This window comes from Drosophila miranda, chromosome XL, assembly GCF_003369915.1.
Source record: "Drosophila miranda strain MSH22 chromosome XL, D.miranda_PacBio2.1, whole genome shotgun sequence".
NCBI lineage: Eukaryota > Metazoa > Arthropoda > Insecta > Diptera > Drosophilidae > Drosophila > Drosophila miranda.
Genome location: NC_046673.1, coordinates 5,280,916 through 5,421,328, shown reverse-complemented (window position 1 = coordinate 5,421,328; position 140,413 = coordinate 5,280,916). Strand labels below are relative to the sequence as shown.

At 47.1% G+C, this 140,413-nt stretch overlaps 13 protein-coding genes across 25 annotated transcripts; 8 read left to right on the top strand and 5 right to left on the bottom strand.

Annotated features, from left to right (window-relative positions):
- Positions 1-23,486: 23,486 nt before the first annotated feature.
- On the top strand, positions 23,487-27,198 carry LOC117186024. 4 transcript variants are annotated; one of them, XM_033386054.1, is made up of 5 exons: positions 23,487-23,782; positions 25,393-25,762; positions 25,825-26,241; positions 26,311-26,529; positions 26,597-27,198. In XM_033386054.1, exons 1-5 carry the CDS (start codon positions 23,688-23,690, stop codon positions 27,062-27,064), a joined length of 1,569 nt encoding a protein of 522 aa, XP_033241945.1. In that variant the 5' UTR covers positions 23,487-23,687; the 3' UTR covers positions 27,065-27,198. The 4 variants fall into 4 exon arrangements, 2 of the variants coding, with proteins under 2 accessions (XP_033241945.1, XP_033241946.1); XM_033386055.1 differs by lacking the exon at positions 23,487-23,782 and adding an exon at positions 25,096-25,226; XR_004471190.1 differs by lacking the exons at positions 25,393-25,762; positions 25,825-26,241 and having other exon boundaries at positions 23,490-23,782; positions 26,597-26,938.
- A 14,534-nt stretch (positions 27,199-41,732) lies between these two features.
- LOC117186882 (FK506-binding protein 4-like) lies at positions 41,733-42,266 on the top strand. Its single transcript, XM_033388166.1, has one exon. It carries the CDS (start codon positions 41,733-41,735, stop codon positions 42,264-42,266), a length of 534 nt encoding a protein of 177 aa, XP_033244057.1.
- A 38,735-nt stretch (positions 42,267-81,001) lies between these two features.
- Positions 81,002-82,203, bottom strand: LOC108164399 (DNA repair protein complementing XP-A cells homolog). The gene is made up of 2 exons (XM_017300042.2): positions 81,969-82,203; positions 81,002-81,902 (listed from the first exon to the last, which is right to left on the bottom strand). The coding sequence occupies exons 1-2, from the start codon at positions 82,109-82,111 to the stop codon at positions 81,173-81,175; spliced, it is 873 nt and encodes a 290-aa protein (XP_017155531.1). The 5' UTR covers positions 82,112-82,203; the 3' UTR covers positions 81,002-81,172.
- Positions 82,204-83,373: 1,170 nt separating this feature from the next.
- On the top strand, positions 83,374-84,894 carry LOC108164862 (beta-1,3-galactosyltransferase brn). Its single transcript, XM_017300797.2, has one exon. The coding sequence runs from the start codon at positions 83,629-83,631 to the stop codon at positions 84,583-84,585; it is 957 nt and encodes a 318-aa protein (XP_017156286.1). The 5' UTR covers positions 83,374-83,628; the 3' UTR covers positions 84,586-84,894.
- Positions 84,895-88,281: 3,387 nt separating this feature from the next.
- On the top strand, positions 88,282-92,944 carry LOC108152857 (thymosin beta). Its single transcript, XM_017282482.2, has 4 exons — positions 88,282-88,505; positions 91,893-92,028; positions 92,094-92,207; positions 92,400-92,944. The coding sequence occupies exons 2-4, from the start codon at positions 91,893-91,895 to the stop codon at positions 92,537-92,539; spliced, it is 390 nt and encodes a 129-aa protein (XP_017137971.1). The 5' UTR covers positions 88,282-88,505; the 3' UTR covers positions 92,540-92,944.
- A 57-nt stretch (positions 92,945-93,001) lies between these two features.
- Positions 93,002-96,551, bottom strand: LOC108152835 (tRNA (cytosine(34)-C(5))-methyltransferase). The gene is made up of 3 exons (XM_017282443.2): positions 96,379-96,551; positions 94,483-96,301; positions 93,002-94,417 (listed from the first exon to the last, which is right to left on the bottom strand). Exons 1-3 carry the CDS (start codon positions 96,436-96,438, stop codon positions 94,104-94,106), a joined length of 2,193 nt encoding a protein of 730 aa, XP_017137932.1. The 5' UTR covers positions 96,439-96,551; the 3' UTR covers positions 93,002-94,103.
- A 236-nt stretch (positions 96,552-96,787) lies between these two features.
- Positions 96,788-97,477, top strand: LOC108152849 (augmin complex subunit dgt4). Its single transcript, XM_017282469.2, has one exon. It carries the CDS (start codon positions 96,853-96,855, stop codon positions 97,399-97,401), a length of 549 nt encoding a protein of 182 aa, XP_017137958.1. The 5' UTR covers positions 96,788-96,852; the 3' UTR covers positions 97,402-97,477.
- LOC108152844 (histone acetyltransferase Tip60) lies at positions 97,388-99,699 on the bottom strand. Its single transcript, XM_017282456.2, has 5 exons — positions 99,482-99,699; positions 99,294-99,420; positions 97,940-99,236; positions 97,670-97,882; positions 97,388-97,597 (listed from the first exon to the last, which is right to left on the bottom strand). Coding segments are annotated over exons 1-5 (1,698 nt in total). The 5' UTR covers positions 99,542-99,699; the 3' UTR covers positions 97,388-97,596.
- Positions 99,700-99,929: 230 nt separating this feature from the next.
- Positions 99,930-115,425, top strand: LOC108152801 (serine-rich adhesin for platelets). Of its 6 annotated transcripts, none has more exons than XM_017282398.2 (8): positions 99,930-100,136; positions 100,836-101,367; positions 101,490-102,290; positions 105,090-105,218; positions 105,288-105,983; positions 106,776-107,249; positions 107,308-111,082; positions 111,291-115,425. In XM_017282398.2, exons 3-8 carry the CDS (start codon positions 101,559-101,561, stop codon positions 111,353-111,355), a joined length of 5,871 nt encoding a protein of 1,956 aa, XP_017137887.1. In that variant the 5' UTR covers positions 99,930-100,136; positions 100,836-101,367; positions 101,490-101,558; the 3' UTR covers positions 111,356-115,425. The 6 variants fall into 6 exon arrangements, with proteins under 6 accessions (XP_017137887.1, XP_017137879.1, XP_017137902.1 ...); XM_017282390.2 differs by having other exon boundaries at positions 99,930-100,208; XM_017282413.2 differs by lacking the exons at positions 99,930-100,136; positions 100,836-101,367; positions 101,490-102,290 and adding an exon at positions 104,573-104,985.
- A 1,128-nt stretch (positions 115,426-116,553) lies between these two features.
- Positions 116,554-117,887, bottom strand: LOC108164987 (ribokinase). Its single transcript, XM_017301013.2, has 3 exons — positions 117,611-117,887; positions 116,984-117,532; positions 116,554-116,930 (listed from the first exon to the last, which is right to left on the bottom strand). Exons 1-3 carry the CDS (start codon positions 117,664-117,666, stop codon positions 116,624-116,626), a joined length of 912 nt encoding a protein of 303 aa, XP_017156502.1. The 5' UTR covers positions 117,667-117,887; the 3' UTR covers positions 116,554-116,623.
- Positions 117,888-118,292: 405 nt separating this feature from the next.
- Positions 118,293-119,862, bottom strand: LOC108164737 (vacuolar protein sorting-associated protein 37C). Its single transcript, XM_017300630.2, has 4 exons — positions 119,660-119,862; positions 119,234-119,606; positions 119,016-119,167; positions 118,293-118,956 (listed from the first exon to the last, which is right to left on the bottom strand). Exons 2-4 carry the CDS (start codon positions 119,490-119,492, stop codon positions 118,762-118,764), a joined length of 606 nt encoding a protein of 201 aa, XP_017156119.1. The 5' UTR covers positions 119,493-119,606; positions 119,660-119,862; the 3' UTR covers positions 118,293-118,761.
- Positions 119,863-120,030: 168 nt separating this feature from the next.
- On the top strand, positions 120,031-120,514 carry LOC108164738. The gene has a single exon (XM_017300631.2). It carries the CDS (start codon positions 120,137-120,139, stop codon positions 120,479-120,481), a length of 345 nt encoding a protein of 114 aa, XP_017156120.1. The 5' UTR covers positions 120,031-120,136; the 3' UTR covers positions 120,482-120,514.
- Positions 120,515-122,943: 2,429 nt separating this feature from the next.
- LOC108160382 (cytospin-A) lies at positions 122,944-135,218 on the top strand. Of its 5 annotated transcripts, none has more exons than XM_033387519.1 (10): positions 124,028-124,065; positions 129,737-130,703; positions 130,771-130,911; positions 131,589-131,765; positions 131,829-133,107; positions 133,169-133,302; positions 133,376-133,495; positions 133,561-133,813; positions 133,877-134,151; positions 134,225-135,218. In XM_033387519.1, the coding sequence occupies exons 2-10, from the start codon at positions 130,302-130,304 to the stop codon at positions 134,312-134,314; spliced, it is 2,871 nt and encodes a 956-aa protein (XP_033243410.1). In that variant the 5' UTR covers positions 124,028-124,065; positions 129,737-130,301; the 3' UTR covers positions 134,315-135,218. The 5 variants fall into 5 exon arrangements, with proteins under 5 accessions (XP_033243414.1, XP_033243411.1, XP_033243410.1 ...); XM_033387518.1 differs by lacking the exon at positions 124,028-124,065 and adding an exon at positions 127,004-127,191 and having other exon boundaries at positions 129,157-130,703; XM_033387523.1 differs by lacking the exons at positions 129,737-130,703; positions 130,771-130,911 and adding an exon at positions 122,944-123,229.
- The last annotated feature ends 5,195 nt before the right edge of the window (positions 135,219-140,413 follow it).

Here is a 140,413-nt window from a genome sequence, read left to right as displayed (position 1 = left end):
AACGGCAGGCGTTCCCCAAGGATCAGTGATGGGTCCCCTATTATGGAACATTGCCTACGATGGAGTCATGAGATTAGCTCTTCCAGGCGGATGTCAGCTAACCTGCTACGCAGATGATGTCGCCCTGACGGTGGTGGCCAAGCACCTGGACGTCGTCGAAGCAAATTGTGGCACTGCAATCCAGCTGATTGCAGACTGGCTCCGCTCTGCGGGACTAGAGCTAGCCGCTCATAAAACCGAGGCAGTATTGGTGAGCACCCGTTCGACTGTGGAGACCGCTCACATCAGGGTTGGCGACCAGAGACTATCGTCGAAACGAGCCATTCGGTATCTGGGCGTGATGATCGACACCAGGCTCAGTTTCCGTGAACACCTAAGCTACGTCGAGGAGAAAGCGGCAAACACGAGTCGGGCGCTGTTCCGAATACTGCTGAACAGTGTAGTCCGCTCAGCCATGACCTACGCAGCAGACGTATGGGCGGATGGAATTAAAGTTGCCAGCTACGCTAGGGGCGTAAAAGCCACTCATCGCCTCTGCGCGCTCCGGATCTGCTGCGGCTTTCGGACCATATCCGACGACGCTGCCCTAGTCCTGGCGGGTGTCCTTCCAATTGACCTTCTGGTGCTTGAGGAGAGGGCCGTGGCCGAAGCCATCCGGGCCGGCGCGGCAAGGAGAGACGCGCGCAAGCAGGCCCGTGAAGGAAGCCTCAGAGCATGGCAAAGCCGCTGGGACGGCTCTGATAAAGGACGGTGGACACACCGCCTGATTCCGGATGTCCGATATTGGATCGGCAGGCGACACGGTGTGGTCAATTTCCATTCCACACAGCTTCTGAGCGGACACGGCTGCTTCAGCCATTACCTTTGGAGGTTCGGCCACGAGGACTCGCCGAACTGCTCGTGGTGCGGCAACGCCACTGAAGACGCTGAGCACATCATTTTTCAATGTGGGCGCTTCTCACTTATTAGGGAGGAGTTGTGGCGAGCCGCCGGCGGGCAGCTCACGCCGAACAACCTGATCGAGGCGATTGTGGAAGACCCCATGGTATGGTCGGCCTGGAGCAACTTTGCAGCCGGCGCCATGAAGGAGCTGCGTAGGTGCGAGCGCCGAAGGAACGAGAGTGGCTAGGAGGAACCATGGTCCCTGCGAAGCAATGCTTTGCGGCCGTCCCGCAGAGACCCGGAACTTCCTGCCGGTCTCTCCAACTCAATACAGCTCCCTGTCTAGCTTTAGTTAAGTCCCAGGCTTATAAAATTTAATAAAATTAAGAGTTAATACAGAAAAAAAAAAAAAAAAAAAAAAAACACACACACACACACACAAGAAGACAAGTGTGAAGTGAGAAAGTGCGGTCGCGTTTTCCTGGTGCTCCCGCGCGGAAGGCTATTTAGCCAAGTGTCTGCAGGAAAAAAAGCGAAACCGGTGAATAGACAGACCCACACGTGTGGCCGGTACATACCGAGGAGATTTGCAAGGCAGGCGAGGCCGCATCTCCAATTCCAGACGGCAGGAAGGCGAAATGCGTCCCCCCTTGGTCCACCTGGCCAAGGGGGGGGTGGTGAGTTTGCCCTCCTTTCTTGTTCTCCCTGCTCTTTCAGCACTCGATATTCTTTATTGTTTTAATTGTAACTTTTCACTCTTTGGCCCGGCCGTCTTGCTCTTGTTCTTCACTGCAAGTGTTACTCGTCAGGCCAGCTGATCGATATATCAGCTGCCGACCAGTGCACTGCAGCGGAACCAATGAGCCACCGGCAGAGGGCGTGCTCATGCTGATCTAGGATTATCTACTCCTACATCTGCTACACCTACATGTAGCATAGATTATGTTCCCCCACCAGAGGCCGCCACTGTATTAAGGTGGCTACACAGTGCCAAAATTAAGTTTTTGGACACTGTACTATTGGTGATATGGGACGTACTAGGAGGCAGTCGTACTAAAGGTAGTGGAACCTAACAATAGTAACCACCACGGCGAGCCGCTACCTGTCGCAGGAGGTGACAAAACACGGCATCAAGGCCGAGACCAGTACAGCCTTGATTATAAAACTGGAAACACCGGCACGGAAAGACGTTTTTGGGCTGACGGCGTCAGTATTCTAGAACTTCAGTAAGCGGAGTGAAATCCTGCTGAAATAGCTTCTAGGCCGCCCCCGTCCCGTTAAAAACTGGCAGTTCTCCTAGGTACGCTTTCTGATTCGTCGCCATTAAGTTGGTGGTGCAGGCTCGGTTGAGCAACGCTCCCGACTAGCGCGGATCCGGCTCTGAACTCTTGACCCCGTGAAGGCAAGAGTCAACCCTAGCATGGCCTCACTGCTTGCATAGACAACCATGGGGTTAATAACGCGACTGCGCAAGCGAACAGGATCAACGACCCGGGAGTTGGGACCCATTAGAATGGAAACACCACAATCACAACCAAAAATTACAGAGGACGAAAACGCATTCACGAGGAGTGCAAGGATGGCAAGATCACCGGTGGAGGTGAGACCTGCGGGAGAAGCAGCAGTAGCAGTCCAGGAGCGGACTCGAAAAGATCGGAACAAAAAGGAGCTACAACAGAAGGAGCAGACCCAGATGGAGCAGACCCAGATAGGGCAGACCCAAACGGAGCAGACCCAGAAGGGGCAGAGCAGCACGGCGCTACGCGATCTCGGGCAGGTAAGTGCAAAGCTGGTGGAGATGCTGGAAGACGGGAAGAGGCGCTCCATCCACCAGCCGATGAGGGACTCCATTGAAAGCAGCCGAGCGCTCTACGAGCTGGTGGCCATCCAGCTTCATGACGATAGGGCAAAGGCGGTAATCCGTACCCACCAGCCCTTCCAAACTTCGCCGTTGTTTAGGACAGCGGTGGAGGCAAAAAGGAAGCAGGAAAATGGGAAAGCACCGAAAAACAAGAGGAGCAAAGGGGTGGACACCCAGACGAAAACCTGCGCGGTTGGAGTGGATGCGAAAACTCCAACTCCAGGAGATAACGACACAGGGGAGACACCGACGGCGCCTCTGAACAGGGATTGGAGGAAAGTTGAAAGAAGGCCGAGAGTAAGGAAGCCGAAGCCTTCTAGGGTGATGACGGAGAAGGCACGCCCGGATGCCATCATCATAGCGGCGAAAGACCCGAGCAGCTACGCAGAGATTCTGCGAAAGGTAAAAGGAGACGAGAAGCTACAAGGGCTAGGAGAGGCGGTGGCAAGGGGCAGGGGGAACTCCTGCTCCAGCTCAGCAAATCAGGAGAGGAAACCTCGTCCTTCCAGAGTCTGGTCGGCGAGTCGCTAGGGGACGCAGCAGAGGTCCGCGCCCTCCAACAGCGAGTCATCGTTGAATGCAGCGACTTGGACGAGGGGACCACCAAGGAGGAGATAAGGGACGCCCTCATGTCCCAGGTCCAATTGGCAAACGTGGCACTGGACGACATATCAATAAGGAGAGGGTACGGACAGACGCAGATTGCAACTGTCCGACTTCCGCCAGAGGACGCCCGCAGGGCACTCAAAATAGGAGGACTGAAGGTCGGCTGGGTAAGAGGCAGACTTAGGCAAAGGGTCAGCGTCACCAAATGCTTCCGCTGCATGGAGTTCGGCCACATGGCCAGACAGTGTAGGAGCGATGTAGATCGTTCTAAGCTGTGCCGGAGATGCAGGAAGGAGGACCACCTTGCAAAAGACTGCGACAAGGACCCCCAGTGCATGTTCTGCAAGGGAAAGAAGGAAGATTGGAGGCATATCGCAGAAAGCGGCAGGTGCCCCCTCTTTAGACAGGCACTTGCAAAGAGGATAGGATGAGGTGCATGCAGCTGAACCTTAACCACTGCGAGGCGGCACAGGCACTACTGAGCCAAGACGCCAGGGAGAGGAAACCGGACGTGGTCATCGTATGCGGACCATACAAACCGGTGCCAGGCAGCGGTTGGGCACAAAGTAAGTGCAGGAAGGCCGCGATCTGGGGCGTCGAGACCCCACCGCTCGATGTGGATTCGTCAAAGGAGGGCTTTGTAAGAGCTAGACTCAAGGGTGTAACTTTCTACAGTTGTTACGCACCGCCGAGTTGGGACCTGTCGCGTTTCCAAACTATGTTGGAACACATTGCGGAAGACACTCGTGGGAGGACACCCTTCGTCATCGCAGGGGACTTTAATGCGTGGGCCGTCGAATGGGGCAGCAAAGAGACCAACGCAAGAGGGTACTGCCTACTGGAGCAGTTCTCGTCTCTCGACGTCGGACTGGCAAACGACGGGAAAAAGATGACCTTCTGCAGGGCGGGAAGATCCTCAATAATAGATCTGACCTTTCTGAGCAGTTCGCTATGTAGACATTCGACCTGGAGAGTGGGTGACGAATTCACATTTAGCGACCACCAGGCGATACACTTTGAGCTCGGACAGCGCAACAGAGTCCCCAGGAAGCCAAAAACAACGGGGCCAAAGTGGAAGGATAGTCTACTGGACGTCGCAGCCTTCTCGGACTCCTTCAGGCAACACGAGTGGAACCTAGCTGGTATCTCAGCGGAGGAAGCGGCACGGGAACTGACGTAGAGGATAGCCGACGCATGCGACCAGTCCATGCCAAGGAGGAAGCCGTCTCTACGAGGAAGACCTTGCTTCTGGTGGACGCAGGAAATAGGCGAGCTTAGAAGGGCTTGTCTCCGAGCGCGACGGCGTGCCCAAAGAGCGAGAGGCCGCTACGCCTTCGAAACCAGGCAAGAGGAATTTCGCACGGCAAAACACGGGCTGAAGGTGGAAATCAAGAAGAGTAAGAGCGACTGCTTCCGCCACATATGCGACGAAGCGGAGGTAGACCCCTGGGGTACTGCTTATAAAGTAGTCACCAAAAGGATCAGAGGAATAAGCACTCCTACCCCGACGTGCCCGCAACTGCTGCATAGGATTGTGACAGCGCTGTTCCCCAGGCACCCGCAGAAGGAACAAACTAACCTGGACCAGGAGGAACCACCATACGAGCCAGTATCTACACTGGAGGTCATAGAAGCAACCAGGAGAGTTGGCGACCGGAAGGCACCAGGGCCGGATGGAATACCCAACAAGGCCCTAAAGCTCGCGGTGGCCACCCGATCGGAACCCTTTGCGGAGACTTTCAACAGTTGCCTCAGAGAGGGAACATTCCCAAAACGATGGAAGAGGCAGCGTCTAATTCTGCTGCCCAAAGGCAACAAGCCAGCAGACGATCCATCGGCGTACAGACCAATCTGCCTGTTGGACACGGTGGGCAAGCTGCTTGAAAGAGTGCTGTAAAACAGGCTTCTAGAGTTCGTGGAGGAAACAGAAGCACTCTCAGAGGCGCAATATGGATTCCGGAAATCCCGCTCGACCGTGGACGCCATCATGGCGGTAGTTAGCATCGCAGCGAAGGCCATAGAAGGAACAAGATGGAGGTGGGGCACCAAGGAGTACTGTGCCATCGTGACGCTGGACATCCGAAACGCTTTCAACTCGGCCAACTGATCAAGGATCGAGACGGCGTTGTACCGAATCGGGGTACCGGTATACCTTCTGAGGATGATCTCCAGTTACTTCTCGGACAGGGTGCTGGGCTACGAGACGGACCAAGGAGAGATAGCATACGAGGTTACGGCAGGAGTCCCGCAAGGATCAGTCTTGGGGCCGCTCCTGTGGAACCTCATGTACGACAGCGTGCTCAGACTGCAGCTACCCCCAGGTTGCCAGCTAATCGGTTTCGCTGACGACCTGGCCCTAGTCGTTGTAGCTAAGGAGGTCCAGAAAGTCGAATTGGTAGCCAATACAGCTATTGATCTAATTTCTGGATGGATGCGGGAAGCCGGTCTGGATCTGGCTGGCCACAAGACGGAAGCAGTCCTCATCACGAGCAGGAAGAAGACGGAGTACGCCACAGTGCGAGTAGGAGCAGACCTGATAAAATCGCAAGACTCCATCAAGTATTTGGGAGTGATGTTGGACAACCGCCTAACCTTCCGCTCGCATGTGGAGTATGCTAGCCAGAAGGCAGCGAGGATGCAAGGAGCTCTCTCCCGCATGCTTCCAAATGTTGGTGGACCAAAGACTGGATGCCGAAGACTGATGGCAAGCGCCATCTCTACGCAGCGCCAATCTGGGCGGCAGCGGTCATAAGCAACCAAAGCCTGCGAAGGAAGTTAGCTGCTCCATACAGGCTAGCCGCGCTGGGGGTCATCTCGGCTTACAGGACTGTGTCCGAGGACGCAGCACTAGTCCTAGCGGGTATGATACCCGTGGACATACTGGCCAGGGAGATGAAAATAGTGTACGAAAAGAGTACGGCGCAGGGACCCATAGGCGGCACGGCGGCCATCCGCAATACAGCGCGACAGGCCTCCATCGAAACATGGCAGGAACGGTGGAATCAGAGCGTGAAAGGGAGGTGGACGCATAAATTGATCAGTAGCGCGAAGGAGTGGATCGGAAGGAGCAGAGGCAACGCGGACTACCACATAACGCAATTCCTAACCGCGCATGGGGGCTATCGTAGCTACCTATATAAGTATAAACACGATACCAGCCCATACTGCCCTACGTGCCCAACCGCAATCGAAGACCCGGAGCATGCCCTCTAGGGCTGTAAGAGATACGCAGCATGGACGGAGAATATCCCCCCAGCAGAGTTGCTGGTTAGCTTTATGACAGCATCGGAGGATAACTATATATACGTGTACCGTCTCATCAAGCGCATCCAGGATGACCTGAGACGATGCGAGAAAGAGCGGCATGTAGCGGCCTAGAATAGGCCCCCCCTCCCCACGAAGCAATACCTAACGGTGATCCCGCGGGGGGAAGAGGTGTGTATGTGTGTGGGGTGGTTTTAGTACGTATGACTTGACTAGAGCAAGGAATCGTGCATGCCAATGGCACGGGTCATTGGTATCTCATGAAGATTTCCACTCCTCATGGCGCATCCATGGAAAAAAAAAAAAAAAAAAAACACACACACAGCAAAAAGAAGGAACTGAAGCACTGAAGAAGGAAATCAAAAATAGTAAAAAACGAAGTTTCTTAGATCTCTGTGACGAAGCCGAAAACGATCTCTGGGGTAAGGCCTACAAGGTGGTCATGAAGAAGACCGGCGCATTCAAGCACGCGGCACCAACGGGAGCGGAAAAAATGGAGGCAATCGTCAAGCACCTATTCCCAGCGCAGGATACGCAGGTAGACAGGATCACGAGTACGGGACATCAAGTACCCCCAGTGACCCCGCAAGAGTTCGCAGAACTAGTAAAGAGAGTGCCAAACTGCAAGGCACCAGGACCAGACGGCATCCCAAATCGGGCCCTCAAGCTGGCTATTAGCCTGCACCCGATGATCTTTGCGCAGACATATACCAAATGCCTCACAGATGGATGCTTTCCTGGAAGATGGAAGAAGCAAAAGCTGGTGCTGATACCAAAACCTGGGAAAGACACGGAGGACCCATCGGCATACAGGCCTATCTGCCTCCTGGTCGGCGCAGGTAAGATGCTGGAAAGCATAATCAGCGCAAGGTTAACGGAGGCAATCGAGGCTTGGATGCGCTAGACAAGGTGTGCGGCACTGCCAGAAAGGCCTTGGAAGGCACACAATGGCTCGGCGGGGCCAAAAAATACTGTCTGGTGGCAACACTGGACGTGAAAAACGCATTTAACTCGGCATCCTGGAGCAGGATAATGTCCTCCCTGCGCACACTCGAAATACCCGGATATCTACAGGCGATGGTCAGTGACTACCTGGATAACAGATGGCTGATTTACGACACGGAAGATGGCCCTCGGTCATACTCCATCACGGGAGGAGTCCCACAAGGATCTGTACTGGGACCTCTACTGTGGAATACCATGTATGATGGAATTCTTCGCCTCAACTTCCAGCAAGGAGTCGAAATCGTGGGATTCGCTGACGATGTCGCGGTGACGGTCACGAAGTAAACCATGGCGGAGACCGAGAGCTGTATGAACGAGGCAATCGGAATCATAAGCGACTGGCTAGACCTGGCAGGGCTCAAGCTAGCCGAGCACAAGACGGAAGCGGTTCTCATTAGTAGCAGGAAACAGGTGGAGACGGCGAGGATAACCGTAGGAGGAGCCTCAATTACCTCAAAACGAGCGATTAGATACCTGGGAGTTATGCTGGACACCAGGCTGTCGTTTAGAGAGCACCTGCAGCAGACACACCAGAAGGCAAGCGGCGTAGTCATGGCGGTTTCACGCATGATGCTGAACCACAGAGGCCCAAAGTCAACGAGTAGGAGACTGTTATTTAACGTGGCCAAGTCATCCATACTATACGCAGCGCCAATATGGGCCCAGGCCACGAGGACCAGGAGCTACACTAAGGGCATTGAGTCGGACTTCAGACTCGGAGCCCTGCGGGTCAGCTCGGCGTTCCGTACTGTCTCCACAGAGGCAATAATGGTAATAAGCGGCATACCACCAGTAGAGCTCGCAGCGAAGGAAGCCAGCGAAATCCACAAGGGAAGAAAGGCCGCCAACACACAGGCAGACGCTAGAACGGTTAAGACCAGGGCGAGGGCTGAATGTCTTGAGAGCTGGCAACTCAGATGGGATAATGCGGAAACCGGCCGTTGGACCCACCGACTAATCCCCAACATTGCAGCATGGATGAATCGGCGGCATGGAGAACTTACGTTCTCGCTGACACAAGTTCTCAGCGGCCACGGGTGCTTTAAAGAGTACCTCCACCGCTTTGGCCACGAGGAAGATGGGCTGTGCAGCGGCTGCGGAATAATAGAAAACGCGGAGCATGTCCCGACCGCATGCGCCAGATTCTCAGAGGCCCGCAGGCGAGCAGAAGGCACCCTAGGGGTGCCCATTACAGTGGAAGGTTTGGTACCAAGGATGCTGGAAAACCAAGCAAATTGGACGGCGATATGCAGTCTTGCAGCAGAAATCGCTTCGGAATTGAGGCGGCTTGAACGCGCACGAAACGAGCGGCCGTAATAGGCTAGCCAGCCTTGTGAAGAAATGCTTCACGGCAGTCCCGCAAGTCTGGCCCATATATATGTATATGCTATATATTTTTATTTTTAACTTTTATATTCTTATATTTTATATATATATATCCTATTTTTACTATGAATAAAAAAAAAAAAAAAACACAGCAATAAAACCGAAACAGCGCTGGTGAACGTGGGAACTTGCAGGATAGAGTCCGTGAGAGCCATACGGTACCTGGGAGTGATGCTTGACACACGGCTATGCTTTCGTGAGCATCTCAGCCAGGTGAGCATAAGAGCTGCGGCGCTGGGTGGGGCACTAAACAAAATAATGCTCAACACGAGGGGCCCGAAGCAAGGACGGCGGCTCCTACTACACAACGTGCTAAAGGCGACAGTACTATACGGTGCAGCGGTCTGGGCGAAGGCGGCCAACACAAAAGCATATATGAGGAAGATTCAGGCAACATATCGGCTGGGAGCCCTGCGAGTATGCAGTGCATTCCGCACGGTATCCGACGACGCGGCTCTGATCATTGCTGAGACGGCACCAATCGACCTTTTAGCAAGGGAGGCGGCCAAAATATACTCGCAGCGAAGAGATATAGCGCCGGCGGAGCCAAATAGGGACGCTATCTGACAACGGGAGCGGCAGCACACAATGGCCGAGTGGCAGCGCAGATGGACGGAGTCGACGAAGGGGAGATGGACGCACACCGTAATCCCAAGAGTCGAAGAGTGGTGCACGCGAAGTCACGGGAGTGTAAACTTCTCCCTGACGCAACTTTTAAGCGGCCACGGTTGCTTTAAAGCATACTTGCATAGATTTGGCCACGAAATAGACGGAGATTGTCCTGCCTGCGACGGAACGCCAGAGGATGCGGAGCACATACTCTTCAACTGCGCGAGATTCGAAGCGGAGAGAGAGAGTATGGAGGATTGCTGTGCAGGAAGGCTGACCAAGGAAACACTTGTGAGAGTGATGCTGGAAGACACGCGCAAATGGGATGCTGTATGCAACTTTGCGTGCGTAGTAATGCGTAAGCTACGCGAGGACGAGCGCGCCAGAAGACGGCAGACAGGAGGGGCATAGAGTGCCCGCCCGGGCCCTGCAACGCAATACTTGACGGTCGTCCCGCAGGAGCACCTGGCAAACCAAACCTACCTACTTAAACACCTAATACTTCTTTCTATACTACTAATTCTATACTGCTGTATATACCATGTAAACGCTTTTCCTTTCTGTTTTTCACTACCTAATAAAATATGAAATTAAAAAAAAAAAAAAAACACAGCAAGCTCCTGCAGCTCAACCTAAACCAGTGCCGAGCTGCTCAGGATCTGGTGGCGCAAACAGTCCTGGAGCAGAAGATCGACATAGCGCTACTCAGCGAGCCCTACGGCAAAAAACACGAAGGAGTCTGGCAGCAAAGCTCAGACGGAGGAGCAGCAATCTGGAGCTGTGGCCCACAACCAGGCCAGCTTACCCACAGAGCATCCAGAGTGGGATATTTGAGAGCTAAGCACAGCGGGACTTTTGTCTACAGCTGCTACATAGCACCAAGGTTCACGCAGCAGGAGTATGAGGCGATCATCAGCAACATCGCTAACGACGCACGAGGTAAATCGCCGGTCCTGATAGCGGGCGACTTTAACGCCTGGGCCACGACTTGGGGCAGCGCCAAGAACACACCCCGTGGGACATCGCTCCTGGACGAGTTTGCAAGCCTGAACGTCTGTCTCCTCAACACAGGAACCACACCAACGTTCAGCAAAGCAGGGCGGGAGTCTATTATAGACCTCACCTTTGCAAGCCCAGAGCTCGCACGCCACGCGAAGTGGCTAGTGCTGAGTGCTTACACCCATAGCGACCACTTAGCTGTAATGACGGAAGCCTTTGCACCCAGGAACACAGCAAGGATACAGCGGGCGCTCCAGGCCGGGTACAAGGAGGAAAGCCTGAGCAGAGCCGCGCTCCTCTCGGCAGCAGAAAACCTAACCGCCGCCGGGGATGCTGAAGCATCCGCGCTTGCCGTTTACAGGACCGTCAAAGCGGCCTGTTATGCAGCCATGAAAAAAAGAAAGATCGGAGGAAGCAGGCACCGGCCAGTACCGTGGTGGAATGAGCACATTGCCAAGGAGGATCCCAGGAGGGAGTGCTGCGCAGCTCGGCGTGCCTACCAGCGAGCAAGAGGCTCCGCCCAATTTGGAGTCGACGAGGATGCAGAGCACGTCTTCTTTGTATGCCCCCGCTTCTCGCAAGAACGAACGAGGCTAGGGGAGACGCTTGCAGAAGTGAATGTGGACACCCTCACCGACCAGATGCTAGCCGATGAGCAATCATGGAACGCGGTCGCCGACATGGCAGCAAGCGTGATCAAGGAGCTGCGCAGGCTGGAGCGAAGCCGGACAAACTAAGCCAGAAAGATGACCCCACAGCCCGCACCGCGAAAAAATGCCTAGCGGCAGTCCCGCGGGAGCAAGAGTACCTTCACCGCTTTGGCCACGAGGAAGATGGGCTGTGCAGCTTCTGCGGAATAATAGAAAACGCTGAGCATGTCCTGACCGCATGCGCCAGATTCTCAGAAGCCCGCAGGCGAGCAGAAGGCACCCTAGGGGTGCCCATTACGGTGGAAGGTTTGGTACCAAGGATGCTGGAAAACCAATCAAATTGGACGGCGATATGCAGTCTTGCAACAGAAATCGCTTCGGAATTGAGGCGGCTTGAACGCACACGAAATGAGCGGCCGTAATAGGCTAGCCAGCCTTGTGAAGCAATGCTTCACGGCAGTCCCGCAAGTCTGGTCCATCTATATGTATATGCTATATATTTTTATTTTAACTTTTATATTCTTATATTTTATATATAGTTAAATATGCGACACTTCAGTTTAAGTTTTAAAAAAGGTTTTATTCTTTCACTTAAACTTAGCGTACATTGGTTAGTTATTTCCCCGACGATGACTGAGGTCTGATGTCTTGAACGGAATTAACTTTGGTTGAATTCTCCGACGGTGTCGCGATTGACGTTTGTCTTGAACAGAACTCAGTTGGCTTGTTAGATGCAGACTATTTATATTATGATGCTCGGTTTGGGATTCGGATTTGGATTCGGAGGCGTTGGCTTCGACTTCGGCTTCGGAGATGGAGTACGTGACTCGATCGATATGTGGGAAAGGCGGCTTTTGATGAAAGGCTTCCGCTGCGTATGATCGGTGTTGCATTACTTGGGGGTGGCGGAGAATAGGGCCTCTGATTGGTCAGCTAGGATGGTGTGATTCTTGAGAATCGATTAGTAATTGATCTCTGAAGAGTGGCGTGATTCTGGTGCGGCTGGATTCTAGTGCGGCATCTATTGTTTTATGTTCAACTTCCAGTTTAGGGTGTTTGTTTACATTGCCTGCAATCGGCTACGCGTGGTCCATTTCGAGCGTGAGATTGTTTATGAGGGTTCGAAGCTGAGGGTGTCGTATTGTTTATAGTATTGTGGGTGCAGGGTAATAGACATAGACAAGGGTATGCGGAGCATGGACTATAGATATGTCACTCCCCCATTGTTAGATTTAAGCCTGTCCTCAGGCGATTATCCTTGGATATAGTTCAGGTGCGTCTAAAACTGTGCCTGCTGGGGATTCCTCGTCTTCGTCTAAGGGTGTTTCTATGTGCGGTCGGTTTTAGGCTTATTGCTTTTACTTAGATTAAACAATTTGTAGCTTAATCCTATTATGATTATGACAAATAGTAGTATTAAGCTTACATGTAATACATTATTTAATCGCGTATTTTCTATTACGATTTCTTTGGTTTGCAAATAAGACAATGGTTTAATTTTTGTTACGTTATTGTTGATGTAGATGCTTTGTGCAAATTCTGGTATGGAGTTGGATATTAAGAATTCATTTAACTGTACACTGCAATTATGTATTTTTATTAATGCGTTACCTTCTACTTTTATTTCTTGGTTTAGGCAATCTTGGTTTAATATGGTTTTTGGTAATTTCCAAGTTAACAATATATTGGGTTCTATGAAACTTATTTGAAAGTTTTGGTGTGCTTTGGTGTATGGACATTTTGTTTCTACTTGTTTGACTATTCCTGAAATACATTCGTCATTTATTTTTCGTTTTGATTCTTTTTCATATACCTCGTTTTCTAGAACGTAATAATTGTTTTGCGTTAGGTCAGTGAGGATGTTATTATCTTCATCTGGATATGGGACAATTTTAAGTATAGGAATATTTCTGATCTCTCGTGGGATGTTGGAAATTATTAGTATTTCGTTAGTGTCTGTTTTCAACCAGGTAGATGTTTTAATATTTAATAATTTCTCTGAATCTATGTGTTTCAGGTAATCCTGCCTCAATAATTTTGGATTAAAGATCCCTAATCTTGTTAGCTGCATGCCTAATTCAATATCCTCTATGTACTCTGTAAAATGTTGAAGGTTAAATATTAATATCTCTAGTTGCTTATTTCTATCATTATCCTTGTTTAATTTATTGACAACTTCTATGCCAGAATTTACTGCTTGAATTACTAAGTTTAATTCGTTAGCTTGAACACTGTGGCTAGCCAGATTGTTTATTTTCCCTTCTAATTCGACTATATCATCTTGATCTAATGTTCCAAATAGATATTTATATACTGTGCCTACTGCATTTATAAGGCCTCTTTTGTTTTTTTTGGCTATTTTGATGCCGTTGAATTCACGTTGCAATTTCTCGATTAAATATTGAACTTGGATTACGTTATTAAATTGGGTTGCCTGTTCTAGTAAACTCTGATATGTTTCATCTGTTCTTGTTATATTAATTGTTAGATAATGGTATTCATAATTAATGGGTATGTTAATGGTATTTGTTTTGAATATGAGATATCCATTCCTTGAGTTGATCGGATCTATCTCTATATTCTGTCCGGAAGACTGTAGGACGGTGAACATTAGTAAGATTATAATCTTAATCATGTTGTAGCTCCGGATTCCCAGTACTCTCTGCAATTATCGTATTTACTTTTATTAGATTTTTTCTTTCTTTTGAATTTCGTTTTATAGTGGGTGATTTTCCTCCCTCTATTTTTCTCTTCAAAGTGCTTTTCGTCTACCTGCCTAATTTTCCCTGTTCTTTTGAACGGGTTGGTTGTTTTTGTTTTAACTAGGAGTGCATTCTTGTAGCGTGTGTCTACTTCAAAGTCGATTCTATCGTTATTCAAATGATTGATCTTCCTAACTTTATTCAGTTGGGTGTTATAATCTGGTAGTCCGGCGTACAGGAAGATATCAGCTGGGGATCTTTTTGTAGTATTATGAACCGTTTTATGGTTATAAGTGTATAGAATTAACTCGAATTTTGTGAGCTTGTTTTCTATGTTATCCTCACTTGAAATGATTCTTAATTTTTCATTGATCGTTTTATGTAGCCGTTCTACATCAGAAACTCCGTTTTTACTGGTAGTGATGTCGATTTTCACATTTTCCGCATTCAACCATGCTTGCAATGCTGCGCACATAAAGGCTGAATCTTTGTCGGCTTTAATTCCCTGTGGCTTGCCCATTTCGTTAAAGACTTTTATGATGGCTCTCTTGGTTTCTAACCAGTCACGACTCTTAACTTCTACAAGGGTAGCGAATTTAGAATATACATCAATGCATGATAGGAATTGTTGATTGCCTACCAAATAGAAATCCATGACATACTTTTCTCTGATATTTTGTATTTCAGGGGTGATTTCGAAGGTTAGATTGGTGTTACGATGCTCTGTTTTAGCAACGTTGCACGTAGGACATTCATTGATAATATTTTGGACTAACTTTTGATAATCGGGGTAGTAGAATTTTCCTTTAAACCAATTAGTGGTCTTTTCGATACCTGGGTGAAGTAGCTCTTTATGATTCTTCAATATTTGTTCTTTAAATTCGGAGTAGTTCGGAATATTTATGAGTTTGGTACTGGATTTAATCAGTTTAGTGAAGTGATTTGGACTGATTATCTCCAGGAATGCCCTTTGGAACAGTGGGAAGTCCGCTTCGTTATGGAAATATAGTGCACTCTTTTTGGTACACACATATTCCTTTATTATATCTTTTGCTAATGATTCTGTCATTTCGGTATATGTGATTTTTATCAGTATCTTGTGGAAATAGTGGGATGTTTCTACCTTATCCTCATTACCTTTAATCAGTTCTATTTGCCTATTATAGTAATTGATTGGTCTCTCTGTAAGTGGAATATAATTTGTATTATCTTCTTGCGCGCTATGGACCGTTGCACAATCACTTGTAGTGGTCGCTTGTCGGGCGGATAGGAAAGCATATTTGTGTTCTTCGCCTGAAAGTATGCCCGATGGTATTTGTACAATTTATATATTTATGTACATAATATATATATAAATATATTTATATATATTATATTATTTATACAAGTATATATCACACCTCACCGAGATACTTATTAATTATTAAGTTTAGTCCCCATAGTTAGTGTATAGTTAGGTTGGCTGAATTTCTTGTTGTGGTGTTACATGTTAAATGTTCCTGGTCGTGTGAGGGCTAGCGCCATCTAGGGTTGACATTAAGAATATGCTTAAAAACGAACAAAAAATCTCCCCACCATGTCCATAACCATTCAAGGTGAATGGCGAAGGATCGTGCAAAGGCAGATCCGGAGAACAAAATTTTTGTTGGTCAGTAGATCCGCCCAAATCTTTCTTTCTCCTCGTGGCCGTACAAGCATTCAGTTGCGCGGTGAGAAAAAAAAATAATAAAAATAAAATTAAACCGCCGTAAATAACCGTGGTGTGAAACCAAAGTGCACTCGATCGGGAAAAAAGAACCCAAGAAAGCAGATTGGGCTCTAATAGAAAACGTGAGTACCGGCCTTCGACAGTGCTAGGAGCCTCGAAGTTAGATTTTCCGACTTTTTCTGTAGTTTCCGCTTGGAGGTGAGCAGCCCCAACACAAAAAAAAAAAAAAAAACACCTGGAGAAAGAAGGAATTAGCACCTCAACCCCATCCCCCTATTTTCGCAGTGCCAGTTCCAACCGGGTAAATATGTGCATGGAGTAACTGTTAGAAAAAGTAGCCTGATCAGTATTTTCAAATTCCACATTAGAATCGGCACTTAGTTTGGGAATTATCCAAAAGCTGCAGCCCGAGCTTTAAGCCCCCGCACTACGAACCAGCTGATCCACCAAGTCGCGGGCAGTGAACTTTGGCTGCGCGAGACGAGGACAGCCGTCTGAACGGGCTTAGTGCGGCGAAGTGGCGTAACCGTTTCGCATTCAAAACCGGGCCAAGAAACGGAAACCGGTGCTGGCAGTCAGCGTAGGCCCGAAGCCGCTTAAATGTTCCTACCGGGCGGGAAAAAATAGTGCACCACGTTTGTACATAACCTCCCGGCGACCCCTAGTGGTATCGCCTCTCTTATTCTTCTCGTGATTCGGCCTTACTGTTCCAAACGTTTATTTAAAGTGCAGTGGAGGCCAGCTTTTGTCTTATGTGCACGTTAGTGTCATTATGTAGGCTGAATGAAAACTGTAAGAGATGTGCTCACATACATATGTATACACCGCCCACTGAAAGCCACTGAGGCCAGTAAGATCCCACCGTGACTCGCATTCCCTTGAACCTCGCAGTCCGTTGATATGTCTGTTTTTGTGTAGTTGGATATACTTAGTGTTAATTGTAACAGAAAAAAAAAACCAGAAAAAAAACCCACCAACACATGGAAAGTTTGAAAATGCATTTGATAAAAGCTTAAAAGTTTGAGCTTAAAATCGTCCGCTCGTCCGGGTCCCCTCCGCGAGCTTATGCCATGCAGCACGCGCTGTACGATTTTGTTTTTGGTTTGCAGGTAAAAGTTTAATGCACCCACACACAGCCACACGCCCAGCTACGAAAGATCTTTCGCCGCGGGAACACAAACAAAAACTGAGTGAGCTTTATAATATACCAACAACATTGAATTTTATTGCCTCCCAAAATTCCGCGAGCGTGGCAAAAGCTTCGTTCTTTTTTGCTAGAGCTGTTTGTCGGTCGTTGACCTCACACTTTTAAAGTAGTCACAGCTGATTGGCCTTCTGCCTTTACAATACGCTTGGTAGAACGAATAGTATGTCCAACTACTCCCTGAAGCCGATGTGCTGGGACATGTGTACCTATATTGCGCTATAGTATTATCTTTCTATCTAAGGAAAAATCATTAGTTTATATCGCACTATAAAATATCGTATATGCACTTATAACTATTTACACTTATCGTATTTATTTATCTAAATATTCCCTAGTAATAATAGCTATATCTCTTGTGACGCTTTTCGTTCCTCCTTTTGTCCATTTAGCCTTGTCTTGGAGTTCTCGGTTAGTGTTTCTTTTTTCTTGTAACATGAATATAGTATCTGAATATAGTTTCTAATAAAATGATTGTTAAGATGAATATGTGCTAGACGTTACCGCAGTTGGGGGAACCATGCCGCTCTTGAGCGAAATAGGATGACCAATACCGGACACTCCAGGGATCCTGATATTATTATTGGCTCTTTCAGGATCATGGTAGGGTGGGCGTGGCACGACTCCGTGCCAGCAAAACAGAGATGTCCGCCGCGGTGGTAGATCCCTACTCCTTCTCTGCACTATCTTTGCCCCACTATACTTTCCGTACCCCTAACGATCCTTTCCTTGTCTGTCCCCCTCCCATTACCAAAAAGAGTACGCGAATTTTAATAAAATAATACCAGCAGGAGCGAAGCAACCTAACTGGAGGGTTACCCCAAAGAACCCATCCCCATTTCCGACCAGAGATCAGCCGTGGAAGCGAGCGCGTACTCCTTCTCAGTTAGCCGACCACCAGCTTCATCGTGCGAAGATTCTCTTCGTTACTCGTTACACACTATTAATGGTTTCCCCGAGTAGGTTTTCGTTAATCTTTACTCTTGATAGCGCGTCGGCTACATGGTTCTCCTTTCCTGGTAAATATTTTATTTTGAAGTAAAATTCATTTAATTTGATCTTCCATCGTTGTAGCTTCATATTTGGTTCCTTGAGGTTATTCAACCAAATCAAGGGTTTGTGATCACTTAATATCTCAAACGTTCTACCAAACAGGTATGATCTGAAATACTTAGTTGCCCAAACTATAGCTAGTAATTCCTTTTCTATTGCTGAATAATTGATTTCATGTTCGTTTAAGGTTCTACTTGCATAGCAGATTGGTTTGTGGTCTTGCGACAACACTGCTCCTAATGCAATGTTACTTGCATCGGTTGTTACCGTGAACATTCTGTTGAAATCTGGGAATGCGAGGATGGGGTCTGAGGTGATAAGTACTTTCAATTTTTCGAAGGCCTCGACGTATTTTTCCTCTGTGGGGTCTATGACTGCTCGTTTCTTTAATTTGAGTGTCATAGGTTTCGCTATATTAGCGAAGTTGGGAATGAATTTCCTATAGAATCCACATAAACCTATGAATGATTTTATTATTGTGGTTGTATTGGGTATTGGAAAGTTTATTATGGCGGATATTTTCTTTGGATTAGGAACTATGCCGTTAGTTGTTACTACATGGCCTAGGAATTCCGTTTCTTTCTTCAGGAATTCACACTTATCCATTTGTAGCTTTAAGTTGGCGTCTCTCAACTTTCCAAATACTCTCCTTAGTGACAACAGGTGTTCTTCCAATGAAGTGGAAAATATAATGATGTCGTCTAAGTATACGAGGCAATCTTTGAAGATTAACTCTTCTAGCAGATTGTTCATACATCTTTGGAAGGTAGCGGGGGCAGTGGTTAGCCCAAAGGGCATACGAGTGAACTCGTAATGACCATGCTTCGTGGAGTAAGCTGTTTTTGGGATTGAGCTAGGTTCCATAGGAATTTGATGGAATCCCTTAGCTAAATCGATTGTTGTGAAATATTGGCACCTACCTAGTTTATCTAGTATTTCGTCCATTCTGGGTGTAGGAAATTTATCCTTGATTGTCACCTCGTTTAGACTTCTATAATCTACTACCATACGATATTTCTGCTTTCCTGAAGCATCTATTTTCTTTGGTATCATAGCGATGGGTGCACAATAGGGAGAGTTCGACTTACGAATGATTCCCTGTCTAATCATATCTTTGATTTGTTGAGTCACTTCTTGATCGTGTATTTGAGCATATTTATATGGTCGACGATATACAGGATCTTCGTGATGGGTTTTAATTTCGTGCTTTATAGTACTAGTGAAGGTCAAAATGTCACCTTCTTTATACTGCACGTCCTTAAATTCATAGAGAACTTTCTTTAGTTTCTCCTTTTCTTCGTCATTTAAATGTTCCAACCCTAGCTGGTTGCATTCCCTTAATTCATTATCTAATGCGGAAGCGAAGTATTGCTCTCCTTCAGGAGATGGGTCAAGGCACTTAGGTGTAGTTATATCTTCCTTTGAAGATGGCTTAACACCTTTGTGTGCGGTCTTGCCGACGGCAATTGCTTCTCCACTTTGGATGATTGGGTATGACCTTTCTCCTAACGTTACCGTTTCATTTCGGTAATCGATGACGGCTTTGCTGGCCATCAAATATTCTCTGCCTAAGAGTATGTCATAATTTTCAGAAAAATTATGAATATAAAATTTTTGTTTTGTCGGACAGTTTTTGGTTGCATTACGTGTAATGCTCTGAGTCAGACGGACGGGTCCATTGATGGTATGGACGGTGAGGTTGTCGCTATCGACTTTGGAATCTGTATAGTTTTCTTTTATTATATTTATTGACGATCCCGAGTCCGCGATACCTCTTAATTTTTTATTATTTACGATTATTTCTATATATGGTCTTCCTCGATTTCTTCCGAGGCACTCTGCTGAAAATTTACATCCATTTTCATTTGTCCGCTTTGGCTTTCCCTAGATCGTTTGACTGGCTGATTTGGTGCACTGCTACCTGCCTGAGTCTGATTGATTTGATAGTTTGTGGGATTCTGTACTCTGCCCTGGTTTAAGGAATTTCTAAATTCGTTAAATAATCCTTTATTATCTACGGAATTATTTCCTATATTATTTCGATTCGATCCATGATTATTTCTGGAAGTACTTGGGTTTTGATTGTTATAATCGTTACTACTATAGCGAGGGTAATAAGTTCCAACATTCCTACGATTGTTATTTCCGTTTCTTGAGTGTTCGTGATTCTTGTTCTTGAGCTGATTTTTCTAGATTAGCCATAGTAGAAATGTCTTTCTTTGCTAAAATGATGAACAGTTTATTGGGTAGAGCATCTTCTATGGTATGTCTGGTGGCATTTGCCAGAGCGTTTTTAAAGATTATCTTATTTTCTGGGCTAGTCTCCAGATTTAGTTTACTTACTATAACATTTGACTTAATTTCTAGTTCCTCTACGAACTTACGAATATTCCCATTGAATTTGGTGTCGTGTAATTGTTGTAGCAGCGTTTCGTATGGAGTGTGGTTGTTGAATTTGCTGATTAGGGCTGCTTTTAGATCGGTCCAGGTGTTGGGTTGAAGGCTTTGTGATAAAAGTTGTGCTCGTCCGCACAGTTGACCTTCAGTGGCTCCGTACATGATGCTTTGTTGCCGGATGTCTTCTGTTGGGTACAATTCGGAGATGTACTCAATCCTGCTTATGAACGAGCTTAGGCGTTCTTGGCATCCGTCGTATGGTGGAATTTGCCTGATTGACTTCAAGGCTTGGTTCAGGTGTATTTCTGTTAGCGGCATGTTGATTTCTTTTTATTTATTTATTTTTTTCTAATATTAATTGAGTTTGAATCGTGTGTAGATTCTTTGGCGGATCTCTTTAGTATTAGCGTTACTTTTTCTCTGATCACTGTAGGTTATTACGCACTGTAGCTGTCACTACGCCAATTGATCGTCTTAAAAAAAGGGATTCACTTTTAACTGAGATCCTACCGACTGCGCCAGTTAAATATGCGACACTTCAGTTTAAGTTTTAAAAAAGGTTTTATTCTTTCACTTAAACTTAGCGTACATTGGTTAGTTATTTCCCCGACGATGACTGAGGTCTGATGTCTTGAACGGAATTAACTTTGGTTGAATTCTCCGACGGTGTCGCGATTGACGTTTGTCTTGAACAGAACTCAGTTGGCTTGTTAGATGCAGACTATTTATATTATGATGCTCGGTTTGGGATTTGGATTTGGATTCGGAGGCGTTGGTTTCGACTTCGGCTTCGGAGATGGAGTACGTGACTCGATCGATATGTGGGAAAGGCGGCTTTTGATGAAAGGCTTCCGCTGCGTATGATCGGTGTTGCATTACTTGGGGGTGGCTGAGAATAGGGCCTCTGATTGGTCAGCTAGGATGGTGTGATTCTTGAGAATCGATTAGTAATTGATCTCTGAAGAGTGGCGTGATTCTGGTGCGGCTGGATTCTAGTGCGGCTGGATTCTAGTGCGGCATCTATTGTTTTATGTTCAACTTCCAGTTTAGGGTGTTTGTTTACATTGCCTGCAATCGGCTACGCGTGGTCCATTTCGAGCGTGAGATTGTTTATGAGGGTTCGAAGCTGAGGGTGTCGTATTGTTTATAGTATTGTGGGTGCAGGGTAATAGACATAGACAAGGGTATGCGGAGCATGGACTATAGATATGTCACTATATATATATCCTATTTTTACTATGAATAAAAAAAAAAAATAAAAAAACACACACACACTAAGAAGACACGGGGATGTTCTGCTCGGATAGGATCTCCCTCTAAAGAGCACTAAAGCAACTCGTAACCGCCGGCACATGCCAGGTATCCCCCGGATAGGTCTAACACACCTGTGAAGCACCTAGCTAATACGAGAAGGCGACTAAGACGGAGACCAGTAAAGTCTTAGGATAGGAACTGGACCCCCCTTTTTTTGGATTGATGACCACAGGGCTGACGGAAGCCAGCATTCTAGCACTTTAGTACGCGGAATGAAACCCCGCCGAAATGGCTGCTAGGTTAATGCTGCTTCTGCCCCCGTCCCGTGAAAAATTGGCAAATCTCTAACCATTAAATTGGACGTACAGGCTCAGTTGAGTCACTCCTGATTAGCGCGGATCCGGCTCTGAGCTCCCGACCCCATAAGGGCGGGAGTCAACCCTCGCATGGCCTCCATGCTTGCATAGACAACCATGGGATCATAGCGCGACTGGACAACAGACAAGGACAACGGCTTATGAGTTGGCACCCAACAAAATGAGTAAAAATAACACACCCATAACGACGAACGACTCAGAAGGCTTGAATAAAAGCAAGAAAATGGCGAGAACGCCAACTGGCGAGCGGACTGACGCTCCGTTGCCGGCCCACGCTGGCCCGGAGCAGCACCAAAAAGCTCAGGGCTGCACAGCGCTGCGTGATCTAGGACGAGAAATCACACAGCTAGTGGAGATGCTCGAGGATGGCAAGAGGCGATCCATACACCAACCCATGCGGGACTCGATCGAGAGTATAAAGGTACTGTATGAGCTGGTTGCTATCCAGCTGCACGATGAAGGAGCTAAGGCGGTGATCAGGACCCACCAGTCTTCTCAAACGTCACCGATTTTTAGACCTCTCCCGGAGCCTAAGAGGAAACAGGCTGCAGGTGCACCAAAACCCCGGACAAAGAGGACCAAGGCAGCGGTCGAGGTCCAGACCACACCAGGAGTAGCAGTCGAAAAGGACGCCCACGCTGAAAGGGAGAGAAAGGAGCCGGAGGAGACCCCATTCCTGACAGTGTCCAACCGACGCAGAAGGAAGAGGCCGCAAAAGCCGACTGGAGCGCTCGCGGACAAGACGCGACCAGATGCCATCGTCATTGCCACCAAAGGCGAAAAGACCCATGCAGAGATACTGCGCAAGGTGAGGACGGACGAAACCCTGCGTGGACTCGGTGATGCGGTCGCCAGGATCAGGAGGACCCAAAAAGGAGAGCTACTGCTACAGCTCAACAAGTCGGGAGAGGAGACGGAGACGTTTAAAAGCCTGGTAGCCAATACGCTGAAGGAGCACGCAGAAGTCCGTAGCCTGTCGCACCGGGTGACCGTAGAGTGCAAGGACCTGGACGAAATAACGGCATAGCGTCATATCTCCGACGACATATCTCCGCCCAGTACATTTTGCCGGCGGAATTATGTCGCTTTTTTTCTGGCGGACTTATGTCGTTTGAAAGCGTCATATCTCCGCTCGGAGATATGACGTTTTGAAACGACATATCTCCGCCGTGTCACAAACGACATATCTCCGCGCGGAGATATGACGTTTTGAAACGACATATCTCCGCCGTTCCACAAACGACATATCTCCGCGCGGAGCTATGACGCTTAGAAGCGACATATATCCGCGCAGCGATTTTGAGCAAATTATGCCGATACACCATCAAAAAATACAAAAAAAAACAAAAAAAACAAAACAAAAGGAACAAATAAATTTGCAGTGGCTACGCAGCGCCCGACGACATGTTCTGACTGATTTTCTGTCCCTCTCGCACATACTCTTTATCTTCAGCAGGTTACCTAACTGTAAATGCACCGTGAAAAATATTGTCTTAATTGAGCAAATATAGCTACTGTAAGAAGGAAGCCGAGCGGGCTGCTCGTTACTGTTGTTTTCATTATGCGAGCAACAAATTTATGTAAAAAACAAACAATTAAAACTAGGCGAAACCACATACATATGCCGGGTTAAACTCTGTAAAGCTAGAGTTTATTTAAGTGCAGACAAATCTAGAGTTTACTCAAATCCTGAATATGTTGTGCATAGCCATGGCCCTCAGAGTGATGAAATGGAAAAAATCAGTGCTCTTAGTGAAATAAAACTGAAGTGCGAAAATAATAGCAATTTCGACACCAAAAAAGTATTCAATGATGTTCTTGCTGAGTAAGTTAATATATTAATTAAAATTTTAATAATACATACTGCCCTGCTACATATGTATGTATGTTTGTACAGTGGCTCACAGCTTAAATGAACCAAAGCACGTTAAAAATTTAAAATTTTCATAACTTCTAAACCATTAAACTTACCAATGAAAATCAAATGACAAACAAAACGAACTTCTTATATTTTTTAACATTTTTCTAAGACGTTTTAAATAATAAATAACAAAAATACTGCCTTTTTCCACCCCACAGCTTATTTTGTTCAAAGAGAATTTGAACCAAATAGGCTGTGGGGGTGTTTTCTAGTGCGCATTTTGTTTTTTTCCTTTTTGCGGGGTAACGGAGAAGAATATCGAACTTTTTTTTTTTGGTTGGTAAGTAAAATTAAAGACTATACAATACCAAGATGTTGCATGAGGAACAAATTCTTTTTCAATTTTTGTTTGACGCTTCATGGTACGGGCGCGCGGGGCTATTACTTCAATTCTCTTTTACGCAACTCGGCTTCGTCAATGCCTCGGTCAGCGTCGAGTCGGTGTGTCTCGAGAGAAAGAATACAAAAACAAAATATGAATCGTCTGCGTGCCGAAACCGTAGGGCAGCGTGATCGCTGATGTCTTTGGCGCGGCACAGTGGGGACTCAGCCGAAATAGTAAAAAAAATTGTATGAGTGCTTTAGATAAATTTAATGTACGCATCTAATAGAGAATTTTCCAATCGAATTTTCAAGATTGTTTTAGTTTAAAGTTTAACATTTTTTCAGTGTGCAAATATTTATTGAACTCATATTCACTAACTAATTTAGCAAGCTGAGACGGCCATAGGTCCCACTGTGCCGCTCCAAAGACATCGGCGATCCGCGACCACCGCTTCGACGGTGCTGAGGCTCGAGAGTCTAGAATTGCCGAACAGACGAAACCGATGGGCAGCGGGGTCGCGGTAGAGACGAAGTACAGTCGAAAAGGGAATTGAAACCCCGCGCGCTCTTTCGTGTCTTTTGGGTTCTAATGTTAGGACCCGCCATAGAACAGCTTTTTGGTCGCTCATGCAACATCTTGGTATTGTATAGTCTTTGGTAAAATCTTAACAGAATTGTATTACAATTTTTTTTATAGGACTGCTCAATTGATTTTTACAGGGGTTTGAAGTTTGAAAAGTGCTCTGGTTCATTTAAGCTGTGAGGCACATACATACATATGTACATATGTATATACTTCAGCGGTCGGCACGCACACATTACATTGCGTTTGTGTGCGTTGACAGAAGTCAAACTAAAACAAAAAGTATTATTGTGTTGCTGTCGACCACTGTTACAAACGCGTTGTGCCGGGTCGCAGTTTGACATGATCGTTCATGTTCTATTACGTGATCCGGTGTTTCTTGCGAATCATGCCCCTTTAAGTCCGTTTGCGAGACTTTGGTCGTCGCTCGGTTTTTGACCGGTAAATGCTCGTTTCGAAGTCCGTCTGCGCGCATTAGCCGTGCCGTCCCCTGATGTACATACATACATATGTATGTACATATGTGTACATGTATGTACATATGTGCATGCGAGCAGACAAGAAATGCACACAGACTGATGTATTATTTTTCTATTCAATTAATTAGGAAAACAAAAGGTGAAGCGGAGATTGAAATAAATTATGACTCTGTCAAACGCACTTTGCAAAGAAAAAGACAGCCTTTCTTGCCAAAGCCTCCATCTTCTGCAGAGAATGTTCTGGAAGCTTTTCAAGACGAAAATATTATGAACCGTTTTGGAATAACCAAGGGAAATACTGCAAATCAGTTCTATAAAAAAGTGTACGCATCGAGCTCGTTTGCTTATTGCATATTTTCATCAGACAAGGTAATCACCTTGATGCAAGCCAACATTCCGGAGCATAATAGGCATTATTTAATTGATGCTACATTTAAAGTGTGCCCTTTTGGAGATTTTAAGCATTTTTTAATAATTTATATTAAATATTTGCAGAAGGTAAATTTCTTCTTATGCTACACTTTATTTACTAACTCTAATCAAAAATTTTTTGTAATTAGATAACCCCTTTTGTTTTTGTTTTGATGACTCGCAAAACGGAGCTGTGTTATCAGCACTTATTCACATATATAGACTCGAACATTTGCTGCCTTAAAGGAGCATCCTTTATATCAGATTACGAAAAGGCAATGCGTAACGCGTTAAAAGGTCTGCATCCCAACATGAATTTTTACGCCTGTTGGTTTCATTTTACTCAAGCATGCAAGAAAAATGCCAAGCAATCGAGTGGTTTTGAAAATACGCTGAAATGCAATAAGAAAGCTTACATGCTATTTATGAAATTTTTGCACTTGCCGCTTTTACCAGAAAGCAAAATTGTCGAAGCATTTAACCTTCTAAAAGGCGAAGCAATAAACTTAAATAAGAAGCTGTTTTCTCCATTTTTAAAATATTTTAATAGACAGTGGCTTAAAAAGGTATATTTTATTTATTGTTTAATAATTGAGTTGTATTTTACTTATTAATTTTTAACCCTAATTTTATAGGAGGGACCAAAAAGCATATCCGTGTTTAAGAGGTCAACTAGAACCACGAGCTCAGTAGAAGCTTATAATTTGAATTTGGGAAATAAAATTCGAGCAAATGGGCACTTTTTTAAATTTGTTCAATGTCTTATTGATGCAGAATATGAAAAAAGTCGCGAGTTTGCTTTACTCTTTCAAAATGGTGGTAATGGAAATCAGACACAGAAGAAGAAATTACGTGTAAGTTGAATACATTTTAAGTTAATCGTTAAAAATAATATGTTAGCTTAATTATTTTTGTTCTCAGGATCGCTCAAAAAAAATAATGGACGCAATGGATCTTTTTGAAAGAGGTGAAATAGATATACAGGGATTTCTGACATGCACTGTTTCCTTAGCTGACCGCTTTTCAAAGCAGGACTTCTTTGAAGGGGTGGACAATGAAAGCAATTTAACTGGAATGTCTTCTGATATGAAATCTTCCACATCGTCACTTTCATCGAATGCTTCTCATTCAAGTCAGTCATCTGATAAATCATTGGTTCAAATGAATCCATGCAATGTGTGCCTATGTAACCCAAAGTCTGTGTTGTTGCGCCCGTGCAATCACGTAAACATTTGTGGTACATGTTGGGATCAAATTGTGGCCCACAACCAAGCAAAAAAAGAGTTGGAAGAAAATGAAAATATAAAGCCAAAGTTGTCCAAGTTGCAACCGAGAAGTCGAAGAGGCCATACGCAATGTTTTTATTTACAATTAACTTGTGTAAGATAAGAACGACAAAATTTAAGAAAACTTCTATTATGATTTCTGTGTATTTGGACTATTGCACATTTTTTAATTTCAATAAAATCATGTTATAAAATGAAATGCTGTCAAAAAAATATAAGTGTATTTTACATGCGAAATTAGTTAATTATTTTCTGGCGGACTTAAGTCGTTTCGAAACGACATATCTCCGCCGTGTCACAAACGACATATCTCCGCGCGGAGATATGACGTTTTGAAACGACATATCTCCGCCGTTCCACAAACGACATATCTCCGCGCGAAATTATGTCGTTTTGAGACGACATATCTCCGCGCGGAGGTATGTCGCTTTAAAACGACATAATTTCGCGCGGAGATATGTCGTTTGTGGATCGGCGGAGATATGTCGTCGGAGATATGTCGCTACCCCCGAAATAACCACCACGGAGGATATATGCGAAGCTCTGAGAAGCCAGATGGAATTGGCGGAGCTGTCTGCGGATGACATCCAGCTGCGAAAGGCATACGGCGGAACCCAGACGGCCACAATCAGGCTGCCAGCGGAGAGCGCCCAGAAGGCTCTGAAAATAGGAGTGCTAAAAGTAGGCTGGGTAAGATGCAGACTGCGTGAGCGAATCAGCGTCACCAAATGCTTCAGATGTCTCGAGTTTGGGCATATGGCACGACAGTGCGGTAGCAAAGTAGACAGGTCCAAGCTGTGTAGAAGATGTGGAAAGGAGAACCACCTGGCAAAGGACTGTAGCCTGGAACCTCAGTGCATGCTCTGCAAAGGAACGAGCGCAGACTGGAAGCACGTGGCCGGCAGCGGAAGATGCCCCCTGTTTAGGAATGCCCTGACTAAAAGATCAGCATGAGGTGCACTCAGCTGAACTTAAACCATTGCGAAGCTGCTCAGTCTCTCCTGAGACAAGCAGTCAGGGAGAGGAAGACCGAAGTCGTGCTCATCTGCGAGCCATTCAGGGTGATACCAGGAAGCGGTTGGACCAGCAGCAGATGCGGCAAAGCGGCCATCTGGGCCGTACAAATCCTTTAACGTGCCATAAAGGATAGCAAGTCAGCCTGCTTCAGGCAGATATGCGAGGAGGCTGACGTCAACCCTTGGGGGACGGCATATAAGGTCGTCACCAAGAGGATAAGGAGCCAGTCAACACCGGAAGTGACCTGCCCGATCCTGCTTCGTAGCATCGTGGAGGCCCTATTCCCACAGCACCCGTATCGGGAGGAGAGCTTCTCGAGCCAAGACTTCGAGGTGTGGCAACAGATTTCTGTTGAGGAGGTGATAGCGGCTACCAGGAGAATTGGGGATAAAAAGGCACCAGGACCGGACGGTATCCCAAACAAGGCATTGAAGCTTGGAGCAACCACCAGACCAGATGAATTTGTTGACACGTTCAACAAATGCCTACGGGAAGGAGTTTTTCCAGAGCAGTGGAAAGTGCAGCGGCTAATCCTTCTGCGCAAAGGAAATAAGCCCCCGGAGGAACCATCAGGATACCGCCCAATATGTTTGCTGGATACGGTCGGCAAAACCCTGGAGAGAATCGTCTACAGCCGCCTGCAAGTTGTGATCTAGGAGAAGGAGGCCTTATCGGAGTCCCAGTACGGATTCCGGAAGGCCAAATCAACGGTCGACGCCATCAAGGCAGTCACCGACATCGCATCCAGAGCGATCGAGGGAATAAGATGGAGATTTGGCACAAAGGAGTACTGCGCGGTGGTGACCCTGGATATCCGTAACGCGTTTAACTCAGCGAACTGGACTCAGATAAACGAGGCGCTCGGGAGAATTGGAGTTCCCACCTACCTGATTCGGATAATAGCCAGTTACCTGTCGGGTAGGGTACTGAGGTACGAGACAGAGGAGGGACCAAATCTCTACAGGGTGACAGCCGGAGTTCCACAGGGATCAGTCTTAGGACCTCTACTGTGGAACATAATGTACGACGACGTCCTGAGACTCCAGCTCCCGCAGGGATGCACGCTTGTCGGTTTCGCTGACGATCTCGCCCTGGTCGTGGTAGCCACAGAGCTCCGAGATGTCGAGGCGACGGCCAACGAGGCAATCCGGATCGTATCCAACTGGATGGAAAACGCAGGATTGGACCTGGCTGGCCACAAAACGGAGGCTGTACTCATCACGAGTCGGAAGAAGGTGGAGTACGCGACGTTTCGCGTGGGTAATGCGACTATCAAGTCGCAGGAGTCAATCCGGTACCTAGGCGTGATGCTGGATGACCGATTGAACTACCGGGCCCACATCGAGTACGTGAGTCAAAAAGCCTCCCGGATGCAGGCAGCACTCGCAAGGATGCTCCCGAATATTGGTGGACCCAAGGCAGGTCGACGCTTACTCCTGGCGAGAGTAGTGGCCTCGATTCTACTGTACGCTGCGCCGGTGTGGTCTTCAACCCTATCCGGCAACATGAGTCTTAGAAGAAAGATGTCAGTGCCATATCGGCTCTGCGTTCTTCGAGTAGTGTCTGGATATAGGACGGTGTCGGATAACGCAGCCCTGGTCCTCGCGGCCATGATACCGGTGGATATACTAGCGCTCGAGATGACGCATGTATATGAAGCGCGCGCAGAGATGCGAACTAATGCATCGCTAGAGACCATCCGTGCGTCGGAAAGGCGGGCGTCAATAGAAAAATGGCGGCAAGATGGGACACGGCCACAAATGGACGGTGGACCCATAGAATAATCCCGGACATTGAGTCATGGATAGGGCGGAGAAGCGGAGAGATAAACTACCACCTCACCCAATTCCTGACGGGTCACGGAGGATACAGGAAGTATCTGCATAGTTTCAAACACGAGGATACTCCCGAGTGTCCTGAGTGTTCGAATGAGAGCGAGGATCCGGAGCATGTGATCTACCACTGCACGAGGTACCGCTCAAGTGCAGAGTATTTCCCACGACCAGAGGAGCTAATGGCGTTCATGACGGAGTCCGACGAGAACTGGCAGCGCGTTAGCAACACCCTAATAGCCATCCAGAGCGATCTGAGAAGATGCGAAAGGGAGCGACGCGTAGAGGAGAGTACCTAAAGTAGGCAACCCATTCCCGCGAAGTAATACTTTGCGGTGATCCCGCGGGGAATGAGGTGTGCAGCTGTGCGTGGTGGTGAGTTTAGCTGGGAAGCCCCGAAGGGGTAGTCCACTTCGTTGACTGGTACGGGCCGGTCGCGTCTCTTAGAGATTTTCACCCACCGTGGCGTATCCATGGAAAAAAAAAAAAAACACACACACACACACACTGTAGGCGACGCTGGATATAGACGCGCTTCTAACAGCAGCAGAGAACCTAGCTGCCGCCGGTGACGCCGAAACAAGCGCGAGATCCATCTCCAGGACCGTCGTAGCGGCATGTGATGCAGCTATGCAGCGAAGAAAGCTAGGAGGAATTAGACACCGCCCCGTACCATGGTGGAACGAGCACATCGCCCAAGCAAGGAGGGAGTGCTGCGCAGCGCGAAGCGCGTACCAGCGATCCTGAGGTACACCACAGTTTGGGATCAAAGGGGTGGCATTCAAGGCAAACCGGAGAGCCCTTAGAGACGCCATTAGAAGCAGAAAGGCCAAATGCTTCCAGCAGCTCTGTGAGGCGGCAGATGCAGAACCCTTCGGAGGGGCATACAAGTTGGTCATGGGAAAGCTCTGTAGGCAACCCACCCCCAAGTGCCCTGTCCTGCTGAGGGAAATTGTGTGCACACTCTTCCCCCGGCAACCACCACTCCAGGAGGCAGACAGCGTAGAGGATCAGGCACAGGCGGCCACCACCACCTTCTCGGTGAACGAGGTGCAGGAGGTCACTGGCAAACTGAAGAACGGCAAGGCGGCTGGACCCGACGGAATCCCCAACGCGGCCCTAAAATTCTTGGTCAGTGCCCACCCAGAGGTATTCACACGGATGTACAACCAGTGCATCCAGGAGCGGTGCGTACCACTAGCATGGAAACGCCAGAGACTTGCCCTGGTACCCAAGCCAGACAAGGACCTAAGCGACCCATCGGCATACCGACCACTATGCATGCTAGATGGTGTGGGTAAGATCTTCGAGAGGCTGGTATGCAACCGACTCGAGGCCGAGCTGACGCAACGAAATAGCCCCTCCACACTCCAATTCGGGTTCAGGAAGCAGAGGAGCACCACCGACGCCATCCAGATGGTCACGAGCCTGGCCAGAGAAGCCAATGCAGGAACGCGATGGGCAGGAGGCACGAAGGAATACTGCCTAGTATACACACTAGACGTCCGGAACGCCTTCAACTCGGCCAGCTGGAAGAGCATCCTCCATGCACTGAAGAGGAGTGGTATATCCCAATACCTGATCCGGACGCTGCGAAGTTAGTTCACGGACCGCGTCTTGCTGTATGACACGGAAGATGGAGCGAAGCAGCACATGATCACCGGTGGCGTCCCACAGGGTTCGGTCCTAGGGCCGATCCTGTGGAATGCGATGTACGACGACATCCTGCGTCTGGAACTACCGGAAGCCTGCACACCGGTGGGCTTTGCGGACGACATCGCACTAGTGACGGTAGCAAAGCACATCAGAGGAGCAGAGCAGAAATGCAACGCAGCAGTGGAAAGCATAACAGCATGGCTCACAGCGAACGGACTGTCTCTAGCGGAGAAGAAAACGGAGGCTGTGCTCATAAGCAGCAGGAAGGTGGTCGAACAGGCGTGCGTGATGGTTGGCAGCACTGCCATCAGGACCAAGCCCGCCCTAAAATACATAGGGGTAGTACTCGACCAGCGACTAACATTCATAGCGCACCTGGAGTACGTAAGCGCGAAGGCAGCCACAGCTGCCATCAGTAGGATGATGGCCAACACTGGAGGGCCAAGACAACGCAGCAGACAGCTCATCGCCGGAGTGGTCACCTCCATAATCCTATATGAATCGGTTGTGTGGGCACCAGCAATGAGGGTGCCGTCATACAGCAGGGACAGCAGAGGCGCATACAGAAGCTGTGCCTTCAGGGCACATGCTGTTTCCGGACGGTGTCAGAGGACGCCGCACTAGTGGTGGCAGGCATGGTCCCGCTAGACCTCCTGGCGGACGAGCGGCAGAGCTGCATGACAGTCGGTAGCGAACGCCGCGAGGGCACTATAGCACGCTGGCAACGGCGATGGGACCAAGCCGAGAATGGAAGATGGACGAGACGGCTAATCCCCCAGCTGAGACCATGGATGCAGCGGAAGAGAGGCCAGATTGACCACTACCTCGGCCCACTGCTAACGGGGCATGGCTGCTTCAAGCAATACTTATTCCGCTTCAAGCATGCCGATGATCCGTACTGCAGCTACTGCGGACCAGGAGAAGATAAAGACGCGGAGCACGTCTTCTTTTCCTGTCCCCGCTTTCGTCGGGAACGAGAGATGCTAGGAGAGGTGAGCCCAGGAATAAGTGCAGACACCCTCACCGAGCGGATGATAGCCGACGAGCAGACGTGGCACGCGGCTGCCAATATGGCAGCAAGCGTCATAAGAGAGCTGCATAGGCTGGGGAGATGCCGAACTACCTAAAGCCATAGAAGACACCAAGCTCCGCACCGCGATGTAATGCCTAGCGGCAGTCCCGCGGGAACGGACCTACCCTCAACATTCCCACCACCCGGTATTGTTAATATTGTTTTTTCAATAAAAAAAAAAAAAAAAAACACTGTAGGCGATGGTCAGTGACTACCTGGACAACAGATGGTTGATGTACGATACGGATGATGGCCCTCGAGCATACTCCATCACGGGAGGAGTCCCACAATGATCTGTACTAGGACCTCTATTGTGGAATACCATGTACGATGGAATCCTTCGCCACAACTTCCAGCAAGGAGTCGAAATCGTGGGATTCGCTGACGATGAATGAGCTGCATGAATGAGGCAATACAAACCATAAGCGACTGGCTAAGCCTGGCAGGGCTAAAACTTGCCGAGCAGAAGACGGAAGCGGTCCTCATCAGTATGTAAGGAAGTTCTCAGGCCGAGGTACAGCTTCTCAGTTTTTCCAGGGCCCGGTCCTTCCCCACAGCAAAATTTGTTGTGTGAGGACCTAAGGAAAGAGCCGTTCGTGGCGAAAGCGCGCCCGTGGAGTGGATCGTGGGACGGTCGGCCCTGGCCCGGCCACGAGGCGTGGGGGAACCCATGCTTGGGAGCTGCAGAGACGTGCGTTGGGGTCACACGTGGCGGGAGAAGGGGTTCGGGTCAGGGATCGGAGGGGTGTGGGAGAGGGGAGCCCAGCTTAGCAGATGCCGCATGATCCACTCACATCTGCGTCGCCGGGTCCCCAGGGCGTGGGTGTAGGAGACGGAACCCAGTTTTGCGGATGCCGCGTGAATCCACGACTCACATCCAGCATCGTCGGGTCCCCAGGGGAGAAAGGTGTAGGAGAGGGAAACCCAGCTTGGTGGATGCCGCATGATCCACGACTCACATCCACTTCGCCGGGCACCCAGGGAAAAGGGAAGAGAGGGGGAGGGGGTGAGTGATTCCTACGGGCGAAAGTTCTGAAACAGGTGGGTTGAGGTTGGTGTCTTTATTGTTTTCGGATCATTTCCCTACTTAAAACCCCGCACCGGCAGCGGGGGAATAAGCGACAAAAATATAATCGACAACATGTGGATATAGATATGCATGCAACAACTGTGGGAAAATTCTTCTCCTGAGCTTATACCCTGCCTACTGCACCGATCTATCCCCCCCAGAGCTCACATACGTGAGGTGGCTCACCCTTGTTCCTTCGTTGGGTCCTGGTATCCTGCGGAGGGTCCTCGTCACTTCGGTCACGGCTTATTTCATACACCGCGTGGGCGCGGTCGCTGCTTATTTTGTACACCGCGTGGGGTCTGGACACTGCTTATTTTGTACGCCGCGTGGGGTCTGGACACTGCTTGTTTTGTGCACTTATTTTGGCTTCCGCCGCACGACCGTGGCTCAGCCCTCGGAGATCACTCTCGAGCCTGGCCCGCGCTGGCCCGTGCCAGGCCTCGGCTTTTCTTTTTGGCAGCTTCTCTGCCGCTTCGCTGCTGCGCAGCTTTCGGCTGCCGGCCTCGGCTCGGGGGTGTATGGATGCATCGCCGTCGGCTCTCTTCTTCGGCTGCGTGGGCGTAAGACCGATCGGCGGCTCTCTCCGTTTCCCTCTCTTTCATGTTGGTTTTCTTTGCTGCGTGGCCGTAGTATGCGTCGTTTTCCCTCCCTTTCGTGTTGGTTCTCTTACTTTGACTGAGTACTTTTCCCTCTCTTTCATGTTGGTTCTCATTGCTCTACTGATAAGTAAAAGGCCTCACTGTTTTGGGGTTTTCTTAGCCTATTTCTTATTTTAATTGGGGAAAATAAGGGTTCATTGTTGTCTTGGTAATAATAATAATGAGATTATAATGATAATGAAATGAGATAATAAGCCCTCGGGGCTGTCACTTCAGGGGATGGTGTTGTGGTCAGTTTTTGTGGAGGCTTATGCCTTCACAAGTAGTAGAAAACAGGTGGAGACGACGGGGATAACCGTAGGAGGAGCCGCAATTACCTCAAAACGAGCGATAAGGTACGTGGGAGTTATGCTCAACACCCGGCTGTCGTTCAGAGAGCACCTGCAGCAGACACACCAGAAGGCACACGGCGTAGTCATGGCGGTTTCACGAATGATGTTGAACCATAGAGGCCCAAAGTCGACGAGCAGGAGACTGCTGAGACCAAGAGTTACACTAAGGCCATTGAGTCGGACTTCAGACTTGGCGCCCTGCGGGTTAGCTCGGCGTTCCGTACAGTCTCCTGTGAGGAAAGGTATTCCCACACGTAGGGGGCAGTATAGGGTTAAGCGCTAACGGCCGTTATCCGGGGATATCCGGAGGCGGCGAATTCCCGAGCAGAGCTCTCCCGGGGACCCAAGATGAGAGGGGAGGACCCCTGGAGAGAGAGCAGCGGGATGACGGGATCGGGCCGGCAGTGGCCCAGCGCATGACCAAATATGGTCATGAGATCACGCCACCAGCCAGGTCCCGTTGGAAAGCGACAAGGGAATGAAGGAACGCCGATGGAAAAATACGGGCACCGCATGGCGGAAAGTGCCGTTAGCGCCAGGTGGCATCGGCGGCGCCGACGCAGAAGCGAGCCTATAAGAGGAGGGCCGCGACCAGGAACGGGACAGTCAGCAAGCGGAGCTAGCAAGAGTGAAGTGAATAGTGAGCCACAAGAGTGAGACCAAGCGAAGGGAAAGAACTCTAGAAAGCGAACGCGTTGTGTGAGGATTGAGAGGCGGACTCGAGCGTGCAGCCAAGAGCCAAAGACCCCAATCCCTTGAACCAACGGTGCCACGCTTGAAGCGCATCCCACCAGGAGTGAGGCACCCTCGGGCCGAAAAGCCAAGTGAGTCGAGTGAGAGCGAACGCGTCAGGCGCCTGACTGAGAGGCGGATTTGGGCCACGTGCCAAGAATCGCTAGCCCCAGTCAGTAGAGCCGGCGGTGCCACGTTCGGCGACGCCGTGGGGGGCCCAGGGAGCGACACGGTCATCGAACCACAGAGGAGAACCAAGAGGAGAACCAGCACCGGAGTCGGAATAGCGTAAGATAGACTTAAGATACCAATAAAGCATATTAGCATACCAGTACAAGACCCAACCCGTGCCTTCTTACTTGTCGTCGGGGCAACATACAAATATTGTTGCGGCGAGCCAACCGACCGCTGAGCCAGCCCAGCTGCATCAGACGGAAAAGAACGGTTCGTTACAACTGGCGCCCAACGTGGGGCCTCTCGAAAAGTAAAAGACAAAGTGCATTTGGGAAGGGCGGTATTGAGTTTGGTATCGCGAGGGCATAAAAATGAGGAGCCGACGATGGGTTCATTCATTGAGGAAAGAGGACTTGGTCCAGTGCGCGCGGGCGTGCGGTCTTCGATTGAAAGGCACGCTGACCGAGATGCGCCGAATCTTCAAGGAGTGGATAGAGAAGCACGGAGAGGAACCGGAGTATGCGAACGCGCTCGAGGCCTGGGAGATGAAGGCGGGAGGAGCCGTGACCGCGGCCCAGATGGAGGACGGGGCGGATCCATACGAGCGCCTGACGCTGCCGGCGAGTGCGGAGCAATTAACGCTGTGAAGACGGCCGTCCGAGACCCAAGAGGAGCTCATCGCGAGCCTGGCGGTCCCGGTGAAAAGCCGGTCGCCTAGCCGACCGCGGGCAGAGAGTGGGAAGAGGCCAACCAGGCCAGCACAGCCGGAGCAAGGGAGCGCGAGAAACCCACAGGGATTGGAAGAAGGGAGAGCAGGGGAGGATCGTCGACGGGGACTCGATGAACAAGCCACGAGACCGCCCAGTTCGAGTTTTGCCCACGTCGCCAAGCGGGTCAGGGAGTGGTCGTTTCGGTTCGACGGAACGGCGAAACCACTCGAGTTCCTGGAACAGATCGAGTGGTCAGCCGACATGTACGGGTTGGAGTTGAATTTAATTCCGCGAGCCATGCCTGAGCTGCTAAATGGTCGGGCGCTCATGTGGTTTGTAGCCAACAACAGGCAGTGGCAGACATGGAACGCATTTGCGCGTAGCTTCCAAGCATACTTCCTGCCGAGGGGGTATTTTGAAAAATTACTCCAGGAGGTGAGGTTGAGGAAGCAAAGATGGGGAGAGCCATTCAAGGACTACATGGTGGAGATGCAGACCCTCATGCGGCCACTAAAATGCACGCCCGAAGAGCAGTTGGAGCTCATTAGAGACAACAGCATGCCCGATTTGAGGGTGTTCATCCGGCCACATAGGTGCAGAGACCTGGATCACATGATGACGCTGGCCGACGAATTTGAGGCTCTGGAGAGGGACCGGCTGGAGTTCCAACGGGAGTGTCCGGCGAGTAAAGCAAAAGCAAACAATCCGTTCGCTCGTCCGGCAGTAACGGAGATATGTCGCCGCTGCCAGGGCGAAACGACAGCCAGCTCTGATTCGACAGGGGAAAAAAGGCCGGTCCCAACGCGGCGGGACGACCAAGCGAACACGAACATAGAGGCTGGGTTCGTGAAAAACCCAGCCCAGGCGTGTCGACGATGCGGAAGTGACCGCCATTGGGCACAAGCATGCAATGGCCGACCTATAACATTCTGCTGGAGGTGCGGCAAGGTAGGAGCCCCGACATGGCAGTGCTGCCAGAAAGCGGGAAACGCCCCGCGACCCAAGCCGCGGAGGGCCGTGCCAGGGTCGCAAGACGAAGCCCCCCAAAGCTCATAGGAGAACTCACGGAGGAGGATGTCCAGCTGTCGGCGGTGGTGAGGATCGCGGGCAGCAACTGGAAAGCAACGGTCGATACCGGGGCGACAAGCAGTTTTATCAGCTGCGAGGCGGCGAGTAGACTGGGGGAAGAGAGGCGACAGAAAGAGACGAGGAAGCTGGTGCGGCTGGCTGACGGACGCAGCCGGGAAATCAATTCCCAGATCGAGGTGGAGCTGGCCTTCGGGACAAGATCGTTACAATCCCGCTTCTCGTGTTGCCCGGAGTAATAGATGAGCTGGTCCTGGGATGGGATTTCCTCGCCGCGGTCGGAGCAGAGGTGACCTGTGCGGGACACAGGGTTGTAATCCCTGCGAGAGGCCACCGCCAGGGGCGGTTGGAGGAGAAGTTGTCAGTGGCGGTGGTAGCGAACACGGGAGGGTCTGTCGAGCCCGCATCCGACGGAACGCGAGCGGAGGAGGGATCGGTTGAAAACTTCCTGGCAAAGGAGTTGGAAGAGTTCCGAGAACTGAAGGGAGTGTCGAACATAGCTACACACACGATCACTATGAGTGATGCCCAGCCGGTCAAACAGCGTTACTATCCGAAAAATCCCAAGATGCAAGCCGAAATTAACCAACAGGTTGACGAACTGCTGGAAAGAGGGTGTATTGAGCCATGGAAGAGTCCGTACAGTTCACCCATCGTGATGGTCAAAAAGAAGACGGGAAAGTGGAGATTATGCGTGGACTTCAGACAGATAAACGCGAAGTCCATCAAGGATGCGTACCCCATGCCAAGAATAGACTATATTTTGGACCAGCTCAGGGAGGCACGGTTCATCAGTAGCTTAGACTTAAAGGACGGATATTGGCAGATACCACTGGAGGAAGGCAGTAGAAAGTTCACCGCGTTCACGGTGCCCGGCAAAGGGCTGTTTCAGTGGCAGGTGATGCCGTTCGGACTCCACTCAGCCTCGGCTACGTTCCAGAGGGCATTGAACCAGGTGATAGGCCCCGAGATGATGCCACACGCGTTCGCGTACCAAGACGACATCATTGTCATCGGCCGTACCGAGGAGGAGCACAAGCGCAACCTCGAAGAAGTTTTTCGACGGTTGAAGAACGCAAACTTGCGCCTAAATGTGGACAAGTGTCAATTTTTTAGGAAGGAGCTACGATACCTGGGGCATTTGGTAACGGGAGACGGAATCTGCACCGATCCCGAGAAAGTGGCGGCCATTAAGGAGTTGCAGCCGCCAGCGAGTGTCAAAGAGCTACGACAATACTTGGGCGTGGCCTCCTGGTACAGGCGTTTCGTAAAAGGATTCGCCACGTTGGTGCAGCCCCTCAGCACTTTGCTGAAGAAGAAGGCCAAGTGGGAATGGTCAACGGAACAGCAACAAGCGTTCGAGGACGTAAAAAGTCGGCTGACAGCAGACCCGGTGTTGGCATGCCCGGATTTCTCAAAGAAATTCGTGCTCCAGACGGACGCCAGCGACTACGGACTTGGGGCGATCCTGACGCAAGAGACGGAGAAGGGCGAGAGGGTCATCTCATACGCCAGTAGGACTCTGAATAGCGCAGAAAAGAACTATTCGGCGACTGAAAAGGAGTGTCTGGCCATTGTATGGGCTATAAGAAAGCTAAAGCCCTATCTGGAGGGATACCATTTCAAGGTAGTCACAGATCACATGGCGTTGAAATGGTTGAACAGCATCGAGAGCCCAACAGGGAGGATCGCCAGGTGGGCGCTGGAGCTACAACAATACGACTTCGAAGTGGCATATAGGAAAGGGCAGCTGAACGTAGTGGCGGACGCACTGTCCCGACAGCAATTGGCGGAGCGATGCCTGAGAACCACCGAGGAGGAAGCAGAGAAGGGTCACGAACCGGAGGCAGAGTGCGGATGGATTAAAAAGGTCAAAGAGAGGATGAGGACGGAACCGAGGAAATATCCGGATTACGTCGAGGAAGCAGGCCGGATATACCGGCACATCCCGCACCGAGCTGGAGAAGAGGAGATAGCATCATGGAAGTTATGCGTCCCAAAGGATCTAAGAGAGAGAGTCATAAGAGAGAATCACGACTCGCCGGAGGCGGGGCACGCGGGCGGCAGAAGGACGATGGCCAGAGTAGCCGCCCGGTACTACTGGCCGGGGATGCACCGAGATGTGAGGACATACGTGAGAAAGTGTGAAATCTGCATACGCTACAAACCAAGTCAACTGCAGGCGGCCGGAAAAATGCTGACACAAGTGCCAGAGGAGCCGTGGGCAACGGTGTGTGCCGACTTCGTGGGCCCTCTGCCCAGGTCAAAGCATGGGAATGCCATGTTATTGGTGATGGTGGATCGGTTCTCGAAATGGACCGAGTTGGTCCCCTTGAGAAAGGCCACTGCGGAAGCACTAACAAAAGCGTTCCGAGAGCGCATCGTGTCCCGGTTTGGCGTGCCGAAGGTGGTGATCACGGATAATGGCGTCCAGTTCACCAGTAGAGCTTTTAAGAGGTTTTTGGAGCAGATGGGTGTACGGCATCAGTTCACGGCCCCGTACACGCCGCAGAAGAAACCGACGGAGCGAACTAACCGGACAGTGAAAACTATGATAGCGCAGTTCGCCGAAGGGAACCAGAGGAACTGGGATGAGAAATGGCCAGAGATAATGTTGGCCGTAAATTCAGGGGTGTCCGAATCCACCGGGTACTCGCCGGCGTTTGTGGTCCAAGGGAGAGAGACGAGGCTACCAAAGGCTCTATACGATGACGAAGCGCTTGGCACAGGACAGGGCACGCCCACTCCGGACGAGAACGCGGCCAAGTTGAGAGAGGTATTTCAACTGGTGAGGCGGAATCTCGGAAAAAGCGGCGCAGGACCAGGCGTGGTATTATAACCTGAGGAGGAGAGCGTGGAAACCCACGATTGGAGACAAGGTATGGGCCAAGCAACACCATCTATCCAACGCGGCCGAAGGGTTTGCGGCAAAACTGGCCCCGAAATATGACGGTCCCTACACCATAATGGATTTCGTGTCCCCGGTCATTTGTAAATTAAAGAAGGACAGCGAGAAACGGACGCGGACCGCCCATATAGTGGACCTGAAGCCACAACCCGGGGAAGGAACCCCTAAAACAGGCCCTGGAACCGAAGCGTAGACGACGCACAAGGAGGGGCAACGGGCGAGGCATACGGAGAAGGAAGGACGAGCACGAAAGACAGAGACTAGCGGCAGGGGCAGAAAGGAGAGTCCCAGCTGGATGCCACGCAGGACAAGGTCGTACGGGATACTCTTACAACTAAGGTTCAGTAAAACGAAGAACCACGCGTGTCACGCAGGACATGAATCGCCCACAAGGGAGGAGCGGGCGGCCCAACTTAATGCAACGCAGGACAAGGCCATACAGGATACTCTTACAACTAAGGTTCAGTAAAACTAAGCAGCAGACGGCGGCCGGCGGACCAATAAAGAAGGACCTACAAGAGGAAAAAAGGAGGATTAGCTCGTCAGCCAATAGGAACCGATCAAAGGCAAAGAAGGTAGAAGATACCCGGGTTACCACTATCCCAGGGGGGCGGGTTGCGTGGTGCGTCGACGGACGAGGGGGCACCCGAGAAAGGGGTTCCGAGATGAGCAGAAGTTCGGGTCCGGGTCCAGGGCATAGAGGCCAGCTGCTAACGTCGGGGATGGCGGGACAAAAGCGGATGCCGCCCGTGCGCGGTCTACCGGCTGGGGAATCGGATGATCCCTGGGTCCGAGGCGCTGCACGGGGGTGACATCCGCGTCTAAGCCGATCCAGAGACGGGCGGAGCTGGCCACGGGGGGCGGGCCGATGTTTGGCAGCACGGGCGAAAGGTCGGAGGACCTATTGATCACGAGCTGGGAGATCGGTCAGCACCCTGGACTGGAACCCAAGGACGGGCTGGAAGAAAGGCAAGGTGAGATGAGGAACCCAAGAACTCGGGAGGCTTACCAGATTCAAGGCGAAGCCAAACAACACGTCGCCAGACCTGGAAGTAGAAAGGGCCAAATAAAAAAAAAGGGGAAAAAGGAAGAAAAAGTGGGAACCGAAGGAAAGCTAACAAAACCAGGGGGCACCCTAGTGTTAACGCGGCGAGAGGCGCGGATAACTTTCAAAACGGGAGCGAGCGAGAGAGCCAGCTGGAAGGCAAGAGAGAGCCGTCCCACGGGCTCATGTAAGGCACCGTTACAAGGAACGGTGAGCACCGGCACGAGCCCTTATAAAGGGGGGAGCAGCGCACGATCAGGTCTTTTCAAAAGTTGACCACGTGGGAAAAGAAAGGGTAAGATGCAGCAGCACTTAATAAGGTATATAACGGAGCAGCGAAAATGGATTCGCCGCGGGTATCAGGCTATGGGTGATACGCAAAGTCGGCGGCAGGCGTACCAGGTCGAGCGCGAGGAGCAAAGGGCGAGTAGGAGTAGGTCCCCGGAGCCTCACCGCTAGTGTCAACCGCGGGATCCATGGGACCGACGGTGTCCCCCGTGGTATCGCCGGGGTACACCGAGGCGGAAAGTGACCTGGAATTGGTGAGCTGGGAGCCGGCGCCACGGAGAAAACGCGCACGCGAGGCGAAGCGCGAGGAGCCCCGGACCAGCAGACTCGAGGAGCCCCACACCAAGCGCGAGGAGCCCCGGACCAGCAAGCACGAAGAGCCCCGCACCGGCAAGCGCGAGAAGCCCCACCCCAGCAAGCGCGAGGAGCGGCCTGAGGGAGGAAGGAGGGGGCGCACGGAGACGCGGAAGGAGGAGCCCAGTGAGCGGGCCTCGAAGCGGGAGTCCACGCGTTCGACGCGTACGGCCAAGGAAGAGGAGTCGTCGGCACGCACAAGGGGGAGGTCGACGGCGCGGCGAGGGGATCAGCGGCCGACAGACCCACAGGTCGAGAAGCCGCAGACAACGCCGACCGAAACCGCGTCTGCGTGCGGAAGCGGAGAAGGCAAGGGCGACGCGGGCGGAGGGCGCGGCAGGCGGGCTGGCGGTGATCTCCAGCGATGAGGAGGAGGCGGAGTGCCCACCAGTGCCGAAGGCGGCTCGAGTCCAGTCGCCCGAAGAGGAGTGGCAGGAGAGGCTACGACGAGCCGAGGTGGAGGAGGAAGAGCTCTGGCAGCCACCCCCTGAACATGTCGAGTCCGAGGAGGAGCCACGGCCGCAGGCCCCACCGTCACCGGGGGCAGAGGAAGAGCTGTTCCAGCATCGGCCGCCGGCTGACAACGCGCGCGGTCAAGGGGATCAGCAGCAGCAGCGTCAGCAGCAGCAGCATCAGCAGCATCAGCATCAGCAGCAGCAGCAGCACTGGCACGGGCCACAGGGAGCCGCCATCGGGCCGTTCGTCTCGCAGGAGGTGCGCTTCGCGGTACGAGACGGCATGATGTGGCACGTGCAAACGCTGCACATATCGTGGGCCTCTGGGCCCGCGCCCCAGCAGGCCGGGCAAGAGGCGAGGGAGGCTCGACTGTGGGAGGAGGCACCACGCGCCAGTGACGAGCGGGACCCGAGGCGGCGGGCACGGCCACAGGAGTCGACAGGCCCAGCGGTGGCACCCACAGCCGAAGAGGTGCCCGAGGAGGCGCCCGGGGGGACGGCAGAGGTCGAGACGGAGGGTACGACGAACACGCCAACATCACTGACGGCGGAGGGCCCAGCGGCGGCACCCGAAGTCGAGGTGGCGACCGACGGCGAAGCGGATGACGGCGCGAGAGCAACGGCGGAAGCGAAGAAGGACGAGGCCGCGGAACAACACTCACCTGAGCCATGGGAGAGAGGTCCTTGGCGATGGCCGGAACCCGGCCAGGGCGAGCATCCGAAGCTGGGCCGACAGGCGTCGTGCCCAGGGGAGCGGGCGGAGGCGCGCCGGCCCGAGCTCCAGCGCCAGGCATCGTGGCCCCAGACGAGGTCGGCGGACAACTCACGGTGGCGGTCCGTCAAACGCGAGGAGTGGCCGGCCGTCGTCACGCGCTCTCTCGCGCGGATAAAGCCAACCGCAAGGAGGGTGAAGCGTCTGGTCAACGACGGTGGCGTCCGGTACCGGCTATTGGTGTCCACCGATCGGCAGGAGGTATTCCGGGCTAGGTATTGAGGAGAAAAGAAGAGTAGAGAAGAAGAATGGAAAAAAAAGTAACTGAAAACAAGAACAAGTAAAAAAAAAAAACCAAAAAAAAAGGGGTGTTTAAAAAAAAAAAAAAAACATGGTCTTACCTTGCGGCCCTCTACATGAAGGCGGTGGCGGCCCTAAAAGAGGTCTATCCAGGGGCGAAACTGGAGGCCGTGAAGTGGGAAGATGTCCCTAGTCGCTCGAGAGCCAGAGCGTGGGTCTCGGCTAAGCCTGCAGAGCCTGAGAAGATCCTCAGGTTACTGCAGGTCTGCAACCCCACCTTCCTACAGCCGATTGGAAGGTGGCAAAGGTGGAGGATATCCAAGGGCAGAGGCGCCAGATTATCCTCGTCCTAAATGAGGAATCCATTGATCTCCTCGCAAAGTCGGACGGTGGCTACAAGAAGGTCACCATATCCACTTACAAGTCCGATCGCAAGGGCAGGCAAGCGGAGGTCGAGCCAGACCCGGAGCTGCCGGAGATCCCGAAAGAGGGGGCCTCGTGCGAGGAAGACAACCCGGCGTCGGATGCGGCGTCCATGATGTCGGACGACATCTTGGACGACTACGCGTTCGACGAGAGCGACCTAGCCAGAGGTCTCAGCCACATCGTTGTCGGGGAGGAGCCGGAGTCCCCTGACAGCGATCTAGAAGCAACAATGGTGGAGGCGAGCCTCAGGAATGTCGTTGACGCTCCTGCAGATAAACCTCCACCATTGTAAGGCAGCATGCGCTGCTCTACTGCTCCACATGGCCAAGGGTGGAGCCGACATAGTCCTCATTCAGGAGCCCTGGATCCTCGGAAACAGGGTCTCCGGTCTGAGGACTTCTGACTACAAGCTATATGTAGCTGAAACCGCAGGTAAAATTCGTACCTGCATTCTTGCAAAAAGAGAGTTGCACCTATTTTTGCTCCCAAATTTCAGCAATGAAGACCACACCGCAGTGAGCCTCGAAGGCCAGGAGCGCTCACTGAGGATCTGCTCCGCATACATGGGGCATGAACAACCAGACCCCCCTCCACACGTTCCTCTCCGGGCTCTAATCGCAGACTGCTCGGCCAAGGACATCGGCCTAATTGTGGGGTGCGATGCCAATGCACATCACTGTCAGTGGGGAAGCACTGACACAAACGAAAGGGGTGAGTACCTTTTCAGTTACTTACTGACCACACAGATGGTCTTACTAAACCGGGGTAGTGATCCCACCTTTATCATTAAAAACCGCAAGGAGGTCCTGGACCTCACGCTTGCCTCTCATGAGATACAGCGTAACATTGTATCCTGGAGGGTCCTGGAAGAGCACTCCTTCTCGGACCACAGGTACGTGGAAACTGTCTTCCCCCTCTCAGTACCGAAGCCAGTCCGATTCCGAAACATCAGGCGGACAAACTGGACTCGGTACTCTGATTACCTCTGTCGTGTTCTCCCTGAGCCCCCATCTGAGGAGGAGTTCTCCACGGAGGCCACGACTCGTCTTCTTAAGATCTTTACCGACGCCTGCAATAAGGCGCTCGACAAAGCATGCCCCTCTGGCAAGAACAGAGGCCGGAAGAAACCTGAATGGTGGAATCCGAAACTGGGTGAACTCCGGAAAGCCTCCCGGAGACTCTTCAATAAAGCTAAGGCTGAAAACGTTGAGCAAAACTGGGCCGAATACAAGGCCAATCTGTCAACCTACAACAAAGAACTTAGAAAAGCCAAACGCGCCTCCTGGCGTAAGTTCTGCAGCGAAATCGAGAGTAACTCAGAAGCCTCACGCTTGCGCAGAGTTCTCTCGAAGACAACACCCACCCTGGGCTACTTGAAGAACACCGACCAGTCGTGGACTACGTCCAGCGAGGAGTCGCTAAATCTTCTCCTAAATACCCACTTCCCTGGCTGCGATGAAAACAGACCCAACTACCTCGCGCCTCCTGCTGTCGCCTCAAATGCCATCCTGAGGCTGCTAAGCCAGGAGAACATTTCCTGGGCGATCAGAAGCTTTAAACCCTACAAGTCCGCGGGGCCAGACGGCATTTTCCCTGCCCAACTGATTCACGCGGGACATAAAGCCATTAACTGGCTCAAAATAATTTACGAGGGAATCTTCTCCCACGGGTGCATTCCTGACACCTGGCTTCAGACCAAAGTCGTATTCATACCCAAGGCAGGCAAGCCCTCGCACACTGCCCCAAAAGATTTCAGACCCATAAGTCTATCGTCTTTTCTTCTAAAGGCGATGGAGCGGCTCCTGGGGCTGCATCTAACGGCGTGCATTCCGTCCAGTCTGATCTCAGACTCCCAGCATGCCTATCGGAAGGGAAGATCCACCGAAACGGCCCTACACTCGATCACATCGATCATCGAAGCATCCCTTAATTTTAAGGAGTACACCCTAGTAGCCTTCCTCGACATAGAAGGCGCCTTTAACAACATCCTTCCGACCGCCGTCACGGGCGCACTGACGGATCTGGGCGTTGACTCCAGGACGGTGAGCCTGATCGATCAGATGCTACAATGCAGGATGGTTGAGGCATCACTGGGGACGTCAACGTGTACCAGATTTGTCAGCAGAGGCACACCGCAGGGCGGAGTCCTCTCGCCCCTCCTATGGAACGTGGCAGTGAACACACTGCTGCGGGAGATAGAGGGGGGTGGCTGCCGTGTGGTGGCGTACGCGGACGATGTTGCCATAGCATTCTCCGGAAAATTTCCGCAGACATTGTGTGAGTGCATGACAATTACTCTCACGAAAATGTCGAAATGGGCAGACAAATGCGGGTTAGGCGTCAACCCGTCTAAAACGGAACTGGTGCTTTTCACTAGGAAGTACAAAGTTCCGGTACTGATTCCCCCAAGACTATGTGGGGAAACGCTAGTCTTCAGCAACAACGCCAAGTATCTTGGCCTAATCCTCGATAGAAAGCTCGATTGGAAATTGAGCATAGAGGATAGAGTAAAGAAGGCCACAGTGGCCCTCTATACTTGCAGAAAAGCCATCGGACTAAAATGGGGAATGACCCCCTATATAGTTCGGTGGCTCTACACCGCCATCATACGACCAATCATGCTCTATGGAGTGGTGGTATGGTGGCCAGCCTTGGACAGAAGGACATGCCTCAATAAACTGAGCAGAGTTCAACGCATGGCAGAGCTATGCATAACTGGCGGGCTACGCACTACTCCAGGGGAAGCCCTGGATACTGTGCTGGACCTCCTCCCTGTGGATCTCATGGGAAAGAAGGTGGCAACACTTTCCGCCCTCAGAATGAGAGAAGCCAGACTGTGGAAAGCATCCGCGGTTGGGCACTCGGGAATCCTGATGAGACTCCCGCAATTACCAGAGAGGACAGATTACTGTATCCCCAGTGATCACCTCTCGACGCCCTTCCAGGTATCAATCCCATCTAGGGAGGACTGGGAGATGGGCGAACCAGGACCTGCAAATGCGGTCCACTTCTACACTGATGGCTCAAAGCTAGACGGCCGCGTGGGAGGCGGAGTCTACTGCAGCGAGCTGAACATCAGTCATTGCTTCAGGCTCCCGGATCACTGTAGTGTGTTCCAAGCGGAGGTTGAAGCCATCAAGGAGGCCATTTCGATCGTCTCCAAACTACTTCTAGATACGCACTTAGTGTGCGTCTTCTCGGACAGCCAAGCAGCTATCAAAGCTCTAGGCTCAATATCGTCGAACTCAGCGACTGTAAATGACTGCCGCAGGTCTCTGCAAGAGATCGCAGAGCAGTTAGATCTCTTCCTTATATGGGTCCCCGGCCACAGGGACATCGAGGGGAATGACGCCGCCGACGAGCTAGCCAGGCAGGGTACTACGATTCCTCTCCTACCGGAGAGGGAGCAAGTAGCGATGCCCTTGGCTACGTGCAGGCTCCTAACGCACGAATTGTTCGAGCAAAATGCCAATAGGAGATGGCAGCAAACCGTTTCCTGTAAAGTCTCAAGATTGATATGGCCATATCGATCGAAGAAGCGCTCAGCAGAGCTGTATAAACTCAGCAGAGCACAGTGCTCTGCAGTTACTAGAGCCATTACGGGACACTGGCAGATCGGCACTCACGCCTCTAGACTGTCAATCCCTCATAACGACTTCTGCAGGAGTTGTCGCGACGAGGAGGAGGAGGAATCGGTCCCCCACTTCTTCTGCCACTGCCCAGCCCTTGGAAATCGTCGTCTTCGTATTCTCGGGGCCGCTTTCCTCACGGACATTTCGGACCTGTCCGTAATCAAACCAGGGACCTTGTCCAAATACATCCAAGCCACCGGATGGGACTGCCCTTAACCTGCAGTAGTATGCTCTCACGGTTCGGGCAACGCGAAGGGGCACATGCCCATGCGGCAACACAACGGACCTTTTATAGGTCCAAGTGAGCTTGGGGGCGGGAGGCTCTTATCCCCCTCCCTCCCGGCTACCGCCTTAACCTAACCTAACCTACCTTGCAAGGGGGAACAGCGGGGGATCGGTGAAGCTTGAATGAAGGCAGCGGAAGGCGTCAAAGCGGGAGGAAAACTTACCCGAAGCATCCAGAGGGCCGGCGGAAGGCATGCGCGCCAGCGAAGGGTAGTAGGGAAAACCAGACGCGCACAAGAAAAACAAAGAAAACACCCGGCATCGCGAGAAAATAGTACGTTTCCAGTCCATTGAGGAATTCGCGATCCGGAAGTAGAATACGCACGCTGCGACATATCGAGTAGATCACAAAAAAACGTCCCTACGCTTAATTCGAATGGAGCGTAAGGGCAACGCTGTGTCATATCGAGTAGGTCAGAATAGCGACCGTACCCTATATCGGGCGGGCCAAAAGAAGCTCCTATGCGAACTATCGATAAGGGGGAATCGAATTGATCGCGCTCATCGGAGAGATACGGCAACACCGCAAGGCGCGAGGCCGAAAGAGGGCGCCAGGGGGCACCCGGGTCGAGAACAAAGCACGTGCGCGCCGGTCGCGCGGCGTTTTTGAAGCATCCCAAACCTGGGACGCGGAAAACCGGGGTTTTCCGCCAATAAAAGAAAGGGGGAAGTGTGAGGAAAGGTATTCCCACACGTAGGGGGCAGTATAGGGTTAAGCGCTAACGGCCGTTATCCGGGGATATCCGGCGGCGGCGAATTCCCGAGGAGAGCTCTCCCGGGGACCCAAGATGAGAGGGGAGGACCCCTGGAGAGAGAGCAGCGGGATGACGGGATCGGGCCGGCAGTGGCCCAGCGCATGACCAAATATGGTCATGAGATCACGCCACCAGCCAGGTCCCGTTGGAAAGCGACAAGGGAATGAAGGAACGCCGATGGAAAAATACGGGCACCGCATGGCGGAAAGTGCCGTTAGCGCCAGGCGGCATCGGCGGCGCCGACGCAGAAACGAGCCTATAAGAGGAGGGCCGCGACCAGGAACGGGACAGTCAGCAAGCGGAGCTAGCAAGAGTGAAGTGAATAGTGTGCCACAAGAGTGAGACCAAGCGAAGGGAAAGAACTCTAGAAAGCGAACGCGTTGTGTGAGGATTGAGAGGCGGACTCGAGCGTGCAGCCAAGAGCCAAAGACCCCAATCCCTTGAACCAACGGTGCCACGCTTGAAGCGCATCCCACCAGGAGTGAGGCACCCTCGGGCCGAAAAGCCAAGTGAGTCGAGTGAGAGCGAACGCGTCAGGCGCCTGACTGAGAGGCGGATTTGGGCCACGTGCCAAGAATCGCTAGCCCCAGTCAGTAGAGCCGGTGGTGCCACGCTCGGCGACGCCGTGGGGGGCCCAGGGAGCGACACGCTCATCGAACCACAGAGGAGAACCAAGAGGAGAACCAGCACCGGAGTCGGAATAGCGTAAGATAGACTTAAGATACCAATAAAGCATATTAGCATACCAGTACAAGACCCAACCCGTGCCTTCTTACTTGTCGTCGGGGCAACATACAAATATTGTTGCGGCGAGCCTACCGACCGCTGAGCCAGCCCAGCTGCATCAGACGGAAAAGAACGGTTCGTTACACTCCACAGAGGCCATAATGGTCACAAGCGGCATACCACTGGTCGAGCTTGCAGCGAAGGAAGCCAGCGAAATGCACAAGGGAAGAAAGGCCGCCAACACACAGGAAGAAACTAGGACGGCTAAGAACAGGGCGAGGGCTGAATGTCTCGAGAGCTGGCAACTAAGATGGGATAATGCTGTAACTGGCCGTTGGACCCACCGACTAATCCCCAACATTGCAGCATGGATGAATCGGCGGCATGGAGAACTTACATTCGTGCTTTAAGGAGTACCTTCACCGCTTTGGCCACGAGGAAGATGGGCTGTGCAGCTGCTGCGGAACAACAGAAAACGCTGAGCATGTGCTGACCACATGAGCCAGATTTTCAGAGGACCGCAGGCGAGCAGAAGGCATCCTAGGGGGGCCCATAACGGTGGAAGGTTTGGTACCAAGGATGCTGGAAAACCAAACCAAGCGCGCAAGGATCTCTCCTCCAAGGCTGCAGCGTTGCTCCTCCCATGAGGAGCAAGCAGACCCGATGGAGAGAGCCAAGGCGCATTTGGCGAGTTTGGGCCAAAAGGCCATAGAGCTAAGGAAGCTGTTGGTGCTACCAAGGAGGTCCATCACTAACCCACTGAGGGACCTGGTGGACGAGATCGAGTATCTGCAGCGAGAGGTGGTATCGTGCTGGCAGGCGGTCTCTGCGGAGCAGTCTGTCGCCAAGGCTGCACAGCCGGCAGTGGCGGAAAGGGCGGGAAAGATGGCACGGCTAGAGCCCAGGAACACCACCCACCCGTCCCCGTCTACAATGCCGAAGAAACCAAAACATGGGTCCAAAATGTAAAATAAAAACGACGTACCTCGCAAGGTACCGGAGGACGCCCCAAAGGATGGCGATGAGGGGTGGGTGAGGTTCGTAGCTGGGCAAAGGCCAAAGCAGCAGCATCGACCAGGACCGCCACGCAGCGATGCAATAGTCATCGCCGCCACCAGCACTGTCTCATATCCAGACATCCTAAGGAAGGTTAAGACCGAGCCAAGTCTTAAAAAACTAGGGCAATCGGTGCAAGGGATGCGACGCACAGCAAAAGTTGAGCTGTTGCTGATGCTGGAGAAATCGGGGGACCCGAGAACCCACGAGATGCAGGCAGCAGTCAAGGAAGCGCTAGGAAGCACAGTTGAAGTAAGGAGTCTTACGGAAACTGTCATCTTGGAGGTAAAGGACATAGACGAAGTGTCACCCCAAGTGGAAGTCCTAGCGGAACTTAAAGCGCAGGCAGGGGTGGAAATCTGCGAGGCCGCAGTTATCTCCATCAGACCAGCCTATAGGAGCACGCAGACTCTGACTCTGAAAGTCTCCCTGCTGCTACAATTGCGCATGAGCTGACCACCAGGCCAAAGACTGCAAAGTCGAACCAACTTGCATTTTTTGTAAGCGTCACCGGGGGACGGACCCGAAACACCAAACGACGAGTTCGAGGTGCCCGCAGTACCAAAAGGCGATGCAGCAGATGAAGGGTAGATAAAAATCATCCAACTAAATCTTAACCACTGTGAGATGGCACAGCAGCTGCTTGATCAGACTATAAGGGAACACCGTATTGATAAACGAGCAATACCGGAATCGCAGCTCGGGAGAGTGGATTGCTGACTCGAGCAAAAAGGCAGCGATATGGAGCTGTGGGAGTCCCACACATCCGTCGGAGACCGATTCGCCAGAGCCCGAATAAATGGAGTGCACATATATAGTTGCTACCTGCCCCCGAGCCTCAGCCTGCAGCAGGCGACGCAGGCACTGGAAAGGATTGCCGAAGATGCGCGAGAGAAACACCCTAAGCTCATAGCCGGCGATTTTAACGCTTGGGCGACGGAGTGGAGATTCCCGAGAACCAACTCAAGTAGACAAGCGCTCATAGAATGCTTTGCGACTTTGTATGCCGTACTGCTAAACACAGATACACAGCAGACGTTCGGCAGAGCTGGAACGGGATCTACAATAGACCTTACGTTCGTTAGCAGCAGCCTTAGCCGCAGGACAACGTGGAAAGTTAGCGGCTTATATAGCGGGAGTGACCACCAAGCCCTCATATGTTAAATCTAGGCCGCGGGCGCACCTAACCCGGTCATTGGCAAGCAGATCGGTTATAAGACCGAAACGCTAGAGCCGGATATGGTTAGGGCCATGTTTGAGGACTACGAGACCAACGGGACTGCTGAAGAGAGAGCAAGCCAACTGACCATACATTCGCTGGAAGCATGTGATGCCTCCATGTTAAGGAAAAGAAGAAGCCTGAACAACCAGGCCAACGTACTGGTGGAACGCTGGTATAGGTAGATTCGGAAAAGACGGCTGTGGAGATAATGTTTTTTATCCCCAATCGGCCGAATAATTATTTCGAATTAAATAAAACTCGGCGCAGAAATAAAATTACGATATGTTCTTTAATGCGTGACATCCAAATTGCAAGTGTGGCTTGGCTGCCCTTTACATTGCCGCTCCGATCGCTGAGCGCAGCTTCGCTCGGCCGACGTCGGTAAGCAGACGCAAAGCGGAGATAGCGAAGAGCGAGCTGGCAGAGAGCGTTTAGCAGGGCAAGCACGCGCAAAGCTTTAACAAACAAATGAGTGACATAGACATAAGTAACAAACAAAATAAGCGGCTGAGGGCCAAGAATTAGGTGCTATTTGGCAAGCAGCTAATCGGCTGGGTTCTGCTCCGAACATTCACCCCCCGTTGGAAGGCAAAGGCAATCAAGTGATCCATCCTGAAGGTGCAGAACCGCTATTTTTCTAACGGCCCTCTTGAAGATGCTTGCTTGGGCGCAGCTGGCGGCTACGCTGGTATGATCGTCGAATGCAGCAATCGGCGCTTCTTTACGAAGGCGCCTTGTCGTGATTACATCTTGATCATCGGGAACCTCTGTAATTTGGCAATGTAGAAATTGTTGAAAGTTGAATTTCATTTAGCGTGGATATGTAGGTTTTTAATGTATCGAAAAGTTCGCGCTGCAGTTCCTGATTCTCCGATCGCAGTTTTTCCACTTGCACCTGCCACTCGAGCAGCTGCTTCCTGCATTGCTGCTCTAAGTTTTGGTACTCCAGCGTTGTGGGCCGAAAATCGTCATTAGAGATGCAAGAGGAATTTTCAAAAGCGGCTAAAACTGCACGCTTATTCTCCGAGCTATCAATGCTTACTGACACTATCCAACCAAGTTTTGTCTCCTGCAATGTTGGCAATTGGTCTGATAGTCGAATCTGTCCGACGCACATTAAATCGAAGAACAAACCACAACCTATCAACAGATCGATACGTTGGGGCTTGAAGAAATTAGGATCAGCTAGTTTTAGATTATTCGGTGGTGTGCTACTGATTCGGACCTCAACACTTAGGCAGGCTCTAGGCATGGGCCTCGCTCCTCGGAGTCAGTTGGATATGGCTGACCCTCGTCTGGACCCATCTTCCGTGGCCAATAACAGGACGGCACCGCCACTTTTTGAGACCGTGCCGATGGTTGGTGCCAAGTCTATACGAATTTTTTTTCAAAATATAGCGGGCATGCGCACCAAGGCTCAGGCTGTCATCGTGGCTACCTCTACGTGTGACTTCGACATTGCCATTTTGGTTGAAACCTGGCTCAATTCTAACTTTTTCGACAACGAATACTTCGATCCTAGCCTTTTCCAAGTGTTTCGTAAGGACAGAGATTGTGCCAAAACGAAGTGCTGCAGAGGAGGTGGGGTCATTGTGGCCGTCAGACGCACCCTACGCTGCGATCGGATTTGTCTCCTGGATGGAGACTCTGTTCTGGATCAGATTGGTGTGGCGGTGGCTGGCCAGTTGGAGACGCTATTTATTAGCGCATCCTACATTCCGCCAAATAGCAGCTACGAAATATACAAGGCGCACACACAGAACATTGCTAACATTTATAGTAATCTGCGAGACCGTCAGCACCTCTGCGTTCTTGGCGACTTCAATTTGGGTTCGTTGGTATGGTCCGGCGATCCGCAATCGTCGGCTATGATACCTAGTAATGTACATTTGTCGAACGAGATTCTTTTCTTAGACGACTGTTTTAGTATGGGCTTATCCCAAGTAAATAATGTGTTTAATAAGCTAAATAAGATTCTAGACTTAATTTTTGTTAGTTCGGATATACATAGATTGCCATGTTACATGTTGCGAACTCCCCATCGCGGAATGTGACATGCATCATATGCCGTTGGAACTCTTAGTCAATTTCCATTTTTATTCGCCCTGGGCGGAACCATTTTATGAATGCTTCTTTTCTAGTGTAAGCCTGAATGCTATTAGGGATAGTATGTTAAATGTTAATTGGGCTTCTGTTCTCTCGCATCCTAGTGTAGACACGTCCTTTAATGTTTTCCTGCATACGGTCCGTCGTATTATTGTTAACAATGCTTCCAATGGGTGCATGGCTCCTATAGAGTACCGTGGTATACGAAGGGTCTTATGAAATATAAGAATCTTCGTAATAAGTACTTTAAACGATTTGGTAAGTCCCCGGACCCTGTAGATTGGGCAAGGTATGTGCAACATAAGAGGGAGTTTGCTTTTGTAGGCAAATTTTAGTATAACCAATATATTGCCGACGTTGAAAGGGAACTTAAAGTCAATCCCAGGTCTTTTTGGCATTTTATAAAGTCCACAAGGTCAACGAGCTCTCTTCCTTCTGTTATGAACCTGGGTAGCTTGGGCGCTAATACGGATAATGGTATAGCAAACCTTTTTGCTTCTTTTTTTAGCTCAAATTTTGAGCCATACGCAGCTTGGCACAGTTTCGAAGTCTTAAACTCTATACCCTCGGTGGTCAATATTGGTACACTCGATGTATCGGAAGAGGACATTTTGGTGGCAATTGATGAATTCGATAATTCTAATAAGCCCGACTGTGGAGATAATGTTTTTTATCCCCAATCGGCCGAATAATTATTTCGAATTAAATAAAACTCGGCGCAGAAATAAAATTACGATATGTTCTTTAATGCGTGACATCCAAATTGCAAGTGTGGCTTGGCTGCCCTTTACATTGCCGCTCCGATCGCTAAGCGCAGCTTCGCTCGGCCGACGTAGGTAGGCAGACGAAAAGCGGAGATAGCAAAGAGCGAGCTGGCAGAGAGAGTTTAGCAGGGCAAGCAAGCGCAAAGCTTTAACAAACAAATGAGTGACATAGACATAAGTAACAAACAAAATAAGCGGCTGAGGGCCAAGAATTAGGTGCTATTTGGCAAGCAGCTAATCGGCTGGGTTCTGCTCCGAACACCGACTGTGATGGCATTTCTGCCTTCCTGCTTCGCAACTGTGTTGTAGCGTTCTGTGAACCTCTCAAAATTCTATTCACAAATTCGCTGTTAACGGGTCAGTTTATTGGTAAGTGGAAAGCTGCCACGATTACGCCAATTTTTAATTGAGGTACCAAAAATCTCATTTCCAATTATAGACCAATTGCCAAACTCAGCAATGTTTCAAAACTTCTAGAGCGAATCATTGCCAGAAAAATCACCTTCCTCATGAAATCGTACATTAGCCCAAATCAGCATGGTTTTATGCCGGGTAGATCAACAACCACTAATCTCATCGCTTTCAGTAATTTCTGCACTCGTGTCTTTGAAATGCACTCTCAAGTCGACGTTGTGTATACTGACTTTGCTAAGGCCTTTCACAAAGTCTCCCACTGTGCTTTAATAGCCAAGCTGCATCGGTTGGGGATTCATTCCTGCCTGCTCAGTTGGTTTAGGTCGTATCTTGAGCGGCGAGAGTATGTCGTATTGATAAATGGAAAGCCTTCGGACCCATTCTTGGCTACTTCCGGCCTTCCACAGGGAAGTGCACTTGGTCCACTTCTGTTCTTAATTTTTATTAACGACATATGTCTCAGCATTTAAGCTTCTGAGCATCTGCTTTATGCCGATGATCTTAAAATCTTCCGATCTGTCAAAACCTTAGGCGATAGTATCCTTCTGCAGCGCGACCTGGATAGAGTTGCTTAATTCGCTCCCACTCAACATTAGTAAATGTTACTTTGTTTCTTTTAGCAAGCGTGTCTTTAATGTGCTGGCCTCATATTCAATAGATGGCCATCCTCTCTTAAAGCAGACGGAGATACTTGACCTCGGGGTCTTATATAACTCTAGATTTCTGTTTGCAGGGCATATGAATTTAATATTGCCAAAAGCCTATGCAATGTTCGGCTTTGTTAAGCGCAATTCATCCCAATTCAAGGACCCATATACAAGGCTCAGTCTGTACGCATTCCTTGTGCGCTCGCTCCTTGAGTACGCTTCCATGGTCTGGAATCCCACCGGGGTCGTCCAAATTTCGCGCATCGAACGACTCCAAAGAAAGTTTCTGAAATTTGCACTCCAGCCTCTGCCATTTTCGATTCCGATGCCGTCCTATGAGTGCAGATGTCGCCTCGTGCATCTCTCCTCTCTCGAGGATCGTAGGACCATTGCGGTTCAAATATTTATTTTTGACCTTTTAGTGGGTAATATGGATTGCCCTGACCTACTTAGTAGGATTAGCTTCACTACGCCCGCCAGGAGCCTCAGGACCCATGCACGCTTTGCAGTTGATCTCCACCGGATCAATTATGGCTTTCATGAGCCCATCAGTAGGGCGCTTCGGCAGCACAATGGGCTGCAGCTGGGATGCGTTTTGACTTTTGCCAGGGGAAGGGAGCCGTCAGACGGTTGCTTGTGGATTTCTTCCTGTTACATAATTAATTTTTTAATGTTATTTTTTGTTATTTGTTAAGATAGAAATAAGTTAGCCTAGCCAGTTAAGGATTTTTTGATTCCGTTGGCGAATAATAAATAAATAAAACTGCATTTATAGTTTTGCAGGTGAGGACCCCATCGTTTCCCCTCGCTATTTATTTTCGCTTACTTTTTCTCAGTGCCAACTCTCTTTGCTGTATCTTTCTTCAGATCATCGTGGATCGCCCGAATCGGACAACGACGTTAATGCCTCTGGACATAATCCGGACCGCGACTCGACAGATCCTCCAGCATCTCCTCCTCTCTTCCGATGCGGACTGTGAGATCCACGAGTCCGGCAACGAGGCTACTGCCACTTGGTAATACCTGGACCACAACTCGAGACCTAAAATTCCTTCCCTTCTACTTGTGATTAACAAACTAAATTAAAAAAAAAAAACATGCAAAAAAACAAAACTAACCTTTTGACCAGGATCCTCCTCGTTGGCACTCTCGTCAGCGGGGATAGTTGGTATCCTAATTCCTAGCAGGGTCCATCCCTTCCGTGAGCGCCACTTTTCAATTTCGCGCGCTCCTTTTCATTTTCAGGGTCCCGCTCCTCTTCTCGCTCTCGTCCCACCCAACTACAGCTCTCTACTCACTCATTATACTTTTTAAGCTTTCATTTTATATCCATTATATTTTCTTAGTTATCTTCTTAAACATGTTATGATCCGCCTCTTTGCCACCCTGGCCTATCGTTCCCAGCTAGCTCACGGGGAAGTCAGGGGTGCTTCCGACCCGATAAGCCAGGGGACGGATTGAACAAAACAAAAAAACAAAAAAAAACATACAAAAAAAACAAATCTAATTTATAGGACAGACTTGTCCTCGTTGGCACTTTCGTCAGCGGGGATAGTTGGTTTCGTTATCCCTAGCAGGGTCCCACCCTTCCATGAGCGCCACCTTTTGAATTCGCTCCCTTTTCATATTCAGGGTCCCGCTCTTCTTCTCGCTCTCGTCCCACCCAACTACCGTTTTCTATTCACTCATGACTCTTTTCAAATTTTCATTTTATATCCATTATATTTTCTTATTTATCTTCTTGAACATTATTAATTAATAATCTAGGTTTATATAAAGGAAACAAATACTAACACAAAAATACTAACAAACGAGGGGGAACGTTGTGAGTTGCTGCGTACACCGCAACTCTACAGTTATACCCGATACTAAGTCAGTATGGCTCTCCTGCGGCAGACGCCGCTAATATTGAACCACACGACAAAGAGTGCGTGCGAGAGAGACAGAAAATCAGTCTGAGCGTGACGTCGGGCGCTGCGTGGCCACTGCAAATTGATTTCTTGCTTTTGGCTACAAAAATGATCCGATCTGATCCAGATTCAGCAATCTGATAGATATAGTCATTATCTATGATTCTGCGTTAGTTTTCTCGAATGTGCAATATTGTGGATGCAACAGATTTTCGTCCTTTGTGGGGGCGGAAGGGGGTGGGGCGAAATTCTGAGATATACGTTTTATAGTGAGATCTAACAGAAGTGCGGATACCAAATTTGGTTACTCTAGCCTTAATAGTCTCTGAGATTTGTGGATGCCCCAGATTTTCGTCCTTTGCGGGGGCGGAAGGGGGTGTGGCGATATTTGGACACGAAACGGTCAAGGTCCGATATCACAGGAGTGTGGATACCAAATTTGGTTGCTCTGGATCTTATAGGTTCTGAGATCCTTGAACTCATATTTTGCAATTGGCAAAGCCGACCATGAAACCTGTGTGTTAGAGAGAGACAGAGCGAGAAAGAATGAAATTGTTTTCTTGATTCTGGCTATAATAATTATACGATCTGGTTGAGATTTTACACTCTAGAACATATAGTCATCCTCTACGACTCTGCGTTTTTGGTTTTATCGTATCTTTAAAAATGTGTTTGAGCACTAGGCGCTGTAGGGGACGGACGGACGGACGGACGGACGGACGGACAGACGGACAGACAGACAGGGCTCAATCGACTCGGCTATTGATGCTGATCAAGAATATATATACTTTATGGGGTCGGAAACGATTCCTTCTGGACGTTACACACATCCACTTTTACCACAAATATAATATACCCCAATACTCATTTTGAGTATCGGGTATAAAAATTAAACCCTATTTCGGCCGAATTGGCAGCCCCCTTGGATAGAGATTGTTGCTTCCTGATGCTTGCTGATGTTTACGTTTAATCGTGGTGTTTTTTGTATGATCGTGATATTTTGTTTAATTGTGGGTCGGACGGGTGTAGATGTGTGAAATGTGGTGATGTTATGTGATGTGTTATGAATGAGGGTATACATGCGTGGGTTGTGTGTGGAGGTGTGTGGATGAAGGTGGGTGTGTGTGAATCGTGTGTGTGTATTTCTGCTTTGAAGTCCGGATTCTTTCCCCGGGGGGGCTGGTGGGTGGGGACAGAAACGTGTCTCCAGTCGGTGCTCCGCTGACGGTTCTCGCACCAGGCCAGGCCTGGCCAGTACCGGGCCGTCAGCCATCGGGTGCTACAGGGGGACAAACGGATGACGGGTCGGCTCGCACAACTGTGAACTCGGAACTGAGGCGCAGCCGCTCCGGTTAGTAATACCCGGTGCGGTCTGCGTCTCACACCCCCCTAGGACACAGAGGGTTGCGAGCGAACCGTCACCCGCCGTAACTGTGCACACCGGTGGAAGTGCGACTATACTCTCCCCGTGAGGGCGGCTGGAAACAGGTCGTAGCACGGTCATGTCTCTGCTAGGATGCTGGCGAATGGTAGTCGGGCGGAGAGAAGAAAACTCTCAGTGAAATTACCCCAATCCAAGGTGACACTGTTATATGCCGAGGGATGCATGGCCGAGGGGGTGCTCGGTCGCTAATATGCGGACTCTGGATACCTGCCGACCTCCAGTTTAAATCAGGCTTCCCGGGGCAAGCGGGCTATGCCTCGGGTGACCATCCCCTTCCCGCCTACTCGTGGGAACTACTATGCCAAATAATAAATATATAAAAACCAACAAAGCCGCAAAGGAGCTCGGTACTCCTCTTAAAGTACCGGAGGGACAAGCCAATCCCTCTGCACCAGCGCCTGGGAAACCGGGTCCAAAGAAGACGGGGAAGGAGACTGAGTCGGTCCACCGTCTTCAGGCAGCAGCCGCAGCGAGGGGGGGCCCGAAAAGCCAATCGGGTCCTTCCAAGTCGGGTGGCTCCAAGGGCGAAGCGGATACCGGGGTGGCTGCCAAGCAGAGCGTAATCGCGGCTGGTAAGCGCACCGGGACCGAAGAACCCATGGGAGCCCCGGCGGGCAGCGTCTCTGCACCACGGGGTGGAAAGCCGTCGTACCAGGACAGGAGACGAGCGGCTTTCATCCTGTCCAACGAAGACCCGAACTTCAAGGCGTCAGCCGAAGGAAAGGAGCAGAGGCTGTGGGCCTGCTCAATCCTTCCACTGTTCCAGCCAGCCAAAGCCGGAAAGGGCGCAGCCAAGGCCCCCAACAAGCGGCAACGCTCAGCGGAGGACCCCGCAAATCAGCCAGGCCAAGCCCAGCAAGCCAAGCGGGTGAAGACCCACCTCACGAACCGGTCGTTCGCTGAGGTGGCGAGGGGCAAGACCCTGATCGGTGTCCTGGACAGGGGCGCCGAGGACGGCCATGTCCCTCGCGATAAGTGGCACCTGGTGGAGAACGAGCTCCAGGACCGGTTCCTACTGGAACTGGAGGAGAACGGCGGACCACCGCCAAAGTGTGAGGACGCAGGGTGGCATCAAGGCAAGGTGAAAGCCATCGCCTGCCAAGACGCTCGCTCTGCGGCCCTCTACATGAAGGCGGTGGCGGCCCTAAAAGAGGTCTATCCAGGGGCGAAACTGGAGGCCGTGAAGTGGGAAGATGTCCCTAGTCGCTCGAGAGCCAGAGCGTGGGTCTCGGCTAAGCGTGCAGAGCCTGAGAAGATCCTCAGGTTACTGCAGGTCTGCAACCCCACCTTCCTACAGCCGATTGGAAGGTGGCAAAGGTGGAGGATATCCAAGGGCAGAGGCGCCAGATTATCCTCGTCCTAAATGAGGAATCCATTGATCTCCTCGCAAAGTCGGACGGTGTAGTGGATTATGGCTACAAGAAGGTCACCATATCCACTTACAAGTCCGATCGCAAGGGCAGGCAAGCGGAGGTCGAGCCAGACCCGGAGCTGCCGGAGATCCCGAAAGAGGGCCTCGTGCGAGGAAGACAACCCGGCGTCGGATGCGGCGTCCATGATGTCGGACGACATCTTGGACGACTACGCGTTCGACGAGAGCGACCTAGCCAGAGGTCTCAGCCACATCGTTGTCGGGGAGGAGCCGGAGTCCCCTGACAGCGATCTAGAAGCAACAATGGTGGAGGCGAGCCTCAGGAATGTCGTTGACGCTCCTGCAGATAAACCTCCACCATTGTAAGGCAGCATGCGCTGCTCTACTGCTCCACCTGGCCAAGGGTGGAGCCGACATAGTCCTCATTCAGGAGCCCTGGATCCTCGGAAACAGGGTCTCCGGTCTGAGGACTTCTGACTACAAGCTATATGTAGCTGAAACCGCAGGTAAAATTCGTACCTGCATTCTTGCAAAAAGAGAGTTGCACTTATTTTTGCTCCCAAATTTCAGCAATGAAGACCACACCGCAGTGAGCCTCGAAGGCCAGGAGCGCTCACTGAGGATCTGCTCCGCATACATGGGGCATGAACAACCAGACCCCCCTCCACACGCGCCTCTCCGGGCTCTAATCGCAGACTGCTCGGCCAAGGACATCGGCCTAATTGTGGGGTGCGATGCCAATGCACATCACTGTCAGTGGGGAAGCACTGACACAAACGAAAGGGGTGAGTACCTTTTCAGTTACTTACTGACCACACAGATGGTCTTACTAAACCGGGGTAGTGATCCCACCTTTATCATTAAAAACCGCAAGGAGGTCCTGGACCTCACGCTTGCCTCTCATGAGATACAGCGTAACATTGTATCCTGGAGGGTCCTGGAAGAGCACTCCTTCTCGGACCACAGGTACGTGGAAACTGTCTTCTCCTTCTCAGTACCGAAGCCAGTCCGATTCCGGAACATCAGGCGGACAAACTGGACTCGGTACTCTGATTACCTCTGTCGTGTTCTCCCTGAGCCCCCATCTGAGGAGGAGTTCTCCACGGAGGCCACGACTCGTCTTCTTAAGATCTTTACCGACGCCTGCAATAAGGCGCTCGACAAAGCATGCCCCTCTGGCAAGAACAGAGGCCGGAAGAAACCTGAATGGTGGAATCCGAAACTGGGTGAACTCCGGAAAGCCTCCCGGAGACTCTTCAATAAAGCTAAGGCTGAAAACGTTGAGCAAAACTGGGCCGAATACAAGGCCAGTCTGTCAACCTACAAGAAAGAACTTAGAAAAGCTAAACGCGCCTCCTGGCGTAAATTCTGCAGCGAAATCGAGAGTAACTCAGAAGCCTCACGCTTGCGCAGAGTTCTCTCGAAGACAACACCCACCCTGGACTACTTGAAGAACACCGACCAGTCGTGGACTACGTCCAGCGAGGAGTCGCTAAATCTTCTCCTAAATACCCACTTCCCTGGCTGCGATGAAAACAGACCCAACTACCTCGCGCCTCCTTCTGTCGCCTCAAATGCCATCCTGAGGCTGCTAAGCCAGGAGAACATTTCCTGGGCGATCAGAAGCTTTAAACCCTACAAGTCCGCGGGGCCAGACGGCATTTTCCCTGCCCAACTGATTCACGCGGGACATAAAGCCATTAACTGGCTCAAAATAATTTACGAGGGAATCTTCTCCCACGGGTGCATTCCTGACACCTGGCTTCAGACCAAAGTCGTATTCATACCCAAGGCAGGCAAGCCCTCGCACACTGCCCCAAAAGACTTCAGACCCATAAGTCTATCGTCTTTTCTTCTAAAGGCGATGGAGCGGCTCCTGGGGCTGCATCTAACGGCGTGCATTCCGTCCAGTCTGATCTCAGACTCCCAGCATGCCTATCGGAAGGGAAGATCCACCGAAACGGCCCTACACTCGATCACATCGATCATCGAAGCGTCCCTTAATTTTAAGGAGTACACCCTAGTAGCCTTCCTCGACATAGAAGGCGCCTTTAACAACATCCTTCCGACCGCCATCACGGGCGCACTGACGGATCTGGGCGTTGACTCCAGGACGGTGAGCCTGATCGATCAGATGCTACAATGCAGGACGGTTGAGGCATCACTGGGGACGTCAACGTGTACCAGATTTGTCAGCAGAGGCACACCGCAGGGCGGAGTCCTCTCGCCCCTCCTATGGAACGTGGCAGTGAACACACTGCTGCGGGAGATAGAGGGGGGTGGCTGCCGTGTGGTGGCGTACGCGGACGATGTTGCCATAGCATTCTCCGGAAAATTTCCGCAGACGTTGTGTGAGTGCATGACAAGTACTCTCACGAAAATGTCGAAATGGGCAGACAAATGCGGGTTAGGCGTCAACCCGTCTAAAACGGAACTGGTGCTTTTCACTAGGAAGTACAAAGTTCCGGTACTGATTCCCCCAAGACTATGTGGGGAAACGCTAGTCTTCAGCAACAACGCCAAGTATCTTGGCCTAATCCTCGATAGAAAGCTCGATTGGAAATTGAGCATAGAGGATAGAGTAAAGAAGGCCACAGTGGCCCTCTATACTTGCAGGAAAGCCATCGGACTAAAATGGGGAATGACCCCCTATATAGTTCGGTGGCTCTACACCGCCATCATACGACCAATCATGCTCTATGGAGTGGTGGTATGGTGGCCAGCCTTGGAAAGAAGGACATGCCAGCAGAGTTCAACGCATGGCTGAGGTATGCATAACTGGCGGGCTACGCACTACTCCAGGGGAAGCCCTGGATACTGTGCTGGACCTCCTCCCTGTGGATCTCATGGGAAAGAAGGTGGCAACACTTTCCGCCCTCAGAATGAGAGAAGCCAGACTGTGGAAAGCATCCGCGGTTGGGCACTCGGGAATCCTGATGAGACTCCCGCAATTACCAGAGAGGACAGATTACTGTATCCCCAGTGATCACCTCTCGACGCCCTTCCAGGTATCAATCCCATCTAGGGAGGACTGGGAGATGGGCGAACCAGGACCTGCAAATGCGGTCCACTTCTACACTGATGGCTCAAAGCTAGACGGCCGCGTGGGAGGCGGAGTCTACTGCAGCGAGCTGAACATCAGTCATTGCTTCAGGCTCCCGGATCACTGTAGTGTGTTCCAAGCGGAGGTTGAAGCCATCAAGGAGGCCATTTCGATCGTCTCCAAACTACTTCTGGATACGCACTTAGTGTGCGTCTTCTCGGACAGCCAAGCAGCTATCAAAGCTCTAGGCTCAATATCGTCGAACTCAGCGACTGTAAATGACTGCCGCAGGTCTCTGCACGAGAGAGCCCAAGCTCGAGCGCAATGTCGCGACCACCAGACCCAAAATTGCTCACACAGTGGGACAAAACAGCTTTCTTAGAACCAAATTACATATCAATAAACAGAAACGATAACAAATCTTTCGAAAATACCTCCCCTTTTATAATAAAAAAAGTCATAGACTACCAGTGTTGCGGTGAAGTAGACTCGGTTTAAAAAATCAGAGACGGATCACTTCTAGTCAAAACAAAAGGAACAGCCCAGGCTACTAGACTTATGAAAATCACCAAATTCCACGACTTCGAAATAATAGCAACCGAACACAAGACTCTAAACTTCTCCAAAGGGGTAATCTAATCCAACGACTTGCGGAACATTGATATAGACGTACTTCCTCAAACGCCTCGCCCCCTTAAATGCCACAACTGCCAAAAATACGGCCACCCTTCTAAATACTGCAGATCCCCAAAGATCTGTACTAACTGCTCAGAAGTACGCCCTGCTGACGATGAATTATGCTCTAAGCCAAAGTTTTGCAGTAACTGAAAATTTAACACCGACATTCAGAATAACCACAGCCCCATAGACAAAAATTGCCCAGAGTTCGTCAAACAAAAAGAAATCACAATAATCAAAGCAATCGAAAAAGTAGATTTCACTACCGCAAAGAAAATTTACCACCAACGGAACCCCCATCAATCCACACCATACGCTGAAGTAGCCCGCCATCAACAACCAAAACCTCATAACACTGAAACATCTACCTCATCATCGCCCACCAATCACACCAAATAAGACCAATTAAAGACTACGGAGACATCACCCCAAAAACACATCCAATCAACCCTAGGCCAACTTCATCCCAACTATTGCTCCAGAGATCCTCTGGGAAGTGATAGATGACCTTTACGGTTCTGACCACTCTCCCATCTTACTTTCACTTTTCAACACTCCCTTTCCCTATCCCCCCTCCCCCTTCACCCCTAAACCGACTTTCAATCTCAAAAACGCTGACTGGGATCTCTTCAGGAAACATACAGCCCGCTTCATCTCCACAACCCAATCAAATAACAATATCAATAGAGAAGCCGCCCAAATACAAAAAATACTTATCCAAAGTGCCCACCTATCTATCCCACAAAACACCACCTTCTCTCTCACCCGCACTGTTCCCTGGTGGAACAAACAACTTTCACTCCTCAAAAGAGACAAAGTCGCAAAATGGAACTATCTCAAACACAACATAAGCAACCACAACATCATAGAATACAAAAAATCAAAAGCGAGTTTTAAAGAGCAATTAGAGAAGCCAAACGTAAATCAATCCTTGTGTTCACAACCCATATACACCCTAACTCTGATCCAACCACAACATGATCCAACATCAGACGTCTCTGCGGTCTTTACCCCACTAAAAATATCCATGCCATACATAACCCTTACACCCAATCACAAACAACCTGCCAATCCGAAATAGCCAACTCCTTTGCCCAGACATCGTCAGAAGAAGCAGACGACCTCAACTTCTCCCCAACATTCCTGTCCAACAAACTCCTCATTAATACCCCTTCTAACTATAACCCAACACCAGCAGCCCTAGAAATCGAGAAAGACATAACACTAATCGAATACACATCAGCACTGTCCACCTTGAAAGGAAACACTCCTGGTCTTGACCGTATTTCTTACTCTATGCTAAAGAACTCACCCTACCCCCTCAAAACCAGAATCCTAACCCTCTTCAACAAGATACTCGAGTCCTCCATCCCACAATCCCTTAAACTCAGCCTAGTCCTTCCCATCTTAAAACCACAAAAACCCCAAACCGATATCAAATCATACAGACCCATCTCTCTAAACTCATGCCTTGCCAAAACTCTGGACAAGATTGTTGCAAAAAGGTTGTGGTGGTTTGTTTTAAATAACAACCTGATCCACAACAACCAACTAGGGTTCAAAAGAGGCAAATCTGTACTAGACAGTCTACTTTATGTAGACCACCTAGCTACCAGAGCCATCGCCCTGAAAAAACACCTCACAGTCATCTCGCTGAACTTCACCAAAGCCTTCGACAGAATTGGTATTCACACCGTAATAAACCAACTAAAAAAATGGAAAGTAGGGCCACGAATTCTTAATTATGTTAAGAACTTTATGTCCAACAGGAAAATCCTCGTCAAAACCGGCAGAAGCCTATCAAATATCTTCCCTCTAAATAATGGCATTCCCCAAGGCTCCCCAATCTCCGTTATCCTTTTCCTCATAGCTTACAACTCACTCACCGATATCATTTCCCTCCACAAACAAATCAAATTTTGCGCGTACGCCGACGACTTCCACCTACTCATCAATCACAACAAACAAAAAAGTCCCACAACTAACATCCAAACAATATTTAACCAAATAGACGACTGGTTCAATCACTCAGGCTCAATCCTCTCTAAGGAAAAATCCCATCTCCTTCATATATGCCGCAAACACAACTGCAAACCCAAGATACTCACCGGTGGCACAGCCATCCAAGCTACCGACACACTCAAAATCCTAGGGCTCACAATCAACACCAAATACAATTGGAACTCTCACATCAACAGACTCAAAATTGACCTTGCTAAGCCACTAGGCATTATCAAACACCTGTCTTCATTTAAATATAACTGCCACACCTCATCATTAGTGCAAATCATTAGTGGATTTGCTCCCAATTCCCAACTTAACCGCCTCACCATCGTTCGTTCTCTTTCGTAGTATTCAGACGCGTTTTTGTTTTGCGTTTCGCATTTTTTCCTTTTGTTTTGAATAAACAGCCGGTGTTTTCCTAAATAAACTTTAATTAACTTCCTAACCAGCCAACAATCTGGAAACCTATTCTATTCCGCGAGTGCATGCCTTTTGATTTGTGTTAAAACATTATTTAACTTTTTATTTTTCGGCGTCGGCTTGTCGTGTTTGTGTTGTTGCAGTGAGTACGCATTACATTGCATTGCAGTCCGCTCTCGTCTGGTAGCTTTTGTTGTGTTATCACTCTCTCCCTATCACCTAAACTTAAATAACTGTTCTTTCTCTCTCGCTCTCGTAACTTTATGTTCAGTAGCTCTCTCTCTCTCATTAGCTGCTGCTGCAACTGTTCTCCTCTCCTCATATTAGCGTTTGTCTGGCACACTGGTTTGATAGCCATTTGTTTTGAAATATTATTTGATTCTAATTTTTTTCAAATTTCTTATTATGGAGTTTTCTGTTGTATGTGCCAAAAAATCATGCAATAAGCAGATCACCCACGATCAGCCGATTATCCCCTGCCGGCTCTGCGACAGCGCAGTGCACGCAAAATGCGCTGGATTTTCTGGCCTTGTGAGTGATGCCATTTCAAAGCGTAATGGTTTGCACTACAGTTGCGAGGCATGCTGTGCGGTGGAGAAAGACATGGTGGCTTTCATGAGGCAGAAGCGGAAGGGCTTTAAGGAGCTGACCGTTGGCTTTAAAAAGCAATACGATCGGCTCCTAGCCATGGAGTCTCAATTTGGCAGTCTGCAACTGCTGAATGAGTCTCCGAGGCGTAAAAAGGTCACCCCGCGGGATCTGCAAGTGCCAACCGTCACTCAGCCGTGCGCCGCCGAAAAACTGACTCCGACCACTCCAAGCGTGCAGCAGTTGATCTCGTTTGCCACTCCAAGGGCAACGACAGCTGCTGGCGATGCAGATTCGGTAGCCGAATTCATCGCCTCGGAGAATGTGCAGCCAAGTACGTCTGCAGCGTCCGTGTCCGTGGTGTCCGCAAGTTCGCTAGTTGTCCCGTCTATCCCGATCCCACCAGTAAATAGACGTTCCGGACCTCCGGATATTGCCACCACAGGTACTAGGCCTGTGGTGACTAAACCACTGGTGGGAGTCCCACCAAAACGACAAGTTTTTGTCTCACGGATAGCCCCTGACCTCAAATCTGATGATGTAATTGCTTTCATTGAAAGCAAAATAAAAGCCGTGGGTTTAAAGGTGGAGAAATTCAACTTCTCTTATGCCAGGGAGATAGCCTCGTTTAAGATAAGCATCTCCCCAACTCAATTTGACACCATTTGCTCCGCCAAATTTTGGCCGGAGCATTTGGAGGTGAAGGAGTTTAAGAAGAAGAAGAACAATAGGCCCCCCATATCCCTTGCAAATCTTTCCAGTGTGCCACCCTCAACCTCAACTTCCTCTTCCTCAACTTCCCGTCTTGCTTCCACTTTTCCAAAAAACTAACTAAACCTATCAGAATGTAAGAGGCTTGCGTAGTAAGCTCAGCATTCTTTTCCGGGATAGTGTTGCATTTGCTTCCCACGTTATTGTGTTTACTGAAACTTGGTTAAAGCCGGACATTCTTAGTTCCGAGGTTTTGGCAGGTCGGTACACAACTTTTAGAAAGGACTGTTCGTCTCGACGTGCAGGGGGGGTTCTAATTGCAGTGGACTCTTACTTCACGTCGGAACACTTCACAGTCCAAGTTCAACAGGAACTGGAATTCCTGTGTGTAAAACTGATTCTTCCCGCTTTCGCTATATTCATTACTTGCTCGTATATCCCACCTTCTTCGGATATTTCAATTTATGAGCAGCACTTGTCCGCTTTAACCGCTGTTTCTCCCTCGCTATCTGATAAAGATCGTATGATAGTTCTTGGTGACTTCAACTTGCCAGGAACTGTTTGGTCTTCGGTAAACGAGTCTAGTATCCTAGTGCCCATGTCACGACATGACTTTGTTGACGGCTTGCTTGACCTGTCCCTGTCTCAAGTCAATCATGTGAAAAATTCCTTGGGTCGATTGCTTGATCTGTGCTTTGTATCGGATCCGACCATAGTGTTGTTAACGCGAGCCCTTCCGCTCACTATACCTGAAGACGCCTACCACCCTACTTTCGAGGTGTCGCTAGATATAGGACCAACTGTATTGGATCGGTCGAGTAGGCTACCTGAACGTGTCCGCTGCTTTCGTAAAGCCGAGTTTGCGAAGCTTAATAACCTCATTAGGGATTTTGATTGGTTCGCTTTGTACTTGTGCACTGATATCATAAAAGGCACAAACATTTTTACAATGCTCTTGGCACATTTTTTGATTCTTGTGTCCCGCTTTCTTGTCCGACTAGATCTGGAAAACCCCCTTGGTTTACCAAAGAGTTATCCAGTCCAAAAAACTTAAAATCAAGACTTTATAAAAAATTTCAAAGAGTGGGTTCTCCTACTTCTCACTCTCGCTATGTAATGGCTCGGTGAAACTTTCCAGTTCTTAATGCTCAATGCTATAAGAACTACCTATCTCGATGCAGGATACGTTTTTCTCAGGACCCTAAACAGTTTTACTGCTTCGTAAACAGTAAGCGTAGAACGTCCGCACACCCATCCTCGCTATCATTTTGTAATACGTCGGCAAATAATGATCAGGCAATTGCCGATCTTTTTGCCCAATTTTTCCAAACCACCTATTCTGAGGAAAGCGCCGAGGCTCTGTGTGGACCTTTGCTTAAACTATTCACCCTCTCCATTGATTCTTCTTGCTTCCCCCCGATCTGGAAGGAATCGTTTATAATTCCTCTCCATAAAAAAGGTAGCAAGTCTGATGCAAAAAAATTATAGAGGTATAGCAAAGTTATCCGCTATTCCTAAAATGTTTGAGAAGGTTTTAACTCCGCACTTGCAACATCTCTGCAAGTCACTTATATCTCCAACTCAGCATGGATTTATAAGGCGGCGATCAACCACCACGAACTTGTTAGAGTTTACCTCTTTCATTATTAAAGGCTTTCAATGTAACTTACAGACGGATGTTATTTGCACCGACTTTAGTAAAGCATTCGACTCTGTAAACCATTCCCTTTTAGCGCATAAACTTGACCTTTTAGGGTTTCCGCCCAACCTCCTAAGATGGATTTCTAGCTATCTTTGTTCTAGGTCTCAAAGAGTCCTCTTCAAAAACTCCTTCTCTTTACCAGTAAAGGTTTCTTCGGGAGTACCACAAGGCAGCCATCTAGGCCACTTACTCTTCACACTCTTTATTAATGACTTGCCTTCAGTATTAACATACTCTCGAGTACTTATGTATGCGGATGATGTTAAACAAGGACATTTCATTTCATTTTCGCTTGCAATCCGTTCTCAATAACTTTCAGTCATGGTGTTGTGCAAACTTGTTACACCTTAATGCCTCGAAATTCAAAGTTATGACATTTCATCGTTCTAGCCCTTTGTTGGCTCCCTATACCCTATTTGGTGGTTCTCTTGAGAGAATTACCCTGGTGGATGATCTGGGTGTTATGTTAGACCCCAAGTTAAAGTTTTCCGAACACATTTCTACCATGGTAAATAAGGCCATGGTCAAAGGAATTTGACGACCCCTATATAACAAAGACTCTCTATACCTCGCTTGTTCGTCCGATCTTAGAATACGGCTCCTGTGTATGGTGCCCTCAGTACAAAGTACACCAGGACCGTATAGAATCAGTACAGAAAAACTTTTTACTCTTTGCTCTGCGGGGCCTTAACTGGGATGAGGGTGTAAGACTCCCATCTTACTCTAGTAGACTACTATTAGTAAACCTCCCATCCTTAGTTAACCGTAGAAAAATGATATTTATGCACAACTTGATCAGGGGTGACATAGACAGCCCTGATCTGTTGAGCCGCATAAACTTCACGATTCCTATTAGACTGACTAGAAATTTTATACCGTTGTTCCTTCCACTTTGTGGATCGAATTATTCCTTGCATGAACCGTTTAGGGTCTTATGCTCGGATTATAATTCCCTCTACCATATTATATCCACCACTAATTCTCTTCCTCTTATTAAATTATTAATCCTTACACACCTTTCTATTAATTAGTAACTGTAGTGGTATTTGTATTTTGATTGCATGCTTAGTTTCTTAGTAAGTTTAGTGCTAATTTTCCTCGAATGTTAGTCTAATAGCTATCTTTCTTGCATGTTCGCGTTCGGTTCGACTACGCACCGTGCGTCATGCGGCAGCGCCCCTCGGTCGGTTGGGCGGGAGGAGGGCTGCGTTTTGCCTGGGATCCGCGCGTAACAGCCTTCTGCTGGTTTCACACGGGTCACTTGACGGTGCAGTAACTGCATCGCCTCTTGAAAGATGCAGTCATTGCATGTCAACGTCCAAGAAGATAAAAACCATCCTAAATACAGCAATAAGAGCCGCCCTTGGAGCATTCCGTACCACCCCCATAAATAATATGCTAGCTGAAACCAACATCTTCACCATTGAAAGCAAACGAGACTACCTAACCGGGAAAATCTCCAAAAACCTCATCCACGGTAAATCCACCCCCCTAAATACCCTTACCAAAACCCATAAAAGAAAACACCGACTTCTCAGCACGGTAGACAGAGCCGTACAAGTGTCCCAAAACCACCTCATCCCTTTTTCCCCAATCAGAACCTCCACATCCAAAAAATTCAACATCCTTACCATCCACAAATCAACAAACATCAACCTCTCCAATCACAACAAAAACACTACCCCTACAATAGTCTTCCACAAACTTTTCCACTCTATCAAAACAGCTCTCCCCAAACACAACTTCCTTTACAGAGACGGCTCCAAAGCCGGGGGCATTACCAGCTACTGTATAACAAACGAGTCAGCAGTAATAAAAACTGGATTGCTGCCAGCATACTCATCTGTACTCTCCAGCGAAATAATTGCAATACACGAAGCAATCTTATTAACCCGAAATAAACGTGGAAAATATGCTATCTGCACCGACTTCAGAAACAGAACTCAGAAACTTATTATCCACCCACTTCTCTAAGATCCTAATAATCTGGATACCCAGTCACATAGGCATAAAAGGCAACGAATTCGCCGACTCTACAGCCAAGATGAACGCCAAATTTCCCCTCATTTACACCCCAAACTACAACTCTACAGACATTGCACATTTCCTAAAAAAAATCCTCCAATCCAAACAAACTGACCTCCTCACAAACACCTCTACATGGTACCAACAAATTAGCAGCCTCGCTACAAACAACACCCCACCCAAAAACAATATCCTTAATAGAAGCACCAGGTCATATTTAATAGACTGAGACTGGACCACACCAAGCTGACCAACGCCCACTACATTGACAAAACATTGCCCAACACATGTCCATTGTGCCACAACGCTAACATAGACTTACGATACACACTATACACCTGTCCCTCACTCTCACCACAAAGGTCCCTATCATTTAATAACAACGACCCCATGCAACTGATCGCAAACCCCACCAACTCAAATGCCAAAATTATCCTCAAATTCCTACAAACCGAAAAAATATCCTTCACAATATATAACCGAACATACTGTAAATAAATACTCATCCCAACATCTTTGTATATATGTATAAAATCTGACCCAATTACCCTAGAGCTTAAGGCCTCAGTAGCTATAGCTCCAACTCCTGTTAATATTTAGTTTTAACTAGCTATTAGCATTATTTATTAGTAATAATAATAATATTGGAACATGAAGCAGTAAATAAAAAAAGGAGGGAGGACGCGTGGCGTAAGCCATGGATTAGGCCAGCCGCAGCCGTTCCAGCAGAGGGTGGCCAAAATGAACGTTGTGTGTTGTGACAGGTAGGGCGGGCGCGCGAAGTGATAACACCTAAATTTCACCTACTGTTTTCTTTTTCTTTGGTTTGTTTTTAGTTTTGATGTCCCGAGAAGTAGTATGTCTCCATCTTTGTCTACATTTGGTGGGCAAGGGGAATTACCCAGCCCTGGGGTTCGACAGCTAGCCGGCGTTGCCCTTTGGGAAACAAGCCAAGTGTAACAAACGTATCTGACGAACTGTGAATAACAGTATGTATATTGAAAATTAAAATGCTAATGGTAAACCAAACGGAAAAATCTGGCGTTTTATGAAACCGGCAGCACCAATTTATGTGTTTGCAAAATTAAATTGAAATATTTTTTGAAAATGGAACCCAGAGCAGGCCTGAGCATGAAAATTTCTTCATTATAGCTGTACGACATTACACTTTGCTAAATTTGCTGCGAAGAGATACATATGTATGTACATACGTAGATAACATGTTTGACAAAACGAAAAAGTAGTGGACAACTGGACAACCTGTTGCATGCGAAGATATCGATAGGTGATATCCCATAGAATCGGTGAGGAGGAAAGAAGTTCGAACATAGTGGCAAGGCCAAAATTTAAGGGGAAAGGGTTAGCAAGAGTGGCGCCACCTGGTCCTGGAGAGTGAGAGTTCCGCGCGCTCTCCGGAGCCGTTATGAGAGAAGAAGAAAAGAGAGCCGCCAGCAGCCCGAATCAGGCCATGCCCTTGAACCTAGTTCAAGGGCGATAGAAGAGAGAGCGATGGGGATCAGCGGCCCGGAAGCATTAAACAGAGCAGCTAAGCCAAGAGGGGGTTCAGAGAAAGAAATTCCCGCAACGGAGGAGCATGCGCGCCGGACATAGTGATATAGTGATTTTTTTTGTTCTGAAAGAAAAAGTGAGTGGGATGAGGATGGAGTAGTGGCCATCACCCGATAATAAGATAAATAAATCTGTGATTCCAGGGGGTCAAGATCAGTGAAACACCAGGAACTTTAGAGCTGACCAGCGGGACGCAAAGTAAAAAGTTTCTTTTTGGTGTTTGATGATTCGGCACTTATCTGACAACGGGAAGCAGGAAATCTCAAGAGCGGATTTGGTTTGGCACTGGCAGAGGAGAATCCACAAGACAGTTAGCAACCGGCCCGGTGCCTGGTGTGCAAAATGAGAACCTGAAGAAGAAAAAAGAAATACCCGAAGTTAGGATATGGTCAGAAAGATTTCTGTTTTTCGCTTCCCCTGCTTACCGCTGGATGCAGTCGGGAGGGTAGATTCTCAATGAGATTTTTGTTCTGAGTGGCCCGTGGGGACAGAAGTCGGCCACGCGTTGCACTCGGAGCAGCTACAACATCCCGCAACGGGCATTCAGTAGGGAAGTAGGCGGAAACAGCGACTGAGGGGAAGTGAGCGCCCTTGACTCTTAATCTTCCAAGGAAGATAAGATTAATCAACAGCGCTCGCAAAGTTCTAGACGCTGGACAAGAAAAGACGTAGAACACCATGTGCGGAGTTGGCCCTAGTAGTAGTGGTGGTTCCTTTCCCCCTTATTATTGTTTTGCCGTATTAAGTGTTTTTGTGCTGAAGATCAGTGAGTTAGCGTTATAGGTAGTGTTTATGCGATTGTTCTGAAAGAAGAATAGATAATTGTAGTGAATAAAAAGATAAATAGGATAGTTCGAGGTAGGGAAATATAGGGCCAAGTTGATGAGCGCGTACAACTTGCGGTCTAAACAGAAAATGACCCGCAGGACTCCTCCACCAGGTAACCTCCAAGGACAGATGCAAGGCGGTGACACACAGGGCGCTGAGGGGCGTGGAGACGACAGCTGGAATTTGCCAGGCCAATCCAACACACTGCCCTCCGAGATTCTCTCAGGAGTAAATGTCGCCATAGCGCAAGCACAGGAGACGTGGAGAGGCAGCATGGCAGATACCCTGAGTAAGACGCTGCAGGAGGAGATCCGTCGCGGCTTTATGGAGCTGATGGGGGCCATAACAGAGGTGATGGCGCCTCTGCGCCAGAACGTGGAATTGATCCAAGACCTGAGATTGGAAAGAGACCAGAATGAAATCAAGGATAATAATGGCGATCAGCAGCCTCTAGCTCACCTCAGGCAGAAGCCGAACACAGGGACCATTCCCAAAAGGTCCAAGGACGATGACGCATGGAATTCCCAGTCGCCTCCAAGGAAGCCGGCGAGGATTTGAAGGACGAGAATTTGGTGTCCCGGTTCCGAGCAGTGGGTGGCGAGTTCGAGCGGCTACGCACCTTGCATGAGCGACGACAACAATCTGGCGAATCTGTGGAAGAGTACTTTAGAGCGATGCGCAGGCTGGCAGCTAGACTCACCACACCTTTGGTTGAGCCCGAAATGGTGCGAGTCTTGAAGAAGGGACTCGATGACGAGATCGCCCGCTACGTTTACGCGATCCGAGTCCGGAACGGGGAGCAGCTGAGAAAATTTCCGATCAGTGGGTGTAAGCCTACGTTGGGCGCTGCAAGATCCTAGGCACCATAATGTCCGGGAAGGCCAGCAGTTTTAGTGAAACGTGTAACTCTTCGATGTTTGCAAATAATTCTCCGCGGCCATGGTCGCTCGAATTTTCGCTAGGTGTTGCATGCGAAGATATCGATAGGTGATATCCCATAGAAGCGGTGAGGTGGAAAGAAGTTCGAACATAGTGGCAAGGCCAAAATTTAAGGGGAAAGGGTTAGCAAGAGTGGCGCCACCTGGTCCTGGAGAGTGAGAGTTCCGCGCGCTCTCCGGAGCCGTTATGAGAGAAGATTTCTGATCTCATCCCATAACAGAGTCCCGAAGCCAACTCACCCACACCCAAAAGAAAAGAGAGCCGCCAGCAGCCCGAATCAGGGCATGCCCTTGAACCTAGTTCAAGGGCGATAGAAGAGAGAGCGATGGGGATCAGCGGCCCGGGAGCATTAAACAGAGCAGCTAAGCCAAGAGGGGGTTCAGAGAAAGAAATTCCCGCAACGGAGGAGCATGCGCGCCGGACATAGTGATATAGTGATTTTTTTTGTTCTGAATGAAAAAGTGAGTGGGATGAGGATGGAGTAGTGGCCATCACCCGATAAAAAGATAAATAAATCTGTGATTCCAGGGGATCAAGATCTGTGAAACACCAGGAACTTTAGAGCTGACCAGCGGGACGGAAAGTAGACCCAAAAAGCACAAGAGTGAGTCCGCTCCAAAGGTGGAGTAAAGAAACCCCAAATTTATTCCTTTTGTTGGCCAATCCATAGGTCACAGCTCCGCCATCCTGGCTTGCTTTTTGCTGGTCTCGAAGAAACTATCCTGGCCACGTAGTGCGGGTCCCTCGCCCATTTAGGGAGAGAAAAAAAAAAGCATCAATTAACTTATTTACTCCCATTATTTATTTTTGTTAGACTTCTCCATTTATATGTATATGTTAATCCCCTAATTTAAGTCCGCCCATATTATATATATATGTAACTTATTTATATTTATTATATTAACTATTCCTATTTATCTATTTATTTATTAACCGCCCGTAGTGATAAGATGAGGGGGGTATGAGAAGGCAGGCTTAGTGTAGCGATGATACCGTGTAAAAGTAGGAAATTGAAGTGAAAATTATAACGAAGAAAATGAATTGCTAAGCGTTTCATATGGGGGGAAGAGGAGCCACAGCAACGAGAGGGTAAGGCTGCTGCACATGGCAGGGAGATCCAAAACGTTGTTATTCAGATCTCAGGTAGGGAGGGTACATCAGGGGTAAAAACATCGACACCTCGACCTGGTCCACGTCTGTGTTGAAGGAAGTTACTGTAATGTTGTTTGTCGAGTTGAGTCCGTTTGCATTGTTTTTGTCGGTTACTTTCGTTGTTTCAATTTGTTCGAGATGTCCAATTAGTTGGTATATTGTGCGACCTGAGGGCTTGGGAAGTACCCAGCCCTGGGATGACTGGCTAGCCGGCCTTGCCCCGAAGAAAACAAAAGGTTCGTAACAAACCAACAGTACGCATATACATACATATGTGTGTATGTATATCTCTCTATATCTATTTCTGTTTTTGCAGCGAGTCAATGTTGGCAAAGTTTAATGTCTTAAAGATTGTTTCCTGAGGATGCCTTCAGGTCAGCGATGCGACACACTCCGTCCTTGCCCAAAACGACATCGACCACTCTAGCCAGTGGCCAACGCATTGGAGGAAGATTTTCGTCCTTCACCAGAACGAGGTCGTTCTTGCAGATGTTTTGCGCGGGAGGGCCGCCACTTCGCGCGCTCTTGCAAAAGAGTGAGATACTCTTCGCGCCAACGGCTCCAAAATATTTGCTGTAGTTGGGTGACCCGCTGCCAGCCATCCAGACGATTGTAGTTCAGCTTCGTTAGGTCAGGCTCGAGGATTTGCTCATGGGGGCCGCCTAAAAGCAGATGAGCAGGAGTCAAAACGTCTAAATCATCAGGATTTTCTGAAAGCGAGAGCAAAGAGCGAGAGTTAACAATTGCAGTGATCTGACAGATCAGAGTGCGCAGCTCGTCGAAGCTAAGCACAGATTGTCCAACTGAGCGGTACAGTTGATATTTTGCGGTCTTCACGGCCGCTTCCCACAACCCGCCAAAATGCGGAGAGCGAGGTGGGATGAAACGCCAGTCGATCGAGTCAGCCAAGCAGGATTCGTGGACCTCCTTCATATGCGGTTCGCGCAGACAAAGCTTCTTTGGCTCCAGAAGCTCGTTCTTGGCCCCAACGCAGTTTGTCGCATTGTCCGACCAAATTTGACTTGGCCTTCCTCGAGTGGAAGTAAAACGCTTTAGTGCGCCTAGAAACGATGCGGTGGTCAAATCCTTTACGAGCTCCATGTGTATAGCCTTAGAAGTGAAACAGATGAATACGCTAATGTAGCACTTGATCGAAGGCCTCGTGCGGATTTCTGATCGGTAGAAAAAAGGTCCACAGTAATCTACTCCAGTGACTTAAAAAGCTCGAGATCCTTCCAAACGTTCCTTAGGTAGGTCTCCCATGATGTGTTCGACCATGCGCGGCCTAGTCCTGAAGCATCTCACACATCTGCTGACGACCCTTGACACTGCCTTAACACCTCCAATGGGCCAATATTCCAGCCGAATTTTGGATAGCAAGGCGCGAGGTCCGGCATGGAGGTTTCTTTCATTATAATATCTTATCAGCGCAAAGGTAATGGAATGTCCCTTTGGCAGAATGAGCGGGTGCTGAGCGTCAAATCCTAGCGATGAGTTGCCAAGACGACCTCCAACTCTAAGTAGTCCAGAATGATCGATGAACGGGTTGAGCGAACTAATAGAACTGGATTTCATGACTTGACCATTGCGCCGAATCTCCTTTATATCCATCTACAAATTTGCCAGCTGAATGTGTCGAATTAGAAGATGCGTTCCTTGCCGAATATCAGAAACGGTGAGTCCTGGATGCCTAAGACGATGTATAAATTTATGCATGTAGGCGAATGTGCGCTGCATGCGAAAGAATGAATTCGCAAATTTGCATCCGGACGTGAGATCGGCATGTGGAGACGTGATTAGCAATCCTCTCTTGCGAAGCTCCAAAGTTCCTATGTTGTTAGATGGAGATACAGGCCACTTATCCTTGGAGCCTAGCAAAAAGGATGGGCCGTGAAACCATAGCTCTGACTGGATAAGATGGTTGGGAAGCGAGCCTCTCGAGAGAATATCAGCAGGATTTAAAGATGTGGGAACATAGCGCCATTCCATGGCTGCCGTCAACTCCTGAATTGATGCCACTCGATTTGCCACGAAAACTTGAAATTTAGCTGGCTCGTCCCTAATCCAAGATAATGCTGTTGACGAATCCGACCAGCAATAGAACCGACCTGTAAAGATTCCCATGTCCTTTACATTCTGCATGATTTTCGCAAGCAAATGGGCTCCACTTAATTCCAGCTTAGGAATCGATATAGTCTTTAGCGGCGCCACTCGCGACTTTGAGCACAAAACGTGGCTCGAAGACTGGGCTTCCCTGGACACGACATACACGCAAGCGCCATATGCTTCTAAGCTGGCATCACAGAATCCGTGAACTTCTGTAGCCACACTAGAACGAAGAACCAAGCGAGGAAATGAGATCCGAGAAATGCTTGCCAAACTATTTCTCAAGTCCATCCAAGTTGAATGCAACGCTGAGGGTAGGCTTTAATCCCACTACTTCCTGGTGACTGAAACACCATTTCCTAAGTCTAAAATTACCACGGGACAGTAAAGCTGATGTTTGGTGCATCTTGTCCATGACCTGTGCGACCGAATTACCGCCCGAAATAAGGTCATCCACGTAAAACTCCTGCCGCAGAGCAGCTGAGCCAAGAGGGTAGGACTCACCCTCGTCGATGGCCAGCTGGTGCATTGCGCGGACCGCTAAAAATGATGCAGCCCTCGTCCCGTATGTGACGGTGTCTAATGTGTAGACTTGAACCTCGGACTCGATGGAATCTCGCCATAGGATGCACTGATACAAATTGTCGGGTGGAGACACTCGTACGCAGCGGTACATTTTACAAATGTCCCCAGTGAGAGCGACTGGATATGTCCGAAAGCGAATCAATATGTTAAACAATGCAGGCTGAATAACAGGGCCTGTCATCATCACATCATTTAGAGAATATCCAGTTGATGTAGCTGCGGATCCATCGAAAACGACACAGAGTTTTGTCGTCGTACTGTCCTCCTTTAGGACACAGTGATGAGGCAAGAAATATTTGCAGAGACTACGGGAATCAGGGTTGACTTGGTGCATATGATGCAAATCAATGTACTCACTCATAAAGGCGGAATACCGCTCCTTGAGTGTAGGATTACGCTCCAGTTTTCGCTCCAGACTGATGAACCGTCGATAAGCCTGAGCATAAGATTCTCCTAAACGATCAGTATTGTTATTTAGCGGCAGACGAACTGCATACTCCCCGGATGGCAACCGTAAAAGGTGGCTTACGAAATGTGCTTCACAATCGTCTTCTTCTTTGGTATTCAACCCAGCCTCCACACAATTCTCGACTTCCCAAAACATACGAAGAGTTTTATCCAACCTTGCTTCCATCTCAGCTATCGAATCTGGACAATTGTGCGTAGCCAAAAGCGCCGAGCTTGATACCTTCTGTCCACCGCCAGATACGATCCACCCAAGCCGGGTCTTCTGCAGAAAAGGCAGTCCATCGGTGAGTTTGATTTGCCCTACGCAGAGGAGATCATAAAAAACGCTCGCACCAATGAGAAGATCAACCCGTTGAGGATTGAAAAATGCAGGATCAGCGAGCTGAATATTAGATGGAATACGCCAATCGGATACATTTACTGTCATACTTGGTTGAGAATCGGTAATCGTGGGGGCGATGAGAGAAGTAAGTGTAGTTGTGTAAGCAGAGGTGCGAGAATGCATACAAATGCTTATGGTGGATCCCTCAGTAGAAACGCTGGTATCGGCCAGCCCAGACACAAGTGCAGACGATTGAGTTCTCCTAAGCTGAAGCTGCTGGGCGAACCTGGATGTGACGAGATGCAGCTGCGATCCTGAATCTAAGATGGCACGACAAGGAACTAAAACGCCAGACCGATTCTTTACGAGAACCACGGCTGTAGCCAGAGGCACGACATCAGAGTGAAGACCTTGGGCAGCAAGAGAGGTAGACGAAGGTAGAGACGAGCTGCTAGCAGAATTTTGAGCAACGGAAAGAGTGTCCGGTTGAACGGCCAGATCGGGATGAGTAATACCTGGGCAGCCTTGTGTTGTCGGCTGTATACTATCGAAGTGCAACAAACTATGATGCTTACCGCCGCATACTCGACATTTCCACTATTGCATGCGCGGGTCCGGTGCCCCGGCTTTAGGCAATTGAAGCATAGGGAAAGCTTCTTCACTTCTTTGTGGCGCAGCAACGGTGAGAGATTTCCGAATATCTTGCACGAGTATATTCCATGGCCCGCTGAGTGGCAAAAGACGCATACAGACGGTTCGGCGGAAGAGTTGGAAGCTACAAACGATTTCTTAACCTGCGTATAGGAATGGTTTTTTCCCACCTGATCGCTACTAGCCTGTGTCGCTGTGCCTGGAAAACAAGTCTTTTGTTATTAAAGCGTTTATTAAGTATATCCAGAGCCGCACGATAATTGGCACTGGAGAGCTCTAACGATCGAACCGAATCCAAAGCCGCATCAGCGAGGCAAGAGCGAAGGTGCTGGAATTTCTCGATGTCACTGAGATCCGCATCCGCTTCAATCACCGATTTGAACATTGCCATAAAATCCGAGAACTCGACGTATCCACCAGAAAACTTAGGCACTTTCAGCTCAGGAAGTCGCTGCTTGTGAGCCATGATGATGGTACTATGTCCGGAATGGCTTGGCAGAGTCGTAGAATGGGCAGCGGCGTGTGACTGGCTTACTTCAACAGCAGCCAGCAACTCAGCTTTCAACGTGCAACCAAATGTATTTGTTGGTAGTTAAACTACCCAACAACAAAATATTGTATAAATAATAAGTGTTTTAACGGAACGCGATTAAGCAATGGTTTTATATCACGTCGGGGGGTCACCAATGTTTGAGATGCCAAGCTTTTTTAGCACCTATGTGTTTCAAAAATGAAAAGAGATTTTGGGTTAAACTTTATAATTCGTATTTAATCTTGGTGGCTTAGCGGAAGCCGATTGCTTGCTGTTGCCAGATAAACTTTATGCGAGATCGATATTCAACCAATGCGCAGAGGGGTTAGCATAGAACTAAACTATAGACGACGGCGTTAGATCAAAGTGATTGCCGAAGTGGCGGCAGCAGATCAAAGTAGTTGCCGAAGTGGCGGCGGCAGAGAGCCCCTTTAGCGGGAGAGCGCAGCAGCTCTGCAGAACGTCAACGTTTTACAACATAGGCGGCTCTCTCTGCTCATACAATAATAATGTTAAAGTTACGGTTATTCTTCAGCGGCTGGCCCGAAAAAAAATATTAGCAATTTCCAATATATTTCATTCATTTGGCGGTAAAAACAGCATTCAAATACATTTTTAAATCAAATTCAAAAGGTTTCCTCTCAAGGGTCTTACAAACTATGGCGAAATAAGTTTTTAAATGAAGAATCTATGGGTTTTCCTCTTAGGTGTGGCGACAGGATATTCTACATCTTCTCGTAGGATTCGGTGTAGGGACAGGTGAGGCAGGTGTGCGTATACTCGTCCTCTTCCTCATTGTAGGTGTCCGGCCCGAATTCGTGCTCGTGTATGGCATGCGTTTTCTTGGTGTAAATGCTGCTGCGGACCTCCATGCGGAGCTGCTTCATCTGTTTGTTGTACTTCCGGGCCTTTCCTACCTCGCGCTTCTCTTCCCGTCCCTCGTGTTGACGGACGAGCTCCTCCTCACTGCCCCACACCTCCATGGCCCGTTTTTGCACCTGCGAGTGCAGGTAGAGCTTCATCTCTCCCCAGCGAACGTTATGGGGATTCTTGCGGCTAATGTAGCGCAACGGCGGTTCGCGCTTGTCAAAGTCACAATCTTTTAGAAGATACTCGGCCTTGGCTTCAGTGCGGGTGATGAGCGAGTGGCGCTCCTCGGTGTCCCGGCACTTGTCGCACACCGAGTGTCCAAAATTATTAAACAGATATGAGTCGACAAACGGATCGCCGCAATCGAGGCACTCCTCGTACACCACCGGTATGGCAATGGCATCGTCCACGATAGTTGGAACTGCGCCATCCTCTGGCTTTTCTGTAGCTCCCGCTCCAGCCGCAGGCAACACAGGCTGTTCCAGCAGGAAGCCTCCGCCACTGTCGATGTATTTGGTGCCCTGCACCTTGATAACCGAGGTGCCCTGACTCGGCCCTTCCTCTAGTTGAGTATCGCCAAGGTTTCTACAAAGAAATCAAATGGAGAGTAAGCTCTGCGATGTTAGCTTACGATGGTAAGGTCAAACCTACTTGCCGAGTTCCCTATAAGGATGCGAGACGAGTTTGGCCTCTCGCAACTTCTGGGCCTTGGCCAGATTGCGCTCAATGCGTGACTTCTGGGCTGTGGTGAGAGTGGAGGGGGCTACCACCACTGCGGCTGTTTCCTCTGACATTTTGCCACAACCAATTCTTTTCGGGCGCCAAGCAACAAAAAATTCCAATTCGTAAACTATTTCTATACTTTTCAGTGTGACCGCGGATTTATCCATAAAATATACCGTCTGACCCTCAGAAATATACCGTTTCATTTTTAAAACATACTGTAAATATACCGATGAAAGAAAGAACTTAGCCCACTTAATCCCCCTCTATTTAAACAGTTCAACGACTTGAGGTAAATGGCGGAAGATATTACTGATTGTAAATTCTTCTTGCAGATCCATGCCATCTTTCCTCTGAACTTAAACAAAAAAAGGAAACACGATATCTTTCACCTTAACTGCGCTAAACTTATTCAATTTTCAATCGTTCTCCGTCAAGGATTGGAAACTATGATATCCGTGATTTTGAGGATTTTGTAATAGTCGCAATGTTGTCACATCAATGTTGTTGGTAATTGAAGACTTGTTGCTTATCAACCGGAGTATAGGCATTTGTATACCCTATTTCGTTAATTTAATATAAAGATACTGTATTCCAAACTGTTTTTCAAAGGTAATTAATAAATAAATTTTCTCAAATTGATATGTATTATGTATGTAGACGTATTCATGGATTTGATTAGATTCCTGTATATCCTGATCCCGATACTCATTCTTAGTCTCTGTAAGAAGACCACTAATGGCAAAATATCGTTGTTAAATTATATTTAAATAAGAAGCATCTTAAAAGCTTCTAACCACACTGACATGTGTTACCTCAATAACTCAAATTATTAATATGATTGATCTAATCATCAAATAAGTTTAAAGTATTTGCTTTAAGGATTTATATATGCTAATTTTCCCTCAGCCATAAAATAAAATATTCGGAAAATCGAACCATAACTTAACTTTTTGGCACCACTAGGCCCTTATCCTTTATAAAGTAAAAACTGAGTTGTGCCTAAAACTCAATAGCTCATCCCTAGTGAACGAATGGGAATTTATAATTAATAGATTTCATATTTTTGAACGCTTGCGCGAATACCTGAAGCAAAAGTTGAGTATTTAAGTACCAAAGTTTTTTTTTTTTTTTAATTTTTAATATTTTAACATTGTAATTTTTATTCATTCTTAAAGGGTTGATTTCGAGCGAAAATTTGAAAAACATCGTAAACATCGATGTCCGCAAAGATCGATGTATTTCTCGCTCTAATTCACATATTTTGTATACCACAAATTACGCCCCTCTCTATGTCGCACACCTTGCAACTTATTAGATATGTATCGAATAAGATGATCAAATAGAACAGGTACAACGGGAGGTCTTTAAATTACTTGGTTAGAAAGGGTATACCTATCACAAAGACCATTCAACATAGTATCCGGCAACAAATAAGCAAATAGAAAAGAATTTGTATTTAAATTTAAATAATTAGATTAAATATATTGAGACAAAAATTCGATGTCGGCAGTGTACACCTAACCATCGATGACATCGATGTTAACATCGGTGTTTCTCGAGCTCTAACTTAATATCCTCAACACTAATGTTAAATAAACATTATAAATTGCTGCTAAAATGCTCACTGGCCATTCCCATCATATTCCTAATCGACTTCTGCGGGCTGCTGACGCATCTGCATGAGCTGGACTTTGAGCAACACTTCTACTATCCCTTGCACGATGAGGGCCTGGCCTCCTCCGGAATTTCCAGCTACGAATTTCTGAAAATGCCCGCATTCACGGGCGTGGATCCGCCCCGGTTGACTATACTGGTCAAAAGCGCAATTGGAAATGTGCGGCGACGCCAGGCTATACGCAAGACATGGGGCTATGAGTTCCGCTTCTCCGACGTTCACATCCGTCGCGCCTTCCTGCTGGGCACCTCCCCGGACAGCATGGACGATGTGGGCCGGGAGGCCAAGCAGCATGGGGACATTGTACACGCAGATTTTGTGGATGTCTACTTCAACAACACCATCAAGACAATGATGGGCATGCGCTGGGCCAGCGAGCACTTCAACCAGAGCGACTTCTATATGTTCGTCGACGACGACTACTATGTGTCTATTAAGAATGTTCTGCGGTTCCTCGGCCGTGGACGGAATACCCACCATCCGGATCTGCTATTTGCCGGCTACGTGTTTCAGACGTCGCCACTGCGTCACAAGTTTAGCAAATGGTATGTCTCGCTGGAGGAGTACCCGTTCGACAAGTGGCCGCCGTATGTGACGGCTGGTGCCTTTATCCTCTCCCGCAGCGCCCTGCTCGAGATGTACGAGACTAGCATGCGAGTTCCCGTGTTCCGCTTCGATGACATCTATCTGGGCATTGTGGCGCTCAAAGCGCGTATTCCCGTCCACCACTGCGACGGCTTTCTTTTCCACAGACCCCACTATTCCGGGCCCGATAGCTACAGCAACGTGATAGCATCGCACGGGTTCAGCGATCCTGAAGAAATGGTGCAGGTGTGGAACGAATGCCGGTCGGCGAACTACGCGTAGCACACGCCTCTGACTGCTACGGACAATAACCCGAGCCACTCGACTGTATATACAGATGTATTTTGACGTACATAGATCAAAACCAAGCCTTTTTAAAGTACATATATGTAAGCCAAAATGTGTAAATATATTAATCGATGATCATACTCTTCCTTTTAAGCAGTAACCATCAAATAATAACTACAGTTTTGTTTCTGTCACTATTGAATCTACGACTTGTGACATTTTACTAGTCATGAACTCACTAGAACTCGTCCGATCCTGACGGTAACAAAATATAGATGGTAGATGGCCCTGTTTGGAAATATATTTATTGGTCGTATCACTTTTAGGGTGTATAAGCTTCATTCAAAAGATTCTTCTATCAAATAACAATTTGGTAATTCGAAAATTTTAAATTTTAGCCAGATAATATTAAATATATATAAAATATTAATATTATTATCTTACCTTATAGCTTATATGAACTATCCATAAGGATAATTTACAAGCATTTTGTGTTACATATACAAACGATACAATATTGTCAAGTCAAGCCAAGGACACTTGGAGTACAAATAATTAGACTAGAAAGCCAAACGGCACAAACGGCCACATCGAATACTAATTCGCAGTAAACATCGAATTCATGATCGTTTTACATCAAAATCCAAACTGTTTCAAAAATGGAAAAAAAGAATGTAAAAAAGTTGTTCACACTGGCATCAGGCTTATCTGAAAAAAAAAAAAAACGGCCAAACTTATCAACAACATACACATTTCCCCTTCAGGTGTCGCTTTCAATAATTACATAATATTGTGATTAATATGTAGCAAATGTGTTTTTAGCGTGTAATTAATATCTACAACAATTAATTTTGTGGAAATTGTTATTGACCGTTTTCGCGTGAACCTTATTTTATAAAAAACCCAAAAAAGATGAGAACTTACAAATAACCAGTCTTGTAGGAAATTTATTTATAAAACCGAATATCAAATATGAGGAATATGAGAAACCTCGGTATATTTCTGAGGGCCAGACAGCAGGGTGACCGTTTCTGGTATTTTTAATACTTTTCGGTATTATTTGAGGTAAAAATTGAACCGACGGTATATAATGGTATATTTTGTCAATTTAATTTCAACGGTATATAAAAATCCAATAAAAGCAAGTATTTAGAATAGGCCAGTTAAGTAGAAAATTGATTCATCAATCGTATAAAATTATGTTGGTATGTCTAAATTTTCTATATAGATGGTAATATTCGACGGAAGATCAAAAACGAGGAATATTTTGAAAATGAGACGGTATATTTTGGTATTTATTTGAATCGGGTAAGACCTCTTTTACCCGGCTGACAACAATGAATCTCATTCCATACTTTTAAATGATGTACTTAAATTACTGTACTTGGATATAGACTTATGGTGAATATGCCCCAATTTTTGGGGAATATTAGCGGCCGTTTCCTGCCATCAGGCTATTCAGCAGGTACTTGTCATGTTGGCCACTTCAACAAAGCAGGACTACTATTAAAATTGGTACTGATAAGTTAGTTTAAATATGTATTTGATATACACCACATGTAATATATCCAATTAAACTTAGTTTCTTTAAATATACCGCCAAACTACGAACGGTTAAAACGGATCGACGCGATTTTTGCTTTCGGTCAATGAAATCGTCAAAAATGAAATGCAAAACATGTTGCTGCAGCAACATTAAATTAATGCCAAAATCGCGTTCCATGTTGCATACCCTAGGAAAGGATATTATAGAGTTGAGAACATGTTTGTCACCCCAGGCGAAAACAATTTAGTCTCTGTTTTAAAGCTATTTCGCTTATGTCTTCTTACAGAGACCATTGCGTATTCCATACACAGTGTTGCGGGCAACATTAACTTGTAAACCGAGTTTTAGTCAAAATACAATACAGAATAAAAGTAATTAAACTTGTAGAAAATGTATTATTTAGTGGGATAAATTTAAGTGGGCAAAGCTGAGAGATCTATATAGCTTGGAAAATTCGACGGATGATACATTTTGCAATACCCGGTTCACAACAAATGAGTCCCATTCCATACCTAAACATGTTATTAATTCCATAATTTCCACCCTGGGGGAAATGGATGTTATAGAACTGAGAAAATATTTGTCATCCCAGGCTCTAATTAATGCAGAAACTAGTCAGTCTCTGTTTTAAACGATATTTTGCGATAAGTGGTCTTCTTACAGAGACCAAGAATTGGTACAGGGATCAGGATATATATATAATACACTAATCTAATGCATGAATGGTCAAAAAAAATGCAATCTAAGACAAGGTCTTTATTAATTACGTTTGAAAGCAGCTAGGAAAACAGTATCTTTATATAATATTAACGAAATAGGGTATACAAATGCCCATACTCTGGTTGACAAGAAATGAGTCTGCAAATACCAGCAACATTGACGACACAGCATTGCGACTGTTTCTTTTGTTGAACATTTTTGTTGAAACCGTGTTTTTGTCAAAATAAAATACATGCAAGTACTTAAAAGTAGTTAATCTTAAACAAATTTGATTCAGTAATCATATAACATTAAGTGGGCAAAGTTTAAAGATCTACATGTATAGCTAGTAATATTCGAGGTAAGATCGAAAACGAGTATTTATTGGTAATAACCGGTTGACGAGAATGAGCCATTCCCGCAAAATGTTTCTGGGCATACCCTGGGGAAAATGGATGTTATAGAATGAAGGATATTTTTGTTATCCCAGTCTCCAAATAAGGCGAAAACAATTTAGTCTCTGTTTTAAATATCACAATGATATTTTGCAGTTTATTGTCATCCTACAGAGACCAAGAATAGGTATAAGGAGCTATATATGTATTTACAAGATACTAATTATATGTTTACGTTTAAAACATTACGTTTTTAAAACAGTTCGGAAAAAAGGATCTTCATATTAAATTAACGAAATAGGGTATACAATGGCCTATACGCGAATGATGTCTTCAAATACCAGCAACATTGCGACAGTTTTTTTTTTTTGTTGAACTATTTTGTTTAAGCCTTGTTTTAGTCAAAATACAATACAAGCAAGGACTAAAAACTAGCCAATCTTGAAGAAAATTTATTCATCAACGGTTTAAATTTATGTGGGCAAAACTAAGGATTTTAGTTAGCCAGAATTATTTAACGGAATCTCTAAATTGAGCAATATGAACGACTATCCTCTTTCGTTTTTTGTTTGATTTCGCTAAAACCTTTTTAAGACAAGATCCAATAAAACCAAGTATTTAGAATAAGCCAGTTAAGTAAAAAATTGACTCATAGATCGTATAAAAATATGTGGGCATGGCACAATGCTTCATCTATAGGAACAATAGGAATGACTATCCTCTTTCGTTTTTTTTTTTTGTTTGACCATTTTCGCTAAAACCCAAAACCTAAACCTAAAACAAAATGCAATAAAAGCAAGTGTTTAAAGGAAACTAGTCAATTAGAAAATAGGTTCATTAATTGGATAAAATTATGTGGGCATGGCTAAATGTTCTATATAGCTAGTAATATTCCACGGAATATCAAAAACGGAATATTTAAAATAGAAATTGAGTTCGCCAGTATATTTACGGTATATTTTGGTATATTTCTGAGGGTCCGACGGTATATTTTATCGACGAATTCCCGGTCACACTACCACGGAGCGCAATTAATTTTTTCAACTTTTTAAAGTTGATTCAAGTCCAGTTTTGACGTCCATCTAGTTAGCTTGTTCTCTCCGCGACCGAATTGAATGAAAATTAATTTCTCAAATCAAGTGTAAAAATTTGCATAGTGTATACCGCTTATATATAAATATATATAGAGCAGAGCCAACCAAACCTAGCCAGATAGCTACACATCACCGGTATCTTTTTTTTGTGAATCCAAACCAAACAAAAAACAACTTAAGGTGAGCCTAACATTTTATTTATTTTAATTCTCATCCGCCACCGCCCCCCTCTCCTTTTATTGTGGGCCGGCAATTTATTTTCAATTCTCCTTCCATTGTGGCAGACGGCCAAAAGAAATCTGCAAGAAGAAGCAGAAGACAGAAGAGAGTAAAAAAAGCACTTAACTGGTTTTTTTTGTTGACTGCGCTTCTTCATTGATTGCAGAAATGATGAGTATGAGGAAGAGTGAGAGATTTCTCAGATTTGTTATAAATATTTATTATGGTGGTTTACCCGTTAGGTTTGGCTTTTATACCTCTCTCCCTCTCGCCCCTTGTAAAACGCAGCTGTTCAACCGCCTTTGTCGCAGTTTCCTTTTATGTGTGTGTGAGGTTAAAGCTTTTCTTTTGCCTCTCCCTACCTGAGCGTGCCGGCCGGCATTTTTTTACTTCGTTTTTTTTATACGCCTGCTTGTATGTGTCTGTTGCTTTGGGCGGGGCGCTTTTGACGCTGCTTAATATCCTCCCCACGAAAACTACGGCTTGCGCGCAAGTCATGCACATGCACATGTGTGTGTCTCTTTTTGCGGGGCGTGGCAGCGGCGCTTGCAGTGGCTGGCTATGCTGTCACCAATTTCAAATTTGTTATCGTAAAATAAATTTTTAAAATGAAAAAAATTTAACAGACGGATGAGTAGCCTTTGCCGCCTGCATATGTATATGTATATGTACATATGTGCATATTTAAAATTCACTGTGAATTTCTCTGTCGCTTATATGTATATGTATTGATATGCATATGTACGTATATTTTTATATATATGTACGTATATTTTATGTACATATGTATCTTTGTACGTGCCGCAGGAGTTGGCGACGCTGGCTGCGGCTGATTCTGGCGAGGCACACAGGCGCCGATACACGCTGGCGAGGGTGTAAAACGGACGTGTCTGTCATTTCTCCCCTTTTTTCGAATTTCGTTCTGCGCTCTGCTGCTGCCCGTCTGCTTCTACTCGGTGCTGTGCCTCAACTTCGCCTGGTACCTCTTCTCGCTCCCTTCTCCGTCTGGCCTTTGCCACGCATCAGCACTCTTTTGACTCATTTGGGCTTTCAAATGTGTCCAAAACTAATTTTTTGTTGGCAGCTTGGCGCCGACTCCACCTCCATGGGCTCCCCCTCGTTAAGAGCTCCAATCAGCAAGCAAAGTCATAAACCCAAAAGCACTACAAGATATAAAATTAACAAAAACAGGAAAAAATAAAGAAAGAAAGAGAGTTGGAAAGAGCGCTGTGAGCTGTGGAAAGCTGACAAAAGACGGCTGGAAAGAAGCAGCAAAAGAGAGTGTGTGGGCAGAGCCAGAGCACCGGCAGCAACAACAGCAATACGAGCTGGCAAACCGCAGCAGCAGCAGCAGCAGCGGTGGCGGTGGCGTGGCGACAACGACAGAGCCGGCAATGGCAATGCCAACGGCAAACGTCGGCTGATGATTCATCGGTCGCTTTAAGCGGGGCGACCATATTTCGAAGTTGGCAGTTGATTCACGGCAAACTTCATCCTATCCACCCCGTCTCCCCACACCACACATCACCATTCCAATCAACTCATTTTGTATGTATGCAGAGTTGCATGTTGATTCTCCTTTGTTTTGCTGCCTGCCAAGGAGCTGACTAATACGAAACCCCGTTTATGTGATGTCAATTAATCGACGGCAAATCGCTAAAGATTTCAATGGACGATCAGCATTTAATAGTTCACGATCAATTGGTAATCATGATCAGATGGCTACGCATAAACAATCTCAGAGACTTGAACTGTCCTTGTGCAATGTGAGGATTGCGCAGAGAGCGCTCCCGCTCCCACAATAATTGCATACTTTGTATCAATTGCAATTGTCGCAAAAAGAGAGAGAGAGAGAGCGATAAAATAGGCAACCCCGTATAGATACACCTTGGTTGAGCTTAGCTTGGGGGAGTGGAGTGGGTTGGATTGAACTTTTGGAGTGGCGCAGAGAACTGAGGTGAGGTGCCTTGCCACAGGAGGCCGTTAGTAGTAGTCAATCCACAATGATTGGCTATCCGCTTTAGGCGCAGCTTTAAAACCATTTATGGTCTGTAAATGCACAATACATCCATAGAAATATACACATGCATACATACATACATATATGTACATATGTATGTATATAGATTTGTTGGTTTTGGTGCGGTCGCTGCCCTTGTAACGCTTGCAGCTGTTCAATTATCGGGATGCAGAAGCAATACTACTTTGATGACTTGATTTCGATATTGATGAAAGGCGGACAAAGCAAATTCTTTGTGGAAATAATAATGCTGATAGCGGACATGAGTGAAGCATGGGTTGGGGCACGCACACTGGGACCCTGGGACCAAGGGGACCTTTAGTTCGAATTTTGCAACTAAAAATAAACGTGATAAAATGCAATTTAACAGCCCGACCACGGCCTCGGTTTCAGCCCCAACCGAACGGCCAGCATTCTTCAAGAACGTTCTCCGTAACGCCCTGATAACGGCGGCCAGAAAATAAAACAAAAGAAATACGAAAGAGAACCGAACCGAACCCGAACCCCAGTCATGAGTCGAATTTGAGTTTAATCTCTTTCCCCGCTTGATGACGATGACGAAAGGTTCGCTGAACTCATTCTTTGCTTTTACCCTGTTCCTCTCCTCTTTAGTGCTGGTTTCCTGATAGGAACCCCACGCACACAATCACACAATAACGCAAATGGCAGTCCTCTTCATTCTCCTCGTCCTTTGATCATGACTCATCGGTTATCGGTTGACAAATTCATGATTAATATATTGTTTTGCAATTTTATTACAATCTGTCGATGGGGAAATCGCAACCGTAAATCAACGGTAAACAAAGAAATGTCTTCTACGAAAATGAATAATGTATTTATTAAAGCGCAGAAACAAACAACTTGCTATCAATGTTTGTTTCCGCCTAATCGAACTGGCTGATATCCTCTTCCGCTCGAAAAGAAGAAAAGAATGTAAGGAATGAAGGTAGAATGGAATAGAAACGTGTTTCTAACCCGATAAGTCGAACCATATGGTGCATCTGTCTGGAAGTCGGAGACCTCAGCAGCGGCAATCACTGCAAAGATAGAGAAACAGATGTGGTATTCAGAATTCAAAAGTTAGTGGATGTGATATCAACCGATTCTATCCAGTTTGCATACACTCAATGCACTTGCACTTTTCTCGGTTGCAAGTTACTTTAAATTATATCCTTCACAGCTGAGAAAGCTAATCTCAGTTCTCTTAAGACGGATAAAGAGGGCACAATAGATCTTTGAATTCGAGTATGTTAAACGTCCCTGAAATATACGTATTTATATACCCTTTCCTATTGCTCCCTCGCTAATTTTCAACAAAAATGTTTCAGATGGCATCCACAGCCCCAGCACTTAAGGATCTGCCCAAGGTGGCCGAGAACCTGAAGAGCCAATTGGAGGGTTTCAACACGGAGAAACTGAAGAATGCCAGCACCCAGGAGAAGATAATTTTGCCCACAGCCGAGGGTGAGTTTGGATAGTAGGTTAGATCTGGATAAAAGAGAAAAACTGAGGGGAGCTCTTTCGAACAGATGTGGCTGCCGAGAAGACCCAACAATCGATCTTCGAGGGCATCACTGCATTCGATCAGAACAACTTGAAGCACACCGAGACCAACGAGAAGAACCCGTTGCCCGATAAGGAAGGTGAGTGTCAGTCTGTCTGGCCATATTCTGCTCTGTTTGGACACCATCTGTTGTTGGCCATAAAACGATATTGGCCCGGCCTTGCCTCTGCCATAGCGGTTGTTTCTCGTGTCTGTCTGGCTGGCCAAGCGGATTGCCTTAGTTGGTGAATGCAACTAATGTGCGCTCTATTTCTCTGTTGTTCGATTGCAGCTATTGAACAGGAGAAGGAGAAGAATCAATTCATAGCCGGCATCGAGAATTTCGATGCGAAAAAGTTGAAGCACACCGAGACCAACGAGAAGAACGTGCTGCCTACCAAGGAGGTCATCGAGGCCGAGAAGAAGGCCTAAGCCAAAATGGCAGGCGCATCCAGCATTGCCAACTACGTTGCATCTCTCTTAAGCGCATACAAAAACACACACACTATACGTATATATGTTTTTTTTTCCTTTTTCCATTTGCTAAAACCATCAAAACGAACATTCAGTTCAGGCTAACGTACATACGAGTAATAGAAGGAGAACCCACGAAGCACAGACTCAAGCCGCCTCATTCGCCGCCATCCATCAGAAAAGCTCCACAATAACTTGAACAATTACCGGAATGGCATTGCCAGTCATTGCAGCGATGGTTGGTGGGGGGAGAGAGAGATAGAGAGAGAGAGAGAGCGAGAGAGAGAGAGAGAGCTTGCAACACAGATCGTGAGACTGTTACTGTACCACATCCAATAAATTATTGTCTGCCTGCTTGAAAAAGTATTTTTTTATAATTATTTTTTTACATGTATGTATGTATTTTGGTTTTCTCTTTGCAAATTGTATTATGTACTAACAAAGCTGCCGATGCCGCCGTAGCCGTAGCCGTCGCCGCTGTTGCTGGCAACACAGTGTCTCATTCCTACAAACGTATTTAACATTAAACATTCGTCTATAAAAAAGCCCCCTCCCCCTATAAATATATATTTGTGCATAATTGTTTCCAAAACACACGAAAAAAACCACTTACTTTACTCAAATGAAACGCAATAAGAGAAACAAAACAAAAGGAAACATATGAGAAATACTTTTTAAAAGGCATGAAAACCACACACGTATGAAGCGTATAAAACGAAACAACTAGTATGGAAAACGATATAAGACAAAAGCAAACATTTTTATAAAGAGTATGTGTAATTTTTTAATGAACTTTTTTTTATATACTTTACATATGATATATTTATACTGGAAAAACAAAAATAAAACCATAAATATAACATTTTATAACAAAAACGTATTCAAAATAATGGTTTCTTTTTTTCTCGGGCGGCGAATTTGAGTGGGGTAAAAAGAGTACAATCTTGGAGGCACTTGATTTCCATTCGTTAATCAATCGATTAGCTGTCGATAACATTGACAAAATTTCAAACATATTTATAGATTGGCCGATTGCGTGAACTAAACATTTGGCACCTGTTCATGGTCACCTATCTGTCTGATTGTTCGATTCCATGGAAACTGTGATTTTTCTTTTGTTCAATCGGAAGTCTGGCCATTTCTATATATATCTATTTAAATGATATACTGTTCCGATATTGATTTAACAGATCCGATGTTCCTTGTAATCCGATTTATGTCGGCGGCTTATCTCTATTAATATCTAACAATTTTGGGTCGTCGTGGTCCCGTAGTTCCCCCCCATGGCTGGGGTTCTTGCCCACTAGTATATTAATATTATTATATATATTTATATTTAATATACATATATGCTATATATAGAACTGTCTGCAAGAGTACAAAAAAGGAGCAAATATTACTATATATTAGAATACATATATGTATATTTTTCATAGTAATTATACAAACCCCTCCAGAGAAGAGGGTATCAGTGGAGGCGGAGAGTCAAATTTAATGCATTTTCAAGGAGATTATAACTCTATTAACTCTCCGTTGCCGGTTCATCGGCTTCCATAGCTGTGGGTGTTGTCGCTTGGGCCTCTATCTCTGCACCATTAGCCCCATTCTCTGCGGCGGATGCTGCTCCTGCTGCTGCTGCTGCTGCTGCGACGGCCGCCTTCTTGGCCTCCTCGTATTTGTTGACCTCAAACTTGCTGAGATCGGCGCCGAGCAGACGGAGGATGTGAATGGTCTCGTCGCGATCGACATAGGCCCGCAGGCTAGAAGTGCCGCGCCATCCAACCACGAATAGGGTAAACTGTTCGTCCACGTACTTCAGGATGCAGCTGCCCACGCCTAGAGCGAAATGTCAGAAGATGGAGATTACAAAATTCTGCGACATAAGTGGTTATTCGGCTTACCGAGCTCACTGCAGCGGTCCTGGGTGGCCTGCTTCAGTTCGTGGGTCGAGGGCGGTTTCGTGGGATCGGTGCAGTTAAGCAGCCGGACCAGATCGTCGCGATGGATCTCGATGCGACGACTGCTGCCCATGAACGCGTTGGAGGTCTGCAAACCCTCTTGTGCTAGCCGATATGGATGAACCGTGTGGCGGTTCTCGCAGCGGACAAATGTCTTTACACCTGTGTTTATAATCTTGATGTTGTGCTCGTTGTTCACCACCAGCTTCCGGATGGGCTCCGAGCAGTAATAGATGTTCTTTTTCTTCTCGGTGACGCAGCGGGTGAGGAGACAGCGCTTGCTGAGCGACTCGTCCAGCTGGTAGAACTCCTTGATGGCATTGTAGTCGGCATCTTCCTCTCCAAAGAACACATACGGATCCTCCTTATACCCATGGAGTCGTTTTCTCTTCCGCTGTGGTCCCCACGGCACGTTCTTCGCCTCGATGGGCTTGCCGGACTCGTCGAGTTGGGGCTCTTCGACGGCAGTTTTAGCTGCTTTCTCCACCAAGTCTTGCACATCGTTCTTCTCGAAGCTGAGCTGGCGGCGCTTAACGATGACGGCCACAAAGAAGCCGCCGGTGTCCTGCAGATGCGGCAGTATCCGCATGCACTTGTTCAGGTTAATCTTGGCCATGTCCTCGGCGGGCAGCGGGAACATGGCTGGACGGATGATGGTGTGCAGCGTCTCCGGTACCTCGTCGAAGCTTGTGTATACAGTATCCACCTCCTTGGTGGCCAGTTTCCAGTCTGTCATGCCGGGATTGTACTTCAAGCCGGGCACTAGGTGACCAGCATCCACCAGCTCGAGGGCTCCATCGGCATCCTTCAGAATACGCTGCAGCACAGCCTCGTTCTCAATGGGATTGAGAGAGCAGGTGGAGTAGACCAGGCGCCCACCCACCTCGAGCATCTCGGCACCGCGACGCACAATGCGGTACTGTATCCCATGAAGGTTGTAGGCCTGGGCCAAGTTCCACTTGGTCCAGATATCGGGATTCTTTCGGAGCGTACCATCTCCGGAACATGGAACATCACAGAGGATCTTGTCGAACTTGAGAACGGACTTGGCACCGTCCTCGTTGCTCTGCAACAGGTTCGGAAAGATGCTGCTGTCGTGGTTGGTCACCAGCAGGCAGGGCGAGTTCAGACGCTTTGCCTGGTGAACCAGCATGTAGCAGCGATTATTGTCCACATCGTTGGCCAGGACAAAGCCGGGCGGGATCTTGTGCTCCTCGGGCGAGGCGTGCAGCGCTTCGATAAGCTGGGCCGTCTTGGAGCCGGGCGCAGCACACATATCCAGGACCTTGTCCGTGGGCTTTACGTCTAGCACAATGGGTGGGATCATAGAGACGGCCTCCTGACGACTGATACTTCCCGCCGTCGTCTCCACAATGAGAAAGTTGTGCAGCCGGTAAAGAGGCTCTGAGCGTCGTATGTCCTTGCGCGTGAGTTGGAGCTGATAGGCCATCCCGTTGGGATACCAGGGCAGGCACAGGGGTCGCTCCACTTGCTCTGGCGGCTTTTGGTGTAGTTCCGCCACCGCGCGCACATATTCGGTGAAGAGCTGCGTCTCGATGATGTTCAGCAGGGCCTTCGCCTCGCCCTTGAAGCCCGTCACACGAAACGTGGTTGGCAGATTGTCGCGAATGGATTCGAGGAACTGCGTCCATTCCTCCTCTGTTTGGCAAATCTTCTGTAGGTGATAGTACTTGATGAATGATATATTGTCGCGTTTGGTCTCCTCGTAAGGCTCGGAACGCCGATCGGGGCGTTGTGGACCCTGAATCACAGTAATGGGAATTACAGAAAAAAAAACTATGGTTTTAAGAGAAATAATTGATGGAAAAGGCTACGTACGTTTTCGCGCTTTTGGCGTTTTCGGGCCGCAAAGGGATTCTGTTTCTTTCCACGCGCCATTGTCAAAGAATTTCTTCGTGCTAGTCCAAGTATATGACAAATTATGAACAAATATTTATTTTTCAGGCGCCCACAGTACGAAACAGCCGGCAGCACGTGTTGGATTGAAGTCTGGCAGCACTGTCTAGGTGGCATAGCGCTGCCAGAATATGTTCGATAACTCAATAATGGTGACAAGGTACTATAGTGAGGTAAATATATATATCAGCTTCAGCCTTTATTATAATCATTCTTTATCAGTATAATACCCCGCATAAAGTTATATTTTGATATGATCATCAAACATTGAAAATCATCCCGAATGACGTCACAGTGTAGCAGAATGCGCCACCTTCTCACATTTGGTTGTATTTGGAGTAATCGAAAGCGCATTTCGATAGCACAGTCACCATTTTCAGAAAAGTCGAATCCAAAATGGAATCATCATTTGCAGACAGTGGTCTCGACGATATACAATATTTAATACATCTGGAAGCCATCAAGCGATTCACCGAAGACAACAAGAACGTTCAGCGCAATGTGGAGGAGCACGCGCGTAACTGGCTAGACGCCATGTGCGAGTACCAAAGCCACTACCAGCGCTTGGTCGGCATTGCGAAGTGCACCCTACTGCGGAACGCCGCAGACGCTCAGAAAAGCGTTTGTCCTGATCAGGCCCCCCCATGTATAGCGAGCGATGTAAAAATGTTGGCATCAAAAATTGATAGCGACAAAGAAACCACGATCTTAGACCAACAGACCATTGAGCAGTGCAGAATCAAGCTGGAGACGGGCCACCGAGCGCGCTCCCTACTTAGAAAGCAGCAGCAAAACTGTGCCGACAATCACGAGGCCCTCAAGGCGGTGCACGCGTCGGTGGAGCTGGTGGAGAACGGTCTGGAAACGGCTATTCTGCAGGCACTGGACAATCCGGTCAGTGAGCTACCGCCGAGAGAATCGGGCAAGAATGTTGATTCGTCATAAATATATTTGGAATACATGGATTCTTTGTACATTATTAAAAGCGTAACAGATAAAAACTATTATTTACGAACTACAAGGCTTCCAGTTAGTCTCTTGCGGGGCTCGGGGCATGCCAGCACTGGTCAGGTCAGTCCTGCGGCGGGTAGCCGGCTCAAGCGACCACGCTGTGGCTGGGTTAATAGCAATAGCAGGCCATCTACAATGAATTTACAAATATTACAGCTTGGTGTAAGCGAGCGTTGCATGGCGGGGTGAGAGGTTGGGTTACCATTTGGAGCGCTTGGACCAATCCTTGGGGGTCCAGTGCAGGCACTTGGAGTCGATGCGAATTTTGCGTTTCTCCATGGCGCGATGATGCTGCTCGATGGTGTCACGATTGATGCAGACTATATACTGCCCCTTATAGTAGTTGATGAGATTAAGGTTTTGCAATGTTGAGATCACGTCCTCCTTCTTGATCGAAGTACACTCGCAAATGTCGCTGGGGAGGAGCAGCCGATTAGCAAAAGAAATAACAGAAATATTGAATGGAACATACTTGATCGTTATGGTTGGCTTCTCGCCTTCAGTGCTTGGATTCTGACTAATGAATATCTCCAGTATTGTCTGGGCCCAATATGAGCGATATGAGAGCAGTCCCAGGTCGGACAGCGGCTTCTCTGGCGAGCCTGTCTTGCCTTCGAACTTGGACAGCTCGTAGCTGAACTCGATGAGCAGCTTGCCATAGCCTTTGCGCTGATACGGCGGCATTGTCAATATGCAGGCCACGTTGTAGTCCTCGGTGCTTTCCTTTTCCTTGGAGAAATAGCCGACAATGTGGAAGCCGCGCGAATCGAATTCAGTCATAATGTAGAACAGAAATGGATCTGTGTCGTAGTAGAGCGTCTTGTGGTCCAAGAACAGCTTGGCCAGCAAGCAGAGATTCTGTGCGTACACCTTGTTTTTGCGTCCATCGATTTCGAAGAAGGAGATGGTCTGCTTGCGGTAAATCTCATTGCCCGGCGGATGACGAAGATTGCATTTGGAGAGATGACGCTCCAGGCACTTGCGACTCTTGCAATACTTGAGGCAAAACTCACAGATGTAGATGCATGGCATCTGGCAGAGCTCCTGGGGATAGGGCGAGAAGTACCAGGGCTTAATGCGGTGGCGGCCCAGCTCGATCATTTCCACGTTCTTCATGCGAGTGACCACATCGTCCTGGTGTGTTACCATGCTGCCCGACTGCCTGGGCGTGGGAATCTTTCCTTCCTGCGACCCATCGCCATCTTCAATGGGTGCTGTAGGAATCAGACCATCACCTGTCACATGCAAAGGTGTGGCAACCTGAGCGTTTGGTGTTTGTGGATGCGGCGGCTGTTGCGACGGAATGTGGTGGCCATGGGTGTTGCCGTGAACCCTGCGCCTCCTATTAAAACGCTTCTGCAGAGCAGCAGCCAGGACATTGTTGCCGTTGACCAACTCTCCACCGCCTACGGTGCCACCTGTAGTCACTACGGCACCGCTGACTACGCCTCCTGCAACGTTAGCTCCTCCACTACCAGTGACACTGCCGCCAACGGTAACGCCAACGCCAACGGTAACGCCAACGCCAACGCCGCCGCCACCACCACCGGCACCGGCACTGCCAATGCCAGCAGCCCCTGCGGAGCTGATTCCAATGCCCGGATGCTGGGGCGAAGTGGGACGTGACACACTACCGGCCAGAGAGTGATGGCGCTGCGGAGTTGTTACGCCCGTGCTGGTGCCAGTCTGAGAACCATCGCGACGGGGAAACTGCACCTTTCTGGTGTACAGATCTTCCTCGTTGACCCATTCGTCCAGGCGCTTGTTGACTGTTAAGATCGGTTAGTTTTTCCTCTTCTCGCTTCGAGAAAATTCCAATTACTTACAGTCTACATAGTGGACATAAAACTGACGCCGACCGTCCAGCTCCTTGATGCTAACGATCTCTGCCAGGGGCCAGTCATCCGTCTTGTGCATACGCACCGGCAGGCGGCAGCCCTCGGTCAATGCAGCCTGAAAAAAGGGGTACCCCATGAATGAGAGACACCAAGTGCAGGGAAATAGGGGGGCTTACCGTCGACTCGCATATTGATGCGACGTCGTCGTCGAACTCGTATTTGTTATTAATTTTCATTTGCCCCTGTTATTATTACACACTCGTTTATTTTGGTGCAATTTAAGAAATTTAAGAACACAAGCAACTTGCAAATATGCAAACAGCAGGGTTGCCAGGTAATGAAAATATACCGACATTTCATCGATGTAATTTGTGAACACATCGAGTATTGATGTTTTCCAGCTAAAAGAATCAATATGCAAATAATTTCATCAATACTGACAGTAAATATTTAACACATTAATAATCAATTTAAGTTTTTTAATAAATCTACATTCCTTTTAAGCATTCCAATATCAACAAACGTAGGTATAGTAAAAAAAGGCGATAGTTTCGAATGAGTTGTGACATCACAGTTTATAAATATCGATGCTGCCGACACTTGCAGTGTTGCAAAAAGTTGGAAAAAGTGTTGCTAACGCAACAGCGTAAAAGTGTTCTTTTCTAAATTTTTCATGTGCTGTGCGATGAAACAAATCCTGTTGTGCATGCTACAAACAGTTGCATATTGCATTTACAATCAAATATTTTTGCATTTTGACCTCTATGCCACAATGGCAATTTGCAATTTCAGTGTATAAGTGCCGTTTTACTTGTAATGTTCAAAGAGAAGGTCAGAAAAATGTACACAGTTCTGTGTAGTAGCAGCATTGCATAGATTGTAGGCATACCTGCGCTCCCAAGTGTAAGTGTGTGCGTGTGCGCATAATGTTATACAGCTGTCGCCGCCTATCGTGTGTATCAGTGAATAACAAATGTGATAAACAAAAAAGTGCATTGTAAGCATTGTTAATGCATTCACACACACGGCCCAATCATATATATGACAACATATGTATACATACTAATGAAAAAAGGCGCATTCCTTTTCAATTGCAAAAAAAACCTGTGTGGCAAAATGACGTGTTTTGCGCTGGTGTTGCCACTGACAACAGCAACAGGGTTGCCAACTAGCGTGCGCAACAAATCGCAAGCTAAGCCCATCCGCAGCGAATAATCTGACAATGTCTGATTAAATATTACGCGCTTAACAAACAATGAATAAATCGAGTCCTATAGCCCCGGGGTAATCTTCGTCAGTAGTATTACGTCCATAAAATTCGCCCATAAATGGAATGCCGTTGCACTGGCAACGCAAGTTAGCATTCAGTAGCTTGACAACACTAGTTGGCTTGTATGGCAAAAAAAAGGAATAATTTTTTTTACGAATTGTGAAGCTACCGACGAAGACGAGGCCGCCTAAAAAGGCAACCATAAGAATTGTCAAGTAATTAACGATACAAATGTTTCATCCCATGCTTTTTCTGTGCAGTGTTTTAATTCTACGACCCAGCCGTTTAACTGTCATCCGATAAACCCAAGCAAACAACAACAGCAGGAGGCATCAACCGACACTCTGCAACATTTTGTTGCAGCACGAAATGCAATTGTCGCACATTTGATTGCCGCATATCTCACTTTACACACAAGAACTAATAAATGTATTGTTGAGTCAACGTAGATCTGCGAAAATAGGACAGTTGGCCGTGTTTTAAAACAGTGTGTGGTTCGGCGCCACAGCGAGCGAGTGGTTCGGTTATTTTTTTGTGTGTGGCTTGACAAGTGCAAAAGCAGGAGGAGTAGAAGTCAATACGCAATAGGAGGGCAGCGCCCCTAAACTATATTATTTGAAATCGACAATAACTAACGGAAGACCAACAGAAGCGGCAGCATCGTTAACTAGCAGAAGCGGTGGCGTCCGCAAGGCGCTGGCCAGCTGTGAGCTTCCTAGCTAATACCGTGGGGAAGAGGAAGAGCAGAGCCACCCACCAGCAGCAGATAAGCCCAACACCGGGCAACAGTTTGTAAGTATGGTTTGGCTATGGGCAGTAACTGAATCCCTGGCCTTGACCACGACCACGACCACAGACCGCAGGTCGCACATACTAACCATCATGGCATATATGTGTATTTTGGCTCTCTACAGGTTCGGGAAATTTTTGATGGCATTTGATTGTTTCGTCACCTGGTCGCCCTGTTATATGCCACCCAAAAGATGAACAATGAACAAAAGCCAGCATCACCAGAGACATCATCATCCACAACACAACCATCCACAACCTCATTTGCAACCGCTTCTGGTGAGCGATCTGCAGAGCGCTTGGCTGCAGCCAATAGTAAGATACCATCCATTATACTCCATACGCCCATTGTATCAATTGCGTCTGGGACTATGAGCAAAAGCACTACCACTACAACATCGACAAAGACAACTCCGACCGCACATAGCACGGCAGAGCTGTTAGAAGCAATGGCAAATAATTTGGCAAAACACGACAGCGTGCCGGTGCAACGTGACGATGGGAGTATCGGGTTTCGTGGCCAGAAAAAAGCAGCATCTACAAATGCGAAATCCACGTCAAAGTCAGTGACAGATAGCGATAAGAGGAAGTCATACTCCCCCCCAATCAGTGGCAGCAACAGTACCATTAACAGTCATAACAATCCCAGTGGCAGTGGCAGTGGCAGTGGCTGTGGCAGCGATGGCTCCACCACTCCCATACCATCGTTATCAGCGTCAACGTCAGCATCAGCGTCAGAGGTCCTGTCAACTTCCAGTAACATAACGACTCCTGAAGATGCAGGGGGCGCCAACTTCGTCTACTCATTTCTTGACGATACGTCAAAGCTGGAAGGACCCACACGCAGGCGCCTGCAGTATGGGGTGGGAGCGAAGGGTAAAACCCAGGATGATCAGAATGTGGGAAAGCGACAGAAAAAGAAAAAGGTGAGTGCAGTACACAGAGAGGCATGTATCCATCATCATCATCATCATCTTTGTATCCTTCAAAAACCCCAAACCCACTCCGTCCCCCCTCTGGTTATTTGGTTGTTTTGTTTTGGTACTTGTATTGGTTTCGCAACTATTTCATCTGTAAATACGTCATTGTATCGTGGGATGGGGACGACGGTGCGTGAACAGCCTTGGTGCACCCCGCCAGGTTGCGCACGTGTATCTATCATATCATTTATTAGCTACGTAACACAAACACACCTTCTTTTAATATCGAAATTATTCACTGTTTCACTAGCTTATAAAAAAGAAATCACACATACTACCTATATTAATCATAGGACATACAATGTATGCTAAGTTAATCAATTATTCATACATACATACATACTAATCATAAGCTACGTACTAACAATCCTACTCACTCTTATTTATGACTAATTTCTATATCATTCCACATTATTTACTTACCTATATTTTACTCCTCTTCTGCATCATTTGAACCCATTTAAACATTTTAAATCCCTTTTAAGCACTTTCCATAATATGTTTGTTAGCTGCATGCCGTACAAATAATTGAATAAATGAAATATTGAATTACCCTGACATGCTCTTAAGAATTACGTTGCTTTGGGTAAAGAAAGCGCGATTTAAATGGTTTTTTTTCATCGTGGGGAAATGTAAATACATATAAAATAAGAACTCACCTAGAAGTTGACAAAAAAATAACAAATAACAAAGATATTAACCACACAACACATTTTTGTACATATATTAGCACGATAAGAAAGCTGAATTTATTTCTAATTCATTTTTTTGTATTTTGCTTGTTCATTTTTCATTTTAATCTTTTACTTTGATACCCCTAACGAAGATAATCCATGGGCAGGAGCCACAAAATTTTGAAGGGAGAATACCACAGGCACACGCACACATCACTGTTTTTTGTTTAACAAAAACTCGTACTGACACGCCCACGCGATTGGCGATCTGTGCCTTAAGCGAAATTGGAAAATTAACCGATATTGAATTGAGCCGCAAAGTGGAGATGATAAAGAATAAAAGAAACAAAATTCATTTCAATTGAGAAATCTACATCTGTACATGTTTTTGATATTGTTTCGAGACGGGATTACCAAATCGTTATGTTGTTTATTTTGTTTACACAATTTTCTATCCTTTTCAATCGAGCAAGAAGCCCGTCTGTGCTGCACAACAAGTATGGCGCGCCGAAATGAAAGCCTCAACTACGACGATAAATAAATTTATATCAAAATTAAGCCGCTAATTAGGCAGCCTCCTGAATATAGAAGATGGTATACATACATATCTATCTATATCGATATATGTACATATGTATGTATGTATAATATATTGATGCGAAAAAAATCCCAATATTAGCATTCAAAAGCTTGGGCTTCTTATCCTCATCAACGATATTTTATTCCGTTCTATTCAAGGGTAGAAGGAGGCGAGAATGCAAATGTTACAAATCTGTTATATCACACGCACAATGTCTCTTAATTGGAACATTAATGGTTCTGATATCTATCCGCAAGCAAAATTGGAATGTTGAAAAAGAAACAATGTTGCGAAATTCAATCAAGAATTTGTTTGAAGTTTGATTCGACAAACATAAAAATACACCAATGCAGTACAAAATTGGTTTCGGAAAACCACATTAGCGAAGACTGAACTGTTTTTCATATTTGCGTAAGCGTGGGTTGATCGTGTTTTTCCTCGTTGCCTGCCTAATCAAAAAAGAATCACCTCTGTTCTGCTAATGCATATATACATATGCATGTATGTATGCGTACTGTTATCTGTTATCTGTTACATATATCACACGTACAATGTCTCTTAATTAGAACATTAATGGTTCTGATATCTATCCGCAAGCAAAATTGGAATGTTGAAAAAGAAATAATGTTGCGAAATTCAATCAAGAATTTGTTTGAAGTTTGATTCGACAAACATAAAAATACACCAATGCAGTACAAAATTGGTTTCGGAATACCACATTAGCGAAGACCGAACTGTTTTTCATATTTGCGTAAGCGTGGGTTGATCGTGTTTTTCCTCGTTGCCTGCCTAATCAAAAAAGAATCACCTCTGTTCTGCTAATGCATATATACATATGCATGTATATATGCGAACATGTTCCCGAACATTCCTATCAACACACGCACACACACACACATATATGTATGTATAAAGAAGATGGTACAAAAAGGAGGTCCGCAATTGAGAGGTTAACCGTTATAGTAGTGCTGTATTGCGCTGCCCGCAAAGAAAACGCATAAGGAAAGGAACGAAAATTAGTTTGAGAAATTGTTCTGCAGATCGCAGTCGACATTTGTGTGTGGCTTTGGTTCGAATTTCTGAAGCGATAAAATAACTGTATAAACAACAGAAATCTGTACATATTTAAGCAAACCACATCCGTGACTGAACCGCCGCACTTTATATACATACAAACAAACATACATCTCTATTTTATTATACCCATTTATTTGAGTCGTGTGTTTCCACCATTCCGCATGTGTTTTGTGTTTTTATAAGCTTTGATTTAAAACAATTGTCATACTGCTTGGAAAAGTGCATTGAACAAAGTAGAAGTGTTAGAGCCTCGCATGCGTTCGGATTGAAAGTCGCTTCCTAGTGAGGTTATGCTCGACGCTGGAGTGCGGTGCGTGTGAATGTGTGTGCGTTAGTGTGTGTAATCTATTTTTTTTGCAATGTCGCGAAACGTTGAAAACATTATATTTTAAAGACGCTTGATACATCTTGCAGACAAAATACGATGCCTGGGAAGATAGCGACTTCAATGATCTCGATGATGCGTCACTGAAGAAGCTTCTCGAGGAGGCCTATTGGTACCGTAATCCAGGCGACAGGAAAAACAAAAGCGAGCGTTTTCTGGTAAGTACTCTAACCTCTCACGCGCTTTTTCACAGCCCTAATCTCGATCCAATCCCTTTTGGTGTGCAGCAAATGCTCAAAAAGGCTGAGTACGACGAAGAGATCTCTTATCGTGCCATTAAATCCTGCCTCACACTCAACCCAACCACTCTAGCGACGTCAGCGTCCACATCCGGGGTAGCCGGCATTAGCAGCAGCAGTAACAACAACACCCACCACACAAACAATCGATCCGGGGAGCGTCACAAGCAGGGCGGCTCCTTGCAGGATCTTGTCGAGGCGGCTCATCGAAGTGGGGCGGCCACCACATCTGCAGCGGCGGCAGCAGCAGCAACAGCGGCGGCAGCTACATCGGCGACAACCCAACGTTTCAACTGTGATTACCAGCTGAGTGGACGTGCGAACCGTCGCCACCAGCAGCAGCAGCAGCACAACAACAACAACAACAACCACCAAAACGCACCCTCTGCCTCGAAAAAGATCAAGAACTGGTCGGTGTCGGGACGGCAGCGCGAGGGAGGAAGCCTTCCGAGCAGCGTCAACTTTGAGCCAGCGACAACGTCTATGGATGCCAAGCTGAAACAGACTATGGCCGAGTCATCCCAGTCCCAGGCTGCAGCTGGCAAGAACAGTGCCGGCAGCTGCAGCAGCCTGCCCAGCCACCTGGGCGAGGCTGAGGCCGGCACCCAGTTCGATATGGACGATGATGAGACGGGTGGTGGTGCCGCAGGCGCTGGCCCAATCCAAGAATACTGCCTGTTGGAGGTAAGCGATGATACACTGAAACAATGGGACGTCTGTATGGATCAAACGCTCTGGGAGATAGCTAAATCGAGTCTAATCGAAACCGATGGGTGGCAAATTGGGTCAAGTCCATTTGAGGCGGTAAGATGCGACGCTGTAAGGTCGCCAGCTGCCCTTCAATGGCGCGGCATGGTCCGCCAGCGAGCAGCATAATTCAATTAGTAATCCATAAACCTGTAGTAATCGCAATAATCAATATTCCTCTATACGTCGTCTCTTGCGGACAAAGTCTCTAAATGGAAATGTAGAATTAATCAAGTTATGTCTACCCCACAAACACCCACACACATATACTAACACCTATTCCATACAGACACAACCACGCGCATTAAATTCCTTTCCATTCATATGTATATGTATATGTATCTGTATCTGTATGTATGTATTACGTATTTATGCCCTGCGTGCCTGTCCCAAGCGTTATATATGAATATCCCAAGTATTACGATACCATTGATTTAAGAAAGTTGTGGACAAAATCTGGTATGATGCATAGGTAGAAGGGATAGATGGAGGACTCCGCACCCATCTACTGGCCGAATAGGTGGGATCATCATATCATATTCACTTCGAACGGGGTAGTCGGAACTAACACAGGGGGCCAGGACATTTCTGTACATTTTCCCTTTGAATTTGTGATTTGTAAAAGTCTAAAAAAGGGCGTTTGCAATGTCGCGATCGAATCTGATTTCGTGTTTAGAAATATACTAACTTTCGTTTTCTCCGTTTCCTCCTGTTCTTTTCCGTGTTCAGCTTTCGGGGGACAATCGCGGACCAAGAAAGAAGAAAGCAGGCGGCGCCAATCAATCAGCGTCGTATCTCAGCACAAAGGTGCTCGACAATTTCATGCAAAACTACAGCCAGCAGCAGCCCGAGTCGGGGGATTCGGCCATTGGAGGCGAGTATCAAATCGGAGAAACCCTGCCGTTATTGGGGCCCGTTGGCATCAGGTCACTCGGAGTGCCCCACATGCATGTACACCAACAGAACATGCAACTCCAGGCACAGTATTCGGCTGGTGGACACTTTGAAAGGGGAGTAGACGATCCCACCCGCAAAGTAGACGCCGGCTATGTGTCGCTGAGCGACAGCTATACGGCCTGCTCCTCGGTCTACGCCGATACGTCAACGGTATCCCATTCAAGCCGAGCCGCATCCTCGGGGGATGTGTTTGGCAGGAAAAGCGGTCGTGCGGGTCCCGTGGTAACGGGTGCCAAGTCCACATCGGTAAGTACCAACGACTCACAAAGCAAAAACCAGTTACAAAAACATCTTATATCCAAAGCGTAACCTCGATGAGAATGGCAACGCCCTGAGTGATGGGTACGGCGCCAATGGCACGCCAAGCAGCAGCAGTAGCAATGGAAATGGCAATGGCAATGCCAATGGCAACGGCGGAAGCGGATCCAATCAGTTTACGGCCCTGATCACCACTACGATGGGTGCAAATGCACCGCCATCGTCCACAAGCCGCCAGAACAGCGTGTCCACGCTGCTCACAACCGGAAGCAACACAACAACCACTGCAATGGCAGCCGCTGCAGTGGCGGCCTCCTTCAATAGCCAGTTGCAGCAGGTTAACGTGGGGAACGGATCGGGAGGAAACGGAGCCGCAGCCGGAGTTGGAGTGGGTCCCGGAGTCGGAGTTAGTGCCGGTGCCGGCACTGGGGGACAGCCGACCAAGACCAAGTCAAAGAAGAGGTCGCAGCAGGAGCGCAACACAACCACTGTGGATGCCGAGTCAGTGGCCGGGTATCGCGGCAAAGAGTCGGTGGAGCAGCTGGTCAAGTACATCGAGAACGATGGCAACAGTGGCGGACAGAAGAAAAAGGAGCGCAAGAAGCAAAACCAGAAGCTTAAGAAGAGCAACTCGCTAGAGGAGCTGCGTAGCTGTTCCAAAATGGAGGCGGACGACCTCAAGCGCGAGTCGGCCACCACCGAGATGATGCCCCAGAAGAAGGACTCCACCAATGCGAATGCCAGTGGCAGTGGCAAACACAACTCTGCCTCCGTGGCGGACATTAGCAAGAACTGCAGCAAGGAGCAGCAGCAGGTCACACCTGTCCAAGTCCAAGTACGTAAGGTCGCTGAAACCGCCGCTCAGCAGCGGAAAGGAGAGCGCCGTTCCTGGGGCACCGAGGAGCTGCAGTATCTGGGGGATCAGGAATATCGCAAGCCAGGCTTGGGTAAGGCTGCGGCCCGCTCTGAGCCCGATATCGAGGCGGAACCGATGCCGCTCTCCCTGCCGGCCCTCTCTTGTATGTCCGAATTGGATGCCCTGAACACCGTCCTCTCCGAGACAGCCGAATTCCATGTGGTGACAAAGAAGAAGAAACCAAAGAAGCAGCGAGCCGTCACCATGGACGATGCGGCCGTTGCAGCCGCTGCCCACGCGGGAGGCAATCTGCAGCGCATGCAGCAGATCACAAAATCTGCCTCCTCCAACATGATGTCCCAGCGCACGCACTACTACACGGCGTACACCAACAGCGGCACGGGCTCCGGCTCTGGCTCCGGCTCCAGCAACCATCATGGCCAGTATCCGAGCAAGTCGGCACAGCAGCAGCAGCCGCAGTACCAGGATGCGCAGCCGCAGCATCACCATCACCACCATCATCATTACCATCATCATCATCATCATGGTGGGTCGGGTTCGGTCAAAAAGGACAGCTCGCGACGCAAGTCCACATCCTCGATGCCGCCCTCGGAGAAATCTGATTCCAGTGATCTCGACTCAGTCCACTCGCTGCCGATCCAGACGGTCAAGAAGAAGAGTCTCGGCTTCAGCAGCGGCGGCGGCGGCGGCGCCGGCACCACCAACAACAAGGAGCGGGCAGCGCAGGCCGCCACCCAACGTCAGGTTAAGAAAAAGACCCTGGCACCAGCTCCAATTTCCTATGCGGACATAGCCCGCAACAAGCGGGAGGCCCTGAAGAATGCCAGTGGCACTGGCAGTGCAAATGCCAGCGACCCAGAGCCGTCCGAATCAGCTGCGGGAGCTGGTGGGGCTGATAAGCCCGCCGGCGGCAAGGGCAGCAAGTCTAAGGTCAAACCCGATTTCCCAGAGCTGCCAGTAGCTCTATCCATACCGGTAGCCATCAGCACCGCCACCAGCACTAGCAGTAACACTGCCACCAATCAGGTGGCCAGTTCTAGCAACAACTCGTCGTCGGCGGGATCGATCAGTTACTCGAAGAGCCTGAATGCGACACCTGCCAGCAGCACCAGCGACGTTGATGCCTCGCCAGAGCTCACCCCCACTTGCACGACTGCCCCCAGCAGCAGCCTGTCCTCGTCACAGCCGGCGCTGCAAAAGTCCAAGAGTGTGGAGCACGATGCCACTTATACGTTCAACAGCAGCAACCTCGATCAGCAGTACCCAGCCCTTGAGAAGACTGTCAAGAGGCATAGCACAACCAATGTGTCCCTGACAGCCGGCGTCTATCCAACTTCTAGTTCAGGTTCGTCCGCGGGGACGGGCTCGTCATCAATTTTCAACTTTGCTGCCGCAACCAAGTTACAGATGGTGGACAAATCCACGGGAACCACATCATTACCAACTACCTCAGCCAAGTCCAAGACAAAGTCAAAGGACCTGTCATACAGCAGCGCAAGCAGCACCACCAGCAGCAGCTCTGGCAGTACCAGCAGCAAGAAGTCCATGAAGCTTGGTAACGAAGAGGCGGCGACTGCTCCAGTGTCCATGCCAGTTGCCCAGAAGTCGACGACGGCCACCCAGACCGAGGGGACCAAGAAGATGGGCCACAAGATGTCCCACACCAGCAGCAAGCTGACACCTGAGCTTATCGCTGGTCGGCCGGCGGTGATAATACTCAACGATGATCGCGACTCGGAAGAGGAGGGACTCAACAACGAGTTCATCTTTGGGGATTTCAACGAGGATGAGCTGAAGCTCTTCGACGACAAGAAAGACGAGAAGGAAAATGAAAAAGAGAAAGAGAAAGAAAAGGAGAAGGAGAAGAGTGAGAAGGTGAAACCACCAGAGTCGCAGCCGAAAGCACAGGCAGAGCCAACAAAGCCACAGGCAGAGCCACAGCCAGGGCCCATGCCGCAGGCAGAGCCACAGGCAAAGCCATTAGCCACACAGATGGACAAGCCAGAGCCCATGGATGAGAATTTGGATGAGGAGGAGGATGATAATCAGATTCCAGAAGCAGAACCAGAACAAATCGGGGAGGACAAAACTGAGAAGAAGGAGACAGAAAACGCCACAGCCACTCAGTCGGATGTTAGCTCCAGTAGCTACCAGCAGCTGATACTGAATGATTCGGGCGCTGCCTCTGATGTGGTCAACAGCTCGGCCAGTTTGGACATGCTATCGATCTCAGGCGAGGCCGTGCAGTCGTCGTCGCCAAACTCAGCGGCCATTTCCACAAACTCGGGCTCATCCAGCATCATCAACTCGTCGACATCCTCAACACCTTCGTCCGAGTCGGCGCCAAATTCCAACTCGTCGTCATCCGTTTCGATATCCTCCTCATCTGGAGGCAATGGTCCGATGGGCTTGCGCTCGGGATCGGGATCCGGTGCGGCCCATGTGGCGAACCAGTCCAGCGATAGTGGTTTCTATGGTGCCGCCAACACGTCCGTGAAGGACCACATCAACCAGTTCCTTAGCCGGGCCAGCAGCAGTAGTGAGGAGCCGCTGCCGAATGTCCCCATCTCCATGCAACAGTTGGAGACCTGCAATGACATTGAGGCGGCCATCATAGCCGCTGCCCGGGCCGCGGCCGCAGCACGCAGTAACAGCTGCAGTCGCAGAAATTCCCAGGAACTGGAGTCCTCGCAGTCCCTGTCCAAGTCCAAGCAGCAGCAGCATCAGAGCCCAGTTGCCAAATCGAAGATTGCGCCCGTCTATACGACCTACAATGTTGGCGTACAGGACTACGACGAGGACCTAGAAGATCTGAGCTTCCTGGCCGACCTCAGAGATGCGGACGTAGACGTGGAGGAGGAGGCAGAAGTGAAAGCGGAGGCTGATGCCGAGGCTGTTGCATCGTCATCCTGCACGGATCCAATCGTAGACTACATTTCAAGCAGTGAGTAATCGAGAAATCGAGTCCCTTGTCAATATTCATTTTGGTCAGGATTAATGCACAGAAGGCTGTGCATAACCTAGTTAGTTATAAACCTAGTGTTTATTATTATTATGTTTCCGAACTTGCGTAATTGATTTGTTAGGATTATTCGCACTATTTTTATCATCAAATACGAATAATTTGATATCCATATCGTCTCGTCCCGCAGCTTGGCACGCCATTTCCACCAGCAAGCATGTATTGTTCTACCAAGAGCCCGAACAGGAGATCTAGGAGGAGCCGGTCGAAGCAGATACCGCAGCCGCCACATCAGGCGGCAATCAGCGAGGGGATCAGAACTACAAAAACGAAAAGGAGGATTAGTTTGTATTGCATGTCTGTTAAAGTTGCATTTTTGTTTGCTTCGTGCTGGGCCATCGATTGTACACAGATACACACACAGGATACACACGGATATGCTATAACCAAACGCTTTTGTGCTAATTAATGTAACAAACTATTGATTAACTATCGATTAGAATTTAAAACCGCGAGCGGCAAAACTAAAACCACCATGAGTGTCAAATAAAACCATGAAAAACTAGGAAAAAATCATTCGAATGGAACCAGAACATAACATAGGACATAGCTGATAGGACCGTGTCTCTTCCATTAGCAAAGCCAGGTAGGAGAGTCAAGAGGGCAAGGCAAGGCAAAGCCAAAAAGAACAATATCAAGAAGATCGAGTGAAAACAGATCCCGGCAAAGACAAAGAAAAAGAATAAGAATAACAAGGCAGAAGATTATAATCAATGATGGAAAAGTTATCGGGGGCGACACACAAGACGTTAGATCATGATAAATATGAAGACGAGACGAGGACAAAGATGATTTTGTTGGACGATTTGGTTAGACAAAAAATAAGATGTAGAAGAACGAACTCTCAATCCATTAGTACCGCTGTGAATAGAACAAACAAAAACAAGGGAAGAAAATCCCCATAAGAAATCCTTGATCCCTACAATAGGCCAAGTCGGTGACGTAAAATATGAATATTTATTAAACACTTAGTTTGGACCGGTTATTCGGAGTACGATTCAGATAGCAGGCGATGTTCAGTCAGCATTTGGAACTGCTTTTGTTAATTTACAAGTTTCTGGCTCCTTAAAACGCTACGTTTTACTATTACTATTACACTTACGAGCTCTAATTTTAACTACTATTACTACTATTACGAAAGCAACCATTCTTTTTTTTGTATTTTTTAATGCCTTTGTGTTTCTCCGCTTTAATGCGCGCGCCTGTAGCTTGTACGAGTATATTTTATCACAACTTCGAGTAAGATTGAGCAAACTAGTTTAGTTATAGTCAGAGTCAGCCCACAGGGAAGTGAGGGGAGGTAGAGGAACGGAACCGATTGAACACTAGCATATAGTCTCGTGTACATAGGATGCAAAAACCACAGCATAACGAAAACAAAATAACAAAACCCAGCTAAGAACTTGAATAGTTTTGCGTTTAATTGTTAAAAAAAGAAGCCGCAAAAGAAAAAGAAAAAACCGAAAACGAGAAAGCACACAACAAATGATATGATATGTGTGCATGAATAATTATTATCTAGAGTTAAGATCTATACGGCTAGCCATAAAGAAGCCGCATGAGGGGATGAAATGAAAATGTATGTATGTTAAAACCACAAAACACACACAAAACAAACAAACAACAACAAAAAAAAAAAAACTATCAAGCACCTACGAAAAATGCCGCCGTTTAGCAGCGAGAGAGAGCCTCAGCAGGCCTTTCCGAGAGTAAAAAAAAAACAGGAAACAGTTCCAATAAACCAGAAACCGGACGAAAACCGTATAAAAACCACAAAATGAGTCAAAAAACAAAAATTAAATGGAGAAAATTAATATAAAAAAAAATCCGTAGAATTAAAAACGCACCTACATAGGAATATTCATTATATACACCCACACACACACACAAACACACATATATATATACATGATACATGATACATAGACATATGATGAACAGATTTTTTTTGAGAATGCCAGTCGTTAATTATTTAAATTCGACTAAGATATTTAAGACATAACTTTAAACAAAACAAAGAAAAAAGTGTCTAAAGCAAAACAAAAAAAATTCAAAATTATTAAAAACGCGTAACTATTTAAAGTTAATCAAAAAAAGACCCACACACACACATTTGAAAGGCAAAAAAATAAGATAAAGCGAAGAAATTTTGAAACATTGGAAAAGTGGTGCTGTATTACGGAAAAGAGAGAGATGGAGAGAAGAGTGCGAGGGAAACAGGCAGACAGCGCTTTACGCTTAGTCAGCAATAGCTGTCTCTCTCTCTCTCTCTCTGGATACTTCCCTTCCATCCATCTAGAGAAAAAGAAACGAGAAGGAACGTTTATAAAAGAAAATGTAATTTTAATCAAGTTGCAGGGAGGATTACCCGTTATATACTGAAGAGTATGAATATGTAATCCACGAATAAGGACAATTCTACAAAACAAATGATATGCAACCACTAAGTCAAACTAAGCCAATGTACACTGCATCAATTTTTAGAAAAAATTATAACTATTTAGCGACAAAAGAGCCAGAAAAACCCACAAAAATAACTAAAAAAAAAAGAGAAACAAAAACAAATTGAAATTATACGAAAGATAATGCAAATTAACTCTGAAATATAAATTATATTATATATATAAATATACGTATACATATTACACGTTAACATGGACACAGACCTCTCAAAGATACACTGCATCATTCGTTTTTATAATCTGCATAGAACATCAATAAATTACAAATTTAGCACATCTTAGAGGAGTGTATATGTGTGTATTAACGTTGAACAGTGAAGTGTAGTACTGCAGCAACACCCCTGTTGGCCTGTGTTATATATATTTATATATATAAATTATAAACAAACATTCAAATCAACGTTTCTTATGTGTGTGTATTTATGTAACATGTAGTTGCGTGTATGTGTATATAATATAGTAAAAATGTTAGCCCTCCACCATCTAACATACGAAAAAAAGAAGAAAAAAACAGGGAGAGGAGATTCCCCTTGGCAGTGATTCGCCTCTCAGTGCCCTCCCCCATCCCATCCAAAAAGCCGATGGCGCTTTGTAATTACTTATTTATTTTCTATATTTGACCCCAAATTCGTGTACGGTTTGTGGCTGCGCAAGAGCTTTTCGGAGTCTGGAAGCCAACAGACCCAGGAACTAAAATTTCTTCATTTCGCTATTTAATGAGCGTAGTTAGCATATTTATCCAGTTGACACGATAAAGTCGGCCCCAGAAATGAATCGTACATCCCTTGTAGTTGGGCACAATGGTTCCACTACTCGATGTGTGGTTATCATACGCAAGATGCATGTTTGCTTTATAAAACTACAACATTCTGTTCTGAATATTAAACAGAAAGATGGGTATTTGGATACTATTTACACAAACAAATTATTTGAAACAATTTTAACATTTTTTTGTACATACAAATTGCAACTTAAGACCCGTTTGTAAAGTTCGATGTAAAATCAGAACAAAATGATCTGCGTAGAAAATTAAGCAAAGCCCGAATTCCTGTTACACTGTCTTTACCATACGAATCATGTCCGTATAAATTTTTATTCATCTCTCTCAACTACATTTTTGTACATACATATATACTTAAGGGAGTGTATTTTGCGTAGGATAACAAAAAGTATAGTGATTGAAACGTAGACCCAGCCCTCAAGGTAAATGCACGGCAATTTTTGGGGTCGGTTGGCATGTGTTTCGTAGAGTTCGAATTGCATAATTTCCGTATTGTTTGCACTTGTTGATTTGCCGATAAGCAGCAGTAACAATAAAAAAATGGAGAGCAAAATAAATGAGAAACTATAACCATAAACATATGACTAAGTCTATTGCATAGCTAAACAAAGAATTCTATAAACACCTAGTTGATAGTTGTAGTACCCATACCCATACCCATTACCCATACGAATAGATGGATCGTATGTACCCCCCTAGAAAGATGATGCCGTGATGATAACGACAACGTCTACAAGCGTGTCAATGGGCATTGGCCTGGCATTGAAACTAACTCTAAATTTATACAAACGTATACATACTTCTATATAAACATACAAAGAAACATATGTACTCAACTACTTCTACTGAGAAAGCCGACTAAAACTACAAATACTAATTCCCAGGCATGCCCGACCCCCCATCTTCCCATCCCAAAGCTCGGCGAAGAGCCGCAGTCCCCCAACCAACTATACTTAACTTATACATACCAATATTTGTACATGCAAGAGAAAAAGAAGAGTAAAAATGAAAAGAAAAAATAAGAAATGGAAGTGGAAATGGATATAGAAAAGGAAATGGAAAAGCGAAAGGTATTAGAATTTAACGAAATTACAGTCAGGCGGGATCCGCGCCGATTACCGTCCGATTGTCGATTGACCAGCGGATCGATCCTGATCCGCTGTTGGTCGGGCGATAAGCCGTCAAGCTATCGCTGCGGCCAATCGAACAGGGGACGGCAGTCGATGGCCTGTCCACACCCCCACCCCCAGGGGTCTAACTAAACCAGAAAAACTTAAAACATTATCTGAATGGGAAATACAAATCTAATTTAATATGTGTTTAAAATATAATTAGCTGGAGTGAAGAATCGAAATAAAAATGCAAAAAAAATATATATATAATTGTCGTTTCATTTTATTTAACCACAAGGCTTGGAGCGTCCTGAGTCAACCCGTCAACCACATATATTTATATATGTATATTTATCATGATCGGCGTGAAAATATGCATTTATCTAGAATCTAGATCCGATGCTCCACATGCGATAAACTGAAAGCATAACCATATATAAACCTCAGATATAAACGTGAAATCGTACAAAAGAAAACCAAAAGGCATCCCCGGCTCAAGTCTGGCGAACTGAGGACAAATGCTTCTAATATATAGCTTGTTACTAGTAAAATTTGTAATACTGGCAATCATTATGTTCCATACAGCCCAGGGCATTGTTTCCACATATGTCCTAGTGTATCCTAAAGCTTTTACAGAATCTATTGGTGTCTTTAAATACAAATTTCAGCTAAAAATGATTCAAATTGCATCATTACATAATATATCTATAAATAATATAGCTGAAACTGATTGATTTCTATCCACCTATAGGTATGGGTATCACTGTATCATTTAGCTCAATCCGATTGAAAGCTACCTCTAAATCATATATGTTCATGTGATTCTTAACGCACGACTCTACGAGAAAATATTAAAGGTGTGTTACCTAAAAAAAAAATCCAGCTAAATCTCATTCATATTGTAAATTCGATTTTTTTAGACGTGTGCACACAGATGTAAGTATTTAGTTCCCTGGTGCCATATCTTAAAAAGGGGATATTTATAGCCTGCTTCTCATATTTTTTTACTTATATACGTTGAGCAACGATAAGCACAGATTTTTTTTCAAGGTGGAGTTTATTATTAGATATAAGTACACGGGACTAGAGAGAGTCTCCTGCAGCCACGCTAAGCGCGGGGGAAGCTCGATTGGGTCCCTGGCAGCTGGACAGACTGTGAGGCCACCTCACAGGCGGCCGCAATGTGTGCGTCGAGGGTTCTATCTGGGAAGCGGGCCAGGTTGTGGGCTAGTGCACCGATGAAGGCGTCACCCGCGCCCGTTGTGTCCACCACTTTGTTGACGTGCGGAGCGGGCACGTGCTGGAATTTGCCGGGCGAATCTTTGGCTCCCCACACAGCTCCCACAGGGCCCAGTGTGAGAATCACCGTGTTAGCACCCATTTCAATGAGCCGCTTGCAGGCGTCGTTAGCTTCCCTGTAAGGGAGGATCTGTTAGTTGGGACACAGAAGGATAAGGCCAGTACTTACTTTATGCTGCTCACGCTGGACACTCCCGTCATCATGGCAGCCTCGCTTTCGTTCACGCAGAATATGTTGGCCAGCTCCAGCAGCTCTCGTGGCGTCTGCTCCATTGCCGGTGCGGCGTTTACAATGGAAACACCCTTAAAGCAGCGCAGGGCTTGGAGCGTGGCTGCAACGGGTGTCTCCAGCTGGCACACGAGCACCATGGCCTCGCCAAACAGTGCCTTGGCGAAGAAAACGTCGTCGGCGCTAAGCTGGTTATTGGCACCTACAACAATGATGATGTTGTTCTCGCCATCGTCGGAGACTGCGATCTGGGCAATGCCCGTGCTCTGGCCCGTCAGCTGCTGCACGTGGCTTACATTGACGTTCTCCTCTCGCAGCTGGCGAAGGTAGTCGCTGCCAAAGCTATCGTCGCCTAGTTTGGCAACCAACGCCGTCCTTGAGCCCAGCCTAGCGGCCGCCACACACTGATTCGCACCCTTACCGCCGTAGCCGGTCTGGAATTTGTGTCCGTGAAGCGTCTCCCCGGCCTTGGGCAGGCGGGGCGTGTAGCTGCCAAAGTAAAAGTGAAGGTGCTGATCAGCTGGTCTGGTCTCCACAATCCGCATCCGTGGATGGATGGCGACCTACCAGATGAAATCTATGATGGCCGAACCGAAGACCAGAACCTCAATTTCCTCGCTCATTTTTCAGCTGTTATTTTTGCAAACTGCAGCAGAGTGGCGGGGTGCTGATTTATTACTGAACGGTTGAATTTACGATCCCAGGGTACTTTGCTTATCTGGCGCTGTAGGGGTCTTATCAGCAACTTGGCCAATTCCATTCACGGCCTCCGGGACGGAGAGAGGCGGTTGAGAGTACTCGAGAAAGGTAGAGAAATTCATTTGAACAATTAGCAAGCAATTTGCCCATTCTCTTCTTTTCTTTTGTTTTTGTTTTGGTAGCCAAGAGAACAAGAAAGATACTGGAAATACCAGATGTGGTATTTTTGTGATCATACACTAAAAATATCTTAATATTATTACTATTTTCTGTTCATCTAAATGATTTATTGTAAACATTAGCTCTCGTTTCCCCTAGGAACTCTTAAATCTATACTAAATTTGATACACGCATTCTGGTTTAGTTCCACTAAAACGCATTAGTGCGTTTCGGAAGCCCCATTCCCGTTCATGTCGGTAGAAGTCTCCAGTGAAATGTAAATAGCAATTGATGCTAAAGTTATCAATGAAAATGTTTAAATTGCTTCATAGGTAAACAACCATAGGCACAGCTGTATGTGGTTGTATGTATTTGATGGTGTGGTGCATTCTCGGGCTTTAAGATAAATCATAAATTTTATTAATATACATTGGGGTAGTACAGATAAACAGAACTGTTGGCAGGACAGGCGCTCGGACGTAACCTAGGGGAATACATGCGATTTCATTTCGATTGGGGCTTTTGCTTTTTGGTTTGTGGTTTGCTTGAGCTTGAGTTTAACTGCGGAGACTCATAACACATAGGCGTTCCGTTTCTAAAATTACAATTATAAATATAAAGCCATACATTTTGATTGGGCCCTAACGATTTTCAAGTATGTGTGTCTATGTATAAAATCTAAAACTAGATATTATACGTTTCACTAGCGAGCGAATAATCTGCTCTGATTTTGATTGCGACTTGTGGAACCCCTCCTCTTGTAGGAGTAAGGTGCGAGATAAAATTTAGTACAGTACATTCTGGAGATGGGTTGGCGTGTCATCATCGTTATTGTAATCATTATTGTATTATTACGACTGTTAAATTCCGGCACGCTCCAGGGCGCTTAGCTGTGTGCCCAGTCGCTCTTCCTTAGCCTTGCGTTCCGCACTGATCTTCTTGGAGCTCTGATAGGTGTTGAGGAAGGTCTGTACATCGATCTTGCCATTGAGAAAGTGCTCTACATGACGATCGCAATCGGCGTCGGCATTCGAGGCAGCAATTTGGAGCAATTCCTAGGGATAAGAACCACGTGACAAGCTTGGACAATAAAACTTCAAGAAATTTCACTAACCCGTATGTGTTGGGGGGCATATTCCTCCGACTTTTTCAAGTACTTCTTGTTTAGTTGGTCGCACTTCTCGCCCAGCGTTTTCAGGGCGGTGTAGTCATCGCTGAGACGGCGCTTCAGCTCCACCAGATGGCTGCCCTTGCTCTCATTTTCACCTAGTTCGATATAAATGATCGCATTTATTTTGTTGCCTGATTGAATGGACTAACTTCATTGCATACGTGATATATTCTCCACTTGATTCATCATCGAGTCCAGCTCCTCGTTTAGATGCTGCACCACAGACATCTCCTCGATGAAATCGTCGAAGAACTCCGGATCCCTGTCCAGCTGCTTCAGCTCGTCCAGCGACAGTGTGGAGAGGTTCGGCATATTGCCCTCCTCCTCTGGCTCCAGTCCGCCACCAGCAATGCGCCTGTTGTCCTGCAGCTGTGTCTGAGGCGACACCGCCTGCTTCGACGAATTGCGTGTGGTGGGCATCCCGATGTGCCCCGTTACTCCTAGCTCTGGCAGTGGACAATATTCTGATCGGTTTCTAGCATTTGATCCCCACTCGCTGAGCCTCTTTTGAATATAGTTGGTGGCGTCGCGGGCCTAAATAAATTACGTTGTCAGTAATTAAATACTTGGTTCTGCCTTCTACTCACCAAATGGCGTGTGTTTCCCTGTGTTTGACTTACGGGGATGTTTTCGGTTTTGAGGGAAGTGTATGCTTTCTGGAACGCAAATCGAATAAATCGAATAAATAGAGTGTTTGCTTTGTTTGTTAAGGTCCGAATATCATTATCTTTTATAACAAAAACAACATTCGCTTGCTCATGAAGCCCCGTTGACGGTTAAGGGTTGCCACCTTGTCCGCATGTGACATTTGTGCTGTGATATTTAAGATTAAAAATTGCTATCACAGCTGTAAAGGAACAAATTTATGGCTATGAAATCTTTTCCAGTTAGAGCCACCAAGTGCAACGAACTGCAACTCACGGGTAGGAGGTGGTTTCCGTGCGTAGGCCTGCATACCCTGCTCACATCGAACAGCTGATCGGACATAATTTGTTTACGATTTGTGCAACGGCGGCATCGCAACGCGCTTTTACATAACTGTTGTTTTTATTAAATACGAAACTATGGCGCTTTTTGAGATGAAATGGCTACGCCGCTTGGTGCGCCGCAACACAAGCCCCATACCGGAGCACCGCGCCGAAATGTGGAAGCGGCGCCTCAGCATTGGCTATGCGATTGTGGCATGGCACGCCTTCGGCCTGGTCTGCTACATGGTCTACACCGGTCGCAACGATTGGGCCAAATATTATGGTTACAAGACGGAGGAGGAAATGGCCCTGTCGCCGGCCCAACAATTCGCGAAGCACCTCAAAGTGGAGGGAACTGGCAAAATCATACGCTACTCGGGCTTCACGAAGGTGGAGGAGATACCATTCGACTCTAGCACAGTGGAAAAAGTAAAGGAGTAAAGCAGACATTTAGATCATAGTTAAAATAATTTTTTTTTGTCATAACTATTGCTGATTGCAATCAAAGAAAATATATCTATAAAAAAAAGCAAAGTTTGGTATTAATAGTGGTATTTTGTTCTGGTATTTATACAGAAATGGGGGGTTGGTATGGTATCGAAATTTAAATGCTATCCTCAATATATTTAAACAAAATATAAATTTATGACCTATCACGAAATTTCGTATGTTACCATTTTTCACGTTCCTATCCTGCCAGTTTAGCATTATTCAAAAATATGTTTGTATGGTAAGGTCCGTTTGAAGACTTTACTTTTTTATTGGGTTTAATATCCAACAAAACATGAAATTCTTCACTGGTTGATGGTAGGATGAAAATACAATGCTTTTTTTAACATGTACATGTAGTATGTACAAAAATTAATGTTGTGTACATTTCTGTTGACCTTTTTAGCTTAAACCTTATTTTATTAACAATCCAATTCATTTTAATTAATTTGGTTTTTTTTTTAGTATGGATTAGACTTATAAGGAGAATTAAAAAACAGCATTATTTTCCGTGGTTTATTTCAAGTTGTTCAACTTTTTAGATAGGTAAAGTGAGTTAATTTCCTTAATTTATGGTACAACGGTATATAATGATATATTAGTTGGTATATTTGATCAATTTTATCCATTACATTTTTAAAGATACTTATATTTAAGAACAAGGGATATAGAAACTTCCATACGTAGGTTTTTTTTAATTTTTGCTATCTCAATTCGTTCTTCCGTGCATAATTTATTCCACTTTCAAACAAATTTATATTTCGAGTGTACCACTCTTTTTTGCTCTCTCTGAATCAGTTAAGGCTATCTTTGAACCGGTAGGCAACAATGAGTCTCATTCGATGCACAAAAGTTGGGCATTATTCTGCATACCTAGGGAAGAGAATATTATAGAACTGCAGAAATGTGTGTCATCCCAGGGTCTAATTAATGCAGAAACTTGTCAGTCTATGTTTTAAAATTTTTTCAACGATACAGACCAAGAATGAGTATCGGGAATAGGATATACAGGAAACTAATAAAATGCATGAATACGTCTAAGACATATCAATTTGAGAAAATTTCTTTATTAATAACTTTTTGAAAACTGTATCTTAATATTAAATTAACGAAATAGGGTTTACAAATGCTCATACTCCGGCTGATATGCAACAAGTCTTCAAATGCCAGCAACATTGAAGTGACGACATTGCGACTGTTTTTTTGTTTAACTTTTTTGCTTAAACCATGTTTTAGTCAAAATACAATAAATGGGAGTACTTAAAAGTAGCTAATCTTGTAGAACATTTCATCAATGACCTAAAATTATGTGCGCAGAGCTAAGCGTTTTAATTGGCCAGCATTATTCAACGGAATATCAAAATTAAGCAGTAGGAACGATTACTGTCTTACGTTTTTTTTGGTTGACCTTTTTCACTAAAACCTTTTTTAGCCAAAATTCAATAAAAGCAAGTATGAAAATAAAACAGTCAAGTAGAAAATAGGTTCATTTATTATATAAAATTATGTAGGCAGGACTGAGAGATCTATCTAGCTATTAATATTTGACGGAATTTCAAAACCGAGGAATATGTATAATAGAACTTAAATTCGTCAGTTCTATTTACGGTTTATTTTTAAAATGAGTCGGTGTTTTGGTATATTTCTGAGGGTCGCATGGTATATTTTATCGATAAGTCCGCGGTCACACTGATTTTCTAGCCACCACGTCTAGCTCACACACCTTGCAAATTGTATACTTTTCATAGTATTTTCTAGTATATTCAAGTATATTATAAGACGCGTTATTGACTAAGATGGTCAGTCCAATGCACCAATGTTGAAATCGTGTAGAAATGCCATTTAGAGCCATGTCCCAGGCCACATCGAATACTAATTCGGGATCAGCATCGAATTTCTAATTTTTTGCCATCAAAATCTCAATTTTTTTAAAAATGTCGGGAAAAAAGTCATGTCAAAAAATGGACAATGGACGTTTTTCACACTGGCGCTTCCATGGGGCTTATATGAAATAAAACGGCCAAAAATGTTTGAAACGTACACATTTCCCCTGCAGGTGTCGCCCTTGGTAATTACATGAAAATGTAGCTAATATGTATCAAATGTGTAGTTGGCGTGTAGTTACCATGTAATGAAATGAATTTAGTGGAATTTTTGTTGACCGTTTTTGCTGAAACCTTATTTTATAAGCAATGCAATACAGCTGAACGCTTAAATTCAACCAGTACTGTAGGAAATTGATTTTATAATTGGATAAAACTATGACTTCAGAGCTGAGGGTCTTAGCTAGCTGGTAATATTCCACCGAATATAAAAAACGATGAAATATGATGGAACGAAAATACAAATAATTCGTCAGTATATTTACGGTATATTTTGAAATTTGTGACGTATTTTGGTCAGATTCAGAATCACTGAATCAGGGAGCGCGACGCGACGCGGACGGATCAAAAAATAATAACAATAAACGTAATATTAGCAAACTTGATAATGGCCATGAGCCTTTGGCTTGTGAAGAAGTTATTGCATTGCGGATGACAATCTGGCAATCTGGCAATCTGTCGAGACTGTGCGTGCGTGCGGTTGCAGTTAATTCAGCTTTATCTAAAAATAAATAAAATCAGCAGCATCAGAGCAACAGCAACAACAGTCGCGGCATCATCCAACACACAGCACACATACAAATGTACAACATAAAACGTATTTTTAATTGTAACAAAAAATAAATGAATATTAATTGACTATCAGGCAAGCAATGCACTCTTGTCGGAGGTCATCAGCAATGACTGCACTGCTGCTCCGTTTGTCTCTGTATCTGTGAAATAACGGGACTAGCAGCAGCAGCGGCGGTGGCGGCGGCGGCTGCATTAGAAAAGCAACAGCAAACGGAATTTGCAGACAGCGGTTCCACTGCTTTCCTCCCTCACCCCCTCTAATTGGAGTTTGTGGAAATATAAAAGAAATGTTAAAAGCCGCAAATAATTGCTAATTAGTTGCATTTCTTCATTGTTGTTAGAGAGCCGCTGCTGCAGCCGCAACTGCTGCAAGGCTCCGCTAACGAATTTCTAATGTAATTAACGCCGACAGAGAAGTCCGCCTTCGCTGCTGCTGCCACTGCTGCTCTGTTGCAGCTGTTTCTTAGAGAAACGTTTGAAATGTGTGTGTGTTACCGTTTTGTTGCAACGAAATGCATATGTGCCTAAGATCGAATCGAATATACAAATGCATATATGTATAGTGTTCTCTCCCTCCTGTTTCTGTCATTTCGCAGTGGCCGAGCAACGGTTTAAGTTGAACCAAACCCCCCCCCCCCCCCCCCCCCCCCCCCCCCTCACCATCTACACCGACCCCCAAAAAAGGCCAAAGGTGCAAGTGCTTCTCTCACACTTAAACGCACACGGATAGAGCGGCTTAGCAGAGACAGCAACCAAAAGCTGCTGAGAATACCGTTTGATTGATTAATGCTGCTGCTGTTCTTCTCTCCTTCTCCTCCTCCAGAGCGACTGCACCAGCACATTTCCCGGAGGTGGCGACGGGTGAGTGAGAAAACTACGAAAATAGACTAAGAAAATGATGTTCCAGTTTGTATTTTTTGTTTATTTCTTATTGCTGTCTGTTCGAAAAGAAAACGATTAAAAGCGCATTAATTATATAATTTTTGAAAGTGAAACTTCCACTTTCTGTCGCTTCTAAGCCGAAAGTAACATCCGTAGCCAAACGTAAACCATCAACATCAAAGAAAAACTAAAATTCGAAAAGAAGAAAACGCTCATAAATATTTATAAAAAAGAAATGAAGGAAAAAAAACAACTTTTAGAAATGGTCGCCGGCATGTCAACACACAACAATGGCTATAACTCTAACAATAACCGAAAAAAAGTTAGTTTATATTTCGACGAGCGAAAATGAAACCGTTTTCTAAAAATAATTTATTGTTATACACTCGGGAAGCGAAAGGAAACGGATTTCGGGCAGTTTCTATGCATAAAAAAACCAAAGCTCGGGCTACCATTAAAGAAATTATACAATAAACCAGAAAGAAAGACTTGATTCGGGTTCCGAAGATTTGTGTACCCTCGCAGATCTACCGCTCCCATGGTTCCATACTTTGGGAAATGGGGAATCCAAAAATGTTTGAGTTTCGTTGGGAATATCATCAAAGCTTAATTTGTTCTCTCGTAAACACGTGATACGCGATCAATAGCCATATCCTACAACGATCTGATTCTGATTGGGCCCAGATGATCCCGATCAAGAATGTGCATACGCAAACGTCTGGTCAAAACCGCAATACACTCCTGTCAAGGGTATAACAAGAGCCGGCCAGCATATGGCGGTGCGGCGGTGAACAATGCGAGATGGAACATAAGCACACGCACTTGGTGAACGAGGGAGAGCGGCGCATATTTCGAGCGGTAAAACGGTTCGCGTCAGCTGCGGCGCAGGCGTCGCCCGCTGCGGCAGCTCTCCGGTGCGCTACAGTGTTCTCTCTTTCTCTCTCTCTCTCTCTTGTGTTCGCTTTGAAATATTAAAAAACATGGGAGAAAGGTGGGATGTCATGCCAAGGTTAATTAAGCACTCAGCTCTTCTTAATTCTAAACAGAACGTCGTATCAGTGCGTTGGTATCTATTTTCTCCCTTTGTAGGGCGTCACATTAATTGGTTAATTATCTTTTAATGCATCCTCCATTGCTCGTATTAGGGTCTGCTCCTCATTTACCGATATTCTTTGCTCTGGTGCTTCATTCATCCATCTGGCATCCGATATGACGCTTTGCACGGATTGTAGGGAGCATTGGTTTGGCGCGCCACAGCGTAACGTTCATAAAGAAACAAAATTCACAGAGCAATACACCGCGCCGCGCCGCACCGTACTTTACTTAACTAACACCACCCCCCACCCCACCACACTCCCCTTCACCGCACCGCAACGCACACGCACACAAGTGAATGGCCCGAGGGGGCCGGACTGCCTCCCTGGCTCTCCCTATACCCACCCCTCGCTCGCTCTCGCTAGGCCAGTGGCCGGCACTTCTGGTTATGGCTAATGCTGAATAACTTTTAATATGAGTACCGCACTCTCTCTACCAGAGAGTATTTACATCTTGATCAGATATGTATGTAATTGAACAAAATCCCTGTTTTCCCTGTTGCTCTGTACAACATTTTGAGAATTTGTTAAGAAAGATATCGAGCCGAGCTGTAAGATATTCTGATCAATGCTATTATATTTATAATCTCTCATTTCTAATATCTTAATTAATGGAAAGAGTATACGAGTGTCAGTGCCCTCGGACTTGGATTTTGTGCATTTTTTTGAATATGTCATGCTCGCTGGCCAGGGCTCCACAAAGGTAGTGGTGGGCCACAAGCAGAGCGTAATGCGATACCGGAGCGGGGCAAGGGGCTGGCTGATGGTCAGCTTCTGCGGTTATCAGAGGTACATATGTATGGTGTAGGCAAGGGACGGGAGGAAGCAGCTGTAACGATAAGTGACGTTTGGGTATGGTCATAGACCCCATCGAAAGCCCCCCTCCGTACCCAACCACACCGAAAACAGTGGAAAATCATAAAAAAGACATGCAGAAAACCGCAAATAAACCGAACGACGCGCTTTGGTGGCTTTTGCGGTTTTTTCTCTCTAGTTTTCTCTCCTCTCTGATAAGCTCCCAAGAAGAAAAAGAGGAGGAATTAGAAAAGAAGGTTAAATAATCAGAGGATAAAAAGGAAAGAGCCCAAAGAAGAAGCAAAATCACACGCATCTCGGCGAGAAATCCCACAAAGAATGTGAAGAGATACGGGGGAAAAAAACAAGAGAAGAAAATGTTGTCCATTGGCAATTCGAAGATTTACATACCCTTCTTATTGATCACAAAAAATATATATATATCATTAAAATATACTTAAAAATACTTTTTTTGATACATTTTCAAAAATTACAATAAGTAGGAATGGTAAGGAAGGGTCAGGAGAAGATATCCTCGAAAATTAGAAGATATTTTAATGTCCAGCAATAAGGTTCGCGTTTTTTCTTTACTCTTGACCTGTTAAGATATGGAGAGCAGAGAGACTGCCAGGTTGGTCTTCTCGGACGGCTTGTTGTGAATTTGTTAAAACATTGAGTTGGTGGAACTTATGATCTCAAATTTAAAAGTTGGCGCGCCCCTTTAGTGTTGTGCAACGCGGCACGCATGCGCCGTTCGAAGCGCCCTCTGTCGCTTGCAGCTCACGATAGTGCTGTGAGCCAAATGCGTTAGGGTGTTTCCGCAATATGATCAACGATAATATCGTAGGGTTCCAGAATTAAAGTTCAGTCTTTAAAACAATCTCAGAAACATTTAAATAAAGTTGGATAAGGCAATTGAATGGTTGAGCCTCAAAAATTCCATGTATATTTTTCAAAGAAATGCGTTAGAAGCTGCTATCGATAGTCATATCGATTGTTTTTCAGCACTGTTGGACACTTGTTGTTGTTGTTTGCAGAAAAAACAGAAACCGAAAACGCGCGTCGCTTTGTTGTCAGTTCTATTTTTTTTTTGTCGCGCATTTCTCGTGCGTTTCTTTCTCGCTACGCCTCCGCCTTGTTGTTCTTTTTTCATTTTTATCTTATTTTGTTACATTAGTTCTTGCCATAGTTAATATGTTTTAACTATTCCGCTCGGGTATGTGCATACGTGCGTATATACGTGTTGTATGTGTGTGTTTCTCTTGTGCTGGTGTGTTGGTGTTAAGAGTTGACTTTTTTGTTTTGCTGGCGTATTCCGGTTTATTTTCTTTGCGCTAGCGCGAAAGAGTGCGAAAATAAAGAAAAAATTCCCCTTTTTACAGTTATTTGATGCAAGAAATTAAATCAGTGCTTGCGTGTATGCGTGTGTGTGTAGCTCCATTCAATTATCTCTCTCTCCCTCTCTACCGCTGTTTGAAGGGCAATCCAAGAGATCTCCACATCCTGTTTCGCTTGCTCCCACTGTGCAGTTGCATTGCAGTGCTGGACAACGCACATGTTTTGCCCAAATCAGGGCGCGCGTGTGCACCACCCCCCTTTCCAACCGTTGCCTTCACCGACATACATACATATAATCAAATTAACATTTAAACGACAAATGACTGGAGTGCTCTGTGCTTTTTTCACTTTCTTGCTGCCCAATTATCCAACATTATCGCAGTGCAAACAAATTGCGGACCTAGATAAACCCCTCCTCCACCACCTGATAAGGTCTCATGTTCATCAGCAATTAAAAAGTGTCCCTCAAATGTACATTTAATTTCGGTGATTTTTTTCGTTTCTGTTGGCATGATGTCATGTCGTCTATGTTTGCCTTTCAATTTAAAGGCCTAAATGAAATAAACAAAAATTTGCGTGCTTCGCGTGGGCTATGCGCTGTCCCCAAAAAAAAAATAATAAAAGATTTCAGTTGCTGGACTGTTGCCGAGGCCATAAATGGCCAAGACACGAAAGCCGCCAGCTCTGTATAGGCAGATCGTTTACCAACACTGGCTACAGGCTGCTTGCAAGTGCACTGCCGACTGCGGTCAGCTGTCAATGTCATGTTTGGTGCAGTTAAATTTCAGCCTCGTTTCTTTCAATTGGAAGTAGTGATGGGACGGGGGGAGTGACGCGTCGTGTCATTTCGCTGAGTATGAGTAATCCGGCCTATGACAATGGGGGGAAAAAATAACTCGTGAACAAACACAACAGTGCGGCCCTTGTACCCCGTGTGTAGGAGAAGGGGGAGTCCTCTGCTGATCTCGAATCAAACTCTCTCGCTCTGGCTCCCTTGATCTTTTGCTCACACGGCGCCTGCTCGTACACTACTAGGGCTACAGTGGTCTCCACAACTATTCGCCCACCTTTTGCAACCAATTCCAGACGCCTCTAGGTTGATATTTGAAAAAAAGGCGTACTAGCAGTTGTTCTCTTCTGAAATAATATCTTTCTATTATGGTTTTTCCGTATGGCTTGCCGGCAAAGGCTGTACGAATAGTTTTAGGCACCATTGTGCAGGTGCTTGTGTGCACAAGTGCGAGCTGTTAAAATGTTGACATTGCAATAGTCTCTTGGGAGATGGTGGGGAGGAGTAGGTGTGGGGTTGGCCTTTTCTGAATTTCAAAGTCCCCCCGATCGATATGATTTTTGCCGTACTGCATATTAATTTAGGGGAGTGTGTGTGCTTGTGCGTCAGTCACTGTCTCTGATCCGATCGTTCGTGCCTCTCTCGAGTGTCAGTCCCCAGAGCACTGTTAACTAACAGAGTGCGCTCTCTCTCGCCGCTCCGCTTATCTGGCACAATGCCGTGCGATTGTCTGCGGACACAAACGAGTTATATTGTTGTTGTTTACTGTTGTTATTGCTGGAATATATTTTTCTGATGTTGCATGCAACATCACGCATTGTCATTAGCATTTACTTTTCCCCCATCGTTTGCTTTCATTCATCGTTTGGATCGGTTCGCGAGGGTCTTTTACCGGCATCTTGCATTACAAAAAGAAACGACACAAATATTGCAGAAATTTCACTCTTTCTAAAAGAGTGACAGGGAGAGAGAGAGAGGCAGGTGGAGGCAGTGAGAGAGAGAAAGATAGAAAGCACATCAAATTGATAAAATATATTTTGATAACGAGCACAGCGCGACCCATCTGACCAACATGCATTATTTATCAATTTATCAAAGTAATAATTGTTAATAAACAATGATAGCCGACTACTAATAACTATAAAGATAACGAAAAACACCGATAAACAACGATAAACAACGATAAACAACGATAATCGACGAGCATTCCGAACAAAAGTGCCTTGATATAAAAATCAAAAGAGCTCCAGAAAAATCAAAAAGATCAGCATCCACAATTGGAGATTCAATATCGACTGGGCACCGAAAGTGGCGATAAAAACCTACTAAACATTATAATCAGAGCTTTAAATCCGTCACGATCCACAATTGAAAGATCAAAAATTCGAGAATTCGAGCTTTTGGTATCATTGATGATATAGATCAAACCACAAAAAGAGCCTACATGTTAAATAGAGCCAAAATATCAGTGACTATCCAAAAGTAGAGCCCTAAAGTTTCAAAGTTAATGGTTTACGTTTTGCTACAACAACCACATCATTTACACAAGAATATCCGACAAATTTTCAATACGATTTTACCAACAACCGAGAATCACAGTAAAAATGATTAAGCTGAAATCATTGTTTCGCAGAGGACAAGGGACCTCGAGTTCCAACTCCTCGAACTCTTCGCACAAGCAACAGCAGCAGCACTCCAACAACAACCGCCAGAAGTCGCAGTCGAGTACATCCCTAAACACGGCCCACGAACAACAACAACAGCAACAACAACAACAGCAGCAGCAGCAGCAGCAACTCCATAACGCAGCAACAGCTGCAACAGCGAGTGGCACAACGACAAAGTTTTATTCCAATCACGAGGCAGCCACTTACGAAAGGGGCGTGGATGTTGGCGATGATGAGGCGCTGCTGCTGACGAATCAACAACAACAACAGAGACTTCAACAACAATTGCAACAGCAGCAACAGAGCAACACGCTGCCGCTGAAAAAGTCAAAGTTAAAAGGACAAAAGCAACCAAAGCAGCTGCCAATATTGCAACAACAGCAACTTCAGCAACAACAACAACAACAACAACTGCAACTGCAACTTCAACAACAGCAACAGCAACTGCAACTTCAGCAACAACAACAACACCAACAAGCAGCGCCCCGCAATGCGAATGTACAACCAGAACATCAACAAAGCCAACAACTAATGACTTCTATTGCGGCCGTGCCCCCAGCAGCGGCAACTAACAACAGCAGCAGCACCACCAGCAGCAGCAACAACAACAACATTAACAACAACAACGCATTGTCCGCATTGCAAGATGGTGGCGCTGCTGATTTCTATCAACAACTAGCAGCAGCAGCCACAGCAGCATCGGCCACATCAGCCAGTGCCAGTGCCAGTGGCAGTGGCGGTGGCAGTGGCAGCAACAACATTGGAAGCAACAACAGTAGCGGCAATAGTACGGCGGCAAGCGCATTTCCGGCCGCAGCAGCCGCCGTGGCTGTGGCAGCCGTGGCAGCCAACAGTTATCAGCAACAGCAACAGCAGCAGCAGCAGCAGCAACAACTATTTAACAACGAACAGCAACAACAGAAGCTCTTAGAGGTAAGCGACAACACTCGAAATAGCATTGCTTGCCCCAAACAAAAACCCTTCTCTTGCCCCTTTTCAGGCTAACAACAAAATGCAGGAGCTGCAGAGGCAGCTGGATCGACTGGGAAGCGAGCAACTGCAGCTGGAGACACGCATCACGGAGCTGCTGCCATACCAAAGCGAGGTGGCCAAACTGAAGGGCGATCTGGTTAAGATGCAGGTGGGCTTGGTTGTGGGACCGAGGGTATCGGAGGCGATAGAGCGAGGGTTTCTAACCGCAAGGTGTTGTTGCTGCTTTTGTCGTTGCTGCTGCTGTCGCTGATGAGTTGTCATGGCTGATTGATAGAGTGATACCCTATAGGCCATAAGCTATAGTTAAGCGTATCCAAATGGATGAGGGCCTATAGGGTGCTGGTCATTTGCTCTTCGGGATACATAAATGATGCTTAAATATTGGTTTATATATATACATATATATATATAGAGAGTATATAGAGCTATGATCAAATAAGGATCCAACAGGAAGCTTTTAATATAAATTAAAGATTCCTGCGTATCCAGGGGATAGGTATTCGAGCAATCAAAACAACGAGTGGGTCCCGGGGGCGTTGCGCTTCGATACTCTAACCAATATTTATTGATATTTAATATGTTTTATAAGATATACAATATACGATACAAAAACAGACATGCAGACGGACAGAGAGATAGTGCGGAGAAATGCTCCTTAATTGATTGCAGAGCAAATGCAGTGAGAGCTTGGTTTTTGCGTCGTAAGAACAACAGCAACAGCAGAAACAGCAACAGCAACAGCGACTCACCTGTCGAGAGCCGAGATAAAATCGAATCGAATCGAATTGAATCCAATCTAAACTGAACTGATCTTTCCGCTTACAGAATCTACAGGAGAAAACACAAATGGAAATCGGCAATCTGAAATATGAAAATGAATCTTTGCGCAATCGTTTGCGGGACGTTGTCATCTCGCCATTGTCGGATGCGGAGAAGCATCAGATTATACAAGAATCGCAGCGTTTGCATAGCTCAGCGCCCGCCTCCATAGCACTGCCTAGTGTAAGTGTCTAAGAAGCAAAATTGCGTTGCGGATTCCACCATTTGTCCATTCTATTTTCTCAGACAAACGAAGCGCACGATGGGACGCCCTGCCTCACGCCCGACTGGGACAAGCAGTCGTCGTCCAGCGAGGTATCAGTAGCCTGCCTGCAGGACAAGATCATCCAGATGGAGGAGACCCACTACTCGACCAATGAGGAGCTGCAGGCCACCCTTCAGGAGCTGGCCGACCTGCAAACGCAGCTAAGCGACACCCAAACGGAGAACGAGCGGCTCGCCGAGGAGAAGGACGTGCTCTTTCAGTCGCTCTGCCGCCAGACGGAGAAGCTGAACGAGTCCCGAACGCAGATCAGTAACCTCCAGGAGCTGCTGCTGCGCGACACCAAGCAGGCGGCTGAGGTGTGCACCTCGGAGCGTGAGAAGAAGCTGCTGGATCTCATCCAGACGTCACAAGAGGAGCGCGAGGCGGTGCTGCTAAAGCAGGAGGAGCTCAACGGAGAGCTGGCCGAGCTGCGGCAGACCCGCGATGCCGCACAGCAAGAGCAGCAGCGGCAACGAGAGCGAATCGCACTGCTCGACTCGCAGCTGGACGCGGCCACGGCGGAGCGCAAGCAGGGCGAGGCACAGTTCTCGCAGGCCAAGGAGGATATTTCGCAGCGAGCCATCGAAATCAGCAGGCTGAGCACGCTGCTCGAGAATGCCCGCTCCAAGATCGAGGAACTGGAAGCGGACTTGGCGCGCGGCGACAAGACCGATCTCAGCGACGTACTGGACGCGGCCCGGCGCGAGAAGGATGCCCTGGAAGAGCGGGTAGCCGAGCTGCAGGATCAGTGGTCGCGCAGCCAGGCGGAGCTGCGCCGCCTGCGGGAGCAGCTGGCCGGACTGAGCGAGGAGTGCAAGGTGGCAAAGAACAATGCCAAGTGCGCCGTCTCCCATCTGGAGTACCGACTGGAACAGTTGCAGCTCGAGAAGGACAAGCTGGCCGGTGATTGCCAGGCGTTGGAGGAGCGGGTGGCTGAACTGCAGGTGCAGTCCAAGTGCCACCACGAGGACAAGGCCCAGCTGCAGACGCTGCTCGGAGAAACACAGAGGCACCTGGGGGACGTGAAGCTGAAGCTGAGCGACACCGAGCAGCGGCTGGACAAGGAGACTCAGTTGCGGCGACGAGAGGCTGAGGAATGGCAACAGTTCCAGGCAGATCTTCTGATGACCGTGCGTGTTGCAAACGACTTCAAGACTGAGGCGCTAAGCGCTCGCGAGCAGCTCCTGCTCGACAACAAGACGCAAAAGGAGAAGATCCGGCTGCTGGAGCAGCAGCTGGAGAAGCTCACCCCCAAGCAGCGTAAGATCAAGTCATTCCTCACTTAGTCTCTGATTCTAATCTCTTTGATTTCGTTCCGCAGAACCGCAGCCGTCGGAGACGCCACAGTTGGTGGCGCTGGAGATGGCCGCGCGTCGCAGTAAACTAAGCTTTAGCCGGCAGGACTCCAGGCTGTCCGTCAAGACCCTCATAGAGAGCATCGAGAATAACAAGGCGGTATGGTGGATCCTTCTCTCTTCTTGAGTGTACTCTCGCTTGAACCCCTCTCTTTCCCTCTTTGTTATTTCAGCAAGGAAAGTCGGATGAGGCGGAGTCAAACTACAGCTCCAACTCGAGCCTGAACAGCGGCACTCCCGAGCTGGGGAACACTCCCATCATTCTGCCCGCCTCCGGTGACTGGCACGAGAGCGTGAGCAAACATCTTGCGCTTCTGTTGCAGCCTCTCTAATTGATCTTTTGCCTCTTTATTCACAGCTTCGGTTGCCAGTCCTGCAGAGCAGCAATCTGCACGTAAATGTTGGAACAACGGCAGCAACAGCTGACGCTGGAACTGGAGGAGGATCAGCTAACTCTACCAAAGCCACATTGCCGTTGCGGGAGCAGCAGCAGCAGCAGCAGGTGACGGCTGCCAACTCGCAGCCCTCCACACCGGCCACGCCCAGCAGCAGCGGCAGCAGTCAGCCGCCTAGTCTGCCCTTTGGCAGTGTCTCAAAGTCCTTCATTAGCGGTAGGTCAAGCGAATCTAGTGACTCTCCGATCTTCTTTAACACTCTGGTTTCTCTCTGTTTAGGTGAGCGCAAGGATCCGCTGAATATGCTGGCCAAAAACGGCGGCTCCAAGAGGAATGCACTGCTGAAGTGGTGCCAGAACAAGACAGTGGGCTACCGCAACATTGACATTACGAACTTCAGCTCATCGTGGAACGATGGCCTGGCCTTCTGTGCAATCCTCCACTCCTATCTGCCGGATCGCATACCATACGACCAGCTCAGTCAGGCGAACAAACGGCGAAACTTTTCACTAGCCTTTGCCGCTGCCGAATCTGTAGGAATTGGCACCACACTGGTGAGTCCCCCATCTGTGTTTTTGTTTTTTCTGTGTGGGAAGTACTTAAATGCGGCTTCGTTATCTTCTCTAGAACATCAACGATATGTGCCAGCTAGAGCGGCCCGACTGGATGCAGGTGATGTCCTATGTGACGGCGATCTACAAATACTTTGAGACCTAGATATGTTACGCCTCACGCCTCACGTCTCCCGTCTTTTGTGTATATTTATAATCAGCGTTTCCTCAATGTTTGGCGTTCAGACTACCCCTCTGAGCTCTGACACGACAAGAAGAAAATATTTTAACTTTAGCCCCCGCCCGCTACACCCTTAGTGTATATGTGTTTTTTCTCTTTTTTTTTTTTTGCTTCAGACCCTAATTGTATGTCTATATCTATGTGTACGTCTGTGTCTATATCTATGTACCCCATTTGTAGACTAGTGGGCGCTCGATATTGGTGGACAGGTGGTCGAAAAATCTTGACTTATTTGAATGAATGAATGAAACGGAACAACAGCAATAGCAACAACAACATCATGAAAACCAATTGTTTATTAAATATTAAGTAATCTGTAAAATGCATTTGTTTGTTTTTTCGGTTTTACAGAAGAACGCTAGAACTCTAGATATCGTATAACTTAGTTTAAAGATACTCGTATGTTTAAAAAGCAGCTTCGAGGGTTGTTGTTCAGGTTCCGGATGGGTACCAAGAGAGCTGTATTGAGAGTGCCACCTGGCGAGTGTCCACTGTATTTTCTGTGTGTGTCCGCGTGTATGTGTTTTTTTTTGTAATTGTAATTTTTATTGTGTACGCTTGATAAAGAAGAATAGCTTAAGCAAACCACATAAGCTGATGCGAATGGTGATGATGGACAACTATAGCGATAGAGGTGGAGCAGCAGCAAGAGATGGAAAGGAAAAGGAGTCCGGACTAGCTTTAGCATACCATACATATATACTATATTTATTTATTCCAACTACTACTCGTACATCAGATCACTAAACTGTATTTTCTCAACGATTCATTCTACAAATACGATACTATAAAGAACAAAATTAACGCGCAATGAAACAATTCATCTGTCTTCGCTTTTCGTTTTTCTTTTAAAATAAAATCCAATTAAGTTGGCGACTAAGACTGGCGGATTAGCGGGAATTAGACCCTTCTCTGGAGGGGCGCCTCCGAGGCAGTAAATTAAAAAATGCGTTCAAAAATGTTTACATCTTTTGCCGTTTGCATTTTCCGTTGAGCCTGGTTATTAAAATAGATCAATCTTGTTGCCGCCACATACATACACCCCAACAGATGAGAGCCTGGACACCAGGAGGAGTCAAAGTCCAAGTCCACATTTCACATTTAACATTCCACCCCCGAGCCCCAGCAGGACTCCCGAAAAGCTCCGTCAAAATGGCGCCCCTTGAGGACAATGAAGGAGCTGCGAAATTTCCCTCTTGAGGGAAATTTCCGAACATGCCAGAAAGAGATGACGCCACAGGCTGCGGCTGCTCCTCTTGCTCCGGCGGTGGGCGGGATTCCGTCCGTGGTTGGTTGCTCGATGAAGTGAACGGAGGGGGAGGACTGTGGATGGTGGGTGGCAGATGGGGGAGGGTGCGGAATGTGGCATAGGATTTAATTAAGTACCCCATCCCAAACCGCAGGAGGGATGCGAGAGGCGGAAGAATGGCAAGGGATTTAACAGCGTGCGATTTTTTTAAAATTAAAATGAGCCGATGATTGATGTACTCCAGGCTAATGAGGAGAGGCGGAAGATGTGGCTGGCTATGGAGGGGCACAAAATAAAGCGTCGGCAGAGGAAGTGCGGACCTTACAGTTCTGAAACGCACTGCACTGAGAAACGCGGAAATGAATAATAAAGTTTTCTGCTGTCTTGCCGTCAGATTTGTTGTACGATCATATGTTAATCATCTTCATGTTGTCTTTTTATACCCGATACTCAAAATGAGTATATATAGCCGAGTCGATTGAGCCCTGTCTGTCTGTCCGTCCGTCCGTCTGTCCGTCTGTCCGTCCCCTTCAGCGCCTAGTGCTCAAAGACTATAAGAGCTAGAGCAACGATGTTTTGGATCCAGACTTCTGTGATATGTCACTGCTACAAAAATATTTCAAAACTTCGCCCCGCCCACTTCCGCCCCCACAAAGGACGAAAATCTGTGGCATCCACAATTTTAAAGATATGAGAAAACCAAAATCGTAGAGTTGTAGAGAATGACCATATCTTTAAGACTGCGGAATCTGAATTGGATCGTATTATTATTATAGCCAGCATCAAGAAAACAATTTCATTTTTTCTCACCCTGTCTCTCTCTAACACACACGTAGCATAGGCGGCATTGCTTAGAGTAAAACATTAGCGCCTAGATCTCAGAGACTACAAAAGCTAGAGCAACCAAATTTGGTATCCACACTCCTAATATATCGGACCGAGACGAGTTTGTTTCAAAATTTCGCCACACCCCCTTCCGCCCCCGCAAAGGACGAAAATCTGGGGATATTCAAAAATCTCAGAGACTATTAAGGCTAGAGTAACCAAATTTGGTATCCGCACTCCTGTTAGATCTTACTATAAAACGTGTATCTCAAAATTTTGCCCCGCCCCCTTCCGCCCACACAAAGGACGAAAATCTGTTGCATCCACAATATTGCACTTTCGAGAAAACTAAAAACGCAGAATCATAGATAATGACCATATCTATCAGATTGCTGAATCTGGATCAGATCAGATCATTTTTATAGCCAATAGGAACAAATCAATTTGCAGTGGCTACGCAGCGCCCGACCTCACGCTCAGACTGATTTTCTGTCTCTCTCGCACGCACTCTTTGTCGTGTCGTTTAATATTAGCGGCGTCTGCCGGAGGAGAGCCATACTGACTTAGTATCGGGTATAACCGTAGAGTTGCGGTGTCCGCAGCAACTCACAACGTTCCCCCTCGTTTAAAATTTGATTTAGGACACCTGTCAAGTTCGGTGATCTACTGAATATCGGATGGTATCGGGACGCTAATCCCATTCCGATACAAAACGAGGGGGAACGTTGTGAGTTGCTGCGGACACCGCAACTCTACGGTTATACCCGATACTAAGTCAGTATGGCTCTCCTCCGGCAGACGCCGCTAATATTAAACGACACGACAAAGAGTGCGTGCGAGAGAGACAGAAAATCAGTCTGAGCGTGACGTCGGGCGCTGCGTAGCCACTGCAAATTGATTTGTTCCTATTGGCTATAAAAATGATCTGATCTGATCCAGATTCAGCAATCTGATAGATATGGTCATTATCTATGATTCTGCGTTTTTAGTTTTCTCGAAAGTGCAATATTGTGGATGCAACAGATTTTCGTCTTTTGTGTGGGCGGAAGGGGGCGGGGCGAAATTTTGAGATACACGTTTTATAGTAAGATCTAACAGGAGTGCGGATACCAAATTTGGTTACTCTAGCCTTAATAGTCTCTGAGATTTTTGAATATCCCCAGATTTTCGTCCTTTGCGGGGGCGGAAGGGGGTGTGGCGAAATTTTGAAACAAACTCGTCTCGGTCCGATATATTAGGAGTGTGGATACCAAATTTGGTTGCTCTAGCTTTTGTAGTCTCTGAGATCTAGGCGCTAATGTTTTACTCTAAGCAAAGCCGTCTATGCTACGTGTGTGTTAGAGAGAGACAGGGCGAGAAAAAATGAAATTGATTTCTTGATGCTGGCTATAATAATAATACGATCCAATTCAGATTCCGCAGTCTTAAAGATATGGTCATTATCTATGATTCTGCGTTTTTAGTTTTCTCGAATGTGCAATATTGTGGATGCAACAGATTTTCGTCCTTTGTGGGGGCGGAAGGGGGTGGGGCGAAATTCTGAGATATACGTTTTATAGTGAGATCTAACAGAAGTGCGGATACCAAATTTGGTTACTCTAGCCTTAATAGTCTCTGAGATTTGTGGATGCCCCAGATTTTCGTCCTTTGCGGGGGCGGAAGGGGGTGTGGCGAAATTTGGACACGAAACGGTCAAGGTCCGTGATCACAGGAGTGTGGATACCAAATTTGGTTGCTCTGGCTCTTATAGGTTCTGAGATCCTTGAACTCATATTTTGCAATTGGCAAAACCGACCATGAAACCTGTGTGTTAGAGAGAGACAGAGCGAGAAAGAATGAAATTGTTTTCTTGATTCTGGCTATAATAATTATACGATCTGGTTGAGATCTTACATTCTAAAACATATAGTCATCCTCTACGATTCTGCGTTTTTGGTTTTATCGTATCTTTAAAAATGTGGATGCCACAGATTTTCGTCCTTTGTGGGGGCGGAAGTGGGCGGGGCGAAGTTTTGAAATATTTTTGGAGCAGTGACATATCACAGAAGTCTGGATACAAAACATCGTTGCTCTAGCTTTTATAGTCTTTGAGCACTAGGCGCTGAAGGGGACGGACAGACGGACAGACAGACATGGCTCAATCGACTCGGCTATTGATGCTGATCAAGAATATATATACTTTATGGGGTCGGAAACGATTCCTTCTGGACGTTACACACATCCACTTTTACCACAAATCTAATATACCCCAATACTCATTTTGAGTATCGGGTATAAAAATATTGAAAAAAAGTTGAATCCTAATGAAAATGATTTTTTTTGTTCGTGAACTTTTTATTTCTGCTTCTTGTCCGAAATAACCCTCCGTATTTACATAGTTTTTCTTCTGCTGATAGTGAGATCCTGCTGAAATGTGATGCATCACGTGGACCTCTCTGTCGCTTTGCAGGAGTGCAGGATTGTGGCTCATCAAAACTTTATTTTCAGACGAAACAACAAAAGCTGGTCAACAAATGTCGATCTGGCCGACAACTGCAAGCACAGTGCTGATGAACCTTAAAGAAAAGTCCTGCAAATTTGTAGACCATTTTTTTTTGGCAACCTCAGTCTGTATTTTGGGCGAATAGATAAAATGTTGGATAAGTGGGGTTGTCAGAACAGAAAAAGTGACAGATTACACGCCGTTTCAATTAAATATACACCATCATATATTTTATCCACAGCCCCAAAAGTATTCCCCAAATGAAAAAATTGAACGACAATTTCGTATGTAAAATGTAAATGTATTTTTCGCGCTCCGAATGTCGATTGGGGAGTCAGAGTGCTGTTTCATGTGGGAGACATACGAAGTCGACATGAATTTCGATATATTTAAACCAATATCTTAAAGAAGACCCACTGACACAATCCGCCTTTGGTTTTATTTCTTGGGATGTTCATTTTCGAACCTCTCTATGCTGTGCATAAGAAACACAATTTTTTAGAGGACTAGAATATGGAATAGATAGATAGATGGATATATAGAGATTGGCAACAAACTTTTTTGTCCCAAATGTAACACTTAATACATCGGATCGGATACGAGTATTCTTCGAACCTCAGCTATTTTCCCATTTGGATAACCCTTTGCTTAATTGTAATAACATTGTGCAGTCTCATTCGTTTTATATATTGAAATCCTCGAGCCAGTTGTAAGGATTTGCTTGACTCCCTCAGCTGCTCGAAATGGAATCAAATGCACATCAGTCCCAGTGTCCGTGTCCGAGCTCTAGTCCTTCTGGTCAAGCCAACGACACGTAGTCGGGACGGGACGCACCTTCAAGTAGCGGCGCTCCATTCAAACTCCCTCTGTGGCATTTTCTGGCTAGGACAAAAGCTACAGCAAATCGTATCTGTCAATTAGGCGGCTGCTTGCCGGGTACACTCTTTCTGGTATCTCTCTCGCGCTCCTTAATGTCCGGCACATGTCGCAAAATGAAATTAAACGCTGACGCACCATTTGCTGACCAGCGACAGACGACCACTACGACTGGTGGTGGAATAAAGGACCAAAAACGCTTTGTCATAAATCAAGAAATCGACAAAAATACATTTCAATGCGCCAAACATTTTAATATACAACAAGGAAGGAGGTCTGGCTTTGGGGGCCAAAGCTTTTAATACCCTTTAAAGATCCATCATTCCTAAGGCAGCTTTACGAGTATATTCGTATACTAGTAGTCATTCCACTTCGATCCAATTTGGCATAGTATATGGAGTTTCGTTGCTTTTCCCTCAAAACCAAACATTTTCTCACAAAAATGGATCCACGACTGATTATTCCTATGCCAGCTCTATATATGTTCTAGCAGCCTGATTTTGATCAAATGTGGCTGAGATAGGTAAACCACATAAAGCTGCAATTTGGAAACAAATTATCCTCTACCTGGGTAAAAAAACATACTGACTCT

Coding starts and splice junctions, on each gene's coding strand:
- LOC117186024 (XM_033386054.1), top strand. CDS start 23,688: ATGGAAAAAATCAGTGCTCTTAGTGAAATAAAACTGAAGTGCGAAAAT. Junction 23,783..25,392: donor TTCAATGATGTTCTTGCTGA/GTAAGTTAATAT, acceptor TCAATTAATTAG/GAAAACAAAAGGTGAAGCGG. Junction 26,242..26,310: donor ATAGACAGTGGCTTAAAAAG/GTATATTTTATT, acceptor CTAATTTTATAG/GAGGGACCAAAAAGCATATC.
- LOC117186882 (XM_033388166.1), top strand. CDS start 41,733: ATGGGACCGACGGTGTCCCCCGTGGTATCGCCGGGGTACACCGAGGCG.
- LOC108164399 (XM_017300042.2), bottom strand. CDS start 82,111: ATGTCAGAGGAAACAGCCGCAGTGGTGGTAGCCCCCTCCACTCTCACC. Junction 81,903..81,968: donor CCTTATAGGGAACTCGGCAA/GTAGGTTTGACC, acceptor ATTTCTTTGTAG/AAACCTTGGCGATACTCAAC.
- LOC108164862 (XM_017300797.2), top strand. CDS start 83,629: ATGTTAAATAAACATTATAAATTGCTGCTAAAATGCTCACTGGCCATT.
- LOC108152857 (XM_017282482.2), top strand. CDS start 91,893: ATGGCATCCACAGCCCCAGCACTTAAGGATCTGCCCAAGGTGGCCGAG. Junction 92,029..92,093: donor AATTTTGCCCACAGCCGAGG/GTGAGTTTGGAT, acceptor TCTTTCGAACAG/ATGTGGCTGCCGAGAAGACC. Junction 92,208..92,399: donor CCCGTTGCCCGATAAGGAAG/GTGAGTGTCAGT, acceptor GTTCGATTGCAG/CTATTGAACAGGAGAAGGAG.
- LOC108152835 (XM_017282443.2), bottom strand. CDS start 96,438: ATGGCGCGTGGAAAGAAACAGAATCCCTTTGCGGCCCGAAAACGCCAA. Junction 96,302..96,378: donor AACGCCAAAAGCGCGAAAAC/GTACGTAGCCTT, acceptor ACTGTGATTCAG/GGTCCACAACGCCCCGATCG. Junction 94,418..94,482: donor GGACCGCTGCAGTGAGCTCG/GTAAGCCGAATA, acceptor ATTTCGCTCTAG/GCGTGGGCAGCTGCATCCTG.
- LOC108152849 (XM_017282469.2), top strand. CDS start 96,853: ATGGAATCATCATTTGCAGACAGTGGTCTCGACGATATACAATATTTA.
- LOC108152844 (XM_017282456.2), bottom strand. CDS start 99,541: ATGAAAATTAATAACAAATACGAGTTCGACGACGACGTCGCATCAATA. Junction 99,237..99,293: donor TTATGTCCACTATGTAGACT/GTAAGTAATTGG, acceptor CGATCTTAACAG/TCAACAAGCGCCTGGACGAA. Junction 97,883..97,939: donor AAGCCAACCATAACGATCAA/GTATGTTCCATT, acceptor GCTCCTCCCCAG/CGACATTTGCGAGTGTACTT.
- LOC108152801 (XM_017282398.2), top strand. CDS start 101,559: ATGAACAATGAACAAAAGCCAGCATCACCAGAGACATCATCATCCACA. Junction 105,219..105,287: donor ACAAAAGCGAGCGTTTTCTG/GTAAGTACTCTA, acceptor TTTGGTGTGCAG/CAAATGCTCAAAAAGGCTGA. Junction 107,250..107,307: donor CGGGTGCCAAGTCCACATCG/GTAAGTACCAAC, acceptor TTATATCCAAAG/CGTAACCTCGATGAGAATGG.
- LOC108164987 (XM_017301013.2), bottom strand. CDS start 117,666: ATGAGCGAGGAAATTGAGGTTCTGGTCTTCGGTTCGGCCATCATAGAT. Junction 117,533..117,610: donor GCCATCATAGATTTCATCTG/GTAGGTCGCCAT, acceptor TTACTTTGGCAG/CTACACGCCCCGCCTGCCCA. Junction 116,931..116,983: donor TCCAGCGTGAGCAGCATAAA/GTAAGTACTGGC, acceptor CCTCCCTTACAG/GGAAGCTAACGACGCCTGCA.
- LOC108164737 (XM_017300630.2), bottom strand. CDS start 119,492: ATGCCCACCACACGCAATTCGTCGAAGCAGGCGGTGTCGCCTCAGACA. Junction 119,168..119,233: donor TCAAGTGGAGAATATATCAC/GTATGCAATGAA, acceptor ATATCGAACTAG/GTGAAAATGAGAGCAAGGGC. Junction 118,957..119,015: donor ATGCCCCCCAACACATACGG/GTTAGTGAAATT, acceptor TCTTATCCCTAG/GAATTGCTCCAAATTGCTGC.
- LOC108164738 (XM_017300631.2), top strand. CDS start 120,137: ATGGCGCTTTTTGAGATGAAATGGCTACGCCGCTTGGTGCGCCGCAAC.
- LOC108160382 (XM_033387518.1), top strand. CDS start 129,708: ATGATTAAGCTGAAATCATTGTTTCGCAGAGGACAAGGGACCTCGAGT. Junction 130,704..130,770: donor AACAACAGAAGCTCTTAGAG/GTAAGCGACAAC, acceptor GCCCCTTTTCAG/GCTAACAACAAAATGCAGGA. Junction 130,912..131,588: donor GCGATCTGGTTAAGATGCAG/GTGGGCTTGGTT, acceptor TTCCGCTTACAG/AATCTACAGGAGAAAACACA.